The following is a 144,179-nucleotide window of genomic DNA, read 5'->3' as shown; positions in this document are numbered from 1 at the left end:
TTTTTGCCGACGAAATGGAACCCGGACTCTGCTGCTGCGAGGGACTCGTGATGTACTTATTCATGGTCTCTGGTTCCTTAGGCATCATAAAATATAGGCAGCCTTTCGGGAAGGGTTGTCCCCGAAAGCAGGTTGATGGCACAGTCGTATGGTCAGTAAGGAGGAAGAGAAATGGCGCGAGATTTACTAAAAACCAGTTTGAGGTCGTAGTACAGTATGCTGTGTGTACATGGGTGTGGTCTGGATGTTCAGTTGTGATGACTGGGTTGAGACATGGACGGATATCAGATTGTAGACATAACATAGAACATGATGGGCTCCAGCCTATGATTATGTTCCTTGCCCAGTCAATTTATGGGTTGTAAAGGGTGGACTAAGGGAGTCTAAGGACAATAGCAGCATGGGACCTTTCCATGATGAACAGAGAGGTCTCCGCAGAGTGATTACCTCAGGCCCAGTGGCTTGAAATGTGATCATGGAAATGTGACAAAAAATATGCAAACTCCACAGACACAGCCCTGAGAAGGGACATTCCTAACCATACTGTATATTAGTGGGTTGGTTTGGAAAATGTAGTACACACTAGTGGAAAAAAAATTGACAGAGGTAGTTTGCATCAGTGTGCTTCCACACTAAAATCCCTTTTATAGTCTATAGAGTGATTTATTTATTTTTTGTTATTTCAGGGCCATTTCTGAAGTGGTTAGTTATTTTTGTTCAGCATGATTTTTTTTTTTTTTTCGAAAAAGGAGAATTTTTCGAGCTCTTTGTTGTGATGTGTCTCTTTTTTTCAATCGCATCTACTGTAAAAATGAGCAGTCTTGCAGTTAGTGCAGTGGAAAGGGTACTAAGTGGATCATTATAACTTTAAATAATAAAAGCACCAACTTGCATAAATTGCAACTTGTTTGAAAGCAAAGGTTAAAGGACCTTTGTTACAGCACAACTAATTTTGTCAGTTGATAGTGGATATTTTTAAAGTCTTATTCCTAATCTTTTTGCATAGTTAATAAACTAAAATGTTCATTTGTTTTGTGCTAATTTGTGAAGATACACATCAAATACAGACTTTCATACACATTTGTTTAAACATAATTTAAATTATTTTTTTTTATATTTAATTAAATATTTTATTGATGCAGGTCATCTAGAAACTATAATTCTAAACATATAGGAAAAATCTGAAGTTGCAAAAAAAGTGATTTTTGTGAGTAGAAGATGCCTTCATTCGGGTATGCCTGATGGTATGGATTCAGCATAGTGCTCAGCACATGGCAGATTTTAGATTTTTCAATCTTGTTTCCCAGAAATCTTTCTTCAAATATTTTCAGCCCAGGGAACATTGAAACTATGGTTCATTGAGCTCATGGTTCAATGCATCCTTGGAAGCAAAACTCATGGATATGGCAGGCCAACTGTACCAGACAACTGCAATTTACCAAGCCATTACATCAGGGAGAAGCTGAAAGAAAAAAAAAAATCTTTGGCAGTATGAGCATGTCAAGGACTTATTTGATTTAGAGTAGGAAATACAAATACATACTGTGATAAATAAATATTAATATTCTGTTGTTTTAAGGTCATATTTTGAAGTTATTAATTTAATATTATACCATTGTGATTTTTAGAAAATACATAATTCTAACTCAAGGTCCAATGTTGAGTTATCGGTGGTAATATTGCAAATTAATTACAACTATATGACATCATCGTGCAATGTTTGCTCTGTGGACCTCCATAACACCAACATGTCTGGGATGTATAAAAAAAGACTTATATTACACAATGCATTATTGTCTCCACTTTACCAAGAGGAAATGTCAATATGTGTTATTGTCAGACACAAACAAATAAAACCTTTTGGCCATAAAACATTTGTTACTCAATGTCAAGTTTATATTTGTTTTCTTTCTGTCTTTAAATGTAGACCTTTAACATTAATCTAGTCCCAAAACTTTACTTAGAGCTCACCTTGAACTGCAGTTTATTCTATTTAAACTAAACACTCACACTACTGGCCGAGATTTAAGGTTCAGTATTTCAGATTCACTTTATTATCATTCTACTAGTACAAAGAAATTAAATCCTATAATGGTGTAATACCTGCAGCAAGACCAAAATCCTAATAACATGCAAACAATTACGGGACTAAAGTATATTATAAAGTATATAGACTATATAGTACTCTATCTATCTATCTATCTATCTATCTATCTATCTATCTATCTAAAAACATACCATTTACGACTAAAACTAATCACCTAAAAATGTTACAAATAAATACATCCAGTTAGTTGATTGATTAATTGATTGATTGATTAATTGATTGATTAATTGATTGAGTAAAAAGTGATGTTACCCAATATAAAAGTCATACAGTAATAATCAAAACTAGAGAGGTACATTTCCTGAAGAAAATGTAAGTGGTGCTTGCCGTGGCGAAACTCTGGCCCCCCATATCTCTTCGACAATGGGATCTTGATAGCAACATGCTAATATAGCTAGCATCAAGCTAGCACCATGCTAATCAGCTAAACATCATGCTAATCCCACTAGCATGATGCTAGGAACATTCTATACGTTATTAGCGAAATGCCACTAAAGTTAGCATAATGCTAGCGACATGCTAATAGCGTTAGCATCATGCTAGCGATGTGCTGATGAAATTAGCATAAAGCTAGAAACATGCTAATTTTGTTAGCATCATGCTAGCAAAATGCTAATCGCGTTAGCATCATGCTAACAGCATGCTAATGAGGGTGCTAGGGGGCGTGGCTCATGAGCATAATGATAAATGCAAAAGAGTGTCTCTATGACAGTCAGATCCACAGTTAAATCAATGTTAAGTCTGTAGGTGGTTAATTGCCCCCTGCGGGGGCAATTAACCACCCACCCCTTCAAACAGTCAGAGCACCCTACTCCCGAATAAGCCGCACGGTTTGACACCTCATTCATGGGTCCACGACGAACGGTGCAAGACTCAGTCAAAGTTGTTCTCAGTGTTAAGTCTGTGGCCCTCAGAAAAGTCACAGCACCCTGTTCCCGAAAATGGGCCGCACAGTTCAACACCTCACTCATGGTACTCGGTCAAAGTTGGTCTCAATGTTAAGTCTGTGGGTGGTTAATTGCCCCGCAGGCACCCCATAGCACCCCATTCCCGTATAAGCCGCACGATTTGACACCTCACTCATGGGTCTATGACAAACGGTGCGGGACTAGTTACGCGCCAAACTTTTGTACGGAAGAATTTTGCAAGATAACAATAGTGATGCTTTGCAAGCACCACTAACTAGTTGTATAAAAACAATGACTCAAATGCTAATAATACATACAAAAACAGTGCACACAAAAAAGAGCTAATTTCAAAGTTAAAGAGCTTTGAAATTGAGATTTAGACACAGTGAGGCCTGAAAAAAAGCACATTAATAAGAAACTAAACACAGAAGTAATTTGGCCATGGGTTCCAATGCTGGAATACAACATCCATAATGCAATTCCACTATGGAAGTCAGTTGTGATAAGTTAGAGTTGCTGTAGCAGGGATTTCTTTCTGCCTTTCAGTTCATGGGGACATAGACTTCAACACTGATCTTTCGGCAGCTTCCAGTTCGTAGCACATTTAAGCACTGGTAGTTCCTGGATTATTCCTGACCATCTAAACTAATAGGTGGTTAAAATTAAATTTGAAATGAAATTTGGTGTCATTGGTTATGTGTTTGGGTGGGTGGGTGGGAGGGTGTGCTTCTGAGTATATCACAGATAAGAAGAATATGTAATAGTAGATGTTTTGATTTATAGCATCTGACTGATCAAATGTGATGTTTAATTTTCCATAACAGCTGTAATTTAAATAATGGTTTATTTTAAAAGCATGTTGTATTGGTATCATAATGCTAAGATTATTGTTTCAATAATAACAACTAATTCACATACAAGGCATGTATGGCAGATGCACAATATAAACAAAAGCTCATAATAAATGGATTTAACAGCATGTGTTGTTTTTTAACAAGCAGAAATGTATCATGATTGAAATGCTGAGTCATTAAGGAAATTTTATTTAACAGCCATAAAGAAGTCTCCAGTGTGGAGCATTGGCTCAGTGGTAGCTCTTTACCTGCCATGCGGATGGCCCGGGCTCGGTTCCCACCCAATGAATATGCACTAGATAAAATGGGAGGGTTGCATCAGAAAGGTCATCCGGCAAAGTTGTTGTGCGGGTCAGTTTGGTCCGCTGTGGCGACCCCTTAAAGGGAGCAGCTAAAAGACTAATAACAAACAAGTCTTTGTTGTCAAGCAAGTTATTATGAAATCTCTCCGTAAAAAATTCCTTAAACACACCATGCATGCACTTGCATGCTTTTTTCTGAGAACCCAGGCAAATGCTGTGTAAATTCAGAAAGTCCAAGGAACACGCATGCACATAGTGCTGATATAAAATCAAAGGCAATGGACAGTGCTGTGAAAAAGTATTCGCCAGGTTCTGATTTTTTCTTTTTTGCATATGTGTCACATTTAATTGTTAGGAGCATAAAACTAATTTTTATATTACACAAAATACTAGTTCTGACTGCTGCGTCATGTTTGTAAAGTTAGTATATTTAGTAATCGAACATATGCACATATGTGTAGTATACTCTGGGTGTAGTAATAATGGGATTGATTTTCAGGTAACACAAGGAGTGAAAGAAGGATTGTACTGCCCAGTTAAACCAACTATTAATCAGTTATTGGTTTACTAAACCTGATGATTAGTTATGGAATGGTTACCAACTCAAATCACTGGACAAAATGCCAAGGGAATATATTATAAAATATTGCATGCTTTATAAAAATTGCTGAGGATAGATACTAAATATTGGGACAATTTTGTGACGACAATAATTCTGCTCCATTGTTAGGTATTTTTTTCTAAAAGCACACCCCACCATGTGTCATGCTTTACTTAATGCAGAGCTGTAGAAGACTTTTAGCTTGTTTAAAAACAATGAGGTTGAAAACTATGTCTTGGATAGACGTCTTGCCAATTAAGTGAGCAACAGGAATCCACTTTTTGTATTGCACAGTTTGGCCATTATAATTTCTCATGCTGACTATTTCATCGGTGTAAAACAAATAGCAAAAGACAGCGACAATGGCTAGCATAATGAATAATTTAAAAGACCAATCCAAATAGCGGTACTAGTCACATTTTCATTCCAACTCTTTTGACCAGCTATGTATGTTCTGCCAGACCAAATCCTATTATTTGCCTGACAGAAAAGAGTTTATTATTACATGTACATTTAATAAACCGATAGTGCCTCCTGCTTTTACTGATTTCATTGCAAATAAATGACAAAACAGACATGGCTACTTGTCTTACTAGATCACTTTTCTCCACAGACTGAATGTTTTTCTTCTGGCACAGATAAGTAACCAGACATTATATGCTGCTTATTACAGTATATGCAGGTTAACTGTGATATATACAAAAAATCTCAAAACATAATCAGCTAATCATGTTATTAATTCACAACAGTCAATAAGCCATATGTTGCATAGAGAAAAAAAAAATGTTTTAATAAGTTAAATGCAACGGTTTGCATCCCCCAATGTCATCTGAATGAATCTTAATAAGACCGGTTGACAGGAGCGAAAGCCGAAGTAGTCTAACCCATTGTACTGTAGCTCATCTGCTTAAAGGTTGGATGTGTTGTTTTGTGTGTTCTGAAGGGCATTTCTGCTCACTGGGGCTGAACAGAGTGGTGTTTAAGTTACTGCCACTTGATGAATATGCAATCTTTAGTATTGTGCATGAAAACCCAAGGAGGTCACCAGTTTATTCAATTCTGTACTCAAGTTATTCTGAAACCATCTATTTAAATAAAAGAAAGTTTTTGACTGTACATTGGTCAGAAGGAGTTCAAACATATTTTTATAAAAAAAATTATATACAGATGTTGGGAAGTCTAAAACCAGTTTGTCTCATATGTTCCAAAACCATGAAGCTAACAAAAAACAGTGGTGTGAAGCGCTAGACCAAAGATATCCGCAGCAGCAGTCCGAGGTGAGGACGTGTAAAAATACCCTAACTGAGAGCCCAGTGTTGCACCCCTACTTGAATGGATTGCCCCCCTCTATAATCATTGTAAATGTATTTATTTATTTTTTTTTTATTACCTAAAAATCTATTTTGTCACATCATAAAAATTTAATGGAAGTTTGGCTTAGATTACTTAGTACAGTACTTAGATTTTTTGCCTGAAGATAAACCTGTGTAATAAGTTAGATTAAAATGTTAAGTACAAGTGAAGTGATGAGCAGTTATGTGCTCATCACACTAAACTGGCTGGACAGAATTTATTGAAACTTTTGCAATACTCGGATATCTGTCTAAAGTTTAAACTAGCCCTAAAGTGAAATAAAAATCTTGATTAAAAATGGTTATGTGCCAGATTTAATAATCTACTTTAAAATAAGCTACTTCCTCAGTGTAAACAAACACCTGCTCCAATAGATATTAATTAGAAAAGCTAAAGTGAATACTTTTACAAAGATTAGTTCATATTTTCATAGAGCAAATAACTGCGCTGAAGTGAGTTTTAATGCACTGGAGTCATTTTAAGACAAACCTTAAATCTTTATCCAATCTACTTTTTCGATTTCTCGTCTGTTATTCATTCTCCGATTACCAAACAAGTAGTATATTTGGCTGACGATGAAAGAACTACAACTTAGAGTAAACATACTTAACCTTTACAAAGAAATTGTACTCAACCTAAAATAATATTATCACTGATTACCTTACAGCTGATCATTTTTTTTTTAGCTTTAACCTTTTAACTATTACTACAAATTATTTTCCTATCAACAATAGGTACTTATGCTAGTCTACCATAACACAGTCACTGAGATGGCATTTACTTTTCTCCCTTTTATCATGTTGGATGTGATTCAGATGCCTCACGACTAAAAATTGCTTGTTTACATTACCACACTGACCAACAACTTTTGTGGTTAAACTAACAAGAAAGGTAACGTGAGGTCCCAAATGCATTAGCCTACCTAGCTAGCTTGCTAACTTTTTGCTCCTCTAGTCAGTCATTTACCTATGGGACTCCGGTCAATTATATTATCCTTAAATTATTCTTAAAATAAAAGAGATTAAATCTCCACATTAATTCCACAACTCCACCAAGAATTACCGCTTTGCTAAAACTTCCTCTGTAATGTTGAGAAGCAATAAGCACTTCCAGGTCATAGGGTTCAAAATAATTACAGAAATGGTTTATTTCTAAATTAGTCTATGCTCCCTATATTACCACCGTCTCTCCTTCTTGACAACATGTGGAATTCAATATATTATTATTGCATGTTTTTTTTTTTTTTAATCTTCAATGACAGAATGTTATTCTCTGTTTTTGTTCTCTCTTTAAATAAAGATTTACTTATCCTCACCTCTTTGCATAATAAGTACCTTCATGTCTTTAGTCTGCCCTGGACTTCCTGGTGACATTTGTGACTTCCTGTCAACAAATACCTGGGTAGAACATGAGACCATTACATTTATTTCAGGATTTTATGCATTGTGTATTGCTACATGATTTACTGTACCAAGTATGTGCCAGTCTGGGAAAACCCACCCGTGTTTGACGACTATAATTAAGGACATAAATATACAGTATTTTGTAAAAAGGCATAGCAAGTTCATTCTTTTTTTCACCTTGCTTTGTTGTGATAAGAAGAAATATTTTTAAAGATGTCTTTTTTTTTTTTAACGGTGTAAATTTATTTAACATAATGCCATGACTTGATCATGGATGGTTACATTACAGTACATAGCAAAATGGATAGAAGCCTAATAAATTTACTTTGTAAACATACTGTATATCAACTGTCTGTGATATACACTGTCACATATTCATCAACACCAGAAAAGCACTCTTGCATAGACACCTGAGAAATGATAAGAAATTTAAGCAACACAACAGAATGTACCACATAAATCTTTTATTATTTGCATATGACGTGAAGTGAAGTGATGATGATGATAATGATGATGATGATGCAGATCATGTTTATTGTCAGAGCACATTTTGAAGCACTATATCATACTAAAAAATTTTAAACTTCCATTTTTTACCACTTGGTTAAGATCTGCCATGCTAAAAACCAATCCACTATATGTTGTTAACCTTAAACAATACCGTATGCCTTTTTAGTTGCTTCACAGCAAACCATGAGAAATAATATGTTTAACATTTGTGCTGTTGCACAATAAAATAACATTTTTTTCTTTCTTCCTTTCTTTTTTTTCTTGCATTACCTACAGTATTAAAGATGTTAAAGGGTTAAAAGTAGTAAGTGACTTTTATTGCAGGTAATGAGACAGGTCCTGAATGAGTTTAATAATGAATTGTATGATGTTGATTAAACTAAAGTTATAAAACACTTACTGTACTATTGAAAATATATAATTCTTTAAAATTTGTAAGTAGTGTACTTTTCCTTTTTCATATTTTTTTTTATACAGTAAGAGTAGGATATAAACATAGAGACTCATTTTGTGCCACTTATTGCCAAAAATATTAATTGCCTTGTTTTTGTTGTGTGCCCACATGATCACAAAAACGTGTCCTAAGTGCTATAAATTACAAGAATTTGTTTTCTTGCATTTATCCCAAGGGTGGTCAAATTTTACTTTCAAAATTTGATATTCACACATACTGTATCTAATTATCTCACTTGCACATTTTTTTAACTTGAATTAAGTGATTTTTTTTTTCAAAAAATAAAAAATAAAAACAAAAAGAAGTAACCTTTCTAACATTTCTAACTTTTCCAATACTGTGAAAAGTTAAGAAATTAGACCGGCAATATATATATATATATATATATATATATATATATATATATATATATATGTTGTTTCTTAAACTTCATAATACTGACTGTAGATGCAGACCTGTAATCAGGTTGATAAAGGATATGCCATTGGTACTGCAGGCTGTGATACAGCTTTCCCCCAATGAATTATCAGGCCATGCTCGTGAAAGCAGTTAAAATCTGGCAGACCTATTCATCTCGCTCCTCCTACAGCCCTTCATCGTTTCCTTCACATAATGTAAGTTTGCAAGACACTTCACAGTCAGGAGATTTGGATTTTTATTTTTTCCTGTTTTGTTTTTTAGAATTTAGACAGAGCAGCTTGGTGCTGCAGGTGCCAAAATCCTTGCAGGCGTAGGCTATGAGCAAAATGTTCAGTACCTTGATAAATCTGCTAAATGTTGTGCGCTCCCAGATTTTGAAATCTTACTCAGCTCTAATGTCTGGCATGTATTTAAATTGTAAAGCCTCATGAATTCAATCGTCCTTTTTGTATTTATTTTATTCTGCACATTTTTTTTAAGTGGATCTCCATGCCTAGCTGACTATGAGTGCTGTTATTTTAAATAGAGTTGCAGTGAGAGAGGCTCATAAAAGAATAATACAGTATATACATTACCCAGCACCACTGTAGTTGTAAGATATTTTCACCACTTCAGTGTTTACCACATATTAATCTATGCTTCACAGCCATATAATAAAGAAGAGTAGTTCCACAAATGCTTAAATGTTTTGAGGTTAGGTTCTGTATATATTTGCTCGGGTGGCACCACAGACAGACACAAGGCGAGTTCTTTTGGAAAAAGACTGAATTTATTAGGAAAAATTGGGAAAAGTAAATGGCATTTTAAGCGGAAGGGAGGAAAATTAGGTGTCTGGAGGTCTGGAGGCATTCCCAGCTGCCAGAGTGGGCCTGCATTGGTAGCGGATTCTGCATGCTTCTTAAAGAGTCACCCTTCACCATCTCAGCCAACCGGCCCCTTCTAGCTTTCCTTGTGTGTGGCCACAAAAAGGAGTCCGATGTGACATCCAACAGCTGGGCAACTTTCCTGACTGTGAAACAGAGACTTACAGTAACGTTGTTTGCAGCGGCCTTTTTACTACTTCAGTGTCAGGATTGCGAAAATTGGCTCTAGGCGAGAGTGAAAGTGCCATGGGAGCTTGTGCTATCCTTTTGTGGCTGCCCTGGAAGCAGTGGTCAAAAGGTTGCAGTCAGTACTTGCCTTTGAAGTCCCTGAGGTTCATTACATCACCCAGTTCGCATTCTACAGTAGTTTGCACTTTTTTAGCATCTGCTGTTCGATTCTAGGCTTTAGACCTCCGAACCTCAAACTAAACTTGCCGGCCTTACTTTAATAGAATGGTCTATTAACAATGATTATCAGCTTATCTAGCTGTGCTGGATCCAGTGGCCCTGCCCCTTTAAACGCCTGACAAAGGGGAGGCCACCTACTTACTGTAATGAGCCTATGAAGTGAGCGAGGAGTGACAAAAAAATTAGGCACACATTCATTATTGGTGTACGTTCTGACAGGAGATACTGAATACAATATAAAGACCCCTTTTTTACACAAAGCTTTACCAAATAAATACATAAAGAATAAAGCATTTGTCTTATTTTGATTATAGAAACAATCATATACTATTTATTCATGTTTTATATTATAACAAAAAACTAGTGACAGAATTCTGGGCACCCAAGGCCACTCTATGCTCACAGGAGCCAAAGGCTATCCCTCCCATCCCGATTTTAAAGTAGACACAATGCAGCACAAACTCCATTCTGGCCATAATAGAAAGGCAACAGCACTCCCAGTGGACTACAGATTGCCTCGTATGGGACTTAGTGGACAAGGAGTTCAAGGTTGGCAAGGGTTGACCCAGCCTCAAAATTCCCTAGATCCCAATCTTTGAAGGCCTCACTGAGCATGCTAAAGTCTAACACTAACACAAAAATACTAAACAAGTCTGGTTTGTTTGGAAGAGTTGCCAGGAGAAAAATATTTTTGTCTAAAAAGAACATAGAAGCATGACTGGGGTTTGCAAAACTGCATCAATGAACTGAAGCAGTGTACTGTAGTAAAGAAGAAAAGGCAAAAATTCTTCCACAATGATGTGAGAGACTGATTATGTCTTACAGGACAATATTACTTATTTTTTTTAAGATTAGTTGTAACTGCTAAAGGTGGATCTAGAAGCTATTAGATCATGGGGTAGGGCCCCCTTTTTTTTTTAAAATCTTTTTGGCTTTATTTTTATTTAATAAATGTCATTTTTTCTTGACATATTTTAAATCAATTGCATAGAATGTGATGGTGGAAGTGATCTCTGTTTTCTGCCAGACACATTTTGACACAACGCTCCATATTTCTGGAACCATATAACTTGCTTTGAGCTCCTTAATGACAACGGGATGATATTCATGCAATGTTGTCCATTTTGCAGCTCTCTGACATTTTGATTAAGACCTCCCAGTCTCCTATGCGAGGTGTTTCAGAGATTTTGTAGTTGACTTCTGCAGAGGGTTGCACGTCAATAATTGTGTACTGGGACATTTTCAGATCGCCTCCGCCATGCCATAAGACGAGATCAATGATCCCGTCGTTTCCAGTTTCAGACCATCCTACATATACATCTTATCCAGAGTGACTTACATTTTTATCTCATTAAACATCTGAGCAGTTGAGGGTTAAGGGCCTTGCTTAAGGGCACCAACTTGGTGGTTGTGGGGTTTGAACCTGAGATCTTCCAAACCATAGTCCAATGCCTTAACCACTAAGCTACCCCATCCTCTCTATAACACTCTGAGGGTACACCATATTTCTTCCTAAGTTCACTCTGACATTGCTTAAATGAATTAGTGAACCTAATAGGTTCAAACAATGTAGACATGTTGCTCATTACTGTACACCAGCATCCTGATGAGAAGTTGAGAGACGAAGGTGATGTTAAACAGAGCGATGGCTGGCTGTCCGACTCAGGCATCCCAGAGTGTTCAAAGCTCCATATACTAGTGAGCGCATTGAACATTGTTCCATTTAGATTAACTTCTAGGAAGAGTTATTACAGAATATTTTTGGCCTCTTTTAAGAAAATCATATATTTAGTATACATTTAATAGATTTGCATTACAATCAGGACAGTTGTCAGAGCCGTTTTTATAAAGAAATAATTGATACTTCTAGCCAATTTGTGAACAACTACATGACACAAATTCTGGATCCTGTGCACATTACAGACCTTTTATGAATAAACTTGGAAACTCAGAAGCATCTGCTATCAGTTAAAATAATTTCAAAATGGCATTTGGCACACCCCCCTCTCTCAAGTTACCCACAGAAGTGCTCATTCACTAGGTTAAGGGCTAAGAAGACATGCAGAGGTTGTTCATTCCACAACCTATTTGTCAAAATTAAGTGTTATGATGCCTGCCTCCTTTTTCGTTTGTGTGTGTTTTTAGGCTAGCGTTTTTGTTAGTCTTTTGGGTGCTGCCGTTAAGGGGTTGATCAACGACTTGGTATAGTTTTTACACCAGGTGCCCTGTTTATGCAATTTCCTTCCATTTTTTTTTCCTGCTTGGGACTAGCACTGACTCCAGTGGCTGGGATTTTGGGCATTGGGTGGAAATCGAACTTGGGCCACCCCGAACATTGAGCCGCCAATCCCCAGTGTGGTCATAGGAAAGCATCTGTGCTTTAATGCGCAGTGGAGAAACATTGGGGGCCAATTGACTGAACAAGCACCTGAGCAACTTGTGTCAATAGAAGTTTATTGGTGTTGCAAAAGAGAAATTAGCATGAGTTTGTCGGATTATCAATTGCAAGGTTGCATGCAGGCACGAAGGTGTAGTTGTTAGCACTGTTGCCTTACACCTCCAGGGTCCGGGTTCAAATCCTGGCCAGGCTTTATTCTCGTCTCTGTGTGCATGGAGTTTGCATGTTCTTCCCGTGCTTGGTGGGTTTCCTCTGGGTACTCCGGTTTTCTCCCATAGTACAAAGATACGCAGGTTAGGCTCATTGGCATTCCTAAATTGCCCGTAGTGTGTGAATGAGTGTGTGTATGTGTGTGTGCCCTGCAATGGATTTGCACCCTGTCCCGGATGTACTCCGCCTTATGCCCTAAGCCTCCTGGGATAGGCTTCAGGTCCCCGCAACCCTGAATACAGGATAAAGCGGTGTAAAAGATGAGTGAGTGAGTAAGGTTGCATGCAGGGACTCTGTTTTAATTTTGCCATGATGAACAGCATTACAGTTTTGCTGAGATTAGGATGAGTGGTAGGGTGAGTTGCTATTTACGTGCTGTATAAGAAGATGGCTCCAAAACATGCAGTGATTTGAGAGAGGGAAGGAAAGGATGAGTTGAAGCACTATCATCCACCTAGAAGTAGTATAAGAACCCATGTTACAATAATATTTCGTTTACAGCAGTATACTAAGACTTGTGGAACTCTAGTAAAGAATGTGCAGAAGTTTCAGGTGAAAGATAACAAATCACACACAATGATGAGTATCTTCTAGCACTGCAGACTATAATTCCCATGCTCCTCAGCCTTTGGCCTTATCACAAGTCAAGCTTCTCTGCTTATTCAGAGCCATGGGATTACTAATGACACTCACTTGTAAGTAATTAGAGAGCTCCCTTTAAATAACCCAGACTGACAAACACACTTGGCCAAAGTCTTCCTTCATTATTGTGTTTGGAGTGATTGGACTGTCTGTTTTGATTAGTGCTTATATCGTCACCTGCTTACTGTTTGCCTCTTTAGCTTTGTCCAGTGCCAGCCTGCTTGCCAATTACCTGACTATTTGCTTGTCTCTTGTTTCAAAGTATTGCTCAGCCTTTTTTGTTTGTGTCTAGTTGGATTTGCATCTTTTTTTTACAGAGTGAGACAGAACTGACCATGCACTTTGATCACAATCTACAACCTTTAAACCATTATAGAAAAAAAACACATATAATCTGTTCTCTTTGTGTGTCAAGCTACATGTGCTCCTGTCCTGTCAGTTTGTGATTCTGACAAACTTCTCCTGCTGTGGTTTGCCCTGTGGACCTGTCAGAATTTATTTAGAGACTTTATATGCGTGGAGCGTCTGCACTGCTGTTTTCTCTTCTGCTGCTCTGCATGGTCCTGCAAGGTTACCCTAAAGAGCTGAGCTACCCAAAGCAGTATTTGCCCAAGTTTCACACGTGCTTTCTTGGCTATAGCTGACACATGCATATGTAGATACTGTTCTTTAAACACCCTTTTTGTTTTAATGTACTTCACCCATATATCATAACTAAGCAATATCCCATAAAAAGGGAGTGTTGTTGTCCTGAATATCAGCACGATCATGATACGGGGCAAAGAAAGCACAGCCATGCTGATATTCAGTACGACAGCACTGTGTTGAATGTGAGCTTGCTTTTATACAACAGTTCTATAAATGCGAATTATTATCAAAAGATGATTATTTGGTTGTTTATTGATTCACCAATGGATATCTTTCGGTGATTGAAGGAACTAAGCTGGAGACTGATAGTTAACGACGATAGTTAGAATAATTAACCATAGCAAGTTAAATTAAAGGCAAGGCGAAAAGAATAATGTATTAGGGTGCACAGCTCTGTGAATCTTGTGTGGTAAGTTTCTATATGTCGGAGTTGAATACCAAATAATATTAAATGTTAAACCAGTGCATTATAAAGGGTGTCTATTGTCTTTCTATAGGTCAATCTCTTGTTCCCCACACAAAGTAATGCCCTTTTCAGGGCTGAACAATTATTAGAATGTCTGTGAATTAAAGTGATGCATATAGTTAAACTCATGGAATGCATGTTGTTCAATCAAAGCGCTTTGATTAGACCTTACTCTTGTATAATCATTATTAATCCAACCACCTAGTGTCATGCTGAACAGGATGTGATCCTTTTTGAATCTGGTTTCACCTCATTGTTCTTATTGCTATTTTTGACTTTCTCTTGCTTGTTAGAGCTCTAAACCTACATTTCTGTGAAGCTGCTTTGTGACAATGTCCATCAGTAAAAGTGCTACAAAAAAGACAACAAAAATTATGATCATCTATATGATTTCTATGGCATTTGTTAAATGGTGAAATGTACTGTATTTCATCATGTCTGTTAACTGTAATGTATTTATTGAGAACATTGGATATTTAATAAGAACATTTGGTTGCTCTACTGCCAATTTTTAATAAAATAATAGGATGGAAAACTAAAGCCACTGTCTTCTCAAGTGAAATGCCTTGAGCTTTAAAGTCTATTAAAATCCAGATCCTGCAAAAGTATCAGTCTGAACTTAATGGTATTTTAATTAGGATGACTGAGATTTCTCCTTATGGGACGAATATAAAGATACTGATCAGTCCAAAGATTTCAAATAGTTAAGAAAATAATGATGTAAAAACCCTGGAGATCTCAGCTTAATAAGATGTTTCTTATTATCAACAGTTTAGTTGAACTTTTAAAATTGATAAGTCAGAAGGTGACTTACTGATTGAATTTTCTATAAAAACAATTCTTCAAGGCAGATCACAGATTTACCTACATACTGTATACTGTATGTGTCATAATATGTTCTGGTTTTGCTAGTTATCTCTTATATTTTATAGGGACTTGTACTGTATAATAGGAAAGGTGTGTAATAAAACGTGTAGTTAATTTAAGCCTAATAATAACTTTTTTATAAACTTTTTTTAATAAGTTTTGTTTCTGGTAACACTTTCTTTTATTATTAACTTCAAAAGAGATAATGAAAGAAGTACTACTGTTTCTTGACGTTATTACTGTGCCATAATAGAAACTAATCTGTGCCACAGACTTGTAATATGTAGATAAGTAATATGCAAAATAAAATGATATTCATTCAGCAATGCATTTCAAATCGTCACTTTTAAAACACCTAAGGACATGAAGTTATTATCTTCTCAATAGTAAAACCCATCTTGATGTATTTTTTTTTAAACATAATTTTATCATGTTTATTTTATGCATTCAATCCTGAAATCTGCATATACTGTGTGTGTGTATGTGTGTGTGTGTACTGTATGTGAGGGTGTGTAAAATTCCCAAACTGAGAGTGCACTGTTTAGCATTTAAATCAAAATGTTGACTTAAAGAAAAGAAAAAAGGAAGTGTATTTGGCTGACGAGGAAAGAAGTATATCTTAAAGTAAACAAGGCATAAGATACTTAAAATTACAATGATATCATTTCTTTGTATTAATACAAAGAAGAGAGTTCTGGACTTCAACCCAAAATAATATCACTGTATCACATTACAGCTCACCAGCTTATATTTAGCTTTAAAACCGTTTACCCATGGCGGCTCAGTGGCTTAATGGTCAGCACTGTCGCCTTGCATTCCCAGCTGTGTGCATGGAGTTTGTATGTTCTCCTGGTGCTCGAGGGATTTCCTCCCAAAAATTGGCATTCCCCTAAATGCCTGTAGTGTATAAATGAGTGTGTTTGCCCTGCGATGGGTTGGCACCCTGTCCAGGGTGTACCCTGCCTCAAGCCCTAAGTCTCCTGGGATAGGCTCCAAGCCCCCTGCAACCCTGTATACAGGATAAAGTGGTATGGATGATGATGACAGTTTAACTTTCTGACAACTTTTTACCCATCAATGATGGGTACAAAGACAAAAGTAAATAAGTAGTAACACATTTATGAAAAACAATTGGGCAGATTCTTTACTACATAGAAAAATAAAAGTAAATCTTTACAATGTAGCCATATCTTCTGGCAACGTTCACCGAGCCTGTGATTATCAGCTTTGTATGACAATTTTTTTCTTGTCTCTGGACGTATTTTGCATTCCTCGCTCTTACTGTACGTCTCTATTTCTGCACAAGAACAATGGAATTTTACACTTTATAGGGTGCTGCGATCTTATCTCACTCCTGAACAGTTAAGGAGGTCAGCCATCCATTTTTACGTTGCATGTGTGTCTTTTTGCAGTCGATGTATGTACTATCGCCGCAGGGAATTTGAAATCCAGTGATACAAGGGTTAGTGTTAGTCCATTAAGTATATGTAGTGTGTATGTATATATATATATATATATATTTATATATTATATGGGGGAGGGAGGCATTATGATACAGCTCACCTCACTCTCACAATGTTACATTGGTCTGATCACATCATTTGCTAAAGGGCTTGGGCAGTTCTTTATAGTAACTGGAAACTTTTGTGCAGTTTCCCTTCCTAATATCCTCTTTTAGTTGAAAAGTTCCAAGAATACATATCCATATTCAATTTACTCAGGCACATTTCTTTTTTCACATCATCACAAGGATTTCTCTTCATGGAAGTTGTGCCAATCTACTGCCATTTGCTTTTGGCCCGTCTTCTCCTGTGATCTACAAATGCATTTGCAAATACTTTCTCAACCTTTATCACCCTGTTGCTGCATTTTATCGACTGGCTTGCTGTAGCTGAATGCCCTGACTTTCTCCACAATTCTTAAAGTAGCAAAGGAGATATGCATCAAGTTGCTTCTCTGTTTTGACATTTAAAGAGCTGAATCATCAGCTCAGACATGACTTAAATTTACTCATTATCTTTTAAGGTATACATAATGTTTTTTCATCAAAACTGATATCTGTCCTGACACCTGTTGGCTTGACCATCCATTGGATGCCCAATTAATGCTGAATTATTGACATGGCACCACACATGCATGCATGACTGAACTGCTCCTGAATGCCCCAAAAAACTGAAATCAGTGTCTTCAAACAAAAACAAAATATCTGCCTCACAACCAGGCACTAATTACATAGTCATAATCTATAAAATATAATAAAAATCATTACCATCATCATTTTTTGTTTCTGTACTAAATACTTCCCAACAAGGTTTTAGCTTCATACTATTCTCAGACCCTGACTGACTTGGACAAAGAATATTTGAAGAAGCACGTCTCTCTGGGTACAGTGGTTATAGCTTTTCACATGACTTAATTTACAAGAAATTCACCATTTTCTGTCAGTCTCAGAACCTGTGGTTTATACAAGGACCTAGCTCTCCAACAGGGTTTCTGCAAAACCCAAGGGCTTTAAGAAGGTACTGGTAGATAGAAGGTTTGTAGCCCAATCATCAAATATGCACTTTAAAAATGTAACACCTAAAAAGGTTAAAAATGCATATGCACACATTCAGGCTCATCTCAGGAGACTTAGGGCATGAGGCGGGGTACACCATGGACAGGGTGAAAATGTCAATTAGCATGATCTGCACTTCTTTGAACTGTGGGAGGAAACACACCAATCATGGGAGAACATGCAAACTCCATGCACACAGAGATAGGAATCAACCCAGACCCTGGAGTTAACACAAAATGTCTTTAGACAGCTCTCAGGATTTTATCGCCATAAACCATTTTACATTTATATATATAAAAAGCAAAACACTTGTAATGTCTGTAACCATGTCACATTCATGTTGCTTCTATCTTAACAATTTTGCATTTTAGAATAATACACTTTTTCAGATTTATTTGTTTATGTGAAATCTAAATTGGCCAGGTTTCTCCTGAACGACAGTTAAGATCATTAAAAGATATATGTGTATGCATATTTACAAAAAATGAAGCATACATCAGGATATAAGAAGAATTAAGTATTAATAAAAATGGTGTCATATTTTCCCATCTGAACACTTTCAGAATTTCAGAAATCCTCTTTAGCTGTCTTTAGGTGAGACAGTTTTAGCACCAACGTCACACTGCGGCCATTAATGAGGCCTGTAGGATTTGACATGTAGCTCTTTCTCTCTCTGAACGTTGCAGAGTCTGACCTTGGGGTGAATGTGCTGGGATGTCCAATCTGAGATGATTGGCAACTGTCTTAAATGCTTAGCACTTGTAAATATTCGTTCCCACTGTAAACCGTAGAACTCCAAATTGTTTGGAAGTTGTTTTATAACCCTTTCCAAAGTGATGTGGAGCAACAATTGCTACTGTAAGTCCATTGATTATGTATTTCCCTCTTGCATAAACACACAAATGAATTCTCCAGATCAGCCAAACTTCAAACTGCCAAAACATCTTCTTTTAAAGAGGTTGGCACACCTGCTGTTGATTAATTAATCGAGATAATCTGATAATTAGCAACACCTGGCTGCAACTTACCCTCTTAAATTCTGTGGAAGCAGCCTGTTAATTATAATAAAAAAAAAAGCTGAGAATTAAAACAGGTGGTACTAACTTTTGAACATCCCTGTAAATGAGCTGTGGATGCCCATGATCAGTTTACTGGCATATAATTGATACTAAATATTAATCTATTGTTGTGTTCATTGCCAATTGCTTACCAGTTCTGTTACTGTAACGTTTGTATTATATAAGTTCTGTATATACATTATAACATTCTTATGTACCGTACTTAGTAAAAGAGGTCACATTCTCTTTTCTTCCTAAAGAGACTGGATTGCTCTTTGGTTTGTTGTACATTATTAAATAGATAGACGGATACATGTATACATGAAAATGAATGAATCCTTGTCATCTGTATAATGGCATGACAAACAGTGATTTGATTTCCCTACATGACAAAACCTTTGTGGATATTTTGCAATCAAACCTGTTTTTGCTCCACACCTCGACTCTTTTTTAAAGGGCTTTTATTAAATTTTGACATGTTTTGTCAAAATAGTGGCGATTCAGCAAAAAAAAAAAAAAAAAAAGACATAAGTCAGGTGATGCTGTGAAAAAAGGCCAGGCACATCATTGGGTTGAGGTCAGGGCTTTGTGTAGAATGCTTAATTTCTTCCACTGCAAGTATGGCCAAAAAATAATGGATTTGTGTGCTTCCAATACAACAGCCCACATTCATGTTTAATATATAATGTATAGTATACTGTATAGTTATTACATACAGTATTTATGTCCACTGCTGATGCAAGGACCTGATGATAGACATTGGGTCACTGAAGTCTAAAATACAAAGATGTGCTTTAAATCATGTTGAAAACATTATATTATAAGTGAACTTCCGCTAGAAAAATGGCCATTAGCATTAGTCTATTTAGAAATCGTTCAGTTATCTGCAGGGATACAACGTCTGATTTGTGTCACAACATCCCAGCAAAGCTGCAGCTCTAGGCTTGTCCGAAGCATTTTGTGTCAGCTTAACTGTTCTCAGGCTAGTGAGATATACAGTATACGTACACACACACAATGATTCAATCCACAGAATTCCCTTCCATCTCCATATCATTTTGATCAATTTGCATTTAATTTGATGTTCAAAAGAAAAATGGGGAATAAACCCAGAGAGACCATGCCAAAATGTATGCACACTAACGCTCCAATTTTTTATTTTTTTTGCATAATACAGATATCCGGATGATAAAATGGAAATGAGTGTATAAATATAGCAGAGTGAAGGAGAGGAGATTTGCTGACTGAGTACATTGAGGAGAAAAATACATCGTCAGGTTTACACTTTCACCTGCTTCATTTCTAACACGTTTAGCAAGTTAGCTCATTTCTTGTTTCTGAGGATATAACCGTGTTGTTTTTGCAAAAGTGCTGATTATGTAACCTAAAGGCACATCTATGATTTATTCAGCACGGTTATCATTAAAGGATTATGCAAACAACATCAAGATATTAAAAGAGCGTCTTTTGTTAATATTCATTATTTAATATGGTCATATTTACAGCCTTGTATATAGATCATTAAAAACAACTTATACAGTCATTAAAAATACAGTGTGCTACTATAGGTATCACTGTTTTTTATTCACTATTAAAAACATATATATGAATGTGTGTAAACGTTTATGCAAGCCAAACAGAACAAAAAGTTTTCATAAAAAGCTTCATAAAAGCTGATTGCCTTCATCTTGATGTATGTATGTTGTTTAGTGACACCCTCCAGTTACATGACTCACGCACACCACAGATGTTTTGTGTTTGGTGTTGCCTATGTGATATAAAAAAGTAAAAAATAAAAATAAAAAGCTACAGAAAAACTTTTAAAAAAAAAGCTTTTCTTTGAGGCCAAAGTTGAAATACGTTTGACTTATGTCTTTACAAGTCAAAAATATTATTCCGTCAAGGATCTAAAAAGCCCAAAATCTGGACAGAAATAACAGAGCTGAATTTGATGTTTTTTACCCAGCTCAATAAGATAGGGCAAAAAAATAAAAAAAGAGTCGTACAGAGTCTTAAAGTAGGGAAGAAACACTTACAAAGCTCATTTAAAGTTAGCCTTACACAAAGTTACACTCACTGTTTAACTGCCTCTTAATGCAAACATTTAATCGGCCAATCACCCGGCAGGAACTCAACGAATTAACACATGCTAACAGATGAAGTTTAAGTGAGGAGCAACAGAATGGGGAACAAAGGTGACTTATGTGACTTTGTTGTGCCAGATGGACTGATCCGAGTATTTCTGAAACTGCTAATCCACTGGGATTTTCATGCGCAACTATCTCTAGAGGTTACAAAGAACGACCTTAAAAAGAAAAAAAATATTCAGTGAGCAGTTTTCGGAGCAATATGCCTTGTCGATGCCAGAGGTCAGAGGAGAATAGCCAGACTTATTTGAGCTGATAGAAACGCAAGAGTAACTCAAATAATACAACTAAGGTATGCTGAAGAGCATCCTTCGAATGCACATGTTGATCCTTAAAGCAGATTGGCTACAGCAGCAGATAACCACACTGGGTGCGACTCCTCTCAGTGAAGAACAAGAAACAAGACAATATTTTGCATGGGCTCATCAAAATCACGCAACTGAAAAACTGAATTGAAGAAAAAACTTTGCCTGGTCTAATGAGTCTGGATTTCTGCTGCAGCATTCAGATGGTAGGGTAAGTATTTAGCATAAACAATATGAAAGCATGGATCCATCCTGCCTTGTATCTACGGTTCAGGTTAGTGGTGGCGGTGTAATGATGTGCGGGATATTTTCTTGCACTTTTAGTAGCAAATGAGCATTGTTTAAACTCCATAGACTACCTGGGTATTATTGCTGAACATGTCCCTCTACAATCACCTGATCGCAATCCAGTATAGCACCTTTTGTACGTGGAGGAATGGGAGATTCGCATTATGGATGTGCAGCCAACAAATCTGCAGCAACTCTGTGGTATTATCATGTGAATATAAACCAAAATGCTTCTAGTTAAATTTATGTTATGAAGAATTAAGTCAGTTATGAAGGCAACAGGGGGGTTAATTTAGTGGCATGTGTGTGTATGTAATATAGCGTTTTTATAATAATGCTATTAATTTTAAATGGCGGGATCTAAAAAAATATATATTAATAATGTGTATGCATATGTAAAATAAATAATAATTTAAACTTGACAATGTAATCAATGCATATTAAAATGCACCCTTCTAAAGTTTTGAAGTTAGTTAATTGAGTTTTACATTTATTCGTCTTCTCATGCATAAATTTACACCCACTCAGGGCCAGAAGTACACTATGTTTTTTTTTTTTTTTCCATGACTACTGTTTCCTCTCTCTCTCGCTGTATGAGTCTCTCTGTGTGTGTGTGTGTGTGTGTGTGTAAATGCATATGAACAGCTTGATTGCAAAATGAAAAATAATAATGACATTTTTTCAGAAAAAGCCTGTGTTGTTGTATGTGTTAGTGGAAATACAAAGATAAAATTATGTATAGATATATTTAGCAGCAACAGCATGTTGCTTCAGTTTGAATTAATAATAAAGCGAACTTATGCTTTGATGGTCTTTTTGTAATGTATCAATAGCATCCGCTTGAAAAAAGTTTTGTTTTTTTATTATACATTTTTAATCACAAACATTGTTAAGGATCATAAAAAAACTAAAACAATACAAAAAATTCTGTTTCCAATACACCAAATCCCTCCTCCTCAAGTTTCAGTTTCTTTACAGTTCTTTTTTCAACAATTAATTCTGTGCTGAATCCTAAATTAGAGGCACCTGTTGCTTCATTTATTGATTTATGTGAAAGTTTTTTACACTTCTTTGTTGATTGCTTATCGGAGATTCGGAATAATATACAGCAGTGTAAAAATGTGCCTTTGAATGCACTAGAAATTACTGCAAATCTAATGCAACTTGAGCCTATTTCTATTGTTACTTTTAACATTATTGTTTTTAAGCTAAAGCCTACTTCTGCTCCTCCTTAATCTGACACCTCTGTTAAAGCAAGTCACTGAATCGGTCGGCCTATATATGGTTTCTAGAATAAATAAAAGTTTACTTTTAGGGATTGTGCCCAAGTATTGTAAAAATGCTGTAGTTCACCCTTGAAAAAAGAAAATCTGGATAAGAGCATTCTTTGCAATTATAGACCAATCTCAAAACTTCCATTTCTGGCAAAGATTCTAGAGAAATGTGTTCTGACCCAACTGGAGTCATATATTGATAAAAATCACATCAGTAAAGTATTTCAGTTGGGTTTTAAGAAACCGTGTTATTGAGGGTTTTTAATGATATTTTTTTGACAACCGATCAAGGGAATGTGACTGCTCTATTGCTGCTGGATCTTACAGCAGCGTTTGATACGGTTGACCACCATATTCTGATTTCCCAGCTTGAAATGTGTAGGCATCCCTGGAAATGCCTCAGATTGGTTTAAGTCCTACCTCCTAAATAGACGTTTCTCTGTTTGTATGGGTGAATGTACATCAAAATCACCTTTATCGTGTGGCATTCCACAAGGGTCCGTTTTAGCACCACTTCTTTTTTCTGTTTATATGCTTCCTGTGGGTTCAATTCTGCGTAAAAACAATGTGTCATTTCACTGCTATGCAGATGATACACAGCTGTATATACCACTTAAGTCAAATGACTCCACTGCCATAGAAAGATTGCTGGCCTGTCTCAATGAAGTTAAGGCATGGATGTCGATAAATTTTTTGCGCCTAATGAATCGAAAACAGAATTTATTTTGTTTGGTCCCTCCGAACTTGATAACGCAGTTGAATCTAAGCTGGGTCCTTTGTGCCAGTTTAGAAAATATCATGTAAAAAATCTGGGGATGATTTGTGATAGTGCACTTAAATTTGACAAGCAAATAAATGAAATCGTTAAAACAAGCTTTTTTAAATTGAGGATGATTTTCAAAATTAAGAAAAGGTAATCCATGCATTTATTATTTTAAGATTAGATTATCGTAACTCACTATATTATAATGCTTAAAATAAAGTCTTAGATAGACTGCAGATGGTCCAGAATGCGGCTGCAAGACTGCTTACAGGCACGTGCAAATTCGAACATATTACTCCGCTGTTAAAAGCGTTTTGGGATACATTTTTTAATTTTATTATTTGTTTTTAAATCTTTACATGGTTTAGCACCAACCTATATTGCTGATCTAATTCAGGAACAAAAGTCAATGAGATTATTACGATCTCAATCACAGAAACTTCTTGTTGTTTCTCGGTCTAAGATGAGGTCTAAATGGGATCACGCTTTTGCGGTCGCCGCCCCTAACTTATAGAACAGTCTGCCTTCATATATTAGGGACTTGCCTACGCTTGGCCGGTTTAAAAGCCATTTAAAGACATATTTTTTTATGATAGCGTTCGATCAAAGATAAGTGTGAAGGGCGTTAGTGTCATGTATTTCATTTTTAAACTCCATTTTAGATATATGGCTATATTCTGTCTTTTATCTGTCTTTTGCTGTTTATTGTGTTATTGTCTGTACTCATGGTCAACACTGTTGTTTTATTCAGTGCTTTAGAAATAAATTAGAACTTGAACTTGAACTTGAACTACAGTAATTGAAGACACTCTCTTATTCGAGAACAGGTTATGATACTGTACGTAAGTGTGGATACTGTACATCCAGTGCCCTGAACTTGCCCTCATTGTGATTTTTTTTCCATTACGCTTATACTGTACTTACTGTATTTGATTAAGATCATTAAACAAATTAATTAATATTACATAAATATAAATACAAAATGCAGTTTTTAAATAATGATCCAAACCTATCTCAAAAAAAAGGAGGGGGGGGGGATAATTACCTGTGATTTTTAAAAAGCTGAGTTATATTTCTGATCACTGCCAGACCTGTTGACTCAGGAAATCATGTAAATAGGGGCCTCCAAGTGGCGCAGTGGTCAAGTGCTCGCCCTATTATCCAGAGATCGCGAGTTCGATCCCCGGGTGATGCTGTAACCTCTTGCAGCCGGAGACCTCGAGAGAGGTGATTGGCCAAGATTTCTCACAAGGGAGCCAATCAAGGGCGTCTGTGATCTCACACCAGCGGAAGGAGCAGATAGCGCTGTCCTCCGAGTGTGTTACGGTACGCCACCCCTAACAGGGCGTGAGCAAGCAGTTCAAAAAGATGCAGTCGGTGACGTCACGTGGGTCGGAGGAAACACATCATAGTCTGCGGCCCTTCCGACTGAGTGGTGGTAGAAGCTTAATGTGGAAGCCCCCTAGTGACTGGGAGGAATTAGACATGACTAAAAAAAAGAAGTCATGTAAATAGCACCTGTATGACTAAGTGAAGCACACTAAAAAATCTAAAAAAAAAAAAAGCAGTATGATCTAAAGAAATTCAAGAACAGATGAGAAACAAAGTAATTGAGATATATCAGTCTGGAAAGGGTTATCAAGCCATTTCGAAGGCTTTGGGCCTTCAGTAAACCACAGTGAGAGTCATTATTCACAAGAGGAAAATTTAGAACAGTGTTGGACATTCCATAAGTGATGAGCCTACCAAAATTACGCCAAGAACATAACTGACATGACTCATCCAGCAGCTCGTAAAAAGAACCCAGAGCAACAGCTAAAGAACCTAAAGCTTCACTTGCCTTAGTTAAGGTCAGTGTTCATGATTTAACAATAAGAAAAGACCGGGACAAAAAAGGCTCACCTTACATTTGACAAAAATACTTTGATTATCCCAACAAGTTTATAGTTTTGGAAGGCATCTGGCATAAACCTAACACAGCATTTCATTAAAAGAACATTATACAATCAATAAACATAATGGTCCGAGGCTCCTTTGTAGATTCAGGACCTAAATGACTTGCCATAATTGACTGAACCATTACTTTTTTGCTTAAAAAATCCTGGAGGGAAATATCTGGAAATCAGTGAAATCTGAATTAGATGCTGTGACATGACCTTAAACAAGTTAAACCTTTCAACGTGGCTAAAGTAAAACAATTATGAAAAGACTATTTATTCAAACGTTTGATTGCACTTGTTTCTGTCGAAGGTGGATTAAGGGAGCAATTACTTTTTTAGGGCCAGGGTCTTCTTTTAGGGGCAGGCAGATTTCAACAGCTTTTTTCCCTTTATAAATAAAATCTTCATTTAAAAACTGCATTTTGTATTTACTTAGGTTGTCTTTGTGTAGTATAACAATGTTTTAAGAACTGTAAAGGGAATGGTCGAATGGTCTTACTTCATGCGACTTGTTTGTGTTGAACACAAAACTGTTTAAGCATTTTTATTAGTTTATTAACGTACTAAAGTAACTTATGTTCTGATAAAATGCTGAATTCAGATGACCCCACGAAAAAAGAAAAAGTGTTGTTTGGTTTGGTTTGAGCCGTCCTGAGTATGAAAAAATAAATTAGGTATGAAATTTTATTTTAAGGAAAATGCCTATGGATCTGTATAATTTTAAAATCACAAGCATAATCTTATAATTCATTTTGATAATTATCAGATAATTATCCACCACTCATTCTTGCAAGATTTTAATGCAATTTGTGAAGTTTAATTGCATGTTTAAGGAAAACATAAGCTTATAATTCATTTTGATAATTATCATGATATACTGTACATCATTGTCTGTCTCTTCACAGAAAGTCACTTGAGGCATTTGAACACAATTCTCATTATTGTCTCTTTATTCAAATAAACGTATGCTAACATCAATTAAAAAAAACTATTAATGTAGTCATTACAGTAGAACCTTGGACTACGAGCATAATTCACTCGTATTCGAAAAAACTCCTAAATCGAATTTTCCCATAAGAAATAATGGAAACTCAAATTATTCATTTCACAACCCCCCCCCCCAAAAAAAAATAAATAAATAAATGAATAAATACATAAAAATAATTAACACAAAATGTTAAGTAAAAATAAAACAAAATAACCTGCACTTTACCTTAAAAAATATATATAAATAAATCCAGACAAATAAGTGTTTCTGTTTGTGCGCGCAGGTGCTGTTTGTGTGTGTGTTTGTGAGAATCTAAAGTAAGCTCCCCGCTCCCTCTTGTCTTCTTATACAGTTATATCCTTCCTCCACTCTATTCACACACGCAAGTGCAAACAACGGAAACACTGTTTTATAGAAAAAAAATTAACAACTCTCTAATGACACTCAATTGAGCGGCACACTAACAGAATCACTGCTGTAAAGTAAAAATAAAATTAACCTGCACTTTACTTTTGAAAAGAATCGCGAGAGCAATGAGAGAGTGTGTGTGTGTGGGTTGGGGCACGGTGTCCAATGATGCATGTGCACAGAGACACACAGAGCAGGCTGAGCCTTGAGCAGAGAGAAAAAATGGATCTTCAATCTCTCTAATGAGACTTGATTTTGCTTTATACACAGACTGTACACACACATGTACAGACACAAAATTATATATGTTTTACGCACACAAACGTGGTCACAGTGTTGTCGTAAATAGTACATGCACGCACAGATGTTGATTATTCCAGTAAGAGACGCGCACCAAAACCCAGCAGGGGAAACGATTACCCACAATGCTGCAGCACAAGAGAGAGAAAAAACGTCACAGTTGTGATCACGTAAGGCTCGGCATCAAAACAAGTAGCGCATGTATGATACATGATACTCGGTACTCGTAAACCAAGACTTGTTCGTTTTTCCAAGTAATTTAAAAAAAAAAAACTCGCAAACCACGTTACTTGCAATCCGAGGTTTCACTATATTGACCTTGTATTAGGTAATATAAATATTTCATAATTTTGTTTGACTGAGTTTTGACAATTATGTAAATATGCAGACATTTTGGCAGCTAGTATTTGATTATAAACTACATTTAATTTAATTATTAGCACATCAATATGCTGTTTAAGTATTCAAAAATATGATTAAAGTGTGAACGAAACTAAATTGGCCAGCAAAGTTTTAGACATCTTTAGAGTTTTCTAACTCCAATTAGGTATATAATTTTTTTGCATTTCTTTTTTTCCCAGGATTTAGCCACAGTGGCAGCCGACAGGTTTTTTCGAGAAGATTCATATGGTAAGAGAGCCTTTTGTTGAACTTTTTTTATTTTCTTTATTTTTTTTTCATGACTTGTGCAGAAATTGGTGTTAATATGGCAGTGCAGCCCGTGCGCTCAGACACATTGAAAGCAGATTTATTGTGACAGGCACCAAATAGGATTTCGAAGCAAACTGAAATTCCATCAATACTTATTTACATTTATTGAAATCTACAGACACTTTTTTTTTATTCTTAATAAACATTAGAAATGTCCCTTTTCCTTTCCTTGCTTTGAAAAGCAAAGGAGCTGACTCGAGGTTAGGTTAGAATACAGTGCTAAAAGGCATTGAAAGAGAAAATTTTAGTGGAATTCTCCACTATAGATTTCAAAACGAGGAACAACATTTCCAACAACCAGGAAAAAGCCTAGGTAAAAAAAGTAAGTTTTTTTTAAATTCTTTCTTATTCTTTTTCCCGTATTTAACTGTCATTCATAATTTAGATAAAAATTATATTTACAGAGAATTTTTTTACTTTTTAGAGTTTATTAGCATTAAAATAAGCTAAATGTTATTTGAGAAAGGGATATGGCTATTTGTTTAAAATAAATAAAAGTCTGTCTGTATAGACAATTTTGTCACAGCGCCACACAAAATTGGCTGGACAGAATTGAATGAACTTTACCAGTCCTTCAGTATTTACCTGAAGTTTAATCTGCGCCATAAATTAAATTATAATGTTGAGTAGAAGGAACGTTATGAGCAGTGATGTGCCAGATTACATCACGGCATCATCACTTTTTGGATAAATATATATATCGCTTTTTCCCTTAGGGTGGGCTATACGCTTCACTCAGCAGAGCCAATTAATGTAATAGTTAACCATAAATACACAGGGTACTAATAAGTTAAGCAGAGAGTTCTGCTGTAGAGAAAGACAGACAGGCATGTACGTGGGCTTCAATGTGAATTAATAATATCACTGGAAGCTGAACTATTAAAGCTGAACAGCTTATTTTTAGCTTTAACCTTATTTAACTATTTTTTAACTATTTATGTATCTGTTAAGTAGTACTGGTAAGTACTGGCCATAGTACTGGTAAGAAAGGAGAGCAGCTGCCCATTAAAAGCCGCATTCAAAAACAGAAGCTTTCAGCATGTTCAGCAAGAAAACACACCTTGTTATGTTATGTTATGTTATGTTATGTTATGTTATGTTATGTTATAACAATACTTTGTCTTTTTAGTTATTCCTTCCAAGTTATTCTAAATAGCCTTTAAACTGTCCGTCTTGTTTTGTTTAGGGCTAACCAATTCCAAATCTTTTTCAAAACCCTGATCAAGGACACTACTTGGTGTGTGGAACAACGGATTGTGCACTACTATTCTGATGTAGAATATGTGGAAATATATACAGTAAATCATGTAAGTATTTTATGACAGTCCACCACCTCCATGGTTTATTCTCCTCACCTTGTGACTACATTGTACAGGTAAGAATTTAATACATATTACATTTAAGCATTTGGCAGATGCCCTTATCCAGAGCAACTTACATTTTTATCTCATTATACGTCTGGGCAGTTAAGGCCGTTGCTCAAGGGCACAAGAGGGACAACTTTGTGGTCATGGGACTTGAACCTGGGACATTCCGAAAAGTAGTCCTTGCACCTCTAGGATCTGGGTTTGAATTTCCAGCTTGCGTCTGTGTGCATGGAGTTTGCATTTCCTCCATGTGCTCAGGTTTCCTCCCTCAGTCCAAAGACATGCAGATGAAGCTAATTGAAGTTTCCAAATTGCCTGTAGTGTGTGAGTGAGGGTGTGTCTTGTGGTGGATTGGCACGTCATTCAGGGTGTACCCCGCCTCGTGCCCTCTGACTTCTGGGATAGGCTCCAGGCCCTTGTGACCCTGTGTGCAGAATAAAGCAGTATAGGCAATCAGTAAATGAACAGTTGATTTTTAAGTTCATTCGGTAAAAACAGGAAAAAAGAGCTAGCATAATAATCTGAGAGAAATTAACAAGGGCTGATTTGTGATGGCTTAAAAGCTGGAATAGAGGATTTTCAAAAAAGCAGGTCATATTGGAAATTTTTTTTTTTTTTTTTTTTCTATTTTTTCTATTTTCTAGTGGTTACTACCTAGCAAAAGTAGCCCAAGGAAGGACAACTGGTTATCTGGTGACAGTCATTAGCTCAATGCACTAACCTGTTTGGGCCAGTCCTGTTTTGGGCACAGAAGAACTACTGTGACAGGAAGATGTCAGAACCCACAGTGCATTGCAGCTTGTTTATGGGGATGTGGAGCCACAGACAGGTCAGAGTGCCCATACTGATGACCTCTGTCCACTGCTGAAAACTCCTACAACGGGCATAAGAACATTAGAACTAGGCCATGGAGTAATGGAATATTGGGTGTACATGCTTTGTTTTGATGTTTAAAGAGAAACCGACACAATATTATGCAGGTGATTATATTGTTTTGGCTGATTGGTACATACTGTTTGTTTCTTTGTTTTTTTAAATCAATTCATTTTACAGCATTATGACTGAATGCTGTTCAGAATTAATAAAATAGGCATCTCCACACATTGCTGAAAGAACATACACACCATATATGGTCATGTGTTGGTTCCTGGTCCTACATTGGCTGTCTCACACACAGAGAAAAAAAAAGATGTGATTGCTGAGAAAAAAAGGTAGTGGCACAACGAGGCAACCTACTGGGATGAAATAAAAAAAAGATGCATGAACACATTTGGAAGAGAAGGCTGAGCGTGAAATCAGGACTTAACAATTCGTTACCTCAGTCAAATGTACTTGACTGCCTTGTCCCACCGTGCCAACCTAATTTAGCTGAGGCAGGATTTCAGTGCAATTGTATCTGTCAACACTGGTCCATTTTGGCTTGGTGCCTAGCAAGAGTTCATACTCCACACTGATCTTAGAAAACAAGAGGAAAAAACAAACTACTGTATATACATTTCCTTTCACAGTGCGACAGATCAATGTAAAGCCCTGATCTGAGTTAAGGAAATTATAAAAATAAAGGAAACAGATATCCATAAATATCAATGGTTAATGTGCTGAACATTTGGTTAATAAAACCCTGATGTTTTATCATATTGACTTTCTGCATTCAAGCGACTACAATGACACCAGTCATGACAGCAGATGCCAAAAAAATCATTACCGCATTAGACTACTATATATTTTGGTGGATAATAAAGCGGGAGTTTTTTTTTTTTTGAGGCTAAATTTAACAGAAATATTACTTAATGATTATGAGGTTACCTAAAGGATTACTTGATTGTTTTATCACACAAATTAAAAAGTAACTTAGCAACTGGTTGCTTATGTTCTGCTGATTATTCTTATATGCAAAAGATCTACAGTATGCACAAAGAACTGGTGTAGCTGCACATTTTTATTGCAACCAATAAAAAATATGATTCCGTCTGTTTAATATATAAAATAAAATATTAATAATAAAAAAGGTCTTTAGTTGGTTTAGAAAATTTGGATCTTGTTTGGATCTTTACCAAGAATAAATAAAAAAAGAAAGAAAGAAAGAAAAAAAGAAAAGAAAATTTTAATACAATAAAATAAATAAATAAATAAATAAATAATTACTCAGACAACAACAACATAATAATAATAATAATAATAATAATAATAATAATAAAGTATAATTGTTTAATTAGTTAAAATAAAAAAAGTGTACTTGTGTAAAAGTGTAAACTTTAAGTCTATTTGTAGCGCAGCCACATAAAAGGGCATTTTAACAAACAGGGAAATGGATTAAAGAGCTAATGCGGCTCACCTGTGCTCGTAAATTTGCCCGATCTGGTTTTATTTGTCCCCATTAACTGTGTTGGTCACTCGGTAAGCTCTCGCGAGCATGCGCGATCGCAGCGCGAGGGAACCCGGAAGCGGCGTCGGGTCACGTGTGCCGGTATAAAGCCGGAACCGGCAAGTGGCTCAACACGGAGAGATTTACCCAGCGCGCTGTTTATTTTGAGAGAGAGTTTGTTGATGAATCTAAAGGAGTACTTTTCCCCGGTTGGATTATTCCTCATAGACACTCACAATTCACCTCTCGTTCCGTTGCTCGAGCTCCCGGATTTGTCATCGATACCGGTGAGGCCGAGCCAATCTCTCCCGTGCATCATTTCACACACTGCAATAACATTAACTCTGGACAATCATACACGCACTCACACACCCGCATACACCATACACATTGTTTCTATTTGTATATATTTTGTATATATTGGTTTTGGTGCACCTTGTTTGTTTGTTTGTTGGTTTGTTTGCTTTAATACACTTTGTTTTGGTTTATATATAGTTATTGTGTCGCGTCTTTACTTGTCCTGTCTTGATTGCGCAATACCGGAAGTGTTGTTTAAAAGCCCGTATTTGGATTCTCGACCCCGTAGCAAAGTAACTAGCGGTTTAATTAAATCCAAGTGTTACAGAGTGGTGGCCCGTACGTACGGGGAATCGTTGTTTTCGGGTATTTTCCGGTTTTGTGTATCTTGGCAGAACAAAATGGATGCTAACATTGCTAATGCTAATGCTAGTGGTGCCGTGCAGGCCGACCTTGCTGTAGCTAATAATGTGCTGGAGGATGTAGATGATGCATTTGTTACACGCCGTAACCCTACAGCTGAAATAACCTCATTGATTAGTTCACTATATATATCTGACAGACATGATGATGATGATGATGATGATGATGTTGTGTCTGATATTAATGTTGTGCATACGTTGCAAACTGAACTGAATCAATGCAAGGAGGATATGGGGGCGCTTACGGACAAAGTGAACACGTTGGAGCAGGATTTTAGACAATCCGTAAACAGCAGTTTGAACAGGGAAACCAGTTTTCGGGACGCAGTGGACGCTAGCTTAGAAGGGCTGGAGCGCTACTGCCAAGAGGCCCTGGAGAAACTGGAAAGAGCTGTCACTGACTGTTTTCTGCGACGTGACGTCATCTGGGAAAACCAGATGAAAAAACTACGGCTCACGAGTACGCCCACCATCCAAAGGTTAAAGGCCTACACCCCTGCATCTCCCCAATCTCCTGTTCTACATTCTCCCAGCACGGCGATCACAGCATCTACGGCAAAGGTAAAGCACATAAGCAGTCATGAAACATACGACATTCCTCCTTGTGTTCAACCACACGCTTCTGCTCAGCTTACCTCCTCAGTTTCACCCTCTTCTTCTTCCTTTTATGGCCGACCACCCATCCGCCTGGAGTTTCCAGCCTTTGGCGATGCTTCAGAGACAGCGGATGTTCTTAACTTCATCGAACAGTGTGAAAACTATTTGGAGATCAGACCACTGCCCAGCCCAGAACTGTTAGGAACCCTCAGCACGGTGCTACGAGGACCTGCTCTGAGCTGGTGGAAGGCAGAGAAAGGCAAGGTGAAGGACTGGAAGTCTTTTAAACAGGCATTTATGGCGGCTTTCTTACCGGATGACTACCTCACTGAAGGGGAAGAAAACTTAAGGTCTCTGGTACAGCAGCCCAGTCAACGCCTTAGAGACTTCGCCTATGACTACCGCGCCCTCTGTATGAAGTGGAAGCCTGATATCTCCGAGGAAGAACTAGTGGGTCGAATCCTGAACAACATCAACCCAAGAGTGGCAGGATGTCTGAGAGGAACAGTGAACACCGTGGAACAGCTGGTGAAGATAGGTTCTAGGGTGGAAAAAGACTGCAAAAGCTCCAAAGACTACTGGCAGAAGGTGGACTCCCAGCACAACAAGGAAAAGAGTCATAAGAAGGCAGGTGAGCGAGTTCCTACAAAGCACGCAGCAGGACTCTCCATTGCTCAACCCCTGGCAACTCCTTCGCTTCTCCTGGTTCCAGTAACAGTGCAAGGGAGGAAGGTGAGTGCTGTGGTCGATACGGGAAGCTCCTACACGCTGATGAGGGAACATCTATGGAGGCAGCTCTGCGAAAAGGAAGTCAGGTGTGATGTTCCTTCTCCTCAGAAGTTTGTTATGGCTGATGGGAAAACACACCAGGCGCAAACCCAGAGAAGGCTTCATTACATCTGGCACACTATCGAATGTGAGCTGGACACATACGTCATGAGCAACTCTCACCTGGCTTTCCCTCTGATCGTGGGGCTGGACTTCTTAAAAGCCACAGGAGCCACCTTGGACGTCGCACGCGGGGAGTACGGGCTGAAAACAGAGGAGGGAGTCACTAATCATCCCTTTATAATGTCCCAACCCCACTCTGCGCCATCTAAGTCAGCTCAAAGGACACACACACATCTCCTGGCTACGGCTAACCTGTATCTAGCCTTACCTGTGACTCCTGATGATCTCCTATGTGCGGAGGAAAACTTAAAAAGTGTGACATCATGGGACACCGACAACGAAGAGGAGCTGCTGAAACTAATGGCCGCTTGGCCCCGCACCACCTCCAACATCTTGGGCAAAACAGCATTAGAGAGACACAAAATCACTTTATCTGACGACACCCCTTTTAGATCCAGAGCATACAGAGTTTCACCCTTAAAGAAAAAAATAATAGAAGATCAAGTCGACCAGATGCTAAGGGACAACATCATCGAACCTTCATGTTCATCATGGTCGTCACCCGTTGTTTTAGTACCTAAACCCGATGGGACTTACCGTTTCTGTGTAGATTTTAGAAAATTGAACAGCAAAACCAAACCTGATGCATATCCAATGCCTTTAATACATGACATCATTGAATCACTGGATGGCGCCTCCTGGTTCTCAACATTGGATCTGCAATCTGGTTACTGGCAGGTGGAGATGGAGAGAGACAGCTGTGAAAAGACCGCCTTCATCACTACCAAAGGTCTGTTTCAATTCCGGTCCATGCCCTACGGACTCAGAAACGCAGCTGCAACGTTCCAACGACTGATGGAGAAAGTCTTGGCGGATCTAAGAGGAAAGTATTGCTTCGTCTATATAGATGACATTATTATTTACTCACAATCACTAGAACAACATAGAATGCATCTTAACGCAGTATTTTCCAGACTCACCCAAGCCAATCTCTCCCTCAACATGAAGAAGTGTCATTTCTTCAAAAGGCGGCTGAAGTTCCTCGGTCATGTCATCTCTGAAGAAGGTGTGCAGTTAGACCCGGAGAAAACCAAGGCGGTGGCAGAATATCCTCCCCCACAAGACTTAAAATCTCTTCAACGTTTTCTGGGTCTCGCGGGCTGGTATCACAAGTTCATTCCCCACTTTGCAGACATAACAGCTCCATTAAATAATTTAAAAAGGAAGGGAGTAAAATGGGAGTGGACCGACGAATGCCAGAACAGCATGGATGTCATCAAACACGCACTGCAAAACCCACCAGTACTAATACAACCGAACCTAAATCTGCCCTGCCAATTGCACACCGACGCCAGCGAAGTGGGCCTGGGAGCCATCCTCACCCAAACTGCAGCAGAAGGAGAACGAGCAGTAGCTTACGCCTCACGAATGTGGAGAGGAGCTGAGCAGAATTACTCCACCTCAGAAAAGGAGTGTTTGGCCGTGGTCTGGGCTGTAGAAAAATGGAGGCACTATCTAGAAGGTCGTGCTTTTGAGGTCTTTACCGACCATGCCGCCCTGTCATGGGCCTTTAACTGCCCGAAAACCAGCTCTCGTCTCACCCGATGGACGTTACGCCTACAACAGTTCGTTTTTACAGTACATCATAGAAAAGGCTGCTTAAATCTGGGACCAGATGCGCTATCCCGGGCGCCCCCGCCGTTAGAAGTGGGCACCGCTCCATGTCTCGCCATCACAACCTCTAAATGTTCGTCCGACTTACCAAACGACCTGTGCGAGATAACTCAAGCCCAGCATGAGGACCCCACCATCACGAAGCTGCTCTCGAAAGACCAGCCACGAAGCACAAGAGAGCAGAGGGTCTCTTTCGAACATCACCAAGGGGCGTTATATCGCCGGGTACCGGTAAGACACGGAGAAAAATTTCAACTAGTTGTCCCCCAGTCATTAATAAAAAACTTTTTACACTACTATCATGACAATCCATTGGGAGGACACCTGGGGCAACTGAAAACCCTGCTGAGGTTACTAGATGTGGCATGGTGGCCCACGGTGCGGAAAGACGTCTGGCACTATGTGAGAACTTGCAGCGTGTGTCAACAATATAAAATGGAAAACACTAGACCTAGTGGGCTACTACAGAGCACGGAGGTTCCAGAGCCAGGACACACCGTGGGATTGGACATCATGGGTCCTTTTCCCCGAAGTAAAAGGCAAAATGAATATCTGCTGGTGGTGGTAGATTATTTCACCAAATGGGTGGAGATGTTTCCCCTCAGGGATGTAAAGACGCCAAAACTGGTGAAAGTGCTAAGAGAGGAAATCTTTACTAGATGGGGAGTCCCCAAATATCTAGTTTCCGATCGAGGACCCCAGTTTACGTCTCAGCTCCTGGCACACCTCTGCCAAACCTGGGGGAGCGTCCAAAAGCTAACTACGAGCTACCACCCACAAACAAACCTGACGGAACGAGTTAACCGAACTCTGAAGACAATGATCGCTTCATACGTCGGGGACCATCACCAAAACTGGGACCAATGGTTACCAGAGCTCAGATTCGCCATCAATACAGCCCAACAGGAAACTACGGGAAAGACACCTGCAGAACTCACACTGGGTCGGCAACTAAAAGGGCCACTCGAAAGGCTCATGAATCACCCTCCAACACCTGATCACACAGCCTACTCATTACTAGACAGACAACAACTTATCATGGAGGAGGTGAGACAAAGAGTAAAACAACAACAGTCCAAACAAGCTAAATACTACAATGCCCGGAGAAAAGATGCGCACTTTAAACCGGGAGATCTAGTTTGGATAAAAACTCACCCACTCTCCTCCGCAGCGAAAAGATTTTCTGCCAAGCTAGCGCCCAAGTGGGAGGGACCAGCAGAAATAAAAAACAAAAAGGGACCAATCAACTACACAGTGTCTTGGGGCAATCCACAAAAAACTGATACATTGAACGTGGTTAATCTAAAGCGCTTTTACGGACGTTCTCCTCAGACGCCGGAGGCTTGGGGGGGGGGTCTATGTAGCGCAGCCACATAAAAGGGCATTTTAACAAACAGGGAAATGGATTAAAGAGCTAATGCGGCTCACCTGTGCTCGTAAATTTGCCCGATCTGGTTTTATTTGTCCCCATTAACTGTGTTGGTCACTCGGTAAGCTCTCGCGAGCATGCGCGATCGCAGCGCGAGGGAACCCGGAAGCGGCGTCGGGTCACGTGTGCCGGTATAAAGCCGGAACCGGCAAGTGGCTCAACACGGAGAGATTTACCCAGCGCGCTGTTTATTTTGAGAGAGAGTTTGTTGATGAATCTAAAGGAGTACTTTTCCCCGGTTGGATTATTCCTCATAGACACTCACAATTCACCTCTCGTTCCGTTGCTCGAGCTCCCGGATTTGTCATCGATACCGGTGAGGCCGAGCCAATCTCTCCCGTGCATCATTTCACACACTGCAATATCATTAACTCTGGACAATCATACACGCACTCACACACCCGCATACACCATACACATTGTTTATATTTATATATATTTTGTATATATTGGTTTTGGTGCACCTTGTTTGTTTGTTTGTTGGTTTGTTTGCTTTAATACACTTTGTTTTGGTTTATATAGAGTTATTGTGTCGCGTCTTTACTTGTCCTGTCTTGATTGCGCAATACCGGAAGTGTTGTTTAAAAGCCCGTATTTGGATTCTCGACCCCGTAGCAACGTAACTAGTGGTTTAATTAAATCCAAGTGTTACATATTTTCCAGATATACTTCGGTGTAAACCTATTTTAATTATTCTTGTGATTAACTTGACCCACCTTTTACTTAATAAAATTAATAAAAGTATATTTTAAGTATACTTTAATCATAAGAGTATCAAGTTTTGAGTATACACATAGTTCACATTTACATTTGTGGCTGCCGAACATTTTTGCCCTGTTAAATAACTGAGGCAGAGGAAAATTAAATTCAACCACCTGGGTAATCAAAGGAAAACAAAATGGTCTTTTCATGTGGTCTTCTTTGCAGTGATTTACATAGTGGGCAAGAATTCCTTTGTTGTAACCAGGAATTTTATTCTTGTATTGTTGTACTGTAATATCATCCATACTGTGGGTCTTCTGTTACTTATAGACTTTTATATCTTCCCGCAGATATTGTGCTTTAATATTGTATCCACTGTTGAACTGTTCAAACAATAAAACATACCAAATAAACAAATCACACTGTAAAAAAAATTATAAATAAATATACATATATCACTTGCTACACACATTTAGGAGAAAATGCTAAAAGAAATGTAAAAAAAAAAAAAAAGGGTACCAATACCAAACCGGTAAAAAGGTAAAGTCTATGACTCTTTAAATAAAGCATAAACCTCTTTCATGTGTGTTCTCAGATAAACTGTATTGTTGCACTGCTTAAACATATTTGTTTACAAACATGATTTCCAAAAAGTTGGGACACCTTACAAATTGCGAATAAAAACAATGCAATGATGTGGAAGTTTAAATTTCAATCTTTTATTCAGAATACAACATACTGTAGATCACATATCAAATGAGAAAATTTATAATTTTAAGGAAAAAGTTTAAAAGTTGATTTTAATTTTCATGGCATCAACACATCTCAATAAAGTTGGGACAAGGCCATCTTTACCACTGTGTGAAATCCCCTCTTCTTTTTATAACAGTCTGTAAAGTTGCTCAAGTTTAGGAATAGGAATGTTGTCGCATTCTTGTCTAATACAGGCTTCTAGTTGTTCAACTGTCTTAGGCCTTCTTTGTCACATCTTCCTCTTTATAATGCACCAAATGTTTTCTATGGGTGAAAGATCTGGACTGCTGCCTGGCCATTTCAGTACCCGGATCCTTCTCCTATCCATCCATGATGTTGTAATCGATGCAGTATGTTGTCTGGCATGGTCCCTAAGAGACAACATCTAAATGGGAACATATGTTGTTCTAGAACTTGGATATACCTTTCAGCATTTATAGTGCCTTTTCAGATGTGTAAGCTGCCCATGCCACACGCACTCATGCAACCCCATACCATCAGAGATGCAGGCTTCTGGGCTGATAACAACTTGGGTTGTCCTTGTCCTCTTTAGTCCGAATGACATGGCGTCCCAGTTTCCCAAAAAGAACTTAAAATTTTGATTCGTCTGACCACAGAACAGTTTTCCACTTTGCCACAGTCCATTTTAAATGAGCCTTGGCCGAGAGAGCACGCCTGCGCTTCTGGATCATGTTTAGATATGGCTTCTTTTTTGACCTATAGTCTTAGACTTGGCGAATGGCTCGGTGGATTGTGTTTACCGACAATATTTTCTGGGAGTATTCCTAAGCCTATGGTGTAATGGTAATTTACATTACAGTAGCATTCCTGTATGTGATGCAGTGCCGTCTAAGGGCCCGAAGATCACGGGCATCCAGTATGGTCTTCCAGCCTTGACCCTTATGCACAGAGACTGTTCCAGATTCTCTGAACCTTTAGATGATATCATGCACTGTAGATGATGATAACTTTAAAATCTTTGCAATTTTTCTCTGAGAAACTCCTTTCTAATATTGTGCCAATATTATTTGCCACAGCATTGGGGGAATTGGTGATCATCTGCCCATCTTGACTTCTGAGAGACACTGGCACTCTAAAGGCTTTTTTTCTACCCAATCATGTTGCCAATTGACCTAATGAGTTGCAAATTGGTCCTCCAGCTGATTCTTATATGTACATTGAACTTTTCCGGCCTCTTTTTGCTACCTCTCCCAACTTTTTTGGAGTGTGTAGCTCTCATGAAATCCAAAATGAGCCAATATTCGTCTTGACATTTCAAAATGTCTCACTTTCAACATTTGATATGTTATCTATATTCTATTTTGAATAAAATATAAAAATTTAAAACGTCCACTTCATTGTATTCTGTTTTTATTCACAATTTTTACAGTGTCGCAACTTTTTTGGAATCGGGTTTGTATATAAAAATTTACATAAAGATTCCAATAAAAGGAGGTCCTTATCTACCAGCTTCTGTAAATAAAATGTGTGAAATGGCCATTATTTGCTTCAACAGGCCAGTGTTTTGACAGTACATATTGTCAGTGGTTTTTCTCTGACATGGAATATTAAGAAATGTAAATAATTTGCTGCATCAGTTATGGTGAAAAGAGTTGTTCCCAGGCAGTGGACTTGATCCGGTTATGAGAAGTGCATACTTAGCAACAAGGAGATTGTGTTTAGGTATAATGACTTATTGCTGGGGTTGTTGAACTGACTTCTAATCGACCTGAGAAACTTTACAAGCATGCCTAATAAGATATTAGAGATATACTCACTCACTTATTGTCACTTTATCCTGTATTCAGGGTCACAGGAGCCTCTTCCAGGAGACTTATGGCACAAGGCTGTGTAGGGCACACACACACACACACACACACACACACGCAGTCACATGCTCATTCACACACTATTCGTTCAAATAGGTTTTCATCACTTCTCAGCTTAGAATTCATTCACTGAATAATGGCAGTTAGAGAGCTTTCTCTGCTATACAGTATAGCAACACATGTCTATACTGTATACACTCATCAGCCATAACATTGCTGATCACAAACTGGCCACATCCCAATCAGATCAAGCACACATGGGATGCATTGGTTACACATGTTTTCAATTGACAGAGGCTTGTCCCCACAACCCAAAGCCCTAGAGGATCCGCTGCCATCCGGTGCCAGACATACTGTTATGGCTGATCCAGTACGTAATATATACAGTATATACAATAGATACAGTATACTATACTTTTTTCATATGACTTGATTATTTCTCTACAAGCTTCATCATCATTGATTCCAAAATCAAAAGGGGTCACACACTGTAGATTGATTGTGAGGTTAGGCATTTCCTCATAATTTTTTCCACTATGCATTCTGTCATCCGAGCAGATGGTAAAAGTAATAAAACAGCTCGCTGCAGCCAGATTTAACTACGGATTTCCCAGACTCTATTGATCTGCCCCTTTTGTCTAATGACACGTGTCTCTTGAGTTACGGTGCAGCTGGGGGTTCTTCCGGTATGTAGAGCTTCCACAAGCTTTAAGGCAAACACAGATTTACCCATGACAGAGACTGCGGTCGCTGCTGGCTTACCTGTGTGATTTACAGGATGGGAAATTTTGTGCTGATGGAGCTCTCTATCGCAAACGTTCTGCCACCAGTCAGTCAGTTATCCACCTGAATCAAATGGCACTCAGAATAGCAGAGGAAAAGTCATTACTCATTTCTGAGTCTTCATCCTCATCACTTATGTTTCAACTGGGAACACATTTATGATTAGGAACCAATAATATCAGTTATAGAAAGCATAAAAGAATTGAAACAGCGTTGCGCTTTAATGGATTTTGAGAACAGAAGGGATACAAGTACTGTAATTTGCATTTATTCATCCATCCGTCCATCCATTCATTTATTGTTCTTTAGTATCCTTTTCAGAGCAATTCCACACCCTATGCTCTATTGGTGATGCATCGAACTTGGGTAGGATAGACCACAACATCATGCGTACACACCTTTAAACTTACATGCATCAAGTTAACATAGCCAATCCACATATCGGCATGGTTTTCAGAGATAGGAAGAAACCAAAGTTCTTACAGTGAACTTCTCATACATGACGAGAACATGCACAACCCCTAACAGACACTAACTTAAGCCTAAAATCAAATCAGTAATCCTGGAGCTGTGTGGCAGCAATGATAAGCCCAATATTTAGAGCATGTGGAAAGAAAAAAAATAAAAATATATTCCTCATCTATTCATACTGAGCAAAAATGTCTAGCGGTTGATCATCAGTGTGACTGAAATTCGTATAACCTTGATGAATTGAAACCTTTACAGCCACAGTAAAAAGACACTTTTCTCACCGCCTAAAGGTAAAAGCGGCAGGTTGTATCATCAATTTGTGCCATACTAACACTCTAGTGTGAAACCACATGAAAGCTAATGAGTTTCAAGGTGCTTAAATCAGGCTTAGACAAGTGGTATAAACTGTGTCGTTGCATATTGATGGCATTCCTTTAATTTACAGATTCGGGTTCTGTCTTACCATAAATCAAACGAACGGCTAAGTAATGTCCTTTGCATTTGCAAGGAAAAAGTTGTACAGTATATTACATTTAATTTCAATTACATGTCTTTATTAATTTTTTCCAGGCATTCTATTCTAGCTGTGTAAGAAGAAAAAAACAAGAGAGCTGGGCATTAAAAACACTACTGTCAGCTTGGGTCAATGGCAATTTGCCGTTCCCATTTCTCTCCAAAGAGGGCAATTGAGTTTTTTCCTCCCCAAATCTATTTCAGCATTTTGTGGGTCCCTTGGGTGGATAAAAGATCAGTCAGATCATTTCCAATGCCCAGTGTCCTTTGTGCTTTCATTGCCCTATGCCATGAAGAAGCATGTTTGCTTCACAGTCATTATGGCAGAGGGCTTTTAAAAAGTGCTTCGACTTTGACATGTTAGCGGTGCCAACGATAATGCTTGCTTGAAAAATATGTTTACTGCATAGCAGTATCTCCTCAGTGCCATCGAAAGAAAGGTCATTAAATGGACATCGGCCACTGCTCTTATAATGTCACTGTGTCATTTACCATAGAATATCAGTCCCGATGAATTGCCTGAGAATTCATTCATTGGGTAACTATGACAAGGAAAGTTTTCAGCGCTCATATTTTATAATGAAAGATAACTTCTACAACTGCAGATAGCAGTTTGATGTCATTTAAGGAGATATAAAGCTTAAATAAAACAGTACAGTAGAATGATGCGACTTTTTAGCCCACTGCACCTAATCCTTGAAAATCAACTGATAAATTGTCACCAACTTCTGGAGGAGATGGATCTGTCTGCGGGAACTGTACACAATCATTCATCAACACCACTTTGGAGTTATTGCCATATCCTGCATACAGCCCTGACCTCGCTCTAACCATTTTCACACGTTTGGGCAATTAAAGGAGTTTTACAGTAGATATGAAGCACGCAGCCTGATCAGTGCACCAGCATACTGAGAAAACTTTCTAGCTTGATGGTATCCAAGCACTTGGATAAGTGCATTAATAAAAGCAAGGGATTATACAGAGAAATAAAGGTAGTTTTACTCTATTTACTGTAATGGGTTTCGTCGCAGTTTGCCTCTTGTATGATAAATACAGTAGATTCATTATTTTCCACATTTCTTTCAGATTCTTATTATTCTTATTTTAAACAGCATAGCATAAAATAGAACTGAATTGTATAAAACATTATTTGTAGCCCATTGTTTTTCAGCACTTAACTCCAAAAATGCAATAACCATAAACAACAATATCCTGAATCAATTTATGTACCAACTATAGTCAAGTAGCTGACAAGTTTCCTGAATTACAGGAACCCAAACTTATCTAGAGCATATCACTGTAGTTAATAAGATTCTTCTCAGATTAGTCTCCGTTTGTTCAAGCACTTTTTAAAAAGCCCTAAGGGTGTGTCCTTACACCTTAATAATAATACCACTTCATCAGCAACCAGTGTTTATTTGGTCTGGAACAATCAATCATTGATTGTTATTTTGTATTTCATACATCTTGTAATGCCTATAAACACATCATCGTTTCAAACAAATTAAGGTTAATCATGTAAACTAGTAGGTATCCAGGGTGCATTTTTAGTCCACATATTACATCTCTTGGTTCACATCTCTTGGTTCACCCAGAGCCCTTCACTGATCTCTGTGCAGCTTATAATAGATTTCCTGTAGTAAAGTTCTGGGATCCCATGGAGCCTGATTCCTGTGAATAGACAGGCCTACAAAGCCTCTGTAGCACACCTCGATAGAAACACAGTTGTACCCACCCTCCCATTTGTCCACCAGGTCGTCATGTTTAATACTGTACTTGTCCTACCATGTCGCTTTCCAAGAAATGGCTATGTCAGTTTCATTTTTAAACAAACTCCCAGCTGGAGTTGTCTATCAAACATCAGGAAACCTATTAATTAATTTGTGATGTCTATCAAACGTAAAAAGCCTACTACCTCAGTGGTTAGGCACTAGACTGGCTTTGTACTGTAAATATCTGAAGACCTTAAAAAAATGCTCTAGTTTTCTCAAAAACATTCAGTAAGAAATAAAAATGCTTTTTATTGACATGCTGGTATAAAGAACTAATCAACAACATGGATGTTGGAACTATGGAACTTTTTTTTTCTGGAGGGTGGGCTGTGGGTGGGGATTGTCTAATTTGCCTGCACCTGCTAGCCAAAAACAGCCTTTGTTTTGATGTGGGAGATTTTTTTTTTTTTTTGCTACAGCTATGTCTTCTATAATTTCTGATTGGACAAGGCAGGGTTCATTTTATGACTGGGGATATCCTGGAGCAACCCTATTCGGACTCACTTCACATGGATAAACTTCAATCATTGAACTTTAGGACATCAACATTTCATTCATTCAGTGCGAGCTATCAGGATAACAAGCATCGATTTTAAAGCGTTGCATTTGACAATTGACGAGTCAATGAATGAATTAGGAGGTAAGGAATGACTTATCATGAAACAATCCCTTCACTTCAGTCACAAATACGCAAGCATAAAAAACACAATCTAGTTTCTTTAACCATATTTTGTTAATAGTAGAATTGTTATATAAAAGCAATATGAAACTCATGTTCGTGGTCTTGTTAACAGATATCCCCATGTTACGTCCCTGATCATATTATGCCATATTATTTATTTTGTAATGACAGAGCTAAAACCACTTAAACCAGTGGTAGAGCAGTGGTGCCTCAGAAGGCTAAGGCACTGAGTTACTGATCAGAAGATCAGCGATTCGATCCCCAGGTTGCCACAGTTGGGCCCTTGAGCAAGGCCCTTAACCCTATTATCCTAGTTACACTGGGATATGCAAAGAAAGAATTTCACTGTTCTGGAATGTAGTATACTGTATGTGACAAATAAAGGCTTAACTTATTTTAACTTAAACAGTTACATGAGAACAAAAGTTTTGCGCAATAAAAGGAAGTTGATAGGGAGCAAGTGTGGGGGAATCATACATCATCTAACATCAATAGTCAACAAACCAACCTCACTTTAACTAAATCTGTGTTTGGAGCTAATTTACAAACTGTGTATTTAAAACTAAATAAATTTAGTCTGACTAAAGAAGCATTATTAAAATTTCACACTGTAATCTCATATAAAAACCTATTAGAGTCTTATATAACAATTTCAATACACCCTTTTCCTCAGGGTGCACCTGATGACCTTTTCCAGTCTATTAACCACTTTCCCAGTGACTTATGAAATCTAGTTACCTCCTATAGAGAAGTAAGACTCGTCTTTTATCTACCCCAGCTTTCACAATCAGGTACAATACTCTGAACCTAGGGTTTTTGGAGTCAATCTGCATCTAAACATGGATGATGTTATTATTACCTAATCATCATAACTGCTCTAATGAGGAGGTGGTTGCACATCAGATTCAGTTAGGAGACCTTAACAAACCTTCTTTGTCTTGAGAATAAGCATATTTATAACCAGAATAGTTAAAATTACTGTAAAATACGATTACAACTCCAGCACTCTGGTTTCATTTTCATTTATTTAGAAGTCTTAAAACATTTCAATATGTGGCTATTTCATTAGGCTATACTTAATGGCTTTATATTAGCATGTTTGTGTGTGATGAACCTTAATGGCCTATTGTCCTGTCCAGGGTCTGTTCCTACCACTTACCCAGCGTTCCTAGTCTTTGGATCCATCCTGGATCTATTGTTGGTTAATGAAGATGAATGAAAATGGTTCAGTGGTGGTTCTGAGATGGTAATTATTAAAGACAACATATACCCTTTACTGCCGTACATAGCAAGTGAATCAGTATAGCAGTGCTTCCAGGGTTCTGGGTGCAGGGCTAACATAAGATAGATAAATAAATAGCTTACTATCTATCTATAGTATATTCAAGGCTGCAAGGGTTTAGAGACCTAATTATGGCCTATTATTAAATATGAGCAGTTACTGGTCATGATAATCCAAATTTAAACTAAGCTTATTTTGTATGCTTTGTACTGTAAGCCCCCATACATATAACAACCCAAAAGACATTTTACTATAGTATGTATTAACGTTTACTCTGGCAAATTATTAAACAATTCTACTTTATTACGGTGGTACTTCAGACATTATCATGGTAGGCACTATAGGACTTTATAGAGTACCAGGGTAGGTGCTATGGCACTTCAGTGGGTACCATGTTAGTACAATAGATATGTACGTACTACCACACAGACAAACACCATGATACAGTAGGTACTGCAGAACTTTAGAGGGACCAGGTAGTACTATGGTGTGTACCACAATACTTTGGTAAATATTATGGTTCTTACTGGGTAGCACAAGAGCAGGGGTGGGGACCAGAAGGTCCCCGGTTTACCATTGGGTACCATGGTACTGATATTGGTAATAATGGTAATATATCCATCACCCGATGTACTGTAGACAGAAGCACCAGCACTGGGTAGCACAGTGGCCACTAAATTTCTATCTACTATAGTATGTCTGTAGATTCTGTACCATATTAGATATATTATATATTGTACTGCAGGTACTGTATGGTCCCGTACAGGCAATACTACACTCTAAGTACTATAGTAGTACCACATTTGGGAGTCACTTTGGTACCCAATAATAGTATTTATCTAAGTATTGATTTTGGAGGGTACCATAAGAGGTAAAATGTTACTGTAGAGGTTACAATAGTAATATTACCATAATGGTATACACATGTGTAATATGTAGTGTCTAAGTATGTGTTCCATAATACTATATTATATGTACTCTTGTAACAAAGTATGCACCATGGCAGACCCATGGATTAAAAGTGAGGTACAGTACATTTAGTGTATGAGCAAACAGTACCATGCTACTGTCAAAAATACCATGGTACTGGTATTGGTAATACTGTACAAGTACCATCAGGCTACCATACAATAGTAAAAACTTGTATTAATAAAACCATATGTTTATTTATTATTATTATTTCAATTATTATGACATATTATTTCTCAATTCATGTACAAGGGTAAGTCAAAAATTATTGACACTCTGGTTATATTTAAACTTCCCTCATTCTAATGCTTGTGTTTGGAAGCTTGTGTTTGAAAAATTATTGATGTCTTTTCTAAAAGTTAATTGAAATAAGTTCCACAGCCAGAGTGGAAATACTATTAGACTCACTCTTGTACATATATTTTCCTATAGTCAAGTGATGTTTAAAATGAAAGAAGTTTTCAACTATTTGTAGATAAAAAAAAGAAAAAATGCAAATCAGAAGGAATGTTCTGTATTGGGTCCTACATACTAAGTAAGTGCAATCTACTGGGGTGCTGTGGTTTAAATTGAAGCTGATATTCTGTTTAAATTCAACTCCTTTTTTTCTGGCCAGCATTGTAATATTATTTTAAAAACTTTGTGTAGATAAGAGCTAACGGTGTCTCCTTTGTGTGTGCATCTGTGTGTGTGTGTGTGTGTGTGTGTGTGTGTGCGTGTGTGTGTGTGTTCCCCTCCAAAGTTGTCACTATAGGTGTGGAATGCATCAAAAAACCCTATATATCTTGCACTGCATAGTGTAGAATCCAAGATACTGAACCATATTTGTAAAACTCAATTTCTCCACTCTTGTTCTATATCTTTGCTTTGTGTACGTTTGCATGTGTGTATGTGTGTGTAGGAGAAAGCGAGGGAAAGAAAAAGGCGGGAAGAGACTTTTATTACACATGCATTCCCTTTATATTGCACATTTCTGAACAAATCATAGGCTGTTAGTGTCAGTAAGCTGCAATAACGTCAGGGTCGCACAGAGAACACGCTTTTCCTGTTCATGCTGAAATATTTTCAAGTGAGAGGAGACAAAAAAGAGGAAAGGTAAAAATGTCTTTATTGCCGCAGTGCACATACATGCACAAAAATGCGATCTATGAACTTCACCAAAGTGTTGGTTAAATGATTTAGCCTTGCTGTCTGTTGGATGGCTGACATGGGAGGCACATGAATAAATCCTTTGTTGAAAGCTTTCCGTGCACATTGTGAGCCGTGATTGAACACCACAGCTATTTTCATCATGCTTAGAGGAGGAAGAGAATGTAATTAAAAAGTGCTGTGTTTTTCTAGGAGGAACAAGTTTCCAAATGTCTGTTATACCTTTGTCAGAGCGCAGAAGGTAAAACTAGCTCATGCACGTGAACCGACATTTGTCTCAGCCAACAAACAAACTGCATCTTGTGTGTGCTTGTGGGAGACAGAGAATTGGTTTGTGGCTGTTCATCACAGGTAGTAGCAGGGTGGTCATTAAAATGCACTGCAGAACGCCTGTTTAATTGATTACAATGCACACAGGACCTATTTCTGTATTTATCGCACAAAAAAAAAAAAGAAAAGTAAAGAAAAAGAAAAAAAGTTGCCAGGTTCTTACTGTAGTTATAATTTACAGCACCCGTAGTGTATCATTTGTTTACAGTGTGGCATGTTGAAATCGAGTTTTAAAAATAGTGCAAAGCCGTACTTTTCCATGACTATTTGTGACTGTATGTCAGCATAAAATATATATTTTTTATTTACAGATATAAAACGATCATTTTAATGAAAAAATAACAACTGAAATACTCATCATCCATACCGCTTTATCTTGTTAACAAGGTCGCAGGGGGCCTATCCAAGGAAACTATGGGCATGAGGTAGGGTACTGTACGTCCTAGACAGGGTGCCAATCCATCCCAGGGCACACACATACACACTTATACACTACATGCAATTTGGGAACACCAATTATCCTAATCTGCAGGTCTTTGGACTGTGGGAGAAAACCGGAGTAACCCCACCAAACATGAAGAGAACATGCAAACTTCATGCACACAGAGGTGGGAATCAAACCTGGCTGGGAATTGAACCCAGGTCCTGAAAGTGCAAGGCGACAGCACTAACCACCACACCACCATGCCGCAATTGAAATAATCATGATAATAATAAAAACTTTACTTTAACAGTATTTACTTGTACATTCGATGAGCAAGAGCATGTCTATACCAGGGTCAGACTTTTCTTCCCATACTGAAGATGCCTTAAAAACATGGCTCCCTTTAAATGCAACTCCGAGTCACCACTGATTATCATGTCTGTATGTCAGAGCATCATACAAAACTGGCTGGACAGAATTTAATTATTTTTTTCCAGTCCCTACAGTAGGTATTAGTTTGAGGTTAAACCTGCACCATAAATGAAATCAAAAATGTTGATTAGAAAGGAAGTTATGAGCAGTTATGTGCCATCTTATAAACCTCAAGTTTAATTAGATTATAAACCGCAAGTCTTATATTTTCACCTCTAAAATAACAGTGCTGAAATGGTCTAGGTGAATTTTAACAAGCTGGAGTGGTTTTGAGACAAAAGTTAATCTTTACCCGATCAGTGTATGGGGCAGGCACAGAAATGATGGTAATGCACCAAAATCCTCACCAAAATGTTAAGTAAAAGCAATGTTATGACCAGTTACAGTGTATGCTGGATTTACTTTAAAATAAGATACTAATAAGCTTCTTGCTTAATGTAAACAAACACCTGCTCCAATGAATACTAATTAGAAAAGCTAAACTAAATATTTTTACTGGGATTAGTGCATATTTTCATGGCTGAAATAACAGCGATGAAGTGAATTTTTAAACGCTGGGGTCAAAACTTAATCTTTATCAGATCTACTTTTTTGTTTTCTCATCTGTGATTCACTATCCGATTGCCTCTGTCATGAACTAACCGGAGGTAAAGCAGAAGACTTAGCAGTTAGCCCGTGTAGCGTGGATGGTAAACCCAAATGCCAGACGGACTTCGTGCTCTAATATTAGTTCGGCTGTACTTTTGGCAGACGGGAGTCCGGTGAAGGCCACCAGGTGCACGGCCTTAGAGAACCGATCGACGATGGTCATGATGGTGTCTGCAATGTGTGTCCAGGGTCGACAAGGAACCGGGAAAGGTTGAGTTTCTCCTGATGTTGGTTGGTGTGTTTCGCCCCTGGTGCACACCGGGCACGCCTGGACGAACACATTGATGTCCTTCACTATGTATGGCTACAAAAAGTCTCGCTGGAGAACTGGAGGGTGCGTTGTGTGCCCGGATGTCCCGAGATGGGGGAGGAGTGACCCCACTGGAGAACAACTAAACTCATGGTGTTGGGAACGTAGAGTCGTCCAGGCGGCACACTTGCCGGTTCGCCTCTGTAGTCTGCGCCTGGCAGGCCCTTATTTCTAGGTCCAACTGTAGGGGTGCAATGATCTTTAAAAATGGAAGGACAGGTGCGAGGTCCGGAGGGCGATGTCTCCCCAGGTGGTCTGAACAGGAAGGGTACAGAAATCCACAGTGTAACAGCTAACGGACGACCCTCGCTGCCGTAAGTGGTACAGTTTAGTGTCGGTCTCCACCTCACCAGCAGGATGTTTAAAGGTAAGCTTTAGTTGGCGGATGAATTCATTGCAGAAGTGCGCTGTGTCTGAATCGGAGCGCAAAACCGCCGTGGCCCACTTAGCTGCCTGCCTGGATAGCAATGAGATGAGAAGGGCGATATGCAGCCGGTCCGTGGAGCACCTGGTGGAATTAAACTCAAACACGAGATCCAGTGCAGGTAGAAAAATGCTACACTTTCCATCTGTGCCATCCCATTTATCCGGAAGTGCAAGGTAAACATCTGGAGAGGGTGAATGTTGCGGTGCAGCAGCCGCTGCAACAGGCGGCAGGCTAACGGGAAGTGAAGCAGCCTTGCGGAGGGCCACATTCTTCCGCCACAAGGCTGCAACGTCTTGGACGCTGCTGCAAAAAGCCGCGACCTCGCCGATCAGCTGCTCGATTAACTCGGCGTGCCTGTTTACCACTTCGCAGAGGTGAGCATAATCCACTGGGTTAACTCCAGATGCTGGCTTAGTCATTCTCTTACAAAATAACCAGAGGTGAAGCAGAAGACTTAGCAGTTAGACCATGTAGCGTGGACGGTAAACCCAAACGCGGAAATAGCGCGAATCGGCAGGATAACCACGCATATTATTATTAGAACTCTCATTAAATGAGAGCAAGAGTTCAACTGTACAGAAAGACAGAAAGACATGTACGCGGGCTTCAACCTGAAATAATAATATCACCAATCATATTATAGCTGATCAGCTTTTTTTTTAGCTTTAACCTTTTAACTATTTTTACAAATTTGTTTTCTGTCAGTGTCAGCTAGTCCACTACATATAAATGCACACAAACCACTCAGTATCATTCAGTTAAACTTTCACCTGATGAAAATGGTCATTCTTTGACTGACATAGGCATATAGACTTGAGGAGAGCTTTGAGAAGTGTATATCCGTGGATCTTGTGGTTTTATAGAAGCCAAGAATGAGGAGCGCTGTTGGGAACAAGGCGTGCTCAGCGTGAGGCTCACGACTACAAGGAGAGTTTGGCTCCTAGCGGGAGTTCTCACCAGCACTTTCCTCAATCTCGCCAACTCTCTCCTGGATTACGTAGATCACTTGCCAAAGCTCTCCTGGTTCTCCTCAATACCACCAGAACTTCCGCCAAGTAAAAAATGCATTCTTGCAAACCTTGTTGGACTTCTCCTAAAATACTTTCCAATCTTGATGACAGAATCCTGTGTCTACAAGATTGGTGAGAACTAGGGGAGCCCCATGACTTTAAGGAGTGCCCAGGAGTTTCTCAGGTGAAATTTCTTGTGAAAGGTCTACAGAAAGAATCGACACATTCAATAACTCTGTAGCTTTTTGGAGAGATTGGCTAGATTGAAGAGAGGCTTGGGAAATTTGAAGAGAGCCCAGAATTTCCAGGACGTCTAGGAGTAGGCCAAGTATCTTGCCAAAATTATAACTAAAGGAAAAAGAACTAAAAAAAACTAAAGTAAAAATGATAAAATATTATTAGTTCGAAATTAGCTAATCTTGTTTGTCAACTATGACCAACGATTCCATTGTTAGGGAATGCCATTTTTGTTTAGGATCACACATAACTTGCTAACTTGATCCCATTAGAATAGAAAATTGCCTGAAAATTTCACAGGGTGTCTGATTCAGGAGTTGAATAAAGGTATGATTTGCAATTCATGATTTGTTTTTATGATTTGTGCATGAAAAATTACATCAGTGGCTGTTAGAGAAAGAAGTCATTTTTCATTCTTCTGGTGTGCATATAAATACCAATACAAATATGAATATTTGCAACAATAAACAGATACAGCTAGAGTGTGAGCATGTTGCATGTCTAATATACTGTACAAACCTCAGATATACTGTATAGCATACAGTACTTAGCAGGGCTATGGAAAATTTGTATATATTCTAACAGATACAGTAGCATAACCAAGGTGCCATTGCAATACAATAATATTAGTCAAATGGATTCTTTATTCATATTCTATGTAGTGTAATAGGAAACTGTATAAGCAGCATTGTTTTTTTTTTTTTTTTGATTGTTCTCTAGGTTCTCCATGCAAACCTTTTCAATGTTCTTACTGTATGTTCAATATTTCGCCTAAATCCACTAACCTGATGTTGGTGTTTAATGCATAGCCTTTATAACATTGCATTCTCACAATGATTCTCTTATATTTATACAGATTAAGTTAGCAAAAAAAAAAAAGTCAATACATAATGAATGTTATTAATATAATAATTTACTTTTTCCAGATCTCCAACAACACATAACACGTATCACTCATTTTCCATGAATAGCACCATCATGTGCAATGCAGACTGTGGTTACTGTAATGACATACAATATCAGCCGCAGTAATGTAAAATGAATATAATGAGGTTTTAGCACCGGGAGGAAGAAATTGGAAATAACCAATAAATGGGATTTAAAAATATGAGTGAGAAGAAAATTCTGGATAATAAAAGACTTCTATGAGATGAAATAGGATATAAAAAAGGATTAGATTTTAAGGTCAGAAAGACAAATGCATATACACAAACTTTTGCATGTTGTTACAGTACAATGCCTACTTTATAAGGAACACACACACAAATCAGCTATATATGTACTGTATATAAATGGGCTGGTTGTCCTCATGCCTCTTTGGCAACTCAGTGGATCAGAATAATTTTTACATAATTATTGGTTAACGTATGTTAGCATAAAATATTTTGTCTTATTTCTAAAAACACATAGCATTTACAACATTAGGATGTTGATAACGGAAACCTTTGGGTACTGTAGATTGTGGTTTGGGCCTTTTAGAAATCAGCCTTGTTTGTCTGACAGGCAGGTTTTTGGTCCCAGGCGAGCATGAATAAGACAGTTTGCTGCCTTATAATTGTCACGTAATGGTTCATAGATCTATGTTCTTCCCATGCTTGGTAAGTGGGTACTCTAGTTTCCTCCCACAGTCCAAAGACATGCAGATTAGGCTAACTGGCATTTCCAAATTCCTGCATCTGTGTACTGCATCTAGTGCCCCTGGGATAGGCTCCAGGCCTCTCGTGATCCTGTACAGGATAATGTGAGTAGAGAATGAGTGAGCGATCGTTAATGTGTTAATTAACGATCCAGCCAATAATTTAACATCAGAATACAATCATGTAGATACAGGTCAAGAGCTTGAGTTAAGCAAAACTGCCTCAAGCAGTTAAACAGAAAAATCTAAAAAAAAAAAAAAAAAGAAGTTTAAGATCTAGTGAGCAAAAAGACATTGGTAATGAAAAAGATCAAAGGAGAACGGCCAGACAGTTTCGAGGTGACAGGCTACAGTATTTTATGTAACTATTCTTTCCTTGTGTTTTAACAAGACCCGTGTCAGTGGATGCAAAGGAAGTCTCTGTTGCCTGTTTTTGCTTTGATACTGTTCTAATCATAATTCTGTTTGTTTGGTTTATTTATGTGGTTCCTACATTTATGTTCTGTGGGTAGTTTAGTATAAAATATGAATGCTTTGGTCTCACAGCGATGCCTGCTGTTGCTTCTCTTCATAATGGCTATGGTTTCATTACAAGTTAATCACATGAAATGAGCATTTTTCACCGCTGACTTTCTGTTACTTGGTACTCAACAATTTTAAACATGTCATTTTTTTTCTTTTTTTTTTCAGCCCACTATCAGCCCACTTTTGCAGATTGGCTAAACATCTTTTGACTAGCACAATCTATTAACCTAATAGTCTGTCTCAGATATGGTTGTTGTCATAGAAACTGATTCACAGACTTTGTGACTGGAGGAAAACGGAAGTAGAGCACACAAAGTTTCACTCGAATTGCAAAGACTTTTTTATTTATTTATTTATTTATTTATTTATTTATTTATTTATTTCATCTTTATTTTGAGATTTTTTTTCTTGAGCCTCAATAGCCTTTTGTAGCCTTATTTATTTTAGATCCTGTTATTTACAAGGTGTGAAGGATTCACTCAAATTGCAATAAATAAATTAACTACAAAAGAAGAAATTATTATTATTATTATTATTAATAATAATAATAATAATAATAATAATAATAATAATACAATTAATCATATGCTGCAATTTTGTCATTTTCCACTATATGAGATCTTAAACTTACCAAATTTTCTAAATTAAAATGCACTCCTATTCGTCATATATTTTACCCACCATATTAAAAATCCCACTTAATTCCTAAAGATGATTAGTGTTGATTAGACATGAATTGCCTGTTCAGAATTATGATTATTATTCTTTTTTAAACCGGTTTTGCCTTCTATTGCTATCTAATTCCATTCTGTTTAATTTAAATAATCATATTTACCTAGATTTTCTGCATCAAACATCTACAATCTGATGGTGGACACTGTGGATTGGAACAAAACTAAAATAAATATTCATTACTTTTTTTAAATTTAGCAAATAGATATGACAAATACAGCAAATAGTATTTTAAAGGTTATTACCACAGACTAACATGCACATGATTTAGAATTTGTACAGCCACATTTGTTTTTGTTAATAGACTAGATGTACATGTCTGCTATGTTGCTACAGATTTTAAACCATGCTACAGTCTTGTCTTTCACAGCTTAAGGAAAAAAATATATATAGAATACAAGTCTACCTACAGTACATATTGTACTGTATACTGTACAAATTAATATAATTCCAAGTTTATTTCAGGAAGCTTTCCTATCAGCGGTATCAAGTATTTCAGTGATGATATGACGCCAAGGGCATTTTTTCTACAACCATTATACCTTGTCATTATTTTTAATGAGGGGTCTCATAAAAAAAAGGTTGCATTTGAAAGACAACAGCTCCTGATCAATACAAAATAGTGTAGTATAATCCTGCATTTTTCAAGAATCTTGATGAACCACAGAACATGTAAAATATTTTTTTTTTTAAAGCTGTTGCACAAATGAATGCCTTCAGATGATTTTTCTATTATTGTAGTTTAAACAATAATTACTATTAAAAACTTGACATGTAGTGTAATGTCATTTTGCAAGCAAGTGAAAGACACAGCATGCCATGGAGACATGGAGCCATCTTGTGGGGTCATTATGTGCAAGGTAAGTGTGAGGGACTGGTGTAATTGCCGTTGGGTAGCAAGCATGTGATTGTTAATGTTAGCAAGATTAGGTTCATGTAATGTAAACTGAGGACAGACCTTAAGTTAGCATGTGAGATAGAAATGTGTGGACTATACTCTATATATTCAGTCTGGTACACTGAGCCACGTTCCCACTACTTCCCCCCAAAAATTTGGTGAGCGCTGTAAGAACTTGGACAACTTGATAATGTAGGAATGCAATAGGACATTAACAGTAAGGATATTAAATTGTCTCCCTTGACGTGGGGCTGCCAGGCATTTTTGGACATGTATAAAATAAAATAGTCCTAAAATAAAGTAAAAGATCTAGTAAGCAGAAAGACGTTAATGAAAATAAAAAAGATCAGAGGAAAACGGCGAGACACTTTTAAGCTGACAGACTACAGTATTTTTTATAATTATTCCTTGTGTTTTAACAAGACCAATGTCTTTGTAGGCAAAAGACGCATCTGTTGCTTGCTCTTTCTTTGATACTATTTCAATCATAATTCTGTTTGTTAGGTTCAAAAAAACGTTGTTGTTTTTTTTTCATTTAAAAAAAAGAAGTACGTACATGCACTACTCAATAAAAGTACAAGTACTTGTACTCCACTACAATGAGAAGTACTAAGTACAGTATGTGCTCTAAAATGTACTTTAAGTACAAAAGTACAAGTATACAACAAAGAAACAGCTTTTTCTGGACATCTATCTGTAAATCTTCCTGATTTAATGACAAATAGTTCATTAATAGTTTAAAATGTTAAAGTATTTTATGGATAAAGAAAATCCTCTGTGCTTGTAGCTTTATTTCAAAGAAGCTGCGACTCTTCAGATGTTAAAAATAAATAGTTGATTAACAGCTCCTAATGGTCAGTGCTGTAGTGGTTTGCAATATGTCCTGAAAAATAAATCAACCCAGGGAAATCCATCAAGGCAGGAGAAAAAAATGGTAACTGAGAGATTATTAAATTACTGAAGCTAATGGAAATGAAGCTTCGGACATGGCGCCATGACTTGCTGATAGCAACAGGAGTTGATAATAATTAACTGAATGATGAGCAGCATCGTTAGTGTCTATAATTACTTCAGGCGTTAAACTAGCTGGTTGTTATCATTGTTCCCCTGTTCAATACAAGTACCCTACACAACTGAACATTGGCATACTGTAACCATACAGAATACAATAAAGTTAAAAGATATACGTGTTCTATGTATATACTGTACAGAATACAATAAAATTAAAGTACACTCCAAAATTTGCCAGCACCATGACTTAGTGGTTAGCACTGTTGCCTTGTATCTCCAGGGGTTCGACTCCCGCCTCGGATCTGTCGGCATGGACTTTGCATGTTCTTCCTGTGCTTGGTGGGGTTCCTCCCATAGTCCATGCATACAGTATGCAGATTAGGCTGACACTCCAAACCTACCCGTTGTGTGTGAATGAGCATGTAAGTGCGTATTCTTCAATGAATTAGCACCCTGTCCAGATTGTACTCTGCCTCATACCTTAAGTCTCCTGGGATAAGCTCAAGGCCCATACCCCAGGTATGCTTTACACAACCCTGTATAATGGATAAAATGGTATAGACAATAAGATGACGAGGCTCCAAAACTCATAAGTGATAAAAACAATGTTGTTTCTGGGGTGAAACTCAAATTAAACACTTGTATGTTTACTATACAGTATGTTAACTATTTAGCTAGATGACTTCTAATATTACCTTGAATAAGGAGCCAGATACTGTAAATCTGCAGCCCAGAGACCAAGTTGCCCAGGTAACTGTCAATTAATCAGAATTTTCATAATGACCTGCCAGTCATTTATGTAAACTAGGAATGTTGGAATTGTTCTGATTCTGTCCTCCTCACGTGGGGTAGAGGCAGTAGGTTATCGGGACCTCTGTCACATTGAGAGGATTTAGTATAAATAGTGGATCCAGTTAATCACACTGTCATTTTGTGGCGGTATTAATTTCATGTGGCGGTATTAATACAACACACCAGATGTAATGATAAAGCAGTGAGTGCATGATAAGCATCTGGTAAGAGCATGATGTTCTTGTTATGCTCTTTAATATTCTTGGTCTTTGTAGAAGTGTGGCAAAGGCTTTGCAAACATACAAAGTAGAAGCACTTTTACCAAACGTCTTGATTGAGCTACTTCTTCTACTTCTATACCCGATGTTTATTGGAGGCATAGAAAGTAACCTTTTTTTTTATTTAAGGTAATTCAAACTGTGTGGTACTGTATCAGTACAACTGAAAGGTCTATATACATGCAGGCAGGTACAACCCAGGGGGGAAAATAGCAAACAGAAAAAGAAATAAAGTAATAGAGAAAAAGGTTGGCTTAAATAGGCAATTAGTCAGTCTTTAAATGTGGAACAGGTAAACATAATTGGGAAATGACTTAATATGGAGAAAGGGACATTGACAGAATGGAAGCCAAAACAAAAACATATCAAATTATATCATGCTGAAAACTTATGATTTCCAGTGGGTATGAATGACACCTACCTACTCTAAAGTTTCCACTTGTGTAGTGTGATGATTTTCACCAGTACCAGGCTGAAGGCCTGCTTGCTAGAGTTTTTCCCAATGGACTAAAGGATTGCTTCTATGAAATTTCTCAGAATGAAAAATTGTGAGTTTTTGGATTGAACCAGGCTTACAGTTTGAAATAGTCTGCTTTTTTAGAAAAAGTGCATCAGGCTACCTTTTTGATAGAATACCTTGTCAGGGTACCTCCAACTAACTCGATAATGCTACTGGAGGATTGCGAGACAGAAATACTGGCTGAAGGTGTGATTTTTCAGTCTCATAGATCTGAACCCAAAAAGTAAAATAAGTGGCATGCTTGTTCAGAGCACCTTGGGCGAAAGGTTCAGTGATTGAATTTGTGCTTGTATAATAACGCTTCATGGTAAGTTCGAGCCTTTGTACATGACAACTTACCAACCAACCGTCTAGATGGTTGAAGCTCACAAGAGGTTTAATATAAAACATTTTTTAACACCCACTTTCTAAGGAGCATCTTTCCTGTAATGGACTTTAAGTTTAAAATAGCTAAAAGCTGGGGATAGAAGGTTGTCAAGGAATGTTACACATTCCTTTGAGGCTTTGAGGGAAGCATTATGGGTGGCATTGAAAATGTTCTAGAATTTGGTACATCAGGAGGGGGAAAAGATCATAAACAAACTCTTCTGAGCCAGTGTGATGGACATCTACCATTTTTTATGATTATTTTCCTGCCTTCTTTGAAGTATATACCAGGGACCGTAGCCTCTAAAGATCAGAGCATTTTAGGTATTATTTGTTTTGCTGTTTTTTGATAAACATTTACAAGGACTGTGCAGTACAGAGTACTGTAACATATTATTGACTTCATCACAAAATAGGCAATACAGTGAAACCTTGGATTGCGAGTAACCCGGTTTGCAGGTGTTCCGCAAGACGAGCAAAGATTTTTAATACATTTTGGCTTAAAAAATTAACAAATCTTGGTTTACGAATACCAAGTATAATGTAGCACACATGCGCTTCTTGTTTTGACGCCAAGCGTCACATGATCACAACTGAGCCAATGTTTTTTTGGTTTGTTTGTTTGTTTAACTTTACAGCAGTGATTTCGTTACAAATTTTGGAGTAGTAAAGTCCTACGGAAGCAAAATAGTCTCATTAATAATTCACGCAAAAAACACAATGCTCACGTGCGTATCCCAATACACATGTGGGAAACCTAAAAATATATATTTACCAAAAAAAAAAAAATATATATATATATATATATATATATATATATATATATATATATTCATAATATACGTTTCACAAATGCAAAGGACAATTAACAGATGTCCAACTGTGTACAAAATTTGTGAATGTTTGAAATTCACGAGTGTATCATGGACTGTAAATGTGCAAATTATCTTTCGTGTGTCAATATCCCTGGATTTGGCAGCAACGTGGGTCATTCGTGCTTTTTAGCCAATCAGATGCGACCTCACCATTCAACCAATCACAGCCCTCCAGGAGCGCAGCACTCAAGTAGATCAGCTTTGCACACCTTTTGCGCAATCTGAGTTAATTACAATGGAAATGAAGTTTTACCTTCTCAAACCAAGAACAGGATGCACGTCTAAGTTATTACTTTATTTCATAATGTTTCATTAATGAACTTTGCCAAAAAATAATTATCCACAGCTAACCACTTTATTATCTTTATAAACACTTCTCCCTCATTACATGTTTGTCAAGCACAACAGTAACAGTATTTAATTTGGAGAAAAGATGGTTCTATGGGTCACAGGGTATTCTGATATATCTGTATACCACCAGATTTGCTTTTATTTTATTAACAGCACAAATGTGTATAACATAATGGATTAAAGCTGCATGATTTCATATTTGCTTTGGTGCGACACTGAGCCAGAGACCGGTTGTCATTTATAGGTATTATTTAACAGCTTTACAAACTTTTCAGTCTTTTCAGTCGCCATTATTTCTTACAATATGATTTCCTTACAATAATTCAAATTATCAGAAGTACTGGGATAAAAGTTTGTATTTCTGATATAAACACTAATGTCTATAATACAAACCAAAATAGAGTTTTAAAAGTTACTTTAGCTTCAAATAAAAGTTGCATCAGTTATATCAGGAGGTGGAGACAAGTGGTTGCTAAAAATGTCCTTCATTCATTCAAGATATTAGTTAAAAATGTTGATTTATCCAGTAATGCAATAAGTAAAGCCTTAAGTCTTGAGGGAGAATTATGTTTATTGTAAGGAAATCGAAAATCATGGCTCTCAATTTATCCATCCATGCAGCTTAGAGTAAATTATCTTTTTAAGACTTTTTATATTTCAACAGGTGACAGGAGTTAATTGATAAAGCAAAGTACACAGCAACTGGCAAAACTTGTCAGAGTACAGCATTTCACTGTAGTCTTTTTAAAAAATGTTTATATTTGTCTGATCCACTGATGCTGTATGAGGTTGCTTAGATTTGAAAGGGCCGTCATGACATCCTTTGGAATATGTATTATTTCATCCAGGGCACTAATAACCACTAGCTCCTGTTTGCAAATGAACTGTAGGTAGTAAATGTTCAGTGGTTGTCTCTCCAAGACATGAACCAAACCATCATAAATTCATTGAAGAATGTACAGTACAGTTCTGCTGGAGAGACTCTTAAATTATTAAAAAAGAAAAGATGTATTTCAATGTACAGATGGTAAGTTATACCGTTTAAATAAAATGTTTTGAATCATGCTGCATATCTTGTTTAAACCACATTGTTTCAACATAGTTGCTCATAAAGTACAACATGCTATATGTATTTATTGCTGTAACTGTAAGTTCAAACGGACCAAACACCAGTTTAGAAAGTCATAATTTATAATCAATTCACCACACACAAATTGTAAAGACAATAATCAGTCACATGCTATTTTTACTATGCTGAGTGATTCTATTGTTTTATTTGAAAATGAAAAACTGTGACAAATATGTAATGAAGGTGAAGTGTTTATAAAGATAATAAATTGGTTAGCTGTGGTTAATTATTTTTGGTGAAGTTCATTAATGAAACATTATAAAATAAAGTAATAACTTAGATGTGCATCCTGTTCTTGGTTTGAGTAGGTAAAACTTAATTTTCCTTGTAATTAACTCAGATTGCGCAAAAGGTGTGCAAAGCTGATCTACTTGAGTGCTGAGCTCCTGGAGGGCTGTGATTGGTTGAATGCTAAAGAGCACGAATGACCCAAGTTTCTGCCAGCAAAGTCTCAAAAATACACACACAAATTCAGGGATATTCACGCACGAAAGACGCTTTTCACATGCACAGTCCATGATACACTTGTTAATTTTAAACATTTAAAAATTTTGTACACCGTTGTACATTTGTAAATTAAGTTTTGCATTTGTAAAATTTATGTTATATCTATCTATCTATCTATCTATATATATATATATATATATATATATTGCCCTAGACCGATCGGTACTGGTGGCCTTTAAATATATATATATATATATTTCATGTAAATTGGGATACGCAAGTGTGCATCGTATCTTTTTTGTGTAAATTATTAATCAGACTACAGTATTTTGCTTCCATAAAGTGCAGATTAATTTGTTTTATTTTTACTTTATATTTTGTATTAATTATTTTTATGTATTTATTTTTTTTGGGCTGTCGAACGAATCATTTAAGTTTCCATTATTTTTTATTGAAATTCTTTATTGTTTTGGAATACGAGCCCACTTCTGGAATGAAATATGCTCGTAATCCAAGGTTCCACTGTATAATGAACTTAATTTAGGTTAATTTTAACTAACTTTTCCAAACACAAAAGCAAAGAAATAGCACAAACACACACAATCACAAGTTTCTATGGTTGTTTTCGGTTATTTCTATGATCACAAAATAATAATGCTATGTTCATTTTGTGACTTACATTTTTTTTTTTTCAACTTTATTCACATATTCCAGTAGTGGTAAAATTTACCCTTCATAAAAGTCAAAATGATAACTTTTGTTCTACCTGACATATTCCAAAACACAAAAAAACAAATACACAGTCTTTGACAGTCTGAAGCCTGTACTTTTTTTTATTTATTGTCATTGACCTGCTGAGTTGCTGGCACATATCTATGCCACTTGGGTTTTAAGACAGAGGGCACCCTGGATGGAATGCCAAGACACTGCAGGCTTGAAGCCCACACACACTCTTACACTCAATATGTGCAGTTTGGAAATGCCAATCAGTCTACGCCATATAGTATCTCAGGACTGTGAAAGGAAACCAGATTTTTTTTTCAGCAAAAACCCACCAAGCACAGGAAGAACATGTTACAGTATCTACACACACTTACCAGAAAATACATTTCTGTACAATTCAATAATGCTTTCTTATCACAAACCTTATACTGTAAGGATAGATAATTTCATTTTCGCTGTCTGTCTTAAATCATACTTGAGGAACATCTAAATACATTACAATAAGTGAATGGCTGCCAAAGGTAAAAGTGAATGGCTGCCAAAATCTGATCACACTCCCGCAGAGTCCAAACAGATTTTGCCAGCCATTCACTTTTTGGCACATTTTCCTGGGGAAGGAAAATAGTCTAATTTGTACTAAATACCCTTTTCTTTCAAAGAACTTCATATAGCTCAGTGGGACTGCAGAATCTTCATATGATTCTTAACTGAACATTGCAATGGATCTTTTTTTCCATGAAACAAGAATTGTGGAATTTGATCTTGATTACTTAGTGTGCTCGCATTCTGGGTGACAACCTGTTGGTGTGCAGAGCAGGAAAGTTTTTGACAAGCAAGACCTACATTCCTGTCTCTGCAACTAATAGTGATGCACAAAGAACTAGCAGTTTTAACTTTTTGATTTACAATAGCTCGTCTATCTACAGTACACGGTCCCCATGTAACCTGTGCCCTGGCCATCAATGACCCTGCAACTGGCTCATTTAACTGCCTTTCTTGCCTCACTGTTGGTACTGCAGGTCTTGAAAACCTGAAACATCCCATAAGAGCTACAGTTTTGCAGTTAGTCTTATCCAGTTATCTAGCCATCACAATTTAGTCTTAGTCAGTGTTAATCAAATCCTTACACTTTACATCCTTTACATTCACTTCGTCTTCTTCCAACACATTAACTTCATAGAAAAAAAAATGTTTGCCACTGTAATAACAAAATATTGTAAATATATCTGTTAGAAGGGCCAAATTGTATGACTGGATCACCCAATGTTCCTGGTCTGCAGTGGTCAACCAAGGAACAAAAAGTGGTCCCACCAAGGAACAAAAAGTGGTCCAACCAAGGAACAAAAAGTGGTCGAACCAAGGAAAACGAAGACAGGGTCATGAGTGGCCAAGGGTCACAGATGCATGTGGAGAGTGAAGTCAAAGTCTGAATCAATAGAAGAGCTATAGTACTTCTCTAAATGTTAATGCTGTTTCCTTAGGAAGAAGTCAGAATACACAGTGCATTGGTGTTTTTGTGGCAAAAGGTGGGACCTACTCAATATTGGGTGGGTGGTAATAATGTTTTGGCTGATCAGTATGCATGCACCTCAGTTTTGATCTAAGACAAGGTTGGGAAAAAAAGAACCATCCCTTAAAATATAGGCCTTTATTCTCTTTAAAATCCTGCCTATTGAAGCAATTAAAGATGTGAGAAAAAATCTTGAATGCTTGTCCAAACATAACAAAAAACCATTTAGCAGCTTGGCAGGCTGTCTACCTGTAGTATAGAACAGACAGTCAGTACTACTGCCTGTCATGCGATCACGTTGAACTATTCTAAAAGTACTGTTCTCAAATTATGCACAATGGTGCATTTTCTATTCACTGGCACCTGTTATCTGTTAGCGTTTTTTTTTTTTTTTTTACTTTCCCTTTGTTCTTAGCAAAAAAGTATGTAGCCCATGTTTAACCATTGAATTGAAAATGACAGCAAGATAATGCAATTCTGCATTTCAAGGCTTTTTATCTCTACTTGTCTTTCTTTCACGATATTTACGAAGAAAAACACCTTGACAAAATCCCCTTAGATTCTAGATTGAATATATTACAGCAAAGGGACCAGTCAGGAAGGGATAAGAAAAAAAAATCTATTTCCAGCTAAAAATATCAACCACAGGCTTACAACCACACAACCCACCACCCACAACTCACAACCCACATGACCTGTGACAGGCCCATGACAGGTCAGAGCAGACACGACCAATAAATATTCAATTACAGTTTTAACCCCTTAAGGACATAAATAATCAAAGAAAATGGACCTACACATTGATTAGGTAATGAGAAATGGTACCTTTCATGCAAATGACCTTACCACAGCTAATGTGAGTGAACTCTACACAGAGTCAACCAAATTCCAAATCAAATCAAATTCAAATTTTATTTGTCACATACACAAACATACACAGTACGAAATGTAGTGAAATGCATTATACGGCTGCCATTGACCCTAGAAGAGAATTAAAGTTTACAAATAAGAAATAAATATGAATAAAAGAAATATGATAGAAATTAAATAAAAAATTAAATTAAACTAGGAAAAATAGAACTAAAAATAAAAATAGAAATATGATGTGCAAAAATAGAAATCTACTGTACAAATTGAAATATACTGTGCTGTGTGTGCAAATATGCATAGAACAAAGTGACTTTGTGCAGAGGTTATTAAAGTGTCTTTGTGCACTGGTCCAGGATGTAAACGTAAAACTGTAAAATGTAGTGTAGTTGTGAAGGTAGGTGTGCAAAGTTAAGAACTCGATTCAAGCAGTTTGCACATTTACATATTCTCATGCAAGTTGAACACATGTAGTCCTGTATTGGAGTATAATTTATTTATGTCTTTAATAGTGTGGGCCTGGGGCAACATTGTTTAATTTTACTGTGTGCTGGTGGTGTGTGTGGGGGGGTATTTTCCCCCATTTTCTTCCTAATTTAGTTGTATCTAATGCCTCCCCGTCACTAGGGGGCTCCCATATTACGGCTACTACTACCACTCAGTCAGGAGGGCTGAATACTCACAAAATCACATGTTTCCTCCAAACCACGTGACGCCAGCCGACCGATCTTCTAGAGGACAACGCTATCCGCTCCTTCCTCTTGCATGAGCTGACAGACACCCCTGATTGGCTGTAATGTTTTGATTAATGTGGGAGCACAACCTCCGGCTGCGAGAATCAAAGTCGGAATCAAACTCGCGATCTCAGGATGATAGGGTGAGCAATTTTACCACTGCGCCGCTTAGAGGTCAGTGCTGCTTATTTAAGGTTTTCTTTTCCTTCTGCAAGGGTTTAGCTGTTTTTACAGCCATTACTAGCACTTCTATAAACCCCACGCTGCTGGTGCTGACTGATGACATCAGGAACCTGGGCATGCGCAAAGCCAAAAGTCGCATGACTTCTCATCTGACTATTCTTATTTAAGTCACATGAATGTGTATCAGATATATTGTATAAGAAACAGATTTGTGTGTTCAGACTGAGCAAAAAAAATGTAAATTGAGTAACTTCAGGGTGTTAATATGAACTTAACACAGAGCAGAGAGGGTGTGTCTCCAGCTGCACCCCTGGTTGTAGGCCTATGTAATGTTTTTTTTTTTTTTCTACATCCTTGTGCATCTTCTGCCCAGTACTCCTAGAATATATATAGTTATCTATTGTGTGCCTTAATTTCTATCTAATATGAGAGAAGCTGCACCGCATTCATAGAATTTTTTTTACACACACACACACACAAAACTCTAAGTGTTCTCTATTTACTGTGACAGAACATGAGAGCGTTGCATCTGTGTATTATTTGAAGTAGAGACAAAAAACAGTTTCGGCCAAAGCAGTTCTGAAAAAAGATAAAACCCTCTATAACAATACAGATAGAGCCATTTTATTATAATGTTTGTATTATTCCAGACTGGAATCTATCAGAACAGAATGTTAAGCTAAGAAAAGTTTTGGTCCCTTGGGTATTAAGTGATCTGGACATCAAAACCTTTAAATTAACTTTTTTTTTTTACACAATAACTTGTGTTAAACTTAATTCCACTTAGTTAATTCTGTTAATTTCTGAAATTCCTGCATTTAGCATGATTGTAAAATGTTAATAAAGCAAACATTCACCATGGTCTACAGGGAAACTGCAGCTTACAGTCTGACAGCCATTGATATAAATCTTCCAATTTGCCCCCTACAGATGTTTTTCTAAGAACCACTTTATACCTCAACAATCAGATACAGTATCAGAGTGGCATGCACAAAATGCGAGCAAAATGTGCCAAATGTTTATAAATCATCTTTGAATCCACTTTGCAACACAATTAGGAAATTAAGCTGAAATTGCGAATAACCTGTCAAAATCATGACATCACTTCAATGCGCCGCCAATAAGAAAGACCAAAGTTATTCAGAAGTAATCTAAACAACATGTGCAAGGTCACCGCTATTCATGTCACTTGTTATTACTCAGGACAATCAGTACGTTTTTGTTGTGTCGCACGCAGCAGAATATGTGAACTCAGCTTACCGCAAAAAAGCTGAAGAGACAGGCTTTTGCAAGCCATTTTGCCTCTTATTGTTTTCATCTGACTGGGCATGAATTGAGAAGCGTGTCCCAGAGGACACTGTGTGCATGTCAACAAGGAACAAAACAAAAAATGTCTGACAACAAAAATGAAAAAAAGACTTACTTTGAATTATTGAGCAGAACATTACAGCAGGGCGCTTGTTGATAGCTGCTGCTGTAAAAGCCAGTATGACACCGTTCTCATAATAAAAAAGTTTATGGTGCACATTTAATCTGATCCACCCCAGAAGAGCCGTAGTGTGACCTTGCAATGCCCTTGGGAAATTCTGTGCTGAAACAGATCAATCCTCTCTTTCTGACTAATCCTTGCCTGTCACTAGACAGACTTTAATAGACACATAGCATATATTATGCTGTCCGTGCTTTAGTTGTGTTTACATGTCTCTGAGGTGTATTATTAAGCCTTTAAATACCATGTCTGTGTCATTGAGACAGGCACACGCCTCTGCTTTTTTAGAGAAAGGATTTTATTCCAACAACAAATTCTGTGTTTAAAGTTTCCTTACTCAAGGACATAATATGTAAACCACAATGTCAACCGTTTTGGACAATCTAAAAATATATGGGAAAGCCATTATATATATATATATATATATATATATATATATATATATAAGATATATATATATATATCCATAAGAATACTTAAATTTTTTTTTCAAAACTATAAATTAACACATTATGTAATTAAGTAACAACAATTAGTTGTTATTTTAATACATAAAGGTCAGCTGTTCTGGAATAGTTCCTGCAAGAACAGTATTGTCAAGTGCACAACCCGTCAGGCACCATGATGAAACTGGCTCGCATGAAGACCTCAGGCAGGCAGGACCAAAACTTAAAGTTACCAGCCTCTGAAATCACTAATTAGCAACCAGATTAACACCTCAGATTTAAGCCGTTATGAAGCTTTACACTGCTCAAGTAGCAAACACATCTCAATATCAACTCTTTTCAATGCAATTCAGCATTACCAACTTTGTACGTACCAACAGTTTGAAGAACTGTATCGGTGAGATATGGGTGAGATAGTCAGGTGTCCACAAACTTTTGGATATTGCCATATTGCATATTGCTTATGGGTAATACCATAATGTATGCACACAATGGCTGCCAAAATCTTGTTTGGGAGCGACCATGATGCCAACCCTAAAAAATAAAAGAAATAAAAATGAACATCATATTGAAATTAAGGGTAGAATGTAAGTAAAATAATTTAAATAAATATGTAAGTGAAACAACAACAACAACAACAACAACTAATATAATAATAATAATAATAATAATAATAATAATGCTAGTTTTTTAACTGCTTCCATCAAGTGATCGCGACAGGAGACCATCCAATCCGCATACAAGTTGGTACAGGTTTTAAATCGGATACCCTTCCTGACAGGCTTAGGACCAGCACTGAGCCATCGATAGTCCTATAATAATAATAATAATAATAATAATGATAATGTTTGGGTTAAACTAATTCAATATAACTAAGTACAATACAATCCTAATTTATTGTAATAAAATAGATAAAAGCTACGCAAGATGCCCCCAAAAGATATAGTGCAAGAAGAAGCATTTCAATTGTAAGATACGATCCTGCCAAGATAGGGAAAAACCTGTGTATAGAGAGAATAATGTCTGCACAAATGCATGTACACAATAGTGACCATGTAAAGCCTCAGAAATAGAAGAAAATTGTGTCTCTCTATTACAATGTCTGATGTCTTTTTATTGTTATTATTTGGGCTATTGTCAGGTCTTTTGTGTGGTTTCTTGAGTCATTGTTGGTTATTACTGTATTTTGACAATCTGGGAAGAGTAGCAAAGCAACACCCATGGTTAGTCTGTCTCCTTCAAAAGCATTGAAGTAGCAGGAAATTATTTTCAGAGCAAAGGCTAAAAAAAAGAGCTGTATGCGGTAAAAACGTACAAACTTAAAACAACAACAACAAAATAGATAATAATAATAATAATAATAATAATAATAATAATAATGCCAGACCTTTAAAATATTGTAGTTAAAATTTACCGCGCGCTGTCACAAGTTCTCATCTTAATCTGCCTTGAACAGGTGTTGTCATCATAAAAAGAAGATACAGTAAATAAGAGCGAGACATACATGGCTTTCTACACGTTTTGAATTCCAAAACTGCTTTTTTATTGCACTGATGTCCAGCGACTTCTCATCTGAGCTAGCCATGACCCCAGCATGCACCTAATTGTCCCCTGGAGATTGTGCAGCAAGAGAAAAGAAGGAGGTATGATGAGACGAACGGCCACAGTCAGACAGGGGAGGCTGCTTACTTATTAGTACTGTTGACTGAACATTTTTAATGAAAGAAATTAATTGGAAAGCCTCATTAAAGGGAGAAACAGAACGTAGAATGCAGAACAGCTAAGAGCGAACCCCATAATAAGGCGACATTAAAAGCTCGACCATTTTGCTTATTCAGAATACAATGCACAACTAATGCACTTAACTATTTTATGCAGATCTCTTATGGAATGCAAATGGATCATCAGGGGAAAAAAGGGGGCATTTATTTTCTTAGGTCACTTAAATGCTGTTTTTTAGGTATTCCAAAGCTTTGACTTTGTTACATCTGTCTTCAACACCTTCAAAATAATCTTACCTAGATATTATGAACTTATACACAAGAACCATTAAAATAAGTCACTTGTGCTTATTAAACAACGTGCATTTATAATATACACTTACCATCTTTTCAAGACACAGAACTGTTTCACGTTATACTATTCAGGTTGAAAATCCACAACGTTTTTTTCTAAGACCATCACCCCGTTAATGTTCCCGATGAAATAAAATCTACACATTAATGTATTCAAAGTTGCTTCAGGACCGTGTGATGAACATTCTCAGGATATTGTTGTAGTGTTGTGGCACTGGTGTGTGTGTGTGTTACAGCACTAGTTTACTAGTAGTACACACCCACAGTACCTTACAGAAATACAGCTTATAACTTATTTTCATTCCATCTGCATCCTTTACCCGTCATCAGTGTCAGTCTCTGACCACAGCAGTAGTGTTAGCTGGATATTTTTGGTGGGTTTTTTTAACCCTGAAGTGACATTGAGGTAAACAACACCCAGAATTACTCAACAGTGAAAAGTAGAAACACTGCAATGGGAAAACACACACACACACACACACACACACACACACACACACACACACACACACACTTTTGTTATGTGTAACAAATTGTTTTGGGAAAGGATAGTATAAAGAAAGAATCACATCATCCTATCTTTTTGTCAAAAAACATTTAATACAGATCTACACTGTACTGTACTGTATGCGGAAAAGTGGGAATCAGCCATAACATTAAAGCATAAAACATTATCCTCTTGTGCTGCCAGAGTGGCGCTCTGGACTCATGTGGCAGAGCCTCTGGATGTCTTGCATAAAGACATTGGCATCAGACCATGCACAAGGCTTGTTTGTCTGGTATATACCATGAGTTGGTCACGTCTGGAGAACTTGGAGACCATCTTGGGCTCTTTGATTGCCAGTCTTTTTTTTTTTTTTTTGGTGTTTTGTTTTTTTGGTGGTTTGTGCTCAGACCAGACAATCTAGAGTGAGCAGCTTCATATGGGACACATATGAGCAGTTTGACTGCCAAATGAGATAAATCCATGGAGCATATTCTGTGCATGGTTTCTTTGGATCACAAGCACAAATGCCATTTACCATAACAGTGGGAATGTTGTTTTCTGGGAATGAATTAGCAAAATGCTATAAATCACTCAACCACAATTTTGTCACAAATAATAAATCAGTTTTTGGTTGTATTTATGGTAATGTAAATGTGCAATTAAGTGTCATTAATATGCATTCAAAGTGAATTTTTTTTGGATTGTCTGTTTATATTGATGTAATTGTCTGTTTATAGAAGCTTGGCGGTTTGATAAGTAATATGAAAGTTCATTATCTTGTTTCACCAAAAACATGGAAGGCTCAAGCTTTTAAGGGTGATATACTGTATTGTATAGGGATTTGCAAATAAAATAAATGCGTACATACTTTAGATTAGATTAGCATGTAAACTCATTGCTCGGGTAGTGGCACAGCAGTCTGTGTTGAGTTTTAAATGTTGTTTGCTCTTGGTTGTCCAGTTACCTCTAATTGTACACAACCATGCTAATATTTGGAACGGCTATGCTAAATTGCTTGTAAGTTGAATGAGTATGTGTATGTCTGTACGCGGCGCACCATAATAGACTGATGTCTCGTCTTCCCACCTTGTGCCCAGTGTTTCTGGGTAAGCTCCAGATTCACTGCTCATGATAAAGCAAATACTTAAAATCAATAAAAGACATAAGCTGTTGTACATACTAAGTAATGCATCATATTAAATAATAAACTACATAAAAATATGATCAAATCTGTCTAAGACTTTGGGCTTGAAACATGTTGCCAAAAAGGGTAGAGTGTACATACAGTACAATATTTGTGTTTTTTGTTTTTTTTTACTCAACATTCCTGAACCCTCTCTTATCTATTGGCCTGTTTATTTCTGTAGAGTACTTGCATGTAGTGTTTATGTGCCTCAGCTCATTTACGAGCCCAATCAGCTGCCATTGTCTCATGAGTGCCTCCATATGAAGAGGTCAGTTTTGAAAAACCATCACAAGCACATCTTCCTGCAATTCTGCTATATGAGAACATTTGCCACCTGCTCTGCTTGTCAAATAGGATGACTAGTTAAATAGCACAAATGCAGTAAGTGTCTTTTACAGGGTGTGCAGTAGAACCGCAATTCTGACAACCTCTCAAGTGAGGAAAGAAAGAGAGAAAAGTGGCATAGCATCTCAGCAGGTGGCAAGATGATGACTTGGCTGTATAGGAGTTCATGCAAAACAAGCAGAACACGACTCTGCTGCCAGTTATTCGACCACTCTGACAGAAACAAGGCTTGCATCTAAAATTCGCACAGAAAACCCAGAAGTGTGACTTTATGATAATGTCAAATTCACTTTATCAAGAAGTGGCAAGTTAGGAAAACAGACAAAAAAAGGAAATAGACCAAAAATGATCAGGTCAGGCTATTCATTAAAGAAGATGATATGGCAAAAGAGTTTGTTTCTTAGTCACTCAGGACGCAAAAGCCAATTAAAAATTTTTGTGCCATTTAATCAGGAGGGAACAACGTCTCTGCAGACTAGCTGTTTCAGATTTAATTACCATCAGGGCTGCAAAATGGTTTCATTTGTCATTGCTTTTACTTAGTGCTTGAATGTACTCAGTATAGTGTATTAGCCTGAACGCCACTTTGATAAAAGAAAAAATAATAATAATTTGAATAAAAATCAGTAATAATTAATCAATTACTTGCTCATTTATCATTTTAAATGCCATTTGACTTCAATAATAAGTGTGTAGCATGTATAGCATCTATCCATCCATCCATTATCTGCAGTACTTATCCTTTTTTCTGGGTCACAGGGGGTCTGTATCCTATCCCAGGCAAATTAGGGCATGAAGCCCTGGGTGCCAATCCATTGTAAAGCACGAGCAGACTCAAACCCCTGAAACTCGCCCCTGAGGTGGCAGCGCTAACCACTGAAGTCCTTATAATTCATAAATAAATGAGCCTGATAAGATATCTCATAGAGGGTGATTATGGTAAGAAAAAGGCCATTTCATGACCTACTGTAGAAAAGGTGTTACATCATGTGTGTTCAGATTTAAAGAGAGCTTTGAGGAGAGCAGGGAGTTCCTGGCGGGTGTATGGTGAGAAAGGAGGAATAACCACCAACCATCTTATTGTTCTTTAAATGGTGAGAATGAGGAGCATCCATACAGGAATCAGGAGAGGTGAGGAATGTTTGGTGAGAGCCCCGCAAGTGGGGTTGGGTATCGCTTGGGCTTTTTACGAAACAGGTGCCAGATTTTACAATAAAAGTGCTAGAAACAATCCTTTAAAAAGAAAAAGGGCTACAAAACATGCTGGATGAGAAATGGATTTTTATTGGAAAAAAACACAAATATGTAAAGAATATATTATGTGTTTAACGTATATGTCAATATAAGTAAATACAAAATGCAACAAATTTACATACTACCTGATCCAACTACAATAATTTAACACAAATTACAACAAAGTAGTTGGTATTCTTGGTATATGCTACAAACCAGCTTCAAATGTCAGCAAATATTTTGCAGAAATATGACCACATTTCATCATCTGGTAAAATACGACCTCTCTGCTGACTTTGTTAGTGTTGGTCTGACCGAGGCCGGGGACGCACACACTGCCAGCTGATGTCGCAGGCTGTTAAACATGGTGCATGCCTCTGCATTTAACTTCCTGTGTTTGACGTGTTTCCCACTTTGTATGCAATTGTTGAAAGACATTTGTTTGACATTCCTTTGTTGTAAAATAAGCCACACTTTAAAGCGCTTAGCTTCATGCATTTTAATTTAAGCCTGTTTAGCTTAGTGCTAACGCTACCGGCTGCCGTCAGAGCAAATGCAATTACTGCAGTTACTGATGGTCTCATTTATCGAGTTCAGCTTTTAAGTCGCAATGTGAAACCAACATGCACACTCGCGTTACTACAAAGATTAGTTGGATTTGTATTGTTAGAGCTTCACATGCATTTTCTCAGTCTGGAAATTATTTTTCATGTGCTGTGGGGGTGATGATGCTTCTTACAGAGAACCAGTAAACAAATACTTAAATCGATCGCTTAGACATTTACAGTAAGTGGCACCGAAGTAAGGCATTGAAATCTGCCTTCTGATTCGGTTCTAGTACATATTGGTTACATAGGTATCGGTGCCAATTTATGTATCTAAACCTACCTGCGACTGTGAGAAAAGTTTGGTGAGAACATCATGAGCGAGACATGAGAAAATGAGGTAAGCACTGTACTGTATATGCCCCAGGTCCCTAGCAGGAGTTCTCGCCAAAATTATTCTTGATCTGACCAACTCTCTCCTAAATTACTTAGTTTACTCACCAACACTCTCCTTAATGCTTTTTAATTTCACCAGAACCCCGAAGTAAAAAAACACATTCTTGTAGACCTTTCTCTCCATCTGGTAGAACTTTTCCTTGATTTCTACTGCGTACATTCTTCTTCTTCTTTGTCTTTCGGCTGTTCCCTTTCAGGGGTCGCCACAGCGAATCATCTGCCTCCATATAACCCTATCCTCTGCATCCTCTTTTCTTACACCAACTAACTTCATGTCCTCTCTCACTGCATCAATAAATCTCCTCTTTGGTCTTCCCCTAGACCTCCTGCCTGGCAGTTCCAACCTCAGCATCCTTCTACCGATATATTCACAATCTCTCCTCTGAACACGTCCAAACCACCTCAATCTGGCCTCTCTGACTTTATCTCCAAAACATCTAACATGGGTTGTCCCTCTGATGAACTTCTTGATCCTATCCATCCTTGTCACTCCCAAGGAGAACCTCAACATCTTCAGCTCTGCTACCTCCAACTCTGCCTCTTGTATTCTCTTCAGTGCTGCTGTCTCTAAGCCGTAGAGTATTTCTGATCTCACCACTGTCCTGTACACCTTTCCTTTTATTCTCGCTGATACACTTTTATCGCACAACACACCTGACACTTTTCTCCACCCATTCCAACCTGCCTGTACTCGCCTCTTCACCTCCTTTGAACACTTCTGTGAACACACACGCATTTCTTCTGCGTACATGAGATTAATAAAAGGAGTGCCTGAAGAGTGTATCGACAGTCATTGCCAGGAGAATGCTATGTAAGAAAGTCATCGATATTTTTCCTTGTGAAAAATCTACAGAAACTATTGACATGTCCAATAATTTCACAGTTTTTGCCAAGATTGGCCCAGAAGATCTCAGGAAATATCCAAGAGCACATCAATGTTCTTGCCATAATCAGTCTCGGTGAGATTTCTCGCCAGACTCCTGTATGTATGAAAAAAAGGGTTAAACCACCATGCTAACCTAATTTATATCACATTACTCACTCACCATCTATATCGCTTTATCCTGTATTCAGAGTCGCAGGGGGCCTGGAGCCTATCCCAAGAGACTTAGAGCACAGGTCGGAGTACAATCTCGACAGAGTGCCAATCCACAGAGGACACACACTACAGGCAATTTGGGAATGCCAATTAGCCTAATTTATAGGTCTTTGGACTGTGGGAGGAAACCAGAGTACCCAGAGGAACCCCCCCAAGCATGGGGAGGACATGCAAACTCCATTCACACAGAGACGAGAATCGAACACAGACCCTGCTGGTGCAAGGCAACAGTGCTAACCACTACACACTACGTGTCGCCACATTAATTACTATTAATTTAATTATTTTGCAAATGTTATTAGACAACAGCAGCAGCAGCAAGAAGTAGTAGTAGTAGCTGACTGTTATTTTTGTAAGCTTAACTCTTTTATTACAATAGCCTGTGCTGTACAATATTTTGTCCCTCCTATCTCACAGCAGTATGCCAATAAACAAAATTTCCTAGCTAAATCCAATGTTCTGGAACATCCTTGAAACAGCATCCTTGATCCTAACTCTTATCACTTACATTATAGCAACTTTGAAAAATTTTACAGCTTGTCATTTTGTTAAAAAAGTCATTAAGGGCAATTTTTTATTTTAAGATAATAACACTGCACCTGCAGGTTCTGGGTTCGATTCCCACCTCGGGTCTGTGTGCATGGAGTTTGCTTGTTCTTCCCTATGTTCCTCCAGGTACTCTAATTTCCTCCCACAGGAAATCACATAACTTTTTCCTAGTAAAGTAGTAAAAACAATAACAAATTAGAATAAGTGTATTAATATAAACCTTTTATAAAAAATTGCATATGTCAGAGTTGCTGTTATGAAAATTTCATCCGCACTTTCTGACCAACCAGATTAAAGCATTCAGCAGTATTGTGACTATATTTCAAGTAGCATCATTGTATATCCAGAGCTCATCCTTTCAAGGAAACGAAATATGCTCAGTGGGCACTACGATCTGCATGCTAACAACTTGTTTTCTTTTTAAACAGCTGTGGAATATTGTTGTTTGTCTCCCAATTTACCACTGGTTCTAATGTTTGTCTTCACGAGCTTTATGCATCCTCCTGAATACATCATTGATCACTGTTTGCACCTGCTTCTTGTAATTAGTCTCATTTTGTCTAATTAGCTTGTTTATACAGTACATAGTTTAGTTTGCATGCATTAATTGCAGTTTTCTTGTGTTATTTTTATATTTTTGAGCCTTGTAGTTCATTGGTCAATCATAGTTTCTATGATTTTGATATTTATTACTGTAGCATGTTTAAGGATTAGAGTATTGTGTAAATACCGTATGAGATACTGAAGCTTAATGCATGTATAATGCCTTTTAGACATGTAGATGGTCAAGGTGACCTGCTGAGGTTTAAACCAAGTATCAGCATGATGAAGAAAGGTGATTTAAGTGACTTTGAACATGGCATGGTTGTATGTGCCAAATTGGCTGGTCTGAGTATTTCTGAAACTGCTGATCCACTAGGATTTTCATCCCCAGCCATCACTCGGGTTTACAAAAAAAAAAAAAAAAAAGGAACTGTTCAGTTCTCCAGGCCAAAATGCCTTGTTGAGGCCAGAGGTCTGAGGAAGATGGCCAGACTGGCGCAAGCTGATAGAAAGACAACAGTAAAATTTGTGCTGTAGCAGATGTGCTACAGCAGCAGCAGACCACACTGGGTACCATTTCGGTCAGCTAAGAATAGGAAACTGAGGCAACAGTTCACAAAGGGTCATCAAAATTGGACACTAAAAGATTTAATTGCCTGGTCTGATGGGTCTCGAATTCTGCTGTGACATTCAGATGGTTCAGGTCAGAATCTGGGGTAAACAAGATAAAAGCATAGATCCATATGAACATGTATTATCAGTTCAGGCTGCTGGCATATTTAAGGGATATTTATTGGCCCCTTAGTGCCAATTGAGCATTATGTTTATACCACAGCCCACCTAAGTATTGTTGTTGACCATGTCAATCTCCATCTTTTTTTTTTTGACTAGAGGATAACATGTCATGTCACAAAGCTAAAATCACCAAATGGTTTGTTAAAATAGGAATTAGTTCTGTGTACTCTTTATTATAGTATGCCATTGTAGTGGAACAGGAGATTTGCATCATGGCTGTGCAGCTTACAAATCTGCAGCGACTGTATGATGCAATCATGTTAAGGTTAACTAAAATCTCTACAGTAAGAAAGATTTTCAGTATCTTGTTAAATCTATACCACAAAGTATAGTTTTACCATAAAGTGAAATCTCAACTGTTCAGAAGAGGCCATACTGTGGTCTGTTAAAAACATTGATTGTTCTTATTATTGGCCTAATGAAATACTAAATACAAAGAAAAAAAATCCATTGCTTGTTTTTTAGTGAGGATGTTAAGCAGTTAAATTGTCAAGTTGCACTGCAGCTGTCCCCACAAATTAGAAGCAAATAAAAATAATTTGCTGTAAAATAAATTAAAAGTCTTCATTAGGGCTGAACTCAACCCAAATACAAACCTGTTCATTTAAAACGTATTTTCCTGTGAGATCCCATTGGCTAAGCAATCTTTTGGAAAGAAAAGGTATAATGATCTAATAAACCATCAGCTTGTTAAGCTTTATCAGCACTCTGTAGAGTCCGATTGCACTTAAATGTAGAAAGAATGGCAGTCTATTAGGTACCGCAAAAGAGGAAGTGCACCTAATAAAGCTGCTACTAAGTGTGTGGCAAAAGGAAAGGGCCATCTTGTCTAGTGTTGACTATAAAGTAGAACAGTTGAGCTTTTGCGTGCATTTACTGTAGACCTTGGCTTTAGAATTTGCTGTTATTTTTGTTCTTTTTATTATCCTTCATTATTATTATTATTTTTAGCTATCCTTCCCAGTGGATCTGAGGTCAACTACCAAGGGAGGCTGAGAACAATGAAAATGAAAAGCTAGCTAAATAGAAATAGGTTATAGTGTCAAATAGTCCCAAGACACCACAGATACTGCTTTAAAGCTTTTCTTATAAAAATGCACCTGTCCTTCGAGACATCTGGATTTCAGAACAAACAGCATCAAACTGTTCTGTTTTATTACACCTTCCACAACAAAGTTTAGATGTTAATGATTTTTCTAGGAAGTCCACTCCGTTTACAGTACTTGTGTTTTACATGTTATAAATTGCAGAATATGAACTTCAAATTTGTAACCACACAAACGATACAATTTGATATCTAGTTTTAAACATGATGCGTACAGATATGCCACCAGGCAGCATGGTGGTGTAATGGTTAGTTAGCACGGTGTAGTGATCATGCACCTCCATGGTCAATAGGTCGAGTGCAGCCTTGGGGTGTTTGTGAGTATGGTTTGCATGTTCTCCCCATACCTGTTGGGTTTTCTTCCAGTTACTCCGGCTTCCTCTTACAGATCAAGAACACAATGATTAAGCTTATTGACGTTTCCAAATTGCCTTTAATGTGAGCTAAGTGTGTGCAATGTGTTTATGCCCTGCAATGGATTGGCACCCAGTACAGGGTGTACCTCCTCTCATGCCACAAGTCCCTTGGGATTGTGTATTAGATAATGATGTAGAACTTGGAAATGTCTGTGTGTGTGCTTGTGCACTGCAATGGACTGGCATTATACCCAGGCTGCACCACGCGTAGTGCCCAGAGTTGTCAGAGATACACTAGGTTCCAGGCCTCACTCGAGTAATATACAGTAGATAATGAGTGAAAGTGAGAGAAAGAAATTTCACACAGGGTCTCTGCATCTTAACCCTGACATATGCTGTGTAGATGTTGTCACATGAAAACACGTTTATTTTTCTTGATAATAATAAACAGATGGACAAACTGTCATTATAAAATTTGTAATGATTGACAATATTAACTGACAGTGTTTGGAAGCGCTGTGCGTTCTTCGTCTTACATTAGTAATCTTTAAGCTATTGCTTTAATTTTTATTTTTTTTTTAACTCAATGCAATTAATTAATGATTTTAAATTGATTAGTCAAAGAAATGCAAAAGGTACTGCAATGACTTCTATAAAAACCCTTCTCCTACCAGCCTCTACTTTTTTCTTTCAAGCTTAATAGAACTGAAAAATGCAGCTTGTCATGTTACCAAAAAGCTGGAAAAGTTTTCCTTCCTGAAAACTTTCCCAGCGTGAAAAATTTACCCTTACAACTCACTGACACCTGAGACACTTTCCTTCCATAAATGTTATATTAATGTCTGCTCAAAGAAAGGCTTTGTGGGATGTTCACAGTAGAAATACCTGTGATATGAAATGTTAACTTTTAAAATTTAATAACAATGTTAACAGGTTTTGACAGCGTACTGTGCATACGTCAAACTGTACAGTAGGTGCATCTTAAATCGAGCGCAGGACAGAATTTAATGAAACTTTTGCAGTACTTTGATATCTGCCTTTAAGTAAGCACCATACAGTACATGAAAGTAAACTGTTCAAATAAACACCTTCACCAATAGTTAATAAGATCTAAACTAAATATTTTATTGGGATTAGTTTATATACCAGTACATGGGCTTTAACATAAAATAATAATAATACTGATTACATTAAGCTGATCAAATCTTTAGCTTCACCTCTAAAATTAATTTCTAAAAATTATTTCTCCATCAACAAGTCATTATGCTAGTTGTATATATATATATATATATATATATATATATATATATATGTATGTATAGTATAATATAGTATATTATAGTATAGTAAAAGAAATGGACAATCTTGATCATCAGTTGATTTCTTGAAATGGACAGTATTGAAAATATTACGTCCTGCTCCTCTCAGGAGAATTGGATTTTGAACCCAGTCACCTTTTTTTTTTTAAATGATGATGATGATGATGACTCATCATTAAAGCATTATTCTGCTTCAGGGTTGGAGGTCTGATGTGGAGTAATTTTGATGTGAAACATATCATTGTACACAGTATGTCTTTCCTGATTCTGTCTGGTTTCACGTTGAGTCTCCGATGAAAATAAAGTGATGGGGCTGTGCAACCCAGCAAGCTATTTATACTAAAAACTGACTGAGTCCTTACTTTGATTGACTGCATAATTTGGAAAATTTGTATAATTAACATTTATATGCAACACAACACCACAAACGAGAAATGCAATCTTAGTCGCTTTGTTTCTGTTTTGGGTCAGTTGCTTGATTGCAGATTAGTAGGTCATTGATTGTATGAAACAGTTTAAATGCATAATTTTCTTGGCTTAATCCTAATGTAGAACAATTAAAGATTGACTTTAGCACCTGAGAAGAACATGTTGACTTATAGTGCGGTTTCACTTTACTGCTCTTACAAAGTACATTCACCAATTCAATGCCAACCCCAGCTTCTAAATACAGCTGCAGTAAATTGAGGTAATAATGCTCCTATTTATGCTCCTATAATGCTTCAATTTAAATATTATACACTAATCTACCATAACATTACTGTATATGCACCCACCTAATGTGTAATGCCCTGGGTGTTCTGATACCTTTCTGTTGGAACCAGCATTAACATTTTCATCAATATACTACAGTAGTTCTTCTATTCAATCAGACCACATGGGCAAAACTTTACTCCCTATGAGCATCAGTGACCCTTAACCCTCCATCACCCTGTTGCCAGTTCACGATTTCTCCTCCCTTGGTTCACTTTTTGGTATTTCCTGACTATTACAGCCTGGGAACATCCGACAAGCTTTTGAGTTTTGGAGTTGCTCTAACCTAATGAACTTCTCTTATGGAGCAGAGGTAATTTTTGCTTTTTTCTTTCCTGCAACGCTTTTTAGGTCAGCCATCATGGTGCTTGATGAGTCATGCTAATGCACTTCATAATACTGCTCTTTCAAGAACTGTCCCAGAACATCTGACCTTCATGTCTTGAAATAGCAGCATAATGTTGCTGGGGTGGTGTTGCTTCTTAATAACCATTTAATAATTAATAGTTTTGAAAACTCCAGTATTGTTATGAATGTAGAAAATAAATCACAAAATAAAAAAAAACATTACATTAGAAGCTGTGCTAAACTTTTGACTGGTACTGTAGATACACAAAATGTTGTTTACCAACTGTAAATAAAGATATATATTTCCTCAATTTCCCTTTATTGAGAGTACTACCATAAAAAAATGGGTAAAGGACACACTCATTTTGAAAAGATGAACCTGCTTCAAATCTTCTAGCTAATATATTATCTGGTATTAATGTAGTCAGAGATGTACATACTCTCATCATTTTTTTTTTATTGGTGGTATGAGCCATAGCCAGTTTCACCATTAGCAGATTACTTTGATAGCCATCAACAAGCTTCTGGCAGAATTCTGTAATGGACCCAGGGTACTGTCCACACCTTTTTTTTTTTTTGATTGGTTTGAAAATCCAAAAATTTATAGTTATCCAGGTTTAACCATTCTACCTGCAGCTTTCATGTGTTGAAACATTCTATTTATTTCACTTTTTAATGGTCAAGGTGATGGTTTGAGGCTCTGCTGAAGAGTTCTGCTGAGTCTTTTTTTTTTCATTATTTTATTTGATTTGTGCAACGCAAAACATCCATATGCATGATGCTACCGCAACCATGTTAAACATACAGTGGTGTGAAAAACTATTTGCCCCCTTCCTGATTTCTTATTCTTTTGCATGTTTGTCACACTTAAATGTTTCTGATCATCAAACACATTTAACTATTAGTCAAAGATAACATAATTGAACACAAAAAGCAGTTTTTAAATAATGGTTTTTATTATTAAGGGATAAAAAAAAATCCAAACCTACATGGCCCTGTGTAAAAAAGTGATTGCCCCCCTTGTTAAAAAAAATAACTGTGGTTTATCACACGTGAGTTCAATTTCTGTAGTCACCCCCAGGCCTGATTACTGCCACACCTGTTTCAATCAAGAAATCACTTAAATAGGAGCTACTTGACCCAGAGAAGTAGACCAAAAGCACCTCAAAAGCTAGACATCATGCCAAAATCCAAAGATATTCAGGAACAAAAGTAATTGAGATCTATCAGTCTGGTAAAGGTTATAAAGCCATTTCTAAAGCTTTGGGACTCCAGCGAACCACAGTGAGAGCCATTATCCACAAATGGCAAAAACATGGAACAGTGATGAACCTTCCCAGGAGTGGCCGGCCGACCAAAATTACCCCAAGAGCGCAGAGACAACTCATCCGAGATGACAACATCTAAAGAACTGGAGGCCTCACTTGCCTCAATTAAGGTCAGTGTTCACGACTCCACCATGAGAAAGAGACTGGGCAAAAACGGCCTGCATGGCAGATTTCCAAGGTGCAAACCACTTTTAAGCAAAATAAAACATTAAGGCTCGTCTCAATTTTGCTAAAAAACATCTCAATGACTGCCAAGACTTTTGGGAAAATACCTTGTGGACCGACGAGACAAAAGTTGAACTTTTTGGAAGGTGCGTGTCCCGTTACATCTGGCGTAAAAGTAACACAGCATTTCAGAAAAAGAACATCATACCAACAGTAAAATATGGTGGTGGTAGTGTGATGGTCTGGGGTTGTTTTGCTGCTTCAGGACTTGGAAGGCTTGCTGTGATAGATGGAACCATGAATTCTACTGTCTACCAAAAAAATCCTAAAGGAGAATGTCCAGCCAGTCAACTCAAGCGGTTCATGCTAGAAAACCCTAAAATAAAGCTGAATTACAACAATTCTGCAAAGATGAGTGGGCCAAAATTCCTCCAGAGCGCTGTAGAGACTCGTTGCAAGTTATCGCAAACGCTTGATTGCAGTTATTGCTGCTAAGGGTGGCCCATAGGTTCAGGGGGCAATTACTTTTTCACACAGGGCCATGTAGGTTTGGATTTTGTTTCTCCCTAAATAATAAAAACCATCATTTAAAAACTACATTTTGTGTTTACTTGTGTTATCTTTGACTAATAGTTAAATGTGTTTGATGATCAGAAACATTTTGTGTGACAAACATGCATAAGAATAAGAAATCAGGAAGGGGGCAATTTCCTTGGGGTGCAATGACCTTTGGTCATATCTTTCTTTCAGGAACATGCTGGGACTGTGCCTGGCTATAAACAGTGACAATGGTGTTGTAGGAGCCTTGATGATTTCTGGGTTGTTGATGGACTAATTTTCTCTCAGTTTGGCTTCTTCTAGATCTTGGCAAAGTGGCTAAACCTCTCAGTAGCTTGTGTTTTTGTACAGTAGTTTGAATGTGCATTTATTTATAAAAATCTCAAATAGACATTCTTTAATTAAAAGGCCCTGGGCTTGGCAAATTAAAATCCAATTTGCGACTTACAAACCTTGTGCACATTAGAGTCTTCGGTTTTTTTCTTGTATTGACTCCTGAACCTCAAGTTGCATGAATCCATTTCAGCATACAGCATTGGACAATGACTGATTAAAAAAATTAATAAAAACAGTTGCGTATACAGAAGTCCTGCTCATGTCAACTGGAGAAGCTTCAGACATCAAACTTTTTGGGTTTCATTTATGTCAGGTAGAACCCAAGTTAATGTGTAAATTTAGCTGTTAACAGTATATGGGAACTATGTTATTAGCATTATTATTATTAGTAGTAGTAGTAGTAGTATTAGTAGTATTATTATTATTATTAGTGGACATAGTAACAACCAAAAACAACCATAAAACATGTCATGATATGTATTTGTGTTATTTTGTTGCTTATGTGACACATTTTTACATTTTTGCTCAGTTATGTTCGTAAAATACAGTAAGTTAAAACTAAATTAAATTCAGTTAGCTTGTGCTAATATACTCTATACTCCACAATTCTGAGCCCTATACACTTATTAAAACATGGTAGTGCACAAATGGCTAAAAATGCTCTTGGTTTTAAGGTCTCCTGATGTATGCTGTAAAATCATTCTGCTCTGTGAGAAAAATAGTTCAGAGAAATCACTGAAATGCCAATAATATCATGACATTTTTGTTCATGAAAAGTGTCTAAGCTTTATATGCTGTATATGCAGTATACTGTTATTGTGCTCATTTACTCATACCCCTGCCCAAATACCAATATCCGATCCCACGTGATCTGTACTATGTGACATAAGTCTTGTGTACGTTGTTCTGCTAACGAGCAGATGTCAAGAAATGAGAGCGACCCGGATATGTTTCATGATTAATGACAGCAATCAAAACAAAGCCGACTGCAAACTGTGCTGTGTGAAAATATCCAAGGAGGAACATCAGCATCTTTCTACAATGCAAGTAACCTGATAAAGCATCTTAAATGCAAAACTCAGCATGAGTACTGCAGTGCTAAGAGCAAACAACGCTATGGTAATAGTAGCAGATTATAGTAGGTGAGTGAAAATACCAAGTCTTACCCAGTACAGTATGTTGTTTTGATAGGCTTCCAATATGATAGAAGTTTATTGAAAAAGATTAAAACTTACAGTTGTACTGAAACATTGTAACCCTACTTGATCCAAATTGAGTAATTAATAGTAAAAAACATAATTGCATTCAATTATTCCATAGTTTATTTCCAAAAAAAAAAAACTGTGTTACCCATTTAATGCATAGTTTGTCTACGATGACTGCCGAGCCACTTACCCTTTGCCAGTCAGAAACCAAGTGCCTTCTCTGCATCTTTTCCACCACTGGTCTTCTGGCGACAGCTGTTCCCTAACAGACTGCTGATGCTCAGCATTCTGTAACCCTTTGACAAAAAGCCGTGTGCCCCTGAGCCAGAACTTGGGCATTCATGTCACATTCCATCTTCATCACTCTGCATCCCATCCTCGGTGTCATACAACCAGCCACACTCATGATTAGATATGATTTGTTTCTGGGATGTTACTTGGTGCAGTGTTGACCACATGACCGTAACAACCTCAGTGAGTCCAAAGGGTCATTTGTGACCCTGTTTCTAGCAGAAGCTTAATAAAAAGCCTTGTTCTGGGTTCTCTGACAATTTTTAGAATACAGTTCTAGCCTTAAAGATTAGAAATCTTACTTTCAGAACAAATCGGAACTCAGCTTAGTACTCAGAAATTTGTTTCAGATAGATATAGACTCCTAGGTAGGGAGCACTTTTGGAAAGGATTTTCATGCTCTTAAGATGCAAGTCAGAGTTCTCTACTAATTCTGTACCTTATTTTAGCCTGATTCGAAATTATATCCATCCACTTACACTAGTGGAGTAATACATTAACTAGTCTAGTGTTGAGAATGAGAGAAAAGCAGGCCATAGTAATAGCTAATTGTAATAATACTTTCACACTAGGGACTCAGGTATGATTCCAAGTGGACCCAATGCCAAAGTCTGGTATTGTAAGTAATGTGAACCCGCTGTACCATACCCAGATCCACTTGAAGGTCGCCTTGACGCGCATGTTTGAATAAGACATACCAAAACCATGGGTTTGAACAGCTGTTTAGAATGTGACGTTCACCAGCTGTTTCCTCAGAAATCTGCCGTTGCACACGGCATGTGCTGATCTCATCCTCTGAACTGCATTGCCATAGTTGATTAAGTAGGAAGCCAGGCAAGGGCTCTTTCAATAGGCATTGACATTGCAACGGTCTACTTAATTGTACTCCTTCTTCCCTTTGTTTTATTGGGGATTTGCAAACCAACTGATTGTATACTGCCACTGACTACATTAACAAGTCTATATGTGCAAATATACTCAAGTAATATTTTTTTTATTATTAGATGGCCAGTGAATACGAAGGGTGGAGAAGTGTTAGCAATCATGATAAATGCACCTGTTAAAGCCATTCTAAATAGTTTTTAAAAAGAAATACCATAGTCTGAAAATAATCAGTCTGGACACTTTTTTCATTTTTTTTTTTTTTTTTTTTTATCATTACCCTTTTTCAACCCATCATCAGATGTGTCTAAAAATAAGCCAGGACGCCCTGCTCTATACTAGCTGGGCAGGATCAGGTAGTGACCTGCAAACTGCTGCTCCAAATGCACTTTTTCAAACTGCGAAACAGAATTTGGAGTAAGAGATAGGAGGAGGAAAAAAAGCATCTAGACCAAAATCCTTTCATTATGATAAGGCTGTGTGGAGAAAATAGTGCTTTATGGGTTGCACAGCACATCCAAACCTATTCAGTTTGTTTTGAGGAGTGCATTCCAGTTCATTTTTAGACACTACTAAGGCTGAAGTTGAAAATGGCATAAAAACCTTCCAAACACTACTGTAGACATAGAAGCTATAAGGAGTATCTGCGTCATGCTGCTTCAGAGTCTACAATTTCAGCTGAAGTGCCAACTTGTCCACATGAGTGCATTTTAAAAATTGTTACATCCTACTAGTGTAATATGATACATAGGGTCATTATTTTGCACAATTATTGCACCAGCGTGTTTACTTTCATCGTTAAAAGATGAGCCCGAACACCACTGGAGCAGGACGTTTAATTTGTGCAGGGCTGTTTATTGAAGTGCACTTTGACCTCTTTTTGGTTCACAAATGAAACAGATAAAATTTTTGATGGTCTGAAACTTTTGCATAAACTATGGAAAAGAACACTTTTGAATGGTTGACTAGTAAGAATAGTTTGTTTGCACATTTCAATCTCAATGGATTTGCACTAACACAAAAATGCTTGTGTTGCTCAAAAAAAATTGAATTTAATTCCAATTGATAAACGAAAAAAATTTTTGGGGAAGAAAGTAATCTTGGTGTTGATTTGTGGAATTATTATAATGTGTTTTTCAGTGATTTTACACGATACTGTAGCTTACCATCTTTTTTAGTGTTTATACAGTATTTCACTATCTCCTTGCTTGGTTAGTCTTGATTTGTTCCCAATATACAGTAAGTGGTTTGTTCTCAGCTTTAAAACTTTGTCTAGGCCTTTTTAGAATGCATACAGGTCTTTCTTGTTAAAAAAAAAAAAGGATTTAACTTTTTATTTGCCTCCTGGTTTCTTGCTATGATTTTGGACGAGGCAATAATTTGTCCATGAGCAAACTGCATTTGTTAAACTGTCATAACTGTTTATAATTAGCACCTAGATGTAATGCCCTGCAATATCTTGAAATAGGTGGCAATCCCTATTTTTAGCACATTTGGAAATATAGTGCAACTGACATGTATTAATGTACAGAAACTAGCTCTATCATCGAGCATCCTGACAGCCATCAAGCACCAGTCTGGAGCCACCTACCTGGTCCTAATGAACCCTATATACATTCTGTGAGCTACCCCAGAGATGAACAAAACAACACTGCTATATATCTATATATTAATGACAGCAGGTTTGTGCAAAGAAAAAAAAAAAAGAAAACGATTAAATGGACTGTTATAATAATCTGCATGGACCTGAACTCTCTTTTTTTTGTTGTTGTTCTTTCCGGTAAGTTTTTGGAGAATATTCGAAGGGGTCTTGCACGGATCATGAAACCTTGGCTCATCTCTCACCTCACACAGCACACAGTAACCTGGGTATTACATCATCAAAGTGGCAGAGCAGCCGGTGACGGCCAGAGTGGGTGTTTGGAGTCATCATCTCTGCTAGACGATTCTGTCACTGTGTCTCTCAGGCTCACAAAAACCTCTCCCATTTCCTCCTTTCAGCTCTTTAGTCTTGGGGCCTTGATAGGACCAATATCTTCTTCTCATAAAAGCAAAGCTTGGACTATGGTTTGATAATAAAGGAAAATAACCCAAAATGATCTAAACCAACTACTTTTAAATGACAGATAGATTTTTCTTCTGCACCACCAGGTTACCTAGGGAACCTTTTTTTCCCAGCTTTGAGTCTCCTACATCAAGAAGAATAATACGAACAGTCAGATTTAGGTCATTAAGAGTAAACCCGAACACTGCAGACATCTTGATGATCAGATTAGATAGAAATGATATGAACTAAGCAGTCATTAGTATCTTTAAGCCTGCAAGTATCCAGATTCATTTTTTTGTGCATTTCACTTTGGAGATTTTAAATATACACAGTGTTGGTCCTAAAGGCAGTTCAACTGGCATTAGCTCTAATTCAGCCTTTCCCTGTCTGACAAAGAAAACATGGCTGACAATTGACAGCTGGGTGACAATTAAAGATGCCAGATATTGGTAGTCCCCAGTGGGTGGGTGAAGTTTGTTGGCTCTCAAATGGCTTATTATACGCAGACACCTGGCAGTGACTTGGGGAGCAAATATTCAATTAAAGACTGGAATGTTTGGTGGCTTTATAATGTTTACTCTCAGTCAGAGAGCTGCTGTTGTTAGGGTTATTATTTCTTTTCCTGTATGAGACTTCTTTCTCTGATTACCTCATGTATTTTATTCTTTAAAATTGTTAATAATAATAATAATAATAATAATATAACAAGAAGAAAAAGAAGATAAAAACTAATTATTAATTCATCTATTTATCTCCAGTACCACTTACTCTGTGTACTCTAGATTCACTGTGGGACCTGGATCCTTTTTCCAGGGCGCTCAGGGCACTTGGTGAGGAAGTCCTTTGATGGCGTGCCAACTCACTGCAGTGCACAAGCGCACACCCACACACCCACTCATACACTACAGGCAATATGGAAACACCAATCAGCCTAGATCGCGTGTCGTTGGACTGTGGGGGAAAGCCACAAAGCACAGTGAGAGCCTGCAAGCTCTGTCTCATAGATGAGATAAATAGATTATTTCTAACAAAGATTACGAAACATTTGTTTATACTGTAGCTGCCATTGCATAATTGATAACATTAGCTAACTTCTTTTGTGGACATCACGCAACATCAATTATACTTCCCCATTTATGCTTCTTACATTTAATATAAAACATATAGGTCTCCAAAAGGTTTCTTTTCATTTTACAACAACTCAGATGCATGTCATGTTTGATTTTCTTTCGGTTTCATTAATTGTTCAAAAATGCATAGCTGCCATAGGAAGAATGAAGTGTGTACTAATGGATGCACAGGTTCTACAGAAAAACACAGTGTTGCACAGTAAATAGCCTCTTTTCTTTAAAATGAAACACACGGGTGGATTAACTCTTAAAACTAAATCAGTGCGGATTCGTGCGGCACGAAAGCACTAGACCGATTTAACCTTTTTTTCCTTTTTTTTTTTACATGTTTAAATTAAGTTAGGGTTTATATAGTTGTAAAATGAAACAAAATTCAGTTCATCATATTGCTTAGGCTGACATTTTGTACTGCACAAACCAGAGCCCTTTATGTAATCCTAAAACCATATAAACAGTATATATATTATATATTATTATATATATTTATATAGATATAAAGAGAGAGAGAGAGAGAGAGAGAGAGAGCCTTCTCATAACTGGATCACTTCTAAATGCCAGACTATACTTCTTCATTCAAAAATTGTACTCCCATATTTTTGGAAAGAGGCAACAACATTCATTATTAATATCATAATATATCAGATCCTTGATTTGCATAAATTGATAGTGACTAGATAGTGAAAAAGATAAGTCAAATAGCGTAAATAACCGGAAAAATAAACCAAAAAGTTTAAAAGTGATTTTCCAGGGCTTTATTATACTTTTTTATTATATTTTTTTTCTGTGAAGATGCCTACAAAATCGCCCCAATTATTTTAGAATTATTTATTTTTGAACAATTCAAGACACCCGATGAACTTTCCTGTGTTTCTACATATCGCAATATATAATGCAGGAAAAAAAGATATTCCAATGTCAGGTTTTTCTGATATCGTGCAGCCATACCCACAGGGTTTCTAAAAAGAGGTTTTGAAGCTCACCTCTCTGAGCTCTGTGCATTGCCATCTTGGCACTATCTGACCTCCCGAACCCCAGTTAATTCATTAATGGGCAAATACTGTAGATAGATTAAATGGACAATGGATTTTTTTTTACTACACCTACTTACCTCAATTACTATAAGCTAGCTAGTTTAGCTTTAGCTTGGATAAAATGCAAAAATGACTTTTCTTTTGATTGTACTTATACTGCGTCAGTCATACTGCGAAATTTTACCCAGGGACTCTATGGGATTGTCTTACCGATGCAGTGAGTAGCTTATTATGTCAGGAGACATATCCTTTGGTCATGGCAAAAATATACTCGGAAGGGTCAAATTATTGTCTTGCATCAAGACAACTAAGGAGACTTCTGAACAGGTGTGTAGCTTTAAGAAAACAAAATATGGGATAATAGTTTTAATTTGCTAGGGAGCATAACAAATGGACTGTGTAGCATTAGAAAATGGCCATGTGTTCTGATGAGTCCAGATTTACCCTGTTCCAGAAAGATGAGTGTATGAGGGTAAGAAGAGAGATGAAGTGGTGCACCCCTCATGCCTAGAGCCTGCTTATACAAGCCTGTGGGGGCAGTCTTATGATCTTTAGTTGTTTCTTTTTGTCAAGTCCAGGGTGATAAGGTCAGCTGACTACCTAAATATACTGAATGACCAGGTGTTTTCAATCAATAGATTTTTTTTCCACTGATGGCATGGGCATGTTCCAAGAGGACAATGCAAGGATTTGTGGGCTCAGATTGTGAAAGATTGGTTCAGGAAGCATGCAGCATCATTTTTATGGTTTGGCTACCAGAGAGTCCAAATGAACAAAAGGCATTAATGTATAAAAAAGCACCATGTTCTTTTTTTTTTTTATTAATAAATTCGGAATTGCCATCTTCGCCAAACTGCTGTGGAATAAAATGAATAAAACACTACTGAACATGAAATCTTAAGAAAATAATCAGCTTTTGGGTGTTAACAGTAACTGCACTTTTTGCGCCAGGCCACATCCCGTCACAGCCTATAACGGCACTCACTGTTCTGTTTTATTCCTTGCTTAGATTACATAAGGCCTAGGCTGTAAAATAGAAGGAGAAACACTGCATCTTGCTTGAGTATCAAGAATGCAATTTCTTGCAGCATGGTTTCAATATCATTATCATTTTTATTGATCCGATATTGAAAGAACCCTCATTTCCTAGCCAAAGCACTCTCAGTTCAGTACGATTATTCACAGCTTTAGCACATTCTCATTCCATACCCCCTCCTTCTCTTTCTCTCTCTCTCTCTCTCTCTCTGTGTGCAGAGAACGCAAAAAAACAAGTTTAGCCGCAGAGTTTCGTAATTAATCATTTACTGTCAAGCACAAATAAACAGGGCCAAAAAGATGCCAAGTTTTGCAGGCACACTTCTGTTCACCAATTCTACATAGGATGATTTCTATTTCCTACCTTCCTCTTTCTCTCTCTCTCTCTTTCTCTGTCTCGCTGCATAATGAGAAATTATTTACTGTTTCCTGTTGAAGAGCCGCATATTGTTTTATTCATCAACGGAAGCAGCTGTTACGAGGCTGCAGTTACTGCTAACTCGAGTCTTCCCTTTCCAATTATGGACACAACACAGTGGATTTCTTGTCTGAAAGAGTTGGTCAACGAAGAACAAAGCCTGGACAGGTGTAGCGATTAGCACTTTTGACCTGTTATTATTTCGAAACGGGAGAGCCGTACGCAGGATGAATAACTCAGCGACTTGAGGTGGGATGAAAGCAGGAGAGATGATGTTTAACAGGAGTAAAAATGAAATGACACTCATTAGACCCTGCTGTATGGATTTTTACGCACTCCAACATTATGAACTGTCATAAATCAATGCTGCTGGCTGTATAATGATTATGAGAGCTAGCCAACTTTGCTTTTATACAATTTTATTTACAGTTTATATTAAAATAAAATCGATGTTAAAATATTCTTAAACTTTTGCATATTAATTTATAGAATTTTTAAATTGTAAGCATTAGGATGAGTAAATTAATGAAACAAAGGGTTATGGTTGAGACACGGGTCAAAATTAGTGCCTATACCTTTTTTTTCCATAACCTTATTTGAATAAAATCCAAAACAATTGGCCTAGGATCTAAATAATATTTTCTAGTATTATACATGTAGCTGAATTGACCAGCAAAAACACACATTTAAATGGGAGCATCCCTAAAGTGTCCCTATTCTTTTCACACCTGCTGTCTAACACCTATGAAGTATGTCCTCAACATCCCGTCAGTCCCTTCTTACCGCTTCACAGAATGATTTCCCGAGGCTTGCCGCAGGTTCTGCAAGTCCAGCACCTCTTCTGAATCTTGGACATATGCTATTAATTTCAAAATAACACAGCATCTTGCACAGGCATTTTTTTCCCCTTCACCTAGCGCAGCGTTAGCATCGACAGACATGAATTGCAAATGTCCGTGAAGGATAGGAGGCTTAGCTGACACATCGTCTTGCAGAATGGTGATTTTTTTTTCAGCTCGCTCAGCCTCTCCTGGGAAATGTCATGTTACTGTGTTTGAAGAGAGAAAGATGACTGAGAGATTTTGTTCTCAAGTGAATTTGCACCGGCATGAAGGCCTAAAGCGGGATGGAGCTTAGGGACTGCAAAATTGCGGCTCAAAAATATCACCCGCAGGTTTACCTAGCACCAGCCGATGTGCACTTCATCTGGTCTCAGCATATGGGTCGTTTTAGTGACTCCTAGAGGTGTAGTTTTATGACTGAGTACAGCAAGTTCATCTTTATTCGTCCTTGCAGAAGCATTATCTTTGAAGCGACGCTGACTAGCTGCTTTGAGATACCTGACGGGCCTGAGAGATGCAGTCAGAGCTTGTTTGTTAATTTAATTCCTCTTCGTTAAGCACTTCATCACTGTGAGAATTCTAGGTGCATGAGTAAGAAACATTCCTGAATGGAAGAACATGCAAATAGCATGTCCAGATAGACAGTAACCAGACCTTTGGATCAAACCAGGGGACCCTTTAGCTGTGAGGTGGTAACTTTACATGGTATACCACCATTGTGCCTAATGTTTAAACTTAGATACCTTACATTATCTCGTTTACTGAAACTTCAGTTGGTAAAAAGTTGTTATTTTCCTTTCTATCCTATGTACAGTAATAAATGCTACTAGCATGTCAGAGCTAAAACATTTTTGTACATCTGGTTTCCAAATTGCACCATAATGTTTAGCAATTTCATCCACAGCACTTTTCAAATCAAAAACTCTTAAAGTACATTAAAAAGGATCTGCTACTGTAATCAAAAATATCTGAAAAAAAAACATATCTGGTTCTCAAAACAGTCAAAATTAAAGCAAGAAAAGTAAGTACACAGAATAGTAAATAATAATGTCGAAAAAGGACTATTTGAGACATGGTGCTGGTTTGTTCTAGTCAGATCCAGATGTGTTACAGACAAAGTGTCATATGGTGATATACTGCCTTTTATAGATAATTGTTACGTTACGAGCATCATACAACACTACCATGAATTATGTGTGTGATGGCCAATGAGTCTTATCAGGGCGTGAACCAGTGACCGATATTTATTTTTTTAACTCCTCCCTTACTTTGGCATGGCTAATGAAAGTTAAAATAATTATAAAAGTAACACTTGGAGTTACACCAGCGGAAGGTAAAGTCAGAGTTTAGTCAGGGCTCAGATTCTAACTTCATGTAATTTGAACACTAAAAACGTGTAGACATGAGGAGCGATGCCACACTCTCCATGGACTTCAAAGGCAAGTACTGTAAACTGAACGACACTGTTTGATCATCTTATGGAAAAAAATGGCACTTTCATCAATGCCAAGCCTCAGCTTTTGTTATTTAGCTGCCGACAAGAAATAGGCATTCTATTTGTCGTTCATGCCCTTGTTCCCAGTCAGGGTAAGCTGCTTGGATAGTAGAAGTCACAAGGGCTCACACAGAAGCCGCACAAACGGATGGCTGAGTGGGGCCAGCTAGGCGCGCCAACAATCAGAATGTTAAGCAGCACTAAAAGCCCACAGAAACCTCTGCTCAGGTAAAATTGCTGTGCCGCCCTAAAGCTGCCAACCCAGGGCAATTCTGCACACCTGAGTGGCATACGGGGACAATACTTCAAGCACCAGGGACTTCAAAAAATGAGCCTGCAAGGGCGATTCTGCACTGTCTAAGCTCCTGGCATATTTTCTAAGTTTTAACACCATTATTCATTCAAACTCACTGGATAAAGGCAAAAGGACTGATTGTCATCATGTTACCTGATAGAATGTGTTATATAAAAGTGAGTGGACTGTGTGCTTTCATTTTATTGGTCAGAGCTTGGTAATTGTCGTTCAAACTGAGTGTCGTGTCACCTGTTAGGGATCATGTATCAAGGCAAATTCATTAAGTTCTCTCATGTTACAAGAGTGGACAATAAATTGTCGGACGGTACACTGCTGACCCACCTGCTTGAACAGGAAAGGGGCACCACGCAGGAACTTCAAAAGTGGAAGTGCAGAATGCCGCACTCCATCATCAACCTTCAACTCCGCCTTCAGTTTCAACTTTGAAGTGGACCAGCAAATGCAACTCTCACTATGTAAGACCTTGGCTCGTGTCTTTGTGTCTGTGGTGACACCCAAGTCAAAGATTTTTCACTCTTTACATCGGACAGTTCCAAGCTCAAACACAAGAAGGCAGACACAGTGTGTATTCAGCACCATGGACAGCTCCGCTGAGACCGGAGAGACCAGCTGCTCGCATACTTCCTCTCTGCAGTGCATGAGACGCTACAAACCTCCACGGGTTTCACCCTGTTTGAAATGCTCTTCAACCAGAGGCCTCGCCATGTGCTGCCTATCATGACTGGTATAACCCAGGAATTCCAGCCTGGCAACTGCGTGCTCTTGTTGGCAATGACTCTGTGAAGTACTGACTTGCAAGCCAATAGACAGCTATTATTATTATTATTATTATTATTATTATTACTACTACTAGAAGTAGTACTAGTTGTAGTACTAAGCAACTTTTTTGTCTATAAATTTGTGTAACAGTGTTTTGAAGTGACCTATTAAGAATTACATCACAAGGGGTAAAAAAATTATTTAATAATTTAATTTTTTTCTTTTGATCTTAAAATAATTTTAAAAATTACACCTCATTTTTAACCTTTGATTTCAGTAACATTCCAAACATTTTATAGCAGTGAACTTATTCAGATAACAGGGTTAAACTGCCATATTTGATTCTAAATCGGATGCAGATTTCTTTGCAATGCAACCTCAGTCTGACCAGTCAAATGTGACTTTTATTTCATGTGACTTTTACAGTACGTCAAGCAAAAATGACACTTGTAATGATTTTACACTAGGAATGATAAAAGAATTTATTTTTATATGGATGATTTTTATGTAAGCACCTGAAGCAAGCATGTTGAAAAATTCATCATCAGTTCATTCATTGATGAAAGAGAATTCTATTTGGAATAAATCAAAAGGTAACAATGGCAACAAATAATATAGGTGTTAAGGGTCTACCTATAACTGTGCGTGTGTAAACATGTACTAGCATCATTGTGCTCTGGTGCTTAAGCAAATAGCATTACACTAATTATAACCATTTAGGGTAATTTAGCCGTAAAACTAAATTAGAAGGCACATATTCCAGGTACTCAGTGTTTGAAGAGATCTCAAAAGAAATGGCGGGCCACAACTATAGATTAACCTGACTATAGTGGAAAAGGAAATTTAAAGTTTAAAAGAAACACTGAAAGGAAGTAAAAGCACGAGCCAAAAAAGTGAATTAAAAGATTACAATAAATAATAAAAAATAATAATAAATAAATGTTAGACTTGGACAATAAAGTGTGTGTGTGTGTGTGTGTGTGTGTGTGTGTGTGTGTGTGTGTGTGTGTGTGTGTGTTACAAAACTTCATCCACCCACACCCAACCATAAATGATGCCTATGTTAGTAAATTATATGCAACATGGATTCACAAGTTGATACAAAGTATTTCTAGTATTTATTACAATTGTTCTAGTATAACTTTTTTCCTGCTTACAGTGCATTAACGATGTTATCAATGTTTAGACACACTACTAAGTGCATACCGTATTGTGCAATATGGGACATATATGCAAATGTGGCTAGATCAAAAGACTGCTAATTTATGAGTGCAGACTAAGTGGAGGCAGATGGTCTGTGGTGATCCTGACAAGATAATAAAACGAAAAAGGAAAAAATAATTAACGTGTTAGTTGGGTGTCAGGAAATCCTCCCAAAAAAGACAGCTGATCAAGTAACACAAAATATTTTTACTTAAATGCATGGCAGCCATATTATATTATTTAGAATCTTTGAAAACATTGGTTGTTGGAAGAACAAAAAAAAATAAATTATTATTAAATATTTATATATATATATATATATATATATATATATATATATATATATATATATATATATACACTAACCTAAAGGATTATTAGGAACACCATACTAATACAGTGTTTGACCCCCTTTCACCTTCAGAACAGCCTTAATTCTACATTGATTCAACAAGGTGCTGAAAGCACTCTTTAGAAATGTTGGCCCATATTGATAGGATAGCATCTTGCAGTTGATGGAGATTTGTGGGATGCACATCCAGGGCATGAAGCTCCCGTTCCACCACATCCCAAAGATGCTCTATTGGGTTGAGATCTGGTGACTGTGGGGGCCATTTTAGTACAGTGAACTCATTGTCATGTTGAAGAAACCAATTTGAAATGATTCGAGCTTTATTACATGGTGCATTATCCTGCTGGAAGTAGCCATCAGAGGATGGGTACATGGTGGTCATAAAGGGATGGACATGGTCAGAAACAATGCTCAGGTAGCCCGTGGCATTTAAACGATGCCCAATTGGCACTAAGGGGCCTAAAGTGTGCCAAGAAAACATCCCCCACACCATTACACCACCACCACCAGCCTGCACAGTGGTAACAAGGCATGATGGAGCTTGTGCAAATTGTAGCCTCATTCTCCTATTTGAAGTGGAGATGAGTGGTACCTGGTGGGGTCTTCTGCTGTTGTAGCCCATCCGCCTCAAGGTTGTGCGTGTTGTGGCTTCACAAATGCTTTGCTGCATACCTCGGTTGTAACGAGTGGTTATTTCAGTCAAAGTTGCTCTTCTATCAGCTTGAATCAGTCGGCCCATTCTCCTCTGATCTCTAGCATCACCAAGGCATTTTCGCCCAAAGGACTTCTGCATACTGGATGTTTTTCCCTTTTCACATTCTTTGTAAACCCTAAAAAAGGTTATACGTGAAAATCCCAGTAACTGAGCAGATTGTAAAATACTCAGACCGGCCCGTCTGGCACCAATAACCATGCCACACTCAAAATTGCTTAAATCACCTTTCTTTTCCATTCTGACATTCAGTTTGGAGTTCAGGAGGTTGTCTTGACCAGGACCACACCCCTAAATGCATTGAAGCAACTGCCATGAAATTGGTTGATTAGACAATTGTATCTATACAATATATATATATATATATATATATATATATATATATATATATATACTGTATATATATTTAACATATATTAAATATAAAATAGTGCTAAAACACTTTGCAGATTGAGCGGCCATGTATGAAAAACTATCCTGCCCCTTTTAACTCCAGATATATGCTTAAGGGGAATGATAATGCAGCCCTACAGCATCTAATGCATGCTAATAAGTATGCTAAGCACAATATTATGGGCTCGTTTCAAACCTCATCCAAGTGGTTGGCTATTAAGCTGGTTATTAAAAGCATCAGTGCTCTGTATGTCACCTATCAAAGACATACAAATATTTCAAAGAGACACCTCTTAAAGGCCAGAGTGCTCTATGATTATGATCATTTAATATAATTACCATGATTGCCATGGCCAAAAGTTGACAAAATTATATCACTTAGCACCAGGGCATGGCAATTGACTCCATTTAACTCCCCGCTGAACAAATCTATGCTGCATTATTGAACTTTCTAGAAAACCCTTGAAGGTTATACATCATCACAGAATTTATGAGCCACAGTGCTGCCCTCTAGATTTATAACAGCTATCGCAGGTGGAGGGTGAAGTACAGGAGGCTGTGTTTAGTATGCCAGAAATCAATCAAGGTTGCATTAAAGTAGTTGTGGTCTAGGAGGGGGGAGGTGTGGAGGGAGCTTGAGAAATCATTTGCAAAAACCCCATCTAGAAATTCTCCTAAAAAAAAAAAGAAAAAACTTCCTGTTATACCTTATTTATATATTTCACATAAGAGGACGATTAAGGGTGACACCTGACATTAAACTTCATCTTTTGTGAGTGCCAAGCTCAAGGGAGAAGTAGTGAGAGAGCAAATTGCCCAATTAGACAGTGGAACACACTTAAGGCAGACAAGTGGGACACTCAAGGGTTTTGCATTGCTGCTCAGAGCCATAGATGGAAGCTTGTTCGAGTTGTGTGTTGTGTTTAGGTGTATAGCTAATGACCAAGCATGGCTTATGTGGTCTCATTACACCTCCATGGAGACAGCAAGCTGAGTGACAGATGCACGTCATTAGATCTGTCATGACAGGTTTGATAAACTGGAGCTGCTGAAGTCTGGTCTTAGAATACAGTATGTCGCATTTCTTTTGCCTTAGGTCATGTAGGCTTGAGGAAGGCTGAAAAAAAATATATATTTATTTATGTTTATGGTCTTCTTCCTGGTCCATGCAATCCAACTGTATACTGTTAGGTATACTAGTATGCTGTATGACCAATCTAAAATTATCTATCTATCTATCTATCTATCTATCTATCTATCTATCTTTCTATATATATATATATATATTTTTTTTTTTTTCTGAATTTTAACCTCTTTAGACTCGTATGTTCTCACATACTGTAAGCGTCCTGACTACTTTGTGTATACATCCTTATACAAGCGGCATACATTATGAGGTGTATATATACTATATATACTCTTTGAAAATGCTGATTAAATTTATGGTGCTAATAAAGATAAGCAATGAGGACAAATGTACACCGAAGTGGTGTTTGGGTCACAGAAGGTTAAGGTTATGCTGAACTTAAATTGCAAAGGGTAGAGACAAGAGGCAACTCTGTGTCTTACAAACTGTATAAATAAGTGTGTTTGTTGTTTACATGTTTGACAGCATTTTGGACATTAGGGCAGGGAATTGTGTTTATGCTATCTCAAAAGTCAAGTTGACATATCTATAAAGTGTGTTCAAGTCAAACCCAGACTTTTGATGTAGCGCTTGAATGTCATGAAAAATTTCAACCCAAGTCCAAGGTTGACTTGAACTTCCCTTGTACTTTAAGAAAACATTCATATGGTATATTTTAAGTAAACAATTAAAGCATTTTTTACTTAGTCTAGATTCTAATTTTGCCCACAAAGATAAAAGTATTTCAATTAAAATTAAAATAGTTGCTCCGCATCTAAAAAAAAAAAAAAAGGGATAAAGAAATCAATACAGTACAGTGTAAATTGCGTATTGCCAGTTGATAGTCTGTATTCAGCAACATGATTGCTTTGCTTTTAACGCTCAAGTAGAGTTTTTTTTTTTTTTTTTTTTTCTTCACATTCCGCCAACATCATTTTGTACTGTGTGGAAGACAATGAGACCAAGTGGGAATAAAATGGCCTTTCTTTTAAGGCACAGTGTGGATGGTTATGTCTACAGCAGGTGACCTCAATGTGCTCAATCATAGTTAAAGCAAAAAGCTTAAATTAAAACAGATTTGTAATCTGCGCAAAGATTAGATCTTTGGCAAATGGTTGAAAATTGATTTATTTATTTGAAACTGTGTTCTTTATAAAATTATAATTTTATTACTATTGAATTCTGAATATCTAAAATTAAATGGCTGAAGGGAAAATATTTGAGCTTGGCTGGTAACATTTAAGTAATACTTTTTTAAAGAGGGAAAAACACAGCTAATACAAAACTAAGTAATGATGAAATGTCAAGATTTGACATGAACAACATGAAATATCAGCAGTAAAAATAAGTACTTCCATTTAACAGTATTTGGCGGTATTATTGTGTTTAAAGACCCCATTTCTCTTCTAATGGTGAGTTTTCTGGTATATTTATGGACCCTTCCAATTTTTCCCAACTCTGAAATAAAGTTACAGTTTATTTAAACTCTCTCCAGTGGCATTTGATAAAAAAAATATATATATATATTCATATGAAGATGGCCTTTTCCTCTTGAATATGGAACTCTCAGGTCCATCATCACAGGCCTACAATTACTCCTAGTGCCATTACCCAGCAGCCCCTTCTCCAGCGGAGGGGAAATAGAAGGAAAGTGGCGGGTGGAGAGGAGGACGTGTGAAGTCTCTTTAAACTCAACCCTCTCCATTTGCACATGGTTGTGAGAGAAGAAGAGCTGGTGGGCTGCTTTGCCCCAGCATCCTAGGCTGTCTGCTGGGAGTCACATTTTTAGCATGGCACATTTCAGGCCATTAAGACGGTCGAGAGGGAAGGAAATTGGACAGGAGACGACTAACACTCCACCTTGGCTTGCCCTCTTTGTCTGTGCTGCCTAAGCAGCTTCAATCTGGACAAGTTCAGAGAAGGATTACTTAAATCATTTTGTTGCGGAAAGTACCTGCCATAAGCTTTGAGCTGCGAATGATTATCTGTCTTTCTGATGGATGACTATGAATAGGAATACGGTGACTTTTAGCATTTTTGAAGTGCAATCTTTTTTAAATACTTTCCCAAGCGCCATTCATGAATAACTTTTCCTGCTCATTATACTTTAATGTTTCCAGTGGAATTTTTAACAAAGCCCAGTAATTAAACATGGTGTAACCTTTATAAAGTCAGATGCAAGTTTATGTAGATGTTTCCCACTTTCCATACAACTACAGATGTCTCTCTCAATTAGGGAGCCGTCCCTTCATCCAGAGATACCTCATTTGTTTTTTGACCTTTCTTCTCTCCTGCACTGTGTCAACATGGCAAAATAGTGCAATCCCTCAGCAAAAGGTCCTGTCATCTATCACTGCATCTTTTCTATGCTTTAAGGCAGGAGGTCTATAGGCTGTGCAGACACTGTCACAATCTTCCACTCCTGAATATGCAGAAGAAAATTGGCAAACTATTTATAGATAAAATGCTTTTTTCCCCCTTTTTTTCTATTGCACTGGATATGCAGGTAAAGCCTCGGTCACTTTGATCCCAGTCGACTTTATTCAGGTCAGACAGAAAAGGCTTACTGAGGATCATCTGGGAGCAAATAAATAAATAAACTAGACGACCCTAATTATCCCATAGCGTCAAGCTGTGCTATGATCCCAAAATGGCATATAGGGGGGAAAAAGGAGCTGTAGTTCAGACAAGACATTTCTTCCTGCATATTGTAACCTAATGAGGTCTGCCATAAAAGATCTTAAATATTGCTTAAAAATGTACAATCTTCAACATAAAGCTGATTAATTAGTATTGTTTCATAGAGTCTTAATTTTAACTGTGTAAGTCCCAGAGAGCTGATTTTAAATTTACTCCTAGCTTCTTCTTTAAAAATATTCATATATATTATTATTTCATTATTTTGTTATTGTTTTTGTCTGGATTAAAAATAGGCACAGCATGGGGGATTTGGCTTTTTTATTTTAATTTGCTGTTCAAGTTAGTGAGTTACATGAGTTAAGTAAAGGCTGCAACTCTAAAAAAAGCTCTAAAAACTTCAGAGAGAGGTTGCGTGCTTAATGGACCTTATGGTACTGGTGACCTCTTTGCAGGCCGTTGTGGATAACACAGACTGGGACATGTTCTGATGCATGACACAGTTCTGATGACATCAACATTGGGGGATTTATCAGGAAACTGGCGGGTGATACTGATACTGTGCGCGGCTTGCTTAAGGTAATTTAAAATCACTATAAAAGTCATTCTATAATTTGGGGGCTCATTGATGAATCAATAGAAAAACAATTTTCTTTCTCAATAGAACAAATAGTGGTTCAAGTTACATCGCGGTAAAAAAGTCTGGCAGAGAAAATAGAAATTTGATTTAGCTTTCCAAAAACATTAGGCTAATCACAGGTCATTTATGATAAAGCAAGAGGTGGAGGTTCTTTAGATAAATGGAGTTATCATTTAAAAACAGCATCTTATATATGCTTTGGTTATCTTAAAATTTGCTTAATTTGCTTTGCTTCATTTTTGAGTGAATATCTTCAGACACACATTTGTATTCTTTGCAATTGTATTTTGACTCGGTCAAATCCTCAGACTTTCTCAGCATCTGTCAGTTGAAAAAGAAATTCTGAATGATGTTAATTCTAATTAACTGTTTCCTTGCCAATAAGAACCAGCCAATCAGAATGGACCTTCTTCCAGTCTCTGATCGGTCTGGTTTTGTTGCGCTTTGTCAGGTTGTGCGTGCTCATGCGAAATGATCGAAGGAAAAAAAGTTTTGTGAGCGAAAACTATTTGTGTAAGTGCAAAAACCATTTTTTCTGTTCAGTAAGGAGGCACTAATATGATGCAAATAATTTGACTTGTTGAGCAGCAGTGCTACCTCGTGTGGCTGTAAGACAAGAGTTTGTACTGCAGTGCCAGGCTCCTGGGTTTAATACTGTATAGTGAGAAACCATGTTACATGTGTGTTTCATATTACTAATATCAATACTTAGTGTTAATTACTGTACATTGGTTTTTACACCCTGAAAACCAAGGTTAATGATGAGGTTTTACTCCACTGTTTGTCAACCATGTTATTAACAGAACTGATGATTTGTCCCAATGCCTAATGAACAGCAGCAAATGATGTAATTTTTTTTCTGTGGCATCATTTATTCATATTGATGACACTGTGTGTCTCTCTGCTTCTCCAAATATACTTCCCTCCTTGCAGGATCAGCATCCCAATCACTACCGTATCTCCTTTTCATCTAACTAAAACAATTGGATTTTATAAATATGTGTTGATGAGGAAAGACGTTTGCCATATGAATAACATGCTGTAGCATATGTAGACTGATAATGGTAATTATGTAAGAACGATAACTGATTAGGTGCCCTGCTGGGTAACATACTGTAGTAGAGAATTTTCTTATTTTGAAATATTCCTAATATTCAATAATTTGAAACCAACTGTAAAAGCAGACATGGCAGAAAGTGCTCAATTTGGCAGAATTATGTCAATTTTCAAGCTAAGTGAAGCATGGAATGCACATTATGTTTGTGTACTATTATAACATGCTTTCCCCTAAATATAAATATTTTTAAATGAAATATTTAGAACATATGGCTGGCAATATTAACAGATTAACACATATGAGTTAATCTAGGAATTATAATGCATTTGCCATTTTTTCACGCAAATTAATCGCTATGATTAATCGTTATGATTACCCTAATGGCTTCTCAGCACGGTTTCCTGGTTGTGTGTGTGATAATGGCATGTTTACCGCAGATAATAAGATGATTGAGGAAACATCATCAGGTGTGCTGAATGTCAAGTTTCATTATAAAAAGCGTCTAGATAGAAATTTGGATAAAACCAAATTTGTGTGCTCAAGATACCTTCAAAGAGGGACTATTTTTACAAGAAGACACTGAAAAAGGACAGAAGCTACTTTTTGCACTTACTGAAGACCACTGGACGTCAGTAAGTAACCAAACCTACCTTGATGTAACAGCACATCTAATAGATGACAAATGGCAACTGCACCCATTCACTTTAGGCCTGTTAAAAACAGAAGAAAGACATTTGGCCAAAGCATGCACTAGCCAGTTATGCTAGCCAAGTTAAAGAGGAGATAACAGACATGGTCACCACTATAGGAGCAGGCGGGACTTCCACACCCGCACCATCCAGAGCATCCTGACGGAAAGCTTCAGAGCTTGGTTTGAAATCTGCAACAGCTCCAGCACAGCTCCTGAGGGTTGAGTGATCAGCTGAGCGCACTATTCACACTGAGCTTCCTGACCTGCAGTCAATCTATATTAAGCAGTGCTGGAACAAGGCCAGGAGGATAATGAACGTTCACTGTGTCAGATTTTCCAGATTTTATCTTTTCCTTTTGCTACTGAGACTTCTATTTCTTATTAAAATATTTGTACATTCTATTTATTCATAACATTTATTTATATATATATATATATATATATATATATATATATATATATATGTATATATATATATTAGTACTAGTGTAAGTACCTGTTTGTTAAATGGAAAAGGGTTTGTGGACATAGTTAAAAGGTTAAAGCTAAAAATAAACGGGCCTGATTTAAAGTGATCAGTGATTTTATATATAGTTTTATTCTAATGCTATTTTTATTTTTCATTAGGATTTCGGTTGAGACAGTAGTAAAAATAAGGCACGGTGGTTTAGTGGTTGGCACTGTCGCTTTGCACCTCCAGGTTCTGGGATCAATTCCTGCCTTGGGTCTGTGTGTAGAGTTTCCATGTTCTCTCTGTGCTTTTTGGGTTTCCTCCCACAGTCCAAGGACATCCAGATTAGGTTAATTGGCGTTCCCAAATTGCCTGTAGTGCCTGAATTAACAGGTGAGTGTGTGTTTGTGTGTGCCCTGCCATAGATTGGCACCCTGTCCAGGCTGTACACTGCCTCTTGCCCTAAGTGTCCTATGATAGGCTCTAGGCCCCCACAACCCTGTATACAGGATATAGCGTTCGGCGAGTGAGACAATTGTGTGGGTGAAAATCTTCCTCTTTTTTTTATTATTTGAAGTGTACTAAAATCAACCACACTCCCCGGCCAAAAATAAAATGGCAACATACACTCTAAGATTTCTTTTAACTGCCTCTTGCTTTGATTGTGGCCTGCAATATGGTGGCCAATTCATGTATGAAAAAGATTTCTAATGCTCCCAGAACTGCCCTTTTACCATTTGATTTCTGGAATATGCAGTTTTATACAATAACTCTGATGCATATTGTATTTCTTTTTCATGAAGCAACTTCATGTTTAAGCGTTTGTGTGTTTTTCATTCTCATGTTTTAATAAAGTGTTGGACAGTTCTTAACCTGGAGCATCCTCCGGTTCTGAAAAATGAAGCCAATGCGGAAGTGCCAAAAAGTGCAGTTCCTCGAATGATGATATCTACAGTAGCTACAAAAGTAAGTCAATCCTTATAGAGCCCGATGGTAAAAGTCCAACTTTTCACCACAAATCCATGTTTTTTCAACCTGGTTATTAAAAAACAACAAAATTTGGTCTCCATACTGTAGCTAGATTTCTCACCCATCACAGTTGTCAGGACACAATTACAGCCATGTCCGATTTAAGTGACAGCTGCATTGTAGGTGTCAAACTGCTAAACATGTCTGCTATGCATAACTTTACCTAACCAGCTAACTGGAACTGGTAAACTTGACTTCTTCCTCTATTTTTAATCTTAAGATACTGTAGTATTGTGCTAACAGACGCATTAGCATTTTAGCTAAGGTAACAGAAAGGCTAGCTAGTTTGTGCTAACAGAGGTGACAAAACAATTTTTTTAAGTGACAAAACAAATTTTCACAATTTATTTTTATTTGTGTAAAGCTGCTTTGCGGCAATGACAATTGTTAAAAACGCTGTACAATTAAAATTGGATTGAATTTATTTGAAGTAGACATGTTGAACAACGAGGCTCCATTTGTTCCATCCATTTGGTCATTTATGGATTAACTGTAGTTTAGGTTGGAGTCAAATCCTGCCTAGATGGCAATGACCATAGCTCACAGAGTTAGGCTTTAAAACCGATTTTCAGAAAACTTATGGTTTGTCCTGTTCTTTTTTTTATACAGTTCTTAACACAATTCCACTAAATAGCCTTAGTTGTTTTTTTGCTTGATACAAGCCCTTAAATTAACCCTTATAAAATAGCAATTTTATTATTTATTTATTTTACTATGTCATACAGTGGAGTAGTCACAGTTACAGTATGCTGCCTGTGTCTTTCTTAGCTCCCAGCACACCTGATTCATAAAAGCAGCTAATAAACATCATATTGTTAATAGAAGTGGGTGTGGTTGACCGGGGAAAACACTAAAATGTGCAGGACTGGGGCTCCTTAAAGACCACGGTTGGAATCCTCTGCTAAAATCTATAGAAATAACCAAAGACTTCAATTCATCCTTTGTATAAAGTGATTTACTATTCAATAAAGCATGCAGTAACCTACTGATTATCATCCTGGCCACTAATTTAGAGACTAATTTAAATTAAAAATTAGAATTTCTTTATGTATTCAGGATATTTAAAGCGAGCAAATGTGTTGCCATCTAATTTGCTGACCTGAGTGATCGGTTGATTTGTCTAGGCTTGGTTTGCCTTGGCTAAAAAATGTCATGTTGGTTCAAAAACCAGTGTAAATCCTTGATCATATTGTAAAAAATATATATATATTGCAAGTTACAGATAGTAGATAGTTACAGTTCAGTACAACCATAGCAACACTGACATGAAAATCAGACATCAGATTGAAAAAAAAAAAAAAAAAAAGTACACAGTGTTCCAGCTCTAGCTGCACAGCCAAGTGTTTATATGGCCTAATAAAAAACAAGACATTGGATCTAGAGAACAGAGTTGATTGAATTAATTAACAAACATTCAGTATTGATGTTAGCATGAATAGAGATCACTTGGGTAATGGGAGGGTGATAAGAATTCTTGAAATGCAGTAAATATATCTTTTACAGTGTCTCCGGTGAATAGACAGAGACTGATATGGATCAGTCTCTGCTATGATGCTATTAATCAAAGTGAGAATTTATTTTCCAATGAAAACTTGACAACAGTTTTTGAGAACTCCATAAAGTAGAGAAAAAAATACAATTCAAAAGCTTTATTTGGCAGCAAAATCTTCACACATTTTATTATTTTTTTAATAACAATGAATAGGATATTTGAGGATAATAATAGTATAATAATAAGAAGAAAACAATTCAACTTGTTGTAAGTATATTGCATTCAATGTTCTGCTAATTGCCAAAACACTGGATGCAGCCAAAATAAGTTCTAAATATGTGTGTGAAGCTGTTCTCAGCAAAACCAACTCTACCAAAATCCCAGACCAATTAAACAAATTGGTACTATTATAACATAAAAAGTTGGTCCAACTGCTTAACAGTGTGCCTGTTTCCATTAAAATCCGCTCAAACTGAGCGCAGATGTTTGAAGGTTTGAAGGGAAAATTATCTCTCAATGCAGCTGGAGCACAGGTCCTTCGATTCTTTAACCTGCAACACACAGATTCCTCTCAAACTGCACTGCTACAGTAGCAGCCTGCCCTTGCTCTGGTTTCCCAAGCATAATTTCCTTATGCATACATGTATATATCAGATCTGTCTTTGTGTGACTGTGTTGGTTAAAAATTGCTGTGGATAGTATGACCCTCTGTGTGTGTGTGTGCGCGTGTGTGTGTGTGTGAGAGAGAGAGAGAAAGAGTTAGATCCCTGTTACAGACCAAGAGCTCTGTTTTGTCACATAGTGTATACAGTATAAATCTGATAAGGTGTGGCCCGGTGGCTTAGTGGTTAGCACTGTTGCCTTGCATCTCCAGGGTCTGTGTTCGATTCCCAGCCAGGTTCAATTCACACCTCTGTGTGCATAGAGTCTGAATGTTCTTGCCATGCTTGGTGGGTTTCCTCCAGATATTCCGGTTTCCTCCCACAGTCCAAGGACATGCAGATTAGGCTAACTGGTGTTCCCAAATGTCCTGTAGTGTGTGAGTGTGTGAATGAGTGTGTGCCCTGTGATGAATTGGCACCCTGTCCAGTTTGTACACCGCCTCATGCCCTAAATCTCCTGGGATAGGCTCCAGGCCCCCAACGACCCTGTATACATAAATAAAGCAGTATAGACGATGAGAGAAAGAGATGTCTGATGAGCTGAAGCAGATGAGTGTTTAGCCCTTAAGGTTATTGAGGGAAGGAGAAGAAAATCCGGTTTTGCCTCACCACAAAATATGACAAGGAGAAGCCCAGTTTCTGCCCTTGTTGGCGACACATCAAGGCACTTGACAAATACCGTCCTTGGACAGAGGAGCCAGGGCAAACACGATTGGCTAGAATTACTGAGGCTTCTGTTTTTAGTCTAAAAAGATGAATACTGAGAATTCCATAGGGATTGCATTGCATTAGGACAGTGCATTACTCTAAAAAGCTGTGCAAACTCCTAAAAAAAGAAAACTTCACTCTGATTTGTTATCTATACTTACTTTGAAGTTCTGGTTCTAATAAATTTCTATGTTTTTGACATTGTATGGGAGACAATGATCAAATTTTGCTGTTAGAGCCTACAAACAAAGAGCAAACACTTTTTTTTCAGTGAAATTTGATGTTACTTTAGTGAGAAATATAATGTACAAGTGGACAAGGGTGCAAACCCTGGACTCTGGATGTTAGACTTTACTTTTAGGCAAGGGTTGGCATTTGCCTTGGGTTCCTGAACTGCCAGGGGCCAATAAGCCTGTGGTTAAGCCTTTCATTAATTAATTCATCATGCCATTCTTTCATGTCATTCTAAAAATGCCTATGCTTAAATGTCATCAGAACGCCTACTGTACAATTCATGAGCCCATCTATGGAAGTGATTCAAAAGTAAACAGAAAATAATAAGAGAAGTGAAACTACTCAAGTGGGAAAAGAGTTAACAGTTTACAGCAACACTTCCAAAGGTAATAACCTTTTTCCTTGTTCCGGTGGGTGCTGACAACAGCAATGACATCATTAACGTCTTTAAAGAGCCTTGCTAGCAACACTAGTAATGGGATTGCTAATACTCCTACCAATAATGATCTAGTGTTACAGTACCAGTCACAATAGTGGTTGGGTCCTACTGTGTACCCCTGCAATATACACTCATGACAAATTCTATACCACAACAACACCCAGTTTTTTCTGATTATTCTTGATGCAACAACCCATTCTTTGATAAAGAAAGAGAATCTTCAAGCAATGTAAATAAAATACAAATATTTTTTTTTTCAATAAAGAGAAGAAAAAAGATAATAAACCAAATACCGAGACAAAGAAAGAGAGGAATAACAAGACAAATAGGGATTCTTAACTGTATATTTTATTATTATAATTTTTGTCACTGTTGGTTTTACCACTTTAGCAAAATAAGATAGAAGACAGAGGGACTTTTATCAACTTTTATCAGAGATCCTGCTAAAAAAAGAAAAACAAGACTATGACAGCTCTTCTATGTCTCTAGACAATAAATGACATTATTTTTCTACAGAGATCATATCATATCACTCATCTGACTCATATCCTATAACGCTTTATCCTGTATTCAGGGTCGCGGGGACCTGGAGCCTATGCCAGGAGGCTTAAGGCACGACTCAGGGTACACCCTGGACAGGGTGCCAATCCATCGCAGGGCACACACACATACAGTACACACACTCACACACTTATTCACACACTTAGGAAAATTTGGGAACACCAATTAGCCTGCAGTTAGTACTATCTTAAATAAATAAAAATGTTATTAGATACATAAGGATTAAAACATTTAGGAACCACAGCTGTCATGTAAATTGGGCCCCCAAATTGTTAAATCCACCACTAGTTAGTAATCCATGAGATGATAGTGTAATGTGTAATGGTATTGATCTCAGTATTTCAATAACAGGCTTGGAGTGTCCAGTGTGGAATGAGTGAGTTGGACAGACTGAAGAACCAAAATGCTTACTTTTTAGTGAGAATAAAATAAGAGTGAAGCCCCACAGGTATTACTATCAGCTGGTAGTTAATGTAGTAAGCAATGTTAATTATAAAAATTCATTTGCAAGATGTTCAGGATGTCTTTTCCCCTTTAAGCCATGCTTGCCATATGGAAGATTCGAAATCATTCATATGACTTTGTTCACACGAAAATCAAACAAAATCCCTTAACGGAAATGATGTGAATAGTGCTCGAGATTGGGTTTTTAATCCCATAATGCTGTCACTAAGCTTCTTTGCTGTACTGTACTTGCAAAACTAAGATCACGAAGTTGAAAGCCTCTCTTTAGTAACTCTCAAGAAACCCAGTCAGACATCTGGCACATAGCCTTAATTCCATTTCTCTCCGTCTTAATGCAGATGAAGCTCATATCCAGCTGCATCAGCTAAACAGAAGTGACAACATTGACACTCAAGCCACCCAGCAAGCCACCACGGGCTGCCGCCAGCTATTTATTACATGAGCTGACAGAAAACGCGAGCGCTAGACCTCAATACAATGTGGCCAGGCAGGCTCGGGGACTCAGCGGGGCTCCCGGGAGGGTGCAGTGCCAGGATGTTATTGAATATATGCAAGACAGAAAGGCTTTTAAAAGCCTGCTGAACTTCCAGATCCTACCCCCTGCAGGTTCAAAACAGATTTCAGTGCAAAATGGCAGCTTTTTTGCTGCTAGATTTACACTTCGAGTCAGTTATAAAGAGGATCATAATAGTTTATACTATAGCACTGTTGAATTCTTAAATTTGATTGATTATTTTTTTTTATTGTAATATTCGAGCAGTTGTACAAATTATAGGTTTTGTTTAAATACAGTATATTATAGTTGCTATAGTAACAGCTCATACACAGGGACCTGTATGCTGGACCATCCATATAATCTAAGGCTGTCGGAAAAACCATCCATGATACTTTTTAGCTTAAAGATGTTTATTCCATTTTTATAAAAGAAGACTTCAGTATTGGTAATTTGTATCAATCAGAGGTAAAGCTGTAATATTAGATTTTCTTAAACAGGAAAGTCTTCAGGTATAAAACAGGTCTTGCATTTCAGCACTTTTAAAGAAATCTTCAGCGTGGAACATTTTGCACTTTGTGTTTACATGGCAACCTGAAAGGAAGTACTAATGCCTTGCAATATGCTGAACATTTCACATAAACTAATAATAAACTATTGCTTGTAATTCTTGGAAACTTAATGTGGTTTAGGAGAAATAGAATAAAAGGCTATAGAAAATATTAAACACTATGATGAGACTCATGTGTCTCTTAAGGACCATCCAAAGAGAAAAAAGAAGACCAAGACTTACCGCTGCTGTTGCAGAGTATAAACTCAATTTTACAACAGGTAATTTGGTCATTCCGATCAAGTAATCTGATGGAACAAAGAGCATAACAGCACTAAGCCATTTAATTATACTGTCAGTATACCATCGAATTGCCTCCGAATGGTTTGTTGACGGATAATGAGAGCTGCAAAGCTAACTTAAGCTAATGCTAAACTGACACACCATAGATGGTGTGTGGATACACCGTACACCGAGTGCATTATCTATTTGAGGTTCAACTTTGGAAACCTGGAAGTTAGCTGATATTTTAAAGTGGAATGTGTGGAAATGTAAAGTAAATATCATACATTTCTCAGGACTGTCCACCACCTAGGGTTATCTTTTGGTTGCATAGCAAAAAATGAAAACTGTTTTTACTACTCTTAATTACAGTAAAGCCCAATTCCAATTCTACCCCTTACCCCTACCCCTTACCCCTACCCCTCCGTTTGGCGCGTTCACGTGAAGGGGTAGGGGTGTCTCATTTCTCTTTTGGTTGAAGGGGTAGGGGTAAGGGGAAGGGCCAGATAGCCCTCCAAACGAAGATTTTTCGGGACCTCACTTCAAACGAAGGGCTAACGAAATTTTCAAGATGGACGCTCACTCAAGCAAGTAGACCCATAAATTTAACGAATTTTTGCCACTAATAAGGATTTTTATGACAAGTTTTCATTATATGTATATTAATTTTAGTCTTGTGTTTGTGTTTATGGTGATGTTTTGTAAAAAAACGTTTGCAAAAAAAACGCTAAAGTTTGCTAGCGGATAGCGCCGATTGCGCAATATTACAAAAATATATTTTTATGTCATATACACTTTACTGCATGCTACAAACAAATATGAAAGTTCAGTAGTACGGCAGTTTGCAGAGCTTTTGATAACGCATTGTTTGTTTTGCTTATGGCCATACTGTATGTGTACATGTAAATGAACGGATACGTATGATGACATATAACAGTGTTGTAGTGGTGTCCCATTTCTTAGGGGAAATATTTTAACCCTTCCCCTTTCCACTTCGTTTCAAGGGACAAGGGGAAGGGGCGAGGGGTAGGGGATGGGGTAGGGGATGGGGTAGAAAATAGAATTGGGATTGGGCTTAAGTGTCAGTCACCAGCTTTATGCAAACTCAATGGTGTTTATGGAACTATTGTATAAAAGCAATATTAATCTCAAGATCATGCTGTTGTACGATATATCAGAATGGCTTTGATATCTTTAAGACTCGGGCTGCAGTTGCGCTCATACCTACAGTAGGACAAGAACAATCTTTCTTATGAAGAACAATCTTTCTTATGTATTTTATGTTGCTTAATTAGGGTCAGGCGCCAGGGTCAGAGACATTTCAACAACCATTGTTAAGAGGAGATTATTTTGTAATTTGAATACTTTCAGCTTTGTTCTACAATAGCATGATAATATTGTTAATGGATATTGGCTGAAAGATTGGACTGCATGGTTTCACTCTTTTAAATACCGGAACTCTTTTGTGAAAATCCTGTTGTCCAATTTCATTCACACTTTGACTTTTGCCACAGTTAAACAATTTTTTTCAGCCTGAGGGGACAAGAGATTATAAAACAGACAATGGTTCAATTGGATCTTACAAATTCTTGACTGTGATCAATAACGCAATAGCAAATGCAGTCGATTCCCACTTTCAAATCTTACATGTCTCTGGACAATAACCTATGCTTTGAGGACAACTCTGGTTTTCAGTCCTTGGAAAAAGTGGCAATAATTTTATTCTGATTAATGGAAATGTTCGGAATTGAGATAAGAAGCTTTTTTATTATTTCTGTTCCCCTTGAGAGCAGTTGGAGCTCGTGTTTATATCCGAGGACATTTTCCAATGAAAGCAAAGGTTTTAGGATGACAAAAAGGCCCACTATCTTCTGACAGCTTTCAGTCTGCTTGTCTCTAAATGTCAACGGATCTCTTAAGTGAGTTCATCCTAAGTTCATCTCTTGACACAATTCTAACGTTGATCCAATTTCAATAAGAAGTTCATTCTTCTGTCATTGTTTTTGTTATGTATTTGTCCAGCATATGTCCCAGTGGAGCATTACTATGGCTTGTGTTTCAGCCATACCTGATTCCCATTAATGACCCAATCTACCACAAACAAGACTGAGACAAAAACAATTGGATGGAGGCTGTGGACATGATGCCAGCACAATTGTCCAGGGAAATCTGTTGGACTGATGTTTTGCTTTTCTCTCTGCCTTGCTGGTCTTTTTAACTGGATTGTTTGTCTCAGTTTAAAAATAATGGCAGCTGATAGATAATGAATTGAAAAAAGGAAGACAAGTAATTATGTAATATGTTTGATGCACTGATATTCACAGCAAACTTTCATAGTTATATGTTTATATAATATGGCATTTCTTAGTGAAAAAATATTTTCATAAAAATAACCTTTTTATTATTATTATTATTATTATTATTATTATTATTATTATGGCCCTTACTCATGAGGACCATAGACTAGCATGTCTGATCTTATCCCACAAAAAAAAGCCAATTCAGCACAAATAAAAAAACTTCAATATTAACCATGATAGAAAGTTACAAAACACACCACAGCCCATCATGCACAGGCACAGCAGAGAATGAGACCATGGGCCCCAACCAACAGTAGCATCCCAACTTTTGTGTTGCTGGTTGTGAAGCATGTGTGTATCAAACACGCCAAATTTCGGCCTCTATGACCTCAGTCAGGTGATGTCATCTGATGAAGTGCACCTGCAGGTTATAAATAGGAGTGAACAAGAACAATCCTTAGATCTTTTTGTCTTCAGAACTGCTTTGTTGTATTTGTGTGTGTGTGTAAACAAGCAAAATTAGGAAAGTGTTTAACTCACCTATATGGCGGAGTTTCAAGCGAGATGTGTGCCTCCGTGTGATAAACCTCATTCTGAGGGCGATCTCCACACTTTCTGTTTCGAGTGTTTGGGGGAAAATCACGCTCTCCTCTGGCTTCAAGGAGAGTGTGAGCACTGTGACCTCCTCCCGATTAAAGTGCTTCGCGCGTGGCTCACCTTCTTTAAAGAGAAGCCGCGAGCCACTGCGCATTCCAGGGGTTCACAAGTGGATCTGGCAGACGTGCACAAGATGGAGTCTTCCCTCCTTTCTCTCACGCACTTCGACGAATCACTAAATTTCTCCGTCCACTGCTCAAGAGCTTCTCAAGCGCTCTTCTTGTGAATTGGCAGGAGAGACATCCTTTCCCACTTCCACGGAGATAGTTATAGCCACCTCAGAGCGCTCCTCTAGTGATGACAGAGCGTATGAGGAGTCACTCGAAGTAGTAACACTGCGGTTGAGCGGCTGCACATCGACTGGCCGCAAGAGTGAGCTCGAAGGCCCCCCTATCTCGTCTTCCGGCCTGTTTGGCGACACCATAAACTCCATCGCCACTAGGTTTTGGTAGGCTAAATTATATGAACAAGCCTTTGGGAAATTCCTTCCCTGCCGTGCTCAAGAGTCAGGACTGTCAGGCACTCTCGCGAGGCGTGAAGCACAGAAAGAGAGTGTTATGAGCCGGGCACCCCCTCACCCCCCCTCACTGGGCGCCGCACTTCACAATCTGCCTCAAAGAAGTCGGACCTGCATAATGTCTTCTACAGGAGGAAGAAGTTCTGAGGCTCATTCGCCCAGGACCGTGAGGGTGCCGCCCTCCCGAGGAGGGGCGTGTAGAATTCCTTTCAAGAATGAAGTGTTCTCCCTGGCACCCCCAGGAGGACGTTTTGCTTGGTTCCCAAGAAAAAAGGGGGACAGAGGCCAATTTTAGATCTTCGCGGGCTGAACCGCTATCTGAAAAAGTACAGGTTTAAAATGTTGACTGAAGTGATTGTTTCTTAATTTTTTTCGTTTGTGACAATCGATCTGAACGCATGCTTTCATATAGAAATATTGCCACAACACAGGAGGGTCCTGAGGTTCGCTTTCGGGGGCGAAGCTTACCAGTATTGGGTCCTTCCATTTGGTCTAGCTCTCTCACCCTGCACATACACAAAATGCATGGATGCAGTTCTGGCTCCCTTGCGACTCCAGGGCATCCATATTTTGACTTACATAGACAATTGGCTGATTCTGGCTCAGTCTCAGGAGCTAGCACTTCAACATTGGGATATCGTCCTAGCTCATCTCTGTTCCTTGGCATTAAGACTCAACGTCACGAAAAGTGTGCTCTCTTCTGTTCAGAGGAAAGAACATATTAGGTGTCACATGGGATTTAGTCACAATGCGGGCACAGCTGTCTCCCGCTCATGTTGAATCCATTCTCAACACCCAGAAGGAAATCAAGCTAGACCAGAAAGTGACTGTTCATCACTTTCAGGGATCTTTAGGTCTCATGGCAGCTGCGTCCACAGTGATACTGTTGGGCCTTATGCATATGAGAACGTTTCAGTTGTGGCTAAGAGCCAGGGGGTTTCACTCGAGGGCCAATCCCCAGAGGCAAATAAGGGTTACGCGCCAGGGGCTTCGTACCCTTTTTTATGTTCAGACCCCGGTTTCTGACTTTGGGTCCCACTCTAGGTCCATCTTGTCGTTGCAAGATGTGAACAACAGACGCTTCCCTCACGGGCTGGGATGCGGTCTTAGATGGCCGTCCAGCCCAAGCGAGCTGGAGAGGTCATCTTCTTACGTGGCACATGAATTGCCTCAAAATGATGGCTCCATTTCTGGCCCTGAAGCACTTCCTCCAGCAGTTGAGAGGCTACTATGTCCTAGTGCGGGTGGACAACACTAGTCTCGTATATAAATCGCCAGGGCGGACTGTGATCACGCCGCTTGAACAAGCTAGCGCACCAGGTTCTGCTTTGGGTACAGGACAAGTTCCTGTCCCTCAGGGCGATTTACTGTACATTCTGGGGCATATGAATTTGGGAGCAGATTTACTGTCCAGACAAGCTGTTACACATGGGGAATGGAGACTCCATGCTGAAGTAGTCAGTCAAATCTGAGAAAGATTTTATGTAGCAGAGGTATACCTCTTTGCCTCCAAAAAGACAGCACAATGTCCCCTTATGTGGCCCAGATTACACCTTTATGCGTTTCCCCAGTCCTGGGGAGGGTCCGTCAACAGGGTTTGCACCTCTTATTGCCAGGCTTCTGACTCTCAAGATGTTTTTTCTTATGGCCATTACTTCTTTGAAGAGAATTGGAGATCTGCAGGCTTTGTTAGTCTTCCCATCCTGCCTAGACTTTGCGGCTGGGCTAGTCAAAGCTATTCTGCATCCTTATCCAAACTACCTTTCGAAATTTCCATTCTTGACCATGCACCCAGTTGTTCTCGAAGCATTCTGTCCCCCGCCTTTTACAGCGCCAGAGCAGGAAAGACTTTACTTACTGTGTCCAGTATGTGCTCTTCAGATTTACGTCCACCGCACTAGCCATTAACGTAAGTCAGAGCAGCTTTTCATATGCTGCAGGGGCCTCAACCAGGGGCCGGCTGGCACTAGACGCTGTCACATTGGGTGAGAGATGCTCTTGCCCTAGCCTACGAGGTGCATGGTCACACTTCGCCTCTGGGAATCAGGGCTCATTCGACCAGGAGGATTGCCTCATCTATTGTGCTGGCAAGAGGTGTCCCCTTGCAGCAAATGTGTGATGCGGCAGGTTGGTTCTCTCAGCACAAATTTGTTAGATTGTATAGTTTGGATGTTCATGCTACTCTGGGCTCACAGGGCCTCAAGTCACCCTCCCAGGGCTAGGTCTGAGACCTCCTTGGCAATTGTGCACACACGCAACACAACCCTGGGGTCCCAGACACTTGCAATGCGGCCGTATTGATATTTTCATTCCCATAGCATTTCCACACTGCATTGAATGTAGCTTTTGAAAGGGAACATCTCAGGTTACTTTGCTGTAACCCTGTTCCCTGAAAAAGCGGGAGCGAGATGCTGCGCTCCAATGCCGTACTGCCTGCATGACTGGACGTCCTTTCAGACAAAATTGATCTACGAAATGTTCCGGTTCACTAGTATTCATAACCTGTAGGTGTCTTTCATCAGATGACGTCACCTGACCGAGGTTATATTGTTTGATACACACATGCTTCACAACCGGCAACACAAAAAGATGTCCCATAGCGTTTCCACACAGCATTTGTTCCCGCTTTTTCAGGGAACAGGGTTACAGCAAAGTAACCCGAAACGTTTTATTTTATCCTTAACATTTTTAGAGTGGATTTGGGCCTGCTACAGTGTGAGAACTACATAATCGTCAGGTGGTCAGGTATCTGCAAACTATTGGCCATATAGTGTAGCTTTAATACGATCTGCCATTATGAAGCCAAACCAAACCAGCTGGAACTGTCTTATTTATAGCTATAGACATAAGATTAATAGTTGAGCATTAAGTATGTACCCGATTTATTAGCTGTACAGTGTAAGTGGACCTTGACAAATTTCAGTAAAACATCCTTGACACAAAGCCTCTGTGTTCCTCCTCTCTGGTTACTCAGACATAGATAAAATGATTACCATACAAATCACTGGCGTGTGTCCTCTAGTGACGGTGCAAACACGGGGTTCAGTGGTCATGTTTGCATTTGGACAGGAAAAAAACAGTGCTGACTCCGCCAGTTGGCCGACCTTGCTGAGAGGAACAGATAGGGTGACGGGAATATGATCCGACAAGTCCGGAGCGTCTTTTAGCACCTTTTTAATGCCTCTCCTACAGATTTTGGCTAAAAACCTTCACTAAGTATGAGTCATTCCTCTCCTTTTTAAAAAAAAATTAATCTCCGGTTGTCCTTCGTTATCATAGACCATGACACTAAAATTATAGGGAACTAATGACCGCTAGCTGAAACCAGTAATTATTTTCAGTAAATAATGTCAAGTGTTTAATAATGAAATACAGAAAGGTAGTTATGATCCCTGCATCATATGTGTTCCCATGCTAATCTTCTTTGCACACAAGGTTCTTTCTGTTATGCTTACTAAAATAATATTAAATATGAATGTTGTGGTTTTCTGTAACGCATGAATGGTGTGAATGAAACTGCAGGATAAGTAATGGAGCATGGAGAGCTACATAAAACCTGAACTCTCTAATGAGTGTGTACTTTCAACTGACCTTTGCAGATTGCTGAATCACTGTATGGTTATAAAACACTTCTTCTTGTGGAAGGCCAGGTTTAGTTAAAACATGAGGACAGTGTTTTACAACCAGGAACTCTACAAACTCAATCTATGGCAGTGCAGCACAAATGAGTTTGACTATAAAATACAACATTAAACAGGTTATGCAAAACTATTTTACTTTTATACACTGTCTGACCTTTAAAAAAAGAAAGGGGTTAAAATGTTGACCTGAATCAAGAAACAAAAACAACTAAGGAAATTCAAAATGGATGGAATTTGGTTAAGAACGAAACTGTTCAAGACATTATTAAAAAATTGGAAGGATAGTGCTGAACCATCAATTTTGTAAAAGTAATGTGGTCATAAAAAAAATCATGAATGGAGATCACTTAAATGCTTGTTGGAGTTGCATCATAAAAGAAATGGCTAAAAAGAAGTGTATATTTTGTGAAAGGCAAAGAATTTCCCCATACAATGTGATAAGAACTCGAAGAGTTAAGTCGAAACAGCTAACAGCAGTTAATAGAAAAACACTTGTTATTGAGACTCATTAGAAAAAGGGGGGGCGGGGCATTCAATATGCTAGGGAGCATAAAGATTGGACTTTGGAGCAATAGAAAAGGTCAGAAAGTCTGATAAGTTCAGGTTTACTTAATTCCAGAGGAATAGGTGCATCAAGGGAAGAAGAGAAACGCATGAAATGAAGCATGCATAGTGACCACTGTACAAGCCTCTGGAGACAGTGTTATGATTTGAGGTCTGAGCTGCAGGTCAGGTCTAGACTCAGCAATGCTATGTGACAAAAAAACGAAGTTAGGTGACGACCTGAATGTACTGAATGATAAGGTTATCACATGAACCGGTCACCATGTTGTGCATTGTAATAAAAGCTAAATGCAGTCGAATAAAATATATGAATGTGCAAGTTATTTGTTTGTTTTTTATTGGCTAGGCAGTATATATATATATTATACTGTATATGACACATATTTGACTCTTCATGTGATGTGAGACTTTAACAAAGACCTCACAAGATACTTGAGCCTGATGCATGAGTACCCCGGTACAACATGTGGGTGGTGTTTTAATCCGTTTTATATAAAGGTTTAACTCTGCCCATGACCTCAAGTACAAATGCTTATTCCTATAACTTAACACAAACTGAGCAGCCGATTATCCGTACTGTACAGTAACAAACATCTCAAATAACATTTTATTTACTTTATATTGATGTCCATAAAAGGTCATTTATGGTACATTGTTCCATTTAAGTGTCTTCCAGCAGCATCAGTGGGAAACTGAATAAGATCTGGTTTTATAACGTACTGTAAGATGGCATTTCTTCCATACGCTACTATAATCATTTTTAGTGGAACTGCCATAAAGTGGTTTATTTCCTATACCTATAATATATCATCCTCTTCAAATAATAAACTCTGTGCATTCTGAGCAGTTTTGAAATATTGAGCTTTAAAGTTTTTGCACTCCATAGAACAAACTGTGCAATGCCTTATTATTATATATTTTTTTCAAATAAAGACTCCACACGTCACTTAAATAAAAAAAAAATATATATATATATATATATATATATATATATATATATATATATATATATATATATATATATATATCACATTATATTAATAGGTTGCCAAAGAATAGGAAAATGTGAATAACTCAACAACAACAAAAAAGTCAGATCAGAACCTTATAATCCCAAGGGCATGGCCAATAGATTGTAGACATCAGAAAGTCACACAAAAATGTGTTTTTGCCCATTGCATTCTAAAATTCAGGGTTTTGTGGCATGCAAAACACAAACACATTCTATATCTTTTTGGCAACACTCACATATATTTTGGTAAGACCCACATATTGGTTTAATTGCTAGTTGTGGAATAAATACAAATATAAAATGAATTTTGTAAATTTCTCAGGACTGTCTACAATCTCCACAGTTTATTCGCTTATCCTTTTGGCTGCATGGTTCCAGTAGCAGTTTAAAACAACTGTTAGTTACATTAACTGTCAGTCGCTAACTGCCGGTCTCCAGCTTAAGACTGGTCCTCCTAGCGTGAAAGAATGTAGCAAAATAACTGATTAATCAAACAAACAAATCATAATCTGTTAATAATAAATACTGTTTGTAAACTTTTGTATAAAAGCAATATCACATGCCAGGGAGTGCTGTTGTTCTGAATATGAGCACTCAGGATACACTCTTGTGTCTATGATGAATCACAGCAGGGCTGATATTCAGCACAACAGCACTTTTCCTCATGTGTTTTTGCACAAGTATATGGCTCGATTGATTGACACTTCTTCTATTGCTACTGTCTGTTCCGAGCCATAACCTGATACTTTGCAAGTGGATGTACTTTAAATATCTGTCGCATTTCTCACAAGCAGGAATAATACACACAGGTTCTTGTTTTTTTTTTTCTTCAAAAGAAATATCATACAGATACAGGAGCATGATAGCACACATCCTTTACAAAGTGTCAGTACGTATTAGTTTATATAAACACATACACTCATACATACTGAGCATGTAATATACAGTAGATAAAAAACACAATACTTCCCAATATTTATTCCTGTTCAATTTGCACATTTATGCCAGATCCATTATTCATCTCTCCCCTGCAAATTTGACATTCTCCTGATTGCAATGTTTTTCTTTCTTTCTTTGTATTTGTATTGTGATTTTTTTACCTCCAATTTATTGGTTCCTGTTTCTCAGTTCCCTGCTGTCAGATTTTGTTCTGTTTATATTTTGCATTTAATTTGAAATTAAATTACACCCTGATCCATTTTAACAAAAATTCATCAGCGTTGAATACACTAAGAAGACAATAAGCATGAGGAAATGTGACTCTTTGTACAAAGCAGTTAATTAGGTCAATACCACACATTTGCATACATTGAAATAGACCTAGAAATAGGTCACACCATTAACCCCTTATAGGGCATTTACTGAAATACTTGGAAATTCTACATTTTATGACTTTTTTTTTCCAATACTTTCTATTTTTTTATTTCTAAATTTTTTTGTTCATCAAATCAAGGTAAAATCCAAAACATGTACATACTGTATACAGTATAAGTATTTTAGGCAACAGAGAAACTTAATGGCACATAAAAAAATAATTTAAAACATAAAAAGGAAAATAAATAAAAAATATATGAAAATTAATAAAACAAAATACAAAAAAAAAACATACAAATTTTATAGTTACCAAATGTAATTCTTTTTCCAATTAATGGTTAAATATTAGATATTTCTGAATTTGAGCATTTTTTTTATTTGTTTAAATTATCTATAAATTCTAAAACTTTCAAGAATTATATCCATTATAAGCATTTATTTATTTATTTATTTCCTTCCCTATTTCCTATTTCTATTTCTTCTTCTAGTAAAAATATTTCCTCTTCTAAAAAAAAAAAAAAAAAAACCTCCATGACTTTAATAATATTTAAGCAATATTGCTAAGGCAAAAGTGCTACCAGCCTATCAGCCATATCCCGTACCAAGTCCTGCAGGTAATCACATGCTTTCACTGAGTACAACAGCATGATTATGAGTGTGACATTGCTTTCATACAATATTTCTATGAAAATAAATATTCAGTAACTGCCAATTCAGGTACAGTATAATTGAATATTTTGTTTCTTTTTGCTCAGTCCAGAAAAATGAATTTCTAAAGAAGTCTCTGCTGGATAGAGCATTATACATTGCCATGTCAACACTCAGACTGACTGCCTGCCTATAGAAAATGGCATAATGTTTCCAGCGTAACCAACTACCTACTCTTTAAATTGGAATTTTATGTAGCGAACACAGGCAAGCCGAGTGACACAAACTGTGAAAAGTATCAGTGCATATCAGCGCTCTTGGAACGGTGCTTGTCCAATCAAATTAGTGGGCCAGAACTAACTTTATAAACAACATCTTTATTGTCCTTTGAAAAAAGGAAGGGTGATGGCAGGTTCATAAAAATAAATCACATACAGTACTGTGCAAAGGTCTTGAGCCGTCTCTCATTGTTTTATATTTTGCTTTCAAAGAGCCAGACTTTCCTGTATTTTCATGAGGAATAGTTCTTCAGGCTCCCTGAAGGATTTTTTGGTTTCATTTTTACATTTTTTTTAAAAGTTTCTCATTTTTAGTCCAGTCCCTCTACCTGACCTGTTTCAGAGGAACGTTTTTTGTTTGTTAAGGATGATGCTCAGGATCGACATTATTATGCTGATGATACTAAATACTGTGACGAGAGGGGAAATAAGGTGGCTGTTGAGAGTGTTACTGTTACGGAATGACAGACTCCAAAGACAGAAATACTAAAAACCCGAACAGGCGCTTTTATTTACAATGAATGATAACAAATTTGGATGAGGAAGGATTAGAGAGAGTGAACTGGAGAGTCTTATCTTATCTGATATGGTGTTGGAGCTGGTGGACAGATGATCACGGAGCTGGGAGACACAGGAACGAAGAGACACGGAGATGAGGAGACACGGAGACGAGGAACCACGGAATGGGATGATCGCATGATGCGGAGATAGCATGGAGTCCTTTGTCCGCATGGAAGACCAGATGCTGAGTGAAGGGAAGTGACATGTATTTGTATTGTCTTCGTGATGTGGTTCAGATGTGTGTGATTAGAATTCCGGAGATTGTGAATGTTAATTGGGGGCGGAGCCTGGTGTGCCCGTGACAGTTACATAAACAATCAATTTTATTTTGGATCTTTAGTCACTTTGCATCATGTTGCAGTAAAATATTGCTTCACTTTTTCTTTTTATCTACATTGGTTACTTCCATTTATTATGCTGAAATGAGAAGACTTTGCACAGTATGGTAAATACGTTTAAAAAAAACATAAGTAAACACGTTTTTGAATTTTCCTTGTATGAATTCATTTGAATTTGCAACTATGAGACTTGCATTATATGGAAAGTGAAAGACTGGATAAAGTCCTTGGTCAAAGTCATAATTTTATCTTCTTATAACATGATTCTTAGACAAACCCAAGACAATCACTCCTAGTTACAAGCCCAATGAATTCTTTATGAGATCCATTTGCCTCAGCCCTGCTTATGTGACCTGGCAATAGAACGAATTGTCCAATGCTTCATTTACAGTATGTTGATGTCGTTACCGTGCATCCTACTGCATTCTAATAAAGTCAGACTCAGAGAAATTTAAGAGGACCACTGGGACAAAAACTTGGTTATCATCGTCTAGCTTAAAATTGGAAATTGCATGCAAACAAAGGCACTCTAATTGTAACTGTTCAAGGCTCCATATGGTCCAGCTCTCACATTTCAATTAGTTTATACCATAGGGAGGCTTTCATCACTGTTATAGCACCTTAACCAGACTAATTATTTATATTTGCAATGCATTATATTCTATCTAATAAAAGCCCTCCTGTCAGTGCATGTGAAACTTTGCTATCAGGAAAGCACTTCCTGTGTTGACTTTTCACTTTCCGTGTTGAATTAACAGCTAAAAAACGTCTGGCTTGAGACAATCGAACGCTCAAGATATTAATTAACACTGTGGTTTTTGCTGCGTGTGCTGAAATGATTTTCATCTCCAATAACCCATTTGTCATGTTAGTTTTTTGTCTGTGAGGCATGCCATGTGCTTTTTTTGCACATTAATTGAACATTGAGTCATGTAGATCTCAGCAAAACTCAATTTGCATACATATGCTCGCCATAAACCAGACGAATTAAATGCAGCAATAAGTGGAGAGGATAGGCAGCATGATTGAAATTCTTCATAATTCACAGTTTTATGCAATACCATCTCAATTTTGAGCTTAATTATTGATTCACACTTTATGAACTCATTATTAAAACAATATACCGTTTTTCTCATCTCTATGTTTTTTTACACATTTTCCTCTACAGTACATTTAACATATGGCACATAGCAAGTGTGATGCCATTCTGGAAACCCTTTTTGTTATTTATTTCAGATTGCAATCTAGTAAGTGAAAGAGCCTGTGACAAATTTGTTGGTTTGAGATGGACTCAGAGGGCTCAAGTAATTTGTAAATTGCACTAATCAAACAGATTGCAGCCTGCGGGTCCCTCGCAGTAGCCTCTCGTTCCCAGAGTTCATTATCGTAATGAAAGGTGGAGCGACACGGCTCCTGCCGTGATCTACCACCCACAGGTTCCTTCTGCGTGCCCGTGATCTGTCATTTACTTCTCATTTACATTCACCTCTCTCCATGTGTCCCGACAAGGACAACTAGCACAGGAGGAGGGAACATGCCTTCGTACGCTGATATACACCCATCTTCGGCTATTCTCATCCAAATGACCCAAGTTTACATATTTTCTAGAAGCAAAATTCTAACATGAAAGAATTCGTTTGGTTCTTGCATTCTTGAAAAATGCTATAAAATCAAAAAGACTGGCTCTGTTCAAGAAGACATGCATTGCTTACATAACACTCTAAGTGAAGCTGTAAGGCTCTGTGTTCTAAAGTGTTCATCAGTGCCGAGCGAGAAGGAGGGGTGTTCCTGCAGCCATATGGAGCTTCAACCCGCCAGTCTGTCACCTCACACCTTTGCCAGCAGACTCCATCCGCTCACAAGCAGTGCCAGGTTAACATCGCCTACGTCTTCATCATCCCGCCGTGCGACTGCATTTCATCCTGTGGTAAGCCGTAAGAGGAAAGGGTTGCAAGATGTTTTCCAAAGTTTTAATGTCCTGTCAAGGGACACTTTTTGATGGTTCTGTTAACGGTTTTGTGAGTAACATAAATTATAAATATATAATAAATCAAGTAAAAAAAAATCGAGTAAATGTAAATAGTTAGTGTGTAATAAAAATGTCATGTTTAAAAATGTTTTTTAAGGGGAACCAATCATGTGGCAACAAATGTTATAAATTATGTTATAAATAAAATCAACTGTAATATGCACCAATCAGCCATAACATTAACATTAATTATCATTTATATACCAGTAAACTGGTGATCAGCGAGAATGAAAGGAAAGGTGTACAGGACAGTGGTGAGACCAGCGATGCTCTACGGCTTAGAGACAGTGGCGCTGAAGAAAAGACAGGAGGCAGAGTTGGAGGTAGCAGAGCTGAAGATGTTGAGGTTCTCTTTGGGAGTGACAAGGATGGATAGGATCAAGAATGAGTTTATCAGAGGGACAGCCCACGTTAGATGTTTTGGAGATAAAGTCAGAGAGGCCAGATTGAGGTGGTTTGGGCATGTTCAGAGAAGAGATTGCGAATATATCGGTAGAAGGATGCTGAGGTTGGAACTGCCAGGCAGGAGGTCTAGAGGAAGACCAAAGAGGAGATTTATGGATGCAGTGAGAGAGGACATGAAGTTAGTTGGTGTGAGAGAAGAGGATGCAGAGGATAGGGTTAGATGGAGGCAGATGATTCGCTGTGGCGACCCCTGAAAGGGAACAGCCGAAAGACAAAGAAGAAGATACCAGTAAACTGGTGAGAAGATCATAAACATCCAAGGCTCACAGGGGGTTAGCCTTAGCTGCCCAGGTGGCACAAAGGGAACCTACACAATACTGTACTGTAGGTTTTGCATTGTAAAGTTAGGGTTCAGGTGGCACCATGATGTAGTGGTTAGCACTGTGACCTCACACATCAGTCTGATGGTCTCAGTGTGAAGGTGTCATGTTCTCTGGGTTCCTACTGGGTAATCTGGTTTCTTTCCAGTAGAAATTAGGTTTTATATATATATAGAGAGAGAAATATAGAGAAAGCCCACTAAGCACAGAGAGAACATGCAAACTCCATGCACATAGAGACCGGAATCAAACCGGGAGCCTAGAGGTGCAAGGCAACAGTCTTAACCACTAAGACACCTGGCTGTCTATCTTTTTACTGTACTATCTATCTATCTATTTATTTCTCTCTCTCTCTCTCTCTCATTCTCTCTCTTTCTCTGTATATACTGTAGTGAGAATACGTTTAGAATTAAGAATATGTTTTTTTTTTTTTATTTCTGTAAAAATCTACACACTTATAGTTGACTTTTTATAGTAACACTTGCCCACACATGCTTATCCAGGCAATTATTCAATTATTATTCAGCCAATCATGTCAAGACAGAATACATATGTTTGAATGACAAGGACCTAAGTGGAATGGTGATGCTACAGGGAGCAATGGTAAAGAGGGTGCAGGACTTTAAGTACTTAGGCTTAGCGGTCCAGAGCAACAGAGAGTGTGGAAAGGTGGTAAAGGGGCGAGTACAGGCAGGTTGGAACGGGTAAAGAAAACTGTCAGGTGTGTTGTGGGATAAAAGACCAACAGCAAGAATGAAAGGAAAAGACAGTGGTGAGACAAGAGATGCTCTTCAGCTTATAAACTTTGGCACTGAGGAAAGACAGGTTCTATTTGGGAATAACAAGAAGGGGTAGGATCAAGAAGGAGGCCATCAGAGGGACAACCCATGTTAGATGTTTTAGAGATACTGTCTGAGAGACCAGAATGAGATGGTTTGTTCATGTTCAGAGGAGAGATTTACATCGGTAGAAGGATGCTGAGGTTGGAACTGCCAGGCTGGAGGTCTCGAGGAAGACCAAAGAGGAGATTTACTGTATGGATGTAGTGGATGCAGTGAGAGAGGACATAAAGTTAGATGGTGTGAGAGAAGAGGATGCAGAGGATAGGATTAGATGGAGGCAGATGATTTGCTGTGGCGACCCCTGAAAGGGAACAGCCGAAAGATAAAGAAGAAGAAAAAGATTCAGCTAATCATGTGACAGCAGCACAATGCACAAAACTATTTTACTTCTTAACTCTTATAAAACCGTTTTTATAATTATATTAAGAAAAATAATGTGCAAGTTGAAATTTATTTTGAATATCTCTAGATTTTGTAACAAGCTGAAATCATACACTCATATTTTTCAAAATGTATCCTAGCACACGTACTGTACAAAGTGTCAGACTGCATTAGTTTATATAAACACTTACACTCACACATACTGAGCATGTAATATACAGCAGTTGAAAACACAATACCTCCCAATATTTACTCCTGTTCAATTTGCACATTTATGCCAGATCCATTATTCATCTCTTCCTTGCAAATTTGACATGCTCCTGATTATATTGTTGTTCCTTCTTTCTTTGTATTTATGTTTTTCTTTCATTTATTGGTGGCTGTTTTGCTGTCAGATTTGTTCTGTTTATGTTTTGTTGATGAGAACATTTTCCCCTCTTTTCGCACTTGCAATCTTTTCCATTATAACGAAATTGCACCCTGATCCATTTTAACTCAAATGCATTGGATTGTCGTCTGAACACATGCTTCAACAGAAGACATTAAGTATGAAGAATATCTGACCTTTTGTACAAAGCAGTTAACATGATCAATATCATGCATTTGCATACTCTGAAATAGAATGGTGCAATGTATTCGATACAATATTTCAATTTAATTCAGACTAGTTTCATTAGATTATTTTTTATTACTAACCTTATACATATATAGTCTTGAGCTCATTTCTTTATATTTTGCTTTCAGACCTTCTTGTATTTTTAATGTATTCTTTAGGAGTAGTTCTCCAGGCTTCCTGAAGGACTTTTTTGTCTCTCGTTTTCTGTCCAGTCCCTGAAACTGACCAGTTTTAGAGGAATGTTTTTCTTGTTAAGCCACACAATGACCTATAAATCATTCAATCTGAAAGAAAAACCCAATAACATCTAACTTACAGTAAGGCATGAACCAGTGAGAAACAGATGCAGATGATGAGAAAAAATCAGGCTGGTGATTAGTATACTGGTGATGCAGAATGAGTCGCTGGATCAGACAGCCACATGATAACATCGACTAGGGTGCAACTACTTAATAGTTGCACCCTTACATCTTAATACATCTTAATACTACTGTACACATTTTTTTCCTTTTAGTATTATGATATATTCTGTATTTCTATAAGGAACAGCTAAAATAAACTGGGCTAACTGGGCTAAGCACTCCTTTCTTTCATATATAAGCTTCTATTTTGGGGCTCTGCATCACATTATTGCCTATTACCAGTTACACTGCCTTGCCTAATATTCCATTTGACCACCTTTGACTTTAATTAAGGCTTACAATGTAGAGTGTATTCACATGTGAAAATGATTTCTCTTGCTCCCAGGACAACTCTTCCACAATTTGAGTCCTGAAATACGCCCATGCTTTCAGGAAAGAAAAAAAACTTCTTGATGTGATAACCTGTAATTGTATGTTCGAACCCCAGTGTGATGTAGGACATTCAGGTTGTCAGCTCACTTCATTTTATTGCCACATGGCGCTTCGAAGCCTAGACCTGACCAACAGAAGCAACCCCCGATCATAACACTGCCTCCAGAGGCTCTTACAGTTGCCACCCATCCTAAGTTCCAATGATGTCAGTTTTTGACACATCATGTGTCTGGAAAAGCTCTTTACTTTCACTATTAAAGTTTTGTGATTTATACTGTTGATTTTTTTTTTTTTTTTTACAATGCAACGTATCCAAGCATTTTAATGACGGCACGAATTCCGGAAAAGTTAGGACGTTTTTTTTTTTTAAATGAGATAAAAAGCAAAAGACTGTCAAATCACATGAGCCAATATTTCATTTACGATAGAACAAAACAACTGTTTAAACTAAGGAAATGTACAATTTTATGCACAAAATGAGCTCATTTCAAATGCAATGCATGATACAGGTTGGAGGCATGTTTACCATGGAGTAGCATCTCCTCTTCTTTTCAAAAGAGTTTGGAGATGGCTGAGCATTGAGTTTCTGTAGTCTTGATGTTGGAAATTATTTCCATTCTTGCCTGATAAACTGTAGGTTTTCACCTGCTGAAGAGCTCATGGCCATCTTTGATGTATTTTTCGTTTAATGATGCGCCAAATGTTCTCTATAGGCGAAAGGAAAATCTGGACTGCAGACCTTTCAGCCAATTCAGCACCCAGACTCCTCTACTATGAAGCCATGTTATTGTTATAGCTGCGGTATGTGTGTTTTTATTGTCCTGCTAAAATCGTTTAAAATCTTGCTATACCTTTCAGCATTTATAGTGCCTTCCGAAACAGGCAAGCTGCCCATACTGTATGCACTTATGCACCCCATGCCATCAGAGATGCTGGCTTTTGAATGCTGAATGCTGAGGATTCTAACAAGAATATCAAATTTGGATTTATCTGACCATAGAAGACTTTTCCACTTTGAAACAGTCTATTTTAAATGAGCCGTGGCCCACAGGACACAACGGCACTTGGTATTCCTGGGCAATGACACAATCATGCTGATGAGTGATGCAGTGTCATCTGAGGGCCCGAAGAACACCAGCATCCAACAAAGGTTTTCTGCCTTGTCTCTTACGTGCAGATTTCTTTTGTTTTTATGATTTTTTTTATGATGTTATGCACTGTAGATGATGAGATTAGCAAAGCAATTTAATGTTAAGGAATGTTGTTTTTAAAGTATTCTACAATCTTTCGACACACTTATTCACAGATTGGAGAGACTTTGCCCATCTTTACTTCTAAGAGACTCTGCCTCTCTAAGACATCATGTTATAGACCTAATGTTAGATGTTCTCCCAGCTGAATCGTTTCAAAATGTCTTGCTTTTTTAGCAATTCATTGCCCCCATCCCAACTTTTTGGAGACCTGTAGCATACTTCAAATTTGAATTGAGCTCATTTAGAGAATGAAAGTGTTAAACATTTGTTATGTTCTCTATGTTCGATGGTGAATAAAATATTGGCTCATGTGATTTGAAATTTTGAAAATTATTATTTTATTTAAATTTTAATAAGAAATTTGGATTGTATCTTGCAGTAATTCGTGATTTTTCTTCCATGACGTTGACAGATAAGCATTATCCTTCTATGTTTTTGTAATGACTTCAACATTTCTTAACCAAATTCCCGTTAATTGTCTTTGGGTATATTCTTGGCTTGATAAAAGCCAAAAATTTTACTTTTCGGAAATGGGGACCTTTTTTTGGCTAGGCAGTGTACTTGTCTTACAGAAAATGATTTCACACTATAATGAAGTGAAGCACATCACCACAAATAGAAATAATAAAAATACATAGACATAGAATTGTATGACGCAGTGAGGGCTGATTTCTTTCTATCGCAGACTGTAGGTTAATGAAGACTAATCTATATAGTTATAGATTTACAGAGTGCACCCTAGATTTGAATTGCATTTGAATCGCAGTTGTACTTGTAACACATCAGCAGCAGTGACTGTGACTGACGGTCCACGTGAACATGAACTAGGTGGACTACTTACTGAATCGCTGGTCTTATTTTGCTTCTTATTTGTTTTAAAATGCATTTGTAGTAGAAAGCACACCCTGTCTTCTTGTGAAATTACACAAAAAGACAGATGGCAGAACTAGTGTTTTTCTTTTCAAGCAAAAGTGTTACAACTTTGTGTGTGTGTGCGTGCATGTGTGTGTGTGTGTGTGTGTGTGTGTGTTTACCATGTTTGATATTCCAAAGGAAGCATGGTGTGAAGCGAGTGGAGCATTACAGATGTTAAATTAGAAATCACAAATGCAGCTGGCTTTAAGCGTGCGCGTGTGTGCGTGTGTATTTGTGCATGTGTGTACTTGTAAAATCATTTGCTCCACATCATTCCTATTATGCCATCAATGAGACATGATATAGACATGGTGTAATGAAATGCTTAAAGTGATTCACCATGTGAATAACACAATGCTTAAATTAATCCCCCATTATCGAGCAGATCTTCTGAAAATAATCAAGATTTCCAGCTGAGCAGTAGCGTATATAATGTCGTAGACATGAATCAGTGTTTCAATCCTGGGCAATTTCCTATAATTCTGTGAAATTGATGAACTGATATTGCCTTGATTTTTACTACAAGAGACAAGAAATTCGCTTCCCCTCCTGCGAACCTGCTGCTCTCAGCAGAGGGAAGGAGCTGAGGATTTTGAGCATGCTTAGTCCTCATTACGCTTCCTCATGGACAGGATTTGGTTGAGTTCCCATCTGCACTGTGCATTTCTGTTAGCAGCTAAGAGAAGGACAGATGAGATGGCGATCTGCAACGGGAAGCTGGTAAGGAGAGCTGACGGTGATATATGGATATTAGACTGCCTCCATAATCCACAGATATACAAAACACACACATGCACTCACTCTCTCTCTCTCTCTCTCTCTCTCTCTTTCTCTCTCTCTCTCTCTCTCTCGCTCTCTCGCTCTCCCTCCCTTTATTGTCCTGTAAAATAAAATGGCAGCAGTGATCGCAAACCCCAAGCTACTATGTACCAGGTCAGCATCCTAATGCAACAAGATAAGCTTTTAGCTGTGAAAAGGGGGTTTACAAGGTTTGAGGGCCCTCTAAATTAATCTCTAGGGACATTTCTGAGGGGATGGTGTCACCTTGTGGTCAATAGAAGCAGACTTTAAAGATCACTGAAGTTAATCACTGGAGGGCCAAAAAGCTATTCGATTGTAAAGCGCAGTTTTTTTCAATAGTAGGACACTTTTATGTATGACGCATCAAAGAGAGAGCGAGAGTGTTTAAGAGGAAGAGGGCAAAATAACACACCCACAGAGCACCACATGCTTTTAGACACTCAAGACGAGTCCTCTATTTGCATCCTCTGAGAATTTATCATGTGAGCCTTGGACCTTTAATGGACCTGGTGGCATAAAAGCACGAGGTATATTTAAGATAGATTTCTTAAAATACCCCAGAAAATTGTATAAATATGACTGGATGTTATTCATCTTATTGTGGGGGGCAGTTTGGAAATCCATGGACTGGAGAATGAGTAAGGATTTTACCACACTTTAAATCAGGGGTGTCTATCCAAAAAATCCAAAAATATAAGCAAGTGTTACGATTAAAAGCTATTTAAAATAGTATCTATTGTATCATGTCACACTGATCATCATGGCTTTTGAAGATAGAAAGAACATTCATTCATCTTCTGTACCGCTTACCCTGTCTACAGGGTTGCAGGGGCCTGGAGCCTCTCCTATGAAACTTACCACGAGACAGGGTTCACTCTGGGCAGGATGCCAATCCATCACAGGGCACACACATACACACTAAGAGCAATTTGGGAACATCAATTGGGAACGGCATATCTTGTCTCACCATGGGGAAACTGGAGTACCCGGAGGAAACCTACCAAGCGGGGAAAACATAAAATCTCCACACACACAGGCCCAAGGTGGAAATTATACCCTCGACCCTGGAGACACTGAGTGCGGGGCAACCCATTATCTTACCCAGTCCAACTCCTGTCCTCTTCTTTTGGGATGTCCAGGAAACCAGAGAGCCGAGAAAAAATGCATATGGAAATGGGGAGAACAAAAAGAGAAACTCCGCACAGACAGTAACTGGAGCTCAGGATCAAATGCTATGTGCTGTGCCACCATACTGTCTTAATAAATTATCTGCCCCATAAAACACTGACATCCCATGGCTTTAATTATGACAAGCAATGTGTAAAAATCATTCCTGACACTCCCAGATCCACTCTGTCAAAATTTGATGTCAGGAATACAGTATGGCATCAGGAAAGAAAAATTTTATTGATGTGATAACCTGGTCATTCAGTACAATCAGGTCAGCAGCTGACTTCATTTTATTGCCCCATAACATTGCTGAGCCTAGACCTGAACAAATGAAGCAACCTAAGAACATAATCACATTTATAACCACATTTCTTCTGCAAAGTTGATGGTTGACCACTATACTTTCAGGTTTTAATAATGCGTACAGATATTAACTCAATTTCAGCTATTTAAGCTATTTCCTTAGTTGTTGTCTTTGCTTGATGCAGACCAAATATTCTAAAACATGACTTTATTTTGACCTAGGAGTGTACACTATATACTGTAAGAAAATATCCCCCTAACCGATGGCCCATCAACTTTTTTTTTGTTTGTTTTTACATATTTTGAGGTCTACACTGGCTTAGACATTTGGGATTTGGAGTCTTAATAACTTAATTATACTCAAGGCCAACACTAGATGCAGGGCTGATTTCCAAAAATCACATTGATTTTTACTAAGGTTTCAGCCCTGCAAGATGCAAGCACACTTCCACTGTATAATTCAGACAGACCCTGCTACGGCTCTGCTGGTAATTTTTTTGAAAGTGTTCATTGGAAGTTAACATTGAGACTAGGGGAATTGGTTTGGAAGTTAGTGCAGGCTGAATAAAATAAGGACTTTTTTTGCTGTTTTTACTATATATTTGCTGTTTTTTGATATAAAAGTTTACAACTGTTAATTTCACCCTTCTATCCTTATTCATGTCGTGTCACCATCTGTAGCAACAAAAAACACAAGCTCCATGAATTAAAAGCCATGTTACAGTATATGTCTCCCCTGAAATGATCATATCTCTATTCACAATTTTAGAAAGGACCCTATTTGGGGATCCTTGATTAGTTTCACATTCTTACAATCACAACTCTGAAGCATGCTCCTGGATTTACCTTGTGACATTAGTGAGCTGTTTAATCAGTGCAGTCAATATAATCATTATCATCTTTACCGCTTTATCCTCTATTCAAGGTTGCAGGGCGGGGGGGGGGGCTGTAGCTTATCCCAGGAGACACGAGGGATAGGGCACGAGGCAGGGTACACCCTGGACAGAGTGCCAATCCATCACAGGGCACACACACATACCATAAATTTCAGAACACTAACTAGCCTAATCTTTAGGTTTTTGGACTGTGAGAGGAAACCTGAGTACCCAGAGGAAACCCACAGGGAGAACATGCAAACTTCATGCACACAGAGACGGGAATCGACCCAGGCCAGGAATCAAACTTAGACCCTGGAGGTGCAAGACAACACTGCTAACCACTACATCACCATGCCGCCTGCAGTCAATACCGTAGTTTAAATTCAGTTCTGTCCTGTCCACATTTAGGCTGTTTGCTGATAATTCGACCAGGCACCTGCATTATGCATTTGACTTTGCTTGGCCTTTTTAACTTCATTATTCCAATACGTCTTGAATGTTCATCCAACTCCCTGTCAGACAAATCAATTTTAACATCACTTACAAATGTCTGCCTTTTCAACTTAAATTAACAAGCACAAAAGTGACAATGCACAACTAGGACAATAGACATTTAGGCTCAGGATTTACACGCAGGACAGCTGATAAGCAAACAGGGTGAAGTTGGCATGGAAAGGTTCCCTGAGATGGCAATAGGAGGAGACCTTGAAAAGAACCAAACTAAACATTTTTATTTGAGTGATATCAGATAGCAGGAATTGCTTTGCAGTCATACTGTGTGTTAGGAGGCTGGAATTTCAGTATAAGAGGGTAATAAACAAGTTAATATGATGTCCATCTTTGTTATTGGAGGCTCAAAGACAAAACTGTTTGTGAGAGTTTCAGTCCTGAACTATTGAGCGACTGCAGTCACAAGTCATCAGATATCAGCCAAGAGTGGTGCCATCAAGTGGAAACGTCCCCAGTCACCATATGCATTCCAAGCAGACCACATGGGGCCATCCTCAGCAGTGAGCCAGAGCCCTCCGTGTGACAAAAATTCCACCCAGAACAGTCAGTTAGGTATTCTGTAACAGTAACATAATTTATAAGAGCAATGTATATATATAGTGCAGAATGCAAGCAGGGACTCCATCAGGACTAACTAGGCCAACATAACTAAAAGAGAGAGCCTTAAGGAAATATAGACCTGCCTGCGACCAGGCGCTCCACCGTTAACAAATCTGATGATCAATGAGAGTGGGAGAGACAGCATCCAAGCCTACCAGTTCACCATAATACGCTTCATCCATGAGTCCCTCAGTAAAACCAATTGACATTTACAGAAGACTTCTATATTGACTGAGTGCAGTATTAATACTTTTAAATGGTGCAAATGTTCTAAAGTAAGCTGTACAATCCTGGCCGAGGTGACTCGAAGCCCGTTGCAGTCGATCCCGTGAACATATAGTGTGTAGAACGTCTGATCCTTGAAAATAGATGGATACTGTAGCTTGTGACCAATTTGAGATGCATCTGTCTGTGGGAACTGTACACACAAACACCACTTGCACATCACAAGACCTCGGCTGGGAGTTGGTGTCATATCCCCAGAAGTCCTTTGTCTGACTCGTACCAACATTTAGTTTGTAAACTCTAACATGTTAGAGCAATTCGGTGAGCACAAACTCAAATCAAATATAAAATGAGAGACACAGAGGATCAAACAAAAAGACTTGAACACACTGAAACAACAGTGAGGTTTTATTTATATAAATGTATTCTCACTTTTAATTTATTTTGAGACAAGTGTACATGAACATAACGAACCAAGCAACAATAAAGCTGAAAAAAAAAAAAAGTACAAGGTGGTGTACAAGTTACTGTTGCTTGCTCGAAGCCGCAGGGTTTTTATTAGTATATTATTAACAGCAACACAGAACCTCAGCAATATTAAATACAAAAATAAAGGTAACAATTTCAGAGAAATGTGGGATGTTTCGCTCTGGTCAGGTCTGGTGGCACCTTGAAATGAGAAGAGTCTTGTATCATTCTAAAGAGCTTCTTGCTTGACTTTCAAAGGTCATGTGTCTCTGTTCGACAAACTAAGTAATAGAAAAACACCACAGAACACAAAGGTTATTATGAAATATTGAAGTGATAAATACACCTAAGGCAAAGGGTCGAGACAGATACAAGTAGCCTGGTTTACAATATGGATTTTGGCCTGATTTTTCCTTTTACTGACAGAAATCCTGCCTTCTTGAGATCGGTTGTCATTGAACAAGTAATGTTCTTTAGTGCCATTGTGACAAAAAAAAACAAAAAACAACCACATTGGAGTGCCAGCGTGTAAATGCTTGTATAAGATCCAGTAATGTGATGGTGGTGTCAGATTGCATAAAACTCAGGAGACAGCTCCCCATGCGGTAGCGGCACTAATACATAAGCACAAACACTTTATTGTACCTGCTGTATAATAAGACAGCTGTAGAAAACTCACTAATCAGGTTCAGAACATATGCAGGTAGTTCACTGACCTCGTTCCAAGTCATTTTCACATGTTTGGACCATTAAAGGGGGTTCTTGGGAGGCCAGGGTATCTTGGCAAGCAGTTCTATCTTGGCTCTGATGTAGTGAGAAAACTTGATCATACTTGTTGGTATCTGAGCACTAGTGAAACGCTGAGATAAGTGCATTAGCATAGCAGGTTATTATATAGAGAAATAAATGTTTTGTAGTTTTTACTCACATAGCTTTGTTCTGTTATTGTGCACAATCAAAAGTCCCAGATTGACTTGAACGCCCCTTGTAAAATCCATGTATTTAGTCAGCTTTCAGAGCTTTCAATCATTTCTTGTTGTTTTTGCCTTTCTGTCAGACTTGCCACTTAGACAGCAGCCAGGAAAGCTAATTTCAGCTCTCACAGCTGGAGCTGAGTGAATTAGATCACAAGGAAGAAAACACACAATGCATAGTATGCGCTTGGTTTATCAAGGAGCTGGAGGCCCATTTTCTTTAGTCTTTAAAAAACACCTGCGGTATAATTATGTGTATGTCCCGCTACATGCCGACTGAGGAAAAACAATTTTCCAGCTAAATTTAGATGTTTTCATCAATTAGCAAAGCACATTTCAAAGAAAAAAGGATTAGCCCAGGCACAATTTAGATTGGGAGATGGATCCTGCTTCCATTTGTGGCCCAAAGCTGCCATATAATTGAGCTCGAATTATATAAAGACAACTAGACAAGCCCGCGTGTGCCGTCTACTAATCAGCAATAAGCACCAAAATGAAATGAGGCATACGGGGCTTGCGTCTTCCACATGATAGCATGTTATGTAGGAAAACACGTATGATTCCACCATAGGGTGCAATACTGTAGGAAAGCGGTTGTTTTGCATACTTGTTTTGCTGATATCAGATTTCTGCGTTGTTATGCAATAAAATTTTTTGTATACAGTCAGTGCTAGACATGATGCTGTTCACAGTGACTTTTACTCATAACTTATTTTAAAGTGGAAATGGTCGATTATTCATGATTTTAAAGATTGTAATATAAACCCAAATTTGGTGAAATCATGATGTCAGACATAAAGTATTTGTAATATTGATATTGATGTATTAATGATATGACATTTCATAGTTTATATATACGTATGGATAACATCAATCTGAAATAAACAGGACTGGGATCATATGCTTTGAATCTACATAGACCTGCCCATAATTCTTTAAGCAGGAAGAAATATCAACGTTAAAGTAATAAAACAAATAAATATTGTTTTTTCATAAGTATAAAGCACAAAATATGCTCTTACCTTTAACCAGATGCAATCAAAATTCACAAAAATTCAGCTAATTACTCAACTCCTGATAGCAGAAATAGCTCTAATTAAAGAGTGTCATATGTGACACACACACACACACACACACACACACTGTGATATGATGGCCTATTTAGTGTAACTTCATATACAATCCCAGTTAAATCAATGACAATAACAGATAACAACTCTAGAAATGTAGAAAAGTTTGGAGAAGGGGTTACGGTGGCCCCTAAGGACAGACAGAAGACAAAGTAAGAGCATAAACACTATGGATGCACACTGCAAAGATAAAAACACATTCAAAAGTCAAAGCCCAAACATTTTGGAAACAAGCTGCAAATACAAAAATACATCCAAAAAATCCAAGCACAAACATGTACAGAAGTGTTGCAAATATAAAAACACTAAACAAAGCAGAAACATTACAGAATGACGCTGCAAGTACAAAAACACATTCAAAAATCCAAGCACAAGCATTATGGAAATGTGTTGCAAGTACAAAAACGCAATATTCAAAGCACGAACAATAAAGAAACACACTGTAAATGCAAAACACATACAAAAGCCAAAGCAAAAAGGGAAGCAGAAAACAGAGATTTCCTACACTGGCAGTGCTTCAGGATTTTAGAATTTGTTCTTTTTTTTTTTACTTTTTTTTTTTTTTTTTGCATGTAATTTGACTTTTGTATGTTTTTTTTATTTTTTTGTATTTGCAGAGTGTTTACACAATGTTTTTATTTTATATATTTTATGTTGTCCCTAGGGGCTATAGTAGGAGGCGCGGGGGACAGAGAGATGAATTCCTGTTTAAGACGGTGTATATCCACAGTAAAACACAGTATCCACAGTAAATTCTTCAGTGTACCATGTCTCACATTTTTTCTGCCTATAGTGTATATATATATATATACATATATATATACTGTATACTGTAGGCAGAAAAAAAATGTGATACATGTTACACTGAAGAATTTACTAACTTAAATCACTATTTGTTCTTTAAGACGGAACATATCCTTTGTACTTTTTTTACTCATGTGAAAAGCAAGCCAAATTATAGAGGGACTCAAATGACCGCAGGATACACACTCTGTTTGTTTCTAATCGAATCACAATTTTCTTTCACTGAATTGTCGCAACTCTGGTATTGAAAAATCAGGCACACCTCAGCAGTGTTAATGATGCCTTAAAGCCAGCGTTCTCCAAAGGCACACAAACAGCCATGGATTTTCCAAACTGGTGTTAAGATCGCTCTAGTTATGCAGCAACCTCTAACAAAATCTAAAGTAGTGCAACCATTAATCAATTTGTAGCTTCTTCAATTACAAAAAAGGGGTAGAAAACAAAAAATCCAATGTAAATAGGATAAAAGAAAATAACTTTGTAATGCTGATGTAGTGCTTATTATTAAATTTTATGATGGAAGACTGTGTTCCAATTAGAGTTTTATTATTTTCTTCAGATTTATTGTAATTTCTGTTTATTTGCGAATAAAAGTCCCATTTTTATAACAATGCTGGAAAATTTAAATTAAGCCTTTGCAGTTAACTTATTTTAATGTAATGTCTGTGAAGGAAGACAGAAAGCAAGAGGGTGAGAAAGAGAGAAAGAGAGAGAGAGAGAGAAAGCGTTTCAGCCAGCTGTACACAATAACAATCTCAGCCAGAAAATAGAGTGGAGGCCATTTACTATTCCAAAGCAGTTCTGCTCACTTTGATTTGATTCACCGAACAAATGCACCTCAGCTTCCCAGAAGAAACTCAGCCACTGATATGAATCAATGAAACGTAGATATTCTAGCCAAAGGTCAGTACTGAATGTCATTTTGCTAGAAGCTATTACATTCTAGATGGGCTTAGTCTTGAGTGATTGACATTTCCATGACGATGGTTGAAATTTTATGATGTACACCACGAGGTCTGCAAATTCACTCCCGGCTCTCCTTCTGCTTCCGACAGAATTTATTAAATTGTCTCAAGCTAGAAGCAGCACGAACAAATGCTCCATTTCTTTCTGGTCTATCACTTGAAAGTGGACAATTAAGGCAGGCACTGCCCCGGCCATGGCCTCTGATGCTCAGTATTCAAGCTGTGTTCCTCATCTTGTGATGAGGAGTGCTTTGATTTCGAATTAAAATTGATTGATTTTTGGCTACAATCAGTAAGATAATTCCTTCATCCATCTTGTTCGTGGTCATGTTATTGTTTATTTTGTATTGTTAAAACTTGCATCTGAAACAGACATAGTCGGCATTTCCGAAAGCATATAACCTTATCATCAGGGTTGACTCTATGGTTAATGTGCTGGCCTGCTGAGCTGAATGTCCCTGGTTCAAGCCTCAGTGCTGCTAAGCTGCTACTTGCTCCTTTCAGCAAGGTCCTTCACCCTCAACTTTAGTGGTCTTGTAAGAAACTGCCAATGAGATGATGGATATAAAAATGCATTATATAGGTGTATCACCTGATGTATTTATTGATTTTTTCGTCTCATACAGTGAGTATTTTACACACTTCCGCTGCATATATCCACTTTAAATTCGCCCATACTGTGCAAGGAGCGTTCAAGTTAAATTGGGTCTTGTGATAAAATTTCTTGTAAATGAAGGTGTAAAACCGATCGACAATTACAGGAGACATCAAGCACAGAACAGTGATGAAACTCTTAGCAAATGCTCAGTAAAGCATTTAAATGGTGCAACCATTTTAAAGAGGGCTGTACATCTGTGAATGATGATCCTGGCTGAGGTGGTTCAGAGCCCACTGCAGTCATTTCCATGAACATTCAGTGATAGGAACACCTGATCCAGGCGTATAATCATGGCTCCAGTGTACTGAAAAAACTTTCTAACTTGATAGTTTTTTAAGCACTAGTGATACGAGCATGGAATAAGAGTATTAGTGTAGCAGGGGATTATATATGGAAATACATGTAGTTTTGTTGTTCTGCACAATTAGAAATCCCGGTGTGACTTGAAGACCCCTTTTATTTTAGCTCTGAACTTTGACAAATGAATTACATATTTATGAGCATGAACACATATGCTTAAAATACAAAACTGAAACAAGGTATTTAAACAAAATGATGAATATTAGTTTTATTGTTGTTGTTGTTGTTGTTGTTGTTAATGCACAACAGGCTTTGGCTGTTAAAGATTTTAGACTTTTTGCAGCATCATGGTTTAATTTTACACTATCCTCTTACAGTACTAAATTGTTTTTCACTCTCCTCAGTAACCAGGGGCTCCCTTATGTACTCACAATTTGAAATCTATTCATAAATCTTTAAAGGGATTTTAGTTCGGAGATTGGCTAGGCTATACAAGGTCTTCTTGACTTATTGTGGTTGTATATCTTGTTGAAACATCAATTCTCTTCCTATTTTTATGCTAATGAGATTAGGACTTGGTGTTGGCCAGTTCATGTGTAAAAATAATTTCTCATGCTCCCAGAACGACTCTCTCACAATTTGATCCTGATGAATCTTGGCATTGTCGTCCGGGAATATGCCCATGCCTTCAGGGAAGAAATACTCAACTGATGTGATAACCTGGTTATTCAGTACATTCATGTCGTCTGCAAACTTCATTTTATTGCCACATAACATTGCTGAGCCTAGACCTGACCAATTAAAGCCACCGCAAATCACTGCCTGTGAGGGCACTGTTCTTACCCTGATGCATCCATCACTCTTGAATAGGGTAAATTTGGATTTATCAATTTTTTTTTTACTTTGTCCCCACGACCCTGAATACAGGATAAAGTGGTATAGAAGATAAGTGAGAATGAGTGAGTGATGTGGTGTCTTAAGGCCACACAGTTGTCGAATCCCAATCTTTTGAGTTACCTACATTACATTAAACCCTTCTAAAAAACAGCAACATCTTTTATACATGAAGCAGGAAGCAGGTTTATTTCATGTAGACAGGATTTAGCCTGTGCTCCTGGCGGGTTATGATTGGTTGAAATGGCGAGGTCACATCTGATTGGTTAAAGACCACAACTGACGTGGTATATAGGTAGAGGGTGCCGATGTTATGCGCTAAAATGACCCCCTGCCATGGATTGGCCCTGCTACATAATCAAATAGTATATAAGAACATACATTTATAGGTTTATTATTATTATGAAATATGATATTACTATTATAATAAACCCTAGGCACGTGACAGTCGTCAAGACTATAATACAAATTCTTGTATAATGTTAATTTTGTGGCACATTTATTTTTCAGGGCTTTGTCATGAATATGCAAATAAACATTTATATATAAAAAAATTATATTGTTTATGATGGAAAATTAGACGAAACTAATTATATTATAAAATAAACAATATAAAAGTATACATGTTGTATATGAAAAAATATTCATATTTATATTAATTTAATATAAATTTGATATTTTTATATACAACATTTATTTTTATACTTTTTCCAATGATGTTTTAGTCACTTTATTGGCAATCTGCTAATTAACTTGTGTTGTAAGTAAACACTAAGCAAACGCACTATATGTCTCAGCCCCCTTTTATCTTCTTTTCTTTCCTGTTGCGGCCCGACCTCGACTGGGCGTAACAGTAGTGTTATTTCATTGTCTGTTCATCAGACACGTGTATGACATAAATCATTAGGTTTAAATATTTTTTTTCAAGTTTCTTGGTTTAAATATAATGGACAACTGGGTGTTAAATCATGTACCGAGTCCACATGGTTTCCATTCATTCAAATAAATGTGTGTCTGGTTAATTATAGTAAATGAGAATGATTGACATTTTTTCAATGTTTGAAATTTCCTGTTGTCTTTATGACTTGAATGCATTCATTCAACAATCTGGACCTGATACAAAAAAAGACTGAAATCAGGTTTATGAATCTGAAATTTCCAAATGACAGCATGTAATTACTGTGGAGCAAAGCTGTCTATGGCTTACTAAAAATCATTTGGGGCCTTTTTTGTTTTGTTTTCCTTTTTTTTTTCAAAAATAAATAAACCCTTGCTAGGCACAGCCTCCAGACAGGAGAAGTGCTTTATTATTTGCTAACTCTATCGCGCCGTATTTAAAGCAGCTAATTTCGCGACAGAGCTCAGCTGGCAGTCGGAATAGATCCCCCCTGTAATGCATGTTAATGTGTTTCGTATTGAAATTTGTTCCTGCGGTATCATGAGTAAACAAATGACAGCCACTCGGCCAGAGGAGTGTGTGCAGAGAGAATACTGATGGAGCTCACCTACGAAGCAATCATTCAGCTTTTCTAAATTGAATATGAAAAACTCCGTCTGTTTTTGAGGCAATCTTCTGTTTCTGCATTTATTTCATGCAGTGGGTTAGTTTGTCTGTGTTAGGTAAGAATAAGCTCTCATGTTTGGGAACATACGAACAATTTTGGGAAAAGTATTTCACTAGAATGCATCATTGTTCTATAGACCTTTTGCACCTGATACCATGCCACTTCTTTCTGCAAGAAAACTTTGTCATTTTAAACCACACTTTGTCTCTTCTAAGTTGTTCCGAATTGCATTTGAATATATTTCAACATGACTGTATGCATGCATGTCTTTTAACTTTTTTGTATTCTGTATGCTTGCAGTATGACCATGTTTTATACATGGACTACTTGCATTATACAGTAGGTCCCCTACATACAAACATTCAAGTTATAAACTTTCACAGATATGAGCATGGTCAATCACGGAAGTTAGATCATATGTCAGGCATACACTGTCACATGCATGCAGCATGCCTTCCAGGATGTCCAAAAGCAAGTGTAACGGTAGCAAAATCGTTCAACCATCAGCAAGATTCTAAAGAACATTGTACTGTAATATACTGTGTGTAAATTGTGTTAGTATCCTAGTACCTTGACAATGTTTGTTGGTCTTACAAGCAAATTGGACTTTTGAATGAGCTCTCAGAACAGAACCTGTTTGTATGTTGGGGACCTACTGTACAGGATATCAATGGTAGCCACTAGCTACAGTAAGTAAGCTACTTAATTAAAGATGCTACCGGTGATGCTCGCCATTCATTCAATTAATATCAAATCTTGTCACTATCAACAAGTTATGGCATCATGTGCAAGGCCTCCTTTATGTTACCTTAAGTATCTTAAGAATCTCTCAGTTATCATTTTCATCTGCCTTTATAGGGAGGAAAATGACAAACATTTAAAGACAAATTTCACCTAGACATGCCCATTCACATTATCAAGACCATCAATTTCAGTTGTGTTGAAAATGCTTTAAAATGATGTTTATCAGGAAGTTGGTCATATAGATCTTCAGAAAAATTAGTTTCTTTGTTAAGTAATTGTACTTTTGTATTTAAAGTACATTTTAGAGCACATACTTAGTAAAAAAAATTGATGAGGTACTTCTACTTGTATTGGAGGACTCACTTTTGTCCAGGTTTGATTCCAGCTTCAGGGTCTGAGTGCGTGCATGTTCTCCCCGTGCTTGGTGGGTTTCCTCTGGGTGCTCCAGTTTCCTCCCACAGTCAAAAACATGCAGATTTAAGATGACTGGCTACCCAAATTGCCCGTAATGTGTGAATGCATATGTGAATGTTGACCGGAGGTCCCACCATCATTGTAAACACAATGGTAACCAACATATTCCTCCAAAGTCTCTAGTTTGTCCACAGAGGTTCCTAGCTAGATGGATGAAATTTACATTTACTTGAGTGTTGAGTTTGTTTACTTTTGGCACCTCTGGAACCGTCTGTGTTGTTTTGTTTATGTCTTACTCAAGCTACAAAGTTAATTAGCTCCCAACACAAGGTTGAACACCACTTCCCTCTTTAATCACTGAACAAAGGCACCACTTGATGTGTGGGCAAGGGATTGTACATATTTAGTGCTTTAATTCTCCATTTTATGCTATTTGAGATTGTGCCTTAGATATTAATTAAAAAGTTTTAAGTTTCACTGTTAGTTAACATTCCCTTTATAATATGAAGCAGAAAGCACAGTATATTCCATAGCATGTTACCCAACATATGCAGAATTTTTATGGGTCATATGGAAATATTTTGCCCTTTCTTTTTTTTTTTTGATAATCAAGATTAAGTCATGTCTCACAGTAGCCTTTGTCATGGTAAAATAGTCTCTCTGTCTTTCTGTGTGTTTGTGATCCTGACTGC

The sequence above is a fragment of the Clarias gariepinus genome, chromosome 10, assembly GCF_024256425.1.
Source record: "Clarias gariepinus isolate MV-2021 ecotype Netherlands chromosome 10, CGAR_prim_01v2, whole genome shotgun sequence".
Classification (NCBI taxonomy): domain Eukaryota; kingdom Metazoa; phylum Chordata; class Actinopteri; order Siluriformes; family Clariidae; genus Clarias; species Clarias gariepinus.
This window is presented reverse-complemented; position numbering follows the sequence as displayed.